The sequence below is a fragment of the Vigna radiata genome, chromosome 6, assembly GCF_000741045.1.
Source record: "Vigna radiata var. radiata cultivar VC1973A chromosome 6, Vradiata_ver6, whole genome shotgun sequence".
Lineage (NCBI taxonomy): Eukaryota > Viridiplantae > Streptophyta > Magnoliopsida > Fabales > Fabaceae > Vigna > Vigna radiata.
The window spans coordinates 36,658,699-36,784,303 of NC_028356.1; the positions used below are offsets into that span (position 1 = coordinate 36,658,699).

At 31.5% G+C, this 125,605-nt stretch overlaps 22 protein-coding genes across 35 annotated transcripts; 10 read left to right on the forward strand and 12 right to left on the reverse strand.

The window, feature by feature from the left end:
• Window positions 1–4,215: 4,215 nt before the first annotated feature.
• LOC106764654 (probable alpha-amylase 2) lies at window positions 4,216–8,384 on the reverse strand. The gene is made up of 13 exons (XM_014648970.2): window positions 8,026–8,384; window positions 7,905–7,947; window positions 7,780–7,810; window positions 7,553–7,590; window positions 7,118–7,244; window positions 6,778–7,004; window positions 6,547–6,692; window positions 6,340–6,452; window positions 5,864–5,952; window positions 5,611–5,733; window positions 5,274–5,309; window positions 4,700–4,798; window positions 4,216–4,613 (listed from the first exon to the last, which is right to left on the reverse strand). Exons 2-13 carry the CDS (start codon window positions 7,917–7,919, stop codon window positions 4,422–4,424), a joined length of 1,236 nt encoding a protein of 411 aa, XP_014504456.1. The 5' UTR covers window positions 7,920–7,947; window positions 8,026–8,384; the 3' UTR covers window positions 4,216–4,421.
• A 1,950-nt stretch (window positions 8,385–10,334) lies between these two features.
• Window positions 10,335–11,476, forward strand: LOC106764656 (glutathione S-transferase). Its single transcript, XM_014648972.2, has 2 exons — window positions 10,335–10,674; window positions 10,745–11,476. The coding sequence occupies exons 1-2, from the start codon at window positions 10,467–10,469 to the stop codon at window positions 11,194–11,196; spliced, it is 660 nt and encodes a 219-aa protein (XP_014504458.1). The 5' UTR covers window positions 10,335–10,466; the 3' UTR covers window positions 11,197–11,476.
• Window positions 11,477–13,491: 2,015 nt separating this feature from the next.
• On the reverse strand, window positions 13,492–15,058 carry LOC106764655 (24-methylenesterol C-methyltransferase 2). Its single transcript, XM_014648971.2, has one exon. It carries the CDS (start codon window positions 14,858–14,860, stop codon window positions 13,787–13,789), a length of 1,074 nt encoding a protein of 357 aa, XP_014504457.1. The 5' UTR covers window positions 14,861–15,058; the 3' UTR covers window positions 13,492–13,786.
• A 1,460-nt stretch (window positions 15,059–16,518) lies between these two features.
• On the forward strand, window positions 16,519–17,418 carry LOC106763856 (thioredoxin-like protein CDSP32, chloroplastic). The gene is given in 1 exon segment (NM_001317282.1): window positions 16,519–17,418. A coding segment is annotated over 1 exon segment (900 nt).
• A 2,893-nt stretch (window positions 17,419–20,311) lies between these two features.
• Window positions 20,312–25,935, forward strand: LOC106765355 (general transcription factor IIH subunit 4). Its single transcript, XM_014649937.2, has 15 exons — window positions 20,312–20,817; window positions 21,202–21,369; window positions 21,966–22,034; window positions 22,349–22,442; window positions 22,644–22,744; window positions 22,857–22,902; window positions 22,986–23,045; window positions 23,124–23,192; window positions 23,373–23,456; window positions 23,571–23,654; window positions 24,134–24,219; window positions 24,470–24,560; window positions 25,285–25,365; window positions 25,446–25,520; window positions 25,606–25,935. Exons 1-15 carry the CDS (start codon window positions 20,705–20,707, stop codon window positions 25,738–25,740), a joined length of 1,356 nt encoding a protein of 451 aa, XP_014505423.1. The 5' UTR covers window positions 20,312–20,704; the 3' UTR covers window positions 25,741–25,935.
• A 4,915-nt stretch (window positions 25,936–30,850) lies between these two features.
• Window positions 30,851–32,972, reverse strand: LOC106764478. 4 transcript variants are annotated; one of them, XM_022781737.1, is made up of 4 exons: window positions 32,846–32,918; window positions 32,473–32,585; window positions 32,232–32,353; window positions 30,851–31,229 (listed from the first exon to the last, which is right to left on the reverse strand). In XM_022781737.1, the coding sequence occupies exons 3-4, from the start codon at window positions 32,323–32,325 to the stop codon at window positions 31,087–31,089; spliced, it is 237 nt and encodes a 78-aa protein (XP_022637458.1). In that variant the 5' UTR covers window positions 32,326–32,353; window positions 32,473–32,585; window positions 32,846–32,918; the 3' UTR covers window positions 30,851–31,086. The 4 variants fall into 4 exon arrangements, with proteins under 4 accessions (XP_022637458.1, XP_014504247.1, XP_014504246.1 ...); XM_014648761.2 differs by having other exon boundaries at window positions 30,853–31,229; window positions 32,463–32,585; window positions 32,886–32,972; XM_014648760.2 differs by having other exon boundaries at window positions 30,853–31,229; window positions 32,463–32,585.
• Window positions 32,973–35,727: 2,755 nt separating this feature from the next.
• On the forward strand, window positions 35,728–36,771 carry LOC106764079 (uncharacterized protein At1g76070). The gene has a single exon (XM_014648295.2). It carries the CDS (start codon window positions 35,867–35,869, stop codon window positions 36,593–36,595), a length of 729 nt encoding a protein of 242 aa, XP_014503781.1. The 5' UTR covers window positions 35,728–35,866; the 3' UTR covers window positions 36,596–36,771.
• Window positions 36,772–39,476: 2,705 nt separating this feature from the next.
• LOC106765234 lies at window positions 39,477–41,161 on the forward strand. 5 transcript variants are annotated; one of them, XR_002668355.1, is made up of 3 exons: window positions 39,477–39,981; window positions 40,415–40,666; window positions 40,939–41,161. XR_002668355.1 is itself a non-coding variant. In XM_022782603.1 (2 exons), the coding sequence occupies exon 1, from the start codon at window positions 39,512–39,514 to the stop codon at window positions 39,971–39,973; it is 462 nt and encodes a 153-aa protein (XP_022638324.1). In that variant the 5' UTR covers window positions 39,477–39,511; the 3' UTR covers window positions 39,974–39,981; window positions 40,939–41,161. The 5 variants fall into 5 exon arrangements, 4 of the variants coding, with proteins under 4 accessions (XP_022638324.1, XP_014505266.1, XP_014505267.1 ...); XM_022782603.1 differs by lacking the exon at window positions 40,415–40,666; XM_014649780.2 differs by lacking the exon at window positions 40,415–40,666 and having other exon boundaries at window positions 40,944–41,161.
• LOC106765233 (calcium-dependent protein kinase 2) lies at window positions 40,994–44,252 on the reverse strand. Of its 2 annotated transcripts, none has more exons than XM_014649779.2 (8): window positions 43,458–44,252; window positions 43,218–43,361; window positions 42,638–42,790; window positions 42,310–42,425; window positions 41,975–42,142; window positions 41,738–41,865; window positions 41,442–41,541; window positions 40,994–41,360 (listed from the first exon to the last, which is right to left on the reverse strand). In XM_014649779.2, the coding sequence occupies exons 1-8, from the start codon at window positions 44,248–44,250 to the stop codon at window positions 41,307–41,309; spliced, it is 1,656 nt and encodes a 551-aa protein (XP_014505265.2). In that variant the 5' UTR covers window positions 44,251–44,252; the 3' UTR covers window positions 40,994–41,306. The 2 variants fall into 2 exon arrangements, with proteins under 2 accessions (XP_014505265.2, XP_022638323.1); XM_022782602.1 differs by having other exon boundaries at window positions 41,738–41,910; window positions 41,966–42,142.
• Window positions 44,253–44,890: 638 nt separating this feature from the next.
• Window positions 44,891–49,299, reverse strand: LOC106765097 (calcium-dependent protein kinase 29). Of its 3 annotated transcripts, XM_014649596.2 has the most exons (9): window positions 48,691–49,299; window positions 47,256–47,401; window positions 46,540–46,683; window positions 46,295–46,447; window positions 46,062–46,177; window positions 45,673–45,840; window positions 45,448–45,575; window positions 45,248–45,347; window positions 44,891–45,160 (listed from the first exon to the last, which is right to left on the reverse strand). In XM_014649596.2, the coding sequence occupies exons 1-9, from the start codon at window positions 49,221–49,223 to the stop codon at window positions 45,077–45,079; spliced, it is 1,572 nt and encodes a 523-aa protein (XP_014505082.1). In that variant the 5' UTR covers window positions 49,224–49,299; the 3' UTR covers window positions 44,891–45,076. The 3 variants fall into 3 exon arrangements, with proteins under 3 accessions (XP_014505082.1, XP_014505081.1, XP_014505080.1); XM_014649595.2 differs by lacking the exon at window positions 47,256–47,401 and having other exon boundaries at window positions 48,545–49,297; XM_014649594.2 differs by lacking the exon at window positions 48,691–49,299 and having other exon boundaries at window positions 47,256–48,328.
• A 4,210-nt stretch (window positions 49,300–53,509) lies between these two features.
• On the reverse strand, window positions 53,510–54,748 carry LOC106764240 (E3 ubiquitin-protein ligase ATL23). Its single transcript, XM_014648495.2, has one exon. The coding sequence runs from the start codon at window positions 54,563–54,565 to the stop codon at window positions 54,179–54,181; it is 387 nt and encodes a 128-aa protein (XP_014503981.1). The 5' UTR covers window positions 54,566–54,748; the 3' UTR covers window positions 53,510–54,178.
• A 6,533-nt stretch (window positions 54,749–61,281) lies between these two features.
• LOC106764717 (ribonuclease P protein subunit p25-like protein) lies at window positions 61,282–65,552 on the forward strand. Its single transcript, XM_014649066.2, has 9 exons — window positions 61,282–61,436; window positions 61,602–61,724; window positions 62,503–62,583; window positions 62,685–62,773; window positions 62,885–62,959; window positions 63,938–63,999; window positions 64,067–64,126; window positions 64,462–64,644; window positions 65,190–65,552. Exons 2-9 carry the CDS (start codon window positions 61,602–61,604, stop codon window positions 65,267–65,269), a joined length of 753 nt encoding a protein of 250 aa, XP_014504552.1. The 5' UTR covers window positions 61,282–61,436; the 3' UTR covers window positions 65,270–65,552.
• Window positions 65,553–66,470: 918 nt separating this feature from the next.
• On the forward strand, window positions 66,471–73,482 carry LOC106764437 (peroxidase 64). 4 transcript variants are annotated; one of them, XM_022782605.1, is made up of 7 exons: window positions 66,471–67,060; window positions 67,145–67,251; window positions 67,794–68,071; window positions 71,866–72,062; window positions 72,215–72,403; window positions 72,495–72,657; window positions 72,764–73,482. In XM_022782605.1, the coding sequence occupies exons 4-7, from the start codon at window positions 71,880–71,882 to the stop codon at window positions 73,162–73,164; spliced, it is 936 nt and encodes a 311-aa protein (XP_022638326.1). In that variant the 5' UTR covers window positions 66,471–67,060; window positions 67,145–67,251; window positions 67,794–68,071; window positions 71,866–71,879; the 3' UTR covers window positions 73,165–73,482. The 4 variants fall into 4 exon arrangements, with proteins under 4 accessions (XP_022638326.1, XP_022638327.1, XP_022638328.1 ...); XM_022782606.1 differs by having other exon boundaries at window positions 67,809–68,071; XM_022782607.1 differs by lacking the exons at window positions 66,471–67,060; window positions 67,145–67,251; window positions 67,794–68,071 and adding an exon at window positions 70,708–71,755.
• Window positions 68,857–70,530, forward strand: LOC106764716 (expansin-A11). Its single transcript, XM_014649065.2, has 3 exons — window positions 68,857–69,101; window positions 69,204–69,525; window positions 69,917–70,530. Exons 1-3 carry the CDS (start codon window positions 68,963–68,965, stop codon window positions 70,221–70,223), a joined length of 768 nt encoding a protein of 255 aa, XP_014504551.1. The 5' UTR covers window positions 68,857–68,962; the 3' UTR covers window positions 70,224–70,530.
• Window positions 73,483–74,273: 791 nt separating the features above from the next.
• Window positions 74,274–76,062, reverse strand: LOC106764430 (UPF0496 protein At1g20180). Its single transcript, XM_014648714.2, has 2 exons — window positions 75,728–76,062; window positions 74,274–75,575 (listed from the first exon to the last, which is right to left on the reverse strand). The coding sequence occupies exons 1-2, from the start codon at window positions 75,768–75,770 to the stop codon at window positions 74,479–74,481; spliced, it is 1,140 nt and encodes a 379-aa protein (XP_014504200.1). The 5' UTR covers window positions 75,771–76,062; the 3' UTR covers window positions 74,274–74,478.
• Window positions 76,063–81,239: 5,177 nt separating this feature from the next.
• On the reverse strand, window positions 81,240–83,074 carry LOC106762982 (probable cinnamyl alcohol dehydrogenase 6). The gene is made up of 6 exons (XM_014647126.2): window positions 82,882–83,074; window positions 82,689–82,802; window positions 82,381–82,608; window positions 81,989–82,277; window positions 81,754–81,907; window positions 81,240–81,613 (listed from the first exon to the last, which is right to left on the reverse strand). Exons 1-6 carry the CDS (start codon window positions 82,974–82,976, stop codon window positions 81,414–81,416), a joined length of 1,080 nt encoding a protein of 359 aa, XP_014502612.1. The 5' UTR covers window positions 82,977–83,074; the 3' UTR covers window positions 81,240–81,413.
• Window positions 83,075–95,603: 12,529 nt separating this feature from the next.
• Window positions 95,604–99,469, forward strand: LOC106763993 (la-related protein 1B). Its single transcript, XM_014648185.2, has 6 exons — window positions 95,604–96,394; window positions 96,731–97,295; window positions 97,375–97,519; window positions 97,592–97,682; window positions 98,734–98,805; window positions 98,916–99,469. The coding sequence occupies exons 1-6, from the start codon at window positions 95,870–95,872 to the stop codon at window positions 99,120–99,122; spliced, it is 1,605 nt and encodes a 534-aa protein (XP_014503671.1). The 5' UTR covers window positions 95,604–95,869; the 3' UTR covers window positions 99,123–99,469.
• A 1,571-nt stretch (window positions 99,470–101,040) lies between these two features.
• LOC106763792 (GDSL esterase/lipase At1g23500-like) lies at window positions 101,041–102,501 on the reverse strand. The gene is made up of 5 exons (XM_014647947.1): window positions 102,249–102,501; window positions 102,002–102,132; window positions 101,684–101,911; window positions 101,334–101,589; window positions 101,041–101,240 (listed from the first exon to the last, which is right to left on the reverse strand). Exons 1-5 carry the CDS (start codon window positions 102,499–102,501, stop codon window positions 101,041–101,043), a joined length of 1,068 nt encoding a protein of 355 aa, XP_014503433.1.
• A 4,665-nt stretch (window positions 102,502–107,166) lies between these two features.
• On the forward strand, window positions 107,167–111,072 carry LOC106762955 (la-related protein 1C). Its single transcript, XM_014647091.2, has 6 exons — window positions 107,167–107,950; window positions 108,280–108,841; window positions 108,923–109,067; window positions 109,139–109,229; window positions 110,380–110,451; window positions 110,528–111,072. Exons 1-6 carry the CDS (start codon window positions 107,453–107,455, stop codon window positions 110,687–110,689), a joined length of 1,530 nt encoding a protein of 509 aa, XP_014502577.1. The 5' UTR covers window positions 107,167–107,452; the 3' UTR covers window positions 110,690–111,072.
• A 1,808-nt stretch (window positions 111,073–112,880) lies between these two features.
• Window positions 112,881–114,882, reverse strand: LOC106764416 (GDSL esterase/lipase EXL3-like). The gene is made up of 5 exons (XM_014648703.2): window positions 114,568–114,882; window positions 113,978–114,108; window positions 113,608–113,841; window positions 113,251–113,503; window positions 112,881–113,176 (listed from the first exon to the last, which is right to left on the reverse strand). Exons 1-5 carry the CDS (start codon window positions 114,845–114,847, stop codon window positions 112,986–112,988), a joined length of 1,089 nt encoding a protein of 362 aa, XP_014504189.1. The 5' UTR covers window positions 114,848–114,882; the 3' UTR covers window positions 112,881–112,985.
• Window positions 114,883–116,393: 1,511 nt separating this feature from the next.
• Window positions 116,394–119,695, reverse strand: LOC106763793 (GDSL esterase/lipase EXL2). The gene is made up of 5 exons (XM_014647948.2): window positions 119,381–119,695; window positions 117,637–117,767; window positions 117,305–117,538; window positions 116,911–117,166; window positions 116,394–116,830 (listed from the first exon to the last, which is right to left on the reverse strand). Exons 1-5 carry the CDS (start codon window positions 119,646–119,648, stop codon window positions 116,640–116,642), a joined length of 1,080 nt encoding a protein of 359 aa, XP_014503434.1. The 5' UTR covers window positions 119,649–119,695; the 3' UTR covers window positions 116,394–116,639.
• A 2,592-nt stretch (window positions 119,696–122,287) lies between these two features.
• On the reverse strand, window positions 122,288–124,919 carry LOC106763133 (GDSL esterase/lipase EXL1). Its single transcript, XM_014647328.2, has 5 exons — window positions 124,525–124,919; window positions 123,696–123,826; window positions 123,386–123,622; window positions 123,015–123,270; window positions 122,288–122,591 (listed from the first exon to the last, which is right to left on the reverse strand). Exons 1-5 carry the CDS (start codon window positions 124,838–124,840, stop codon window positions 122,401–122,403), a joined length of 1,131 nt encoding a protein of 376 aa, XP_014502814.1. The 5' UTR covers window positions 124,841–124,919; the 3' UTR covers window positions 122,288–122,400.
• Between the last annotated feature and the right edge of the window lie 686 nt (window positions 124,920–125,605).

A 125,605-nucleotide genomic window follows, 5' to 3' on the forward strand; every position in this document is an offset into this window, starting at 1 on the left:
ACTACTATGACTGGTGAAATAATCATAGTATTTTTTTTTTTCGCTTTTGTGTTTTCCAATGTATGAATGATTATTCACACTTGTATTGCTGTAGTTAAGAATTTTTTTGCTATGACAGAAAACGACATAGATTGTAATGTCATAGTTACAATATGTTTTAGAGAGTAATTTTTTTTATAATATTTAAGCTTCTCTAATTTTGTTATTTTTGCTTCAAAAGGTTAATTTAGTGTTTGAGATCATACGAAGGGGAAACGGAGAAACGCTTAGATTTCTTAACTACTTATTAATTAATTGATGTTTAATTTTAAGTTGAATATGTACGTCAGAGATGCGTTGTAGAAACCCAAAACCTCAATATTGATGAATTTATTATTGTTTAAGTTTGTTATAACTTTTATTCAACATCAAAACATAATATTTATGTATGATATTTTATATTGCATATTATTCTTCCAGTAAATAAGCCTTCTATCATATATACAAATTGGGTCGTATATACTGATACTGCGTATGGTCAACCTTTTTTTTTTTCTCTTACCAATAGATTCAACATATAATTTACAAGATTGACCTTTTTTCTATTAGTAATTAGAAAAATTGAAAAGTCATTATTGTTCACCAAACGTCCTATTATATTTGTGATAAGATTTATATAAAGGTAAGAGAAGAAAATTGTGAATGAAAAGATTTGTCACCTTTAAATTTGGACCAGTGTGGATTAAAAGTAATATACAAAATCTACAATTTATTGTCAACCTCGTTAACACTAAATTTATATTGAAATTTAAAATAATTAACTTTATTAATTAAAATAATATAAATTTATATAAATTTTCTAGGGACAAAAATATTTTCTTTTTGTCTTTTACGCCTACTATCGTTTTCTAAACACAAAAAGAAAAAAAAAATGTAGTAAATATTATTTGGAATACAAAATTATCATAAATGTTATATTTCTGTAATTATTGATAATTTATTTGATACACAAAAAAAGCTTATAAAATAATTTTAACGTTGTTTTGCGGTTTCTATTTTTTTTATTGTGTCTTTCATTTTAATGTTCCTAAAAAATAAAATATAATTAAACGTAAACAAACTTGAATTAAAAAAGACAAAAAGAATATTTTTGTCTTTAAAAATTTTGTTATATGAATTTATATTATTTTAATTAATTGAATTAAATATTCTAAATTTCAACATAAATGTAATGAAATCAAATTTTAATTAGTGAAGTTAATTGTTTAGATTTCAGCATACATATAATGGAATCAATAATCATTAGTTATATTTTAAACACTGTTATAACTTATAAGGATATATTAACATTCTTCATAAAATATTAAAAATAAATCAAATTAATTATTTATTTTTCATTTTTTTTATATTTAGTGCTCACTTGATTTTTACTTAAATAAATAAAATATTAAAACTGTCTAAGGAAGGGTTAAATAAGTTAACACTAACCTTATATACTTTTAGTATTTTATTTTAGTTTTTTATTGTTTAATCAATGTTAATTTAAATAAATATAAATATTAAAAATAAATAAATATATTATATCCAATGCGGACATTAACCTTATTTATTTTTAATATTTATTTTAGTTAGATTTTATTAAATCAATATTAACACAAATAATTTATGATTTCTTAATTTTCTTTTCTAAATTAATCTTTTACATTATATTATAGTTGACCAAATCCACCCTTATAACATAAAATGGACAAGTATTTTTAATGACCAAAAATATAAAATCATGTCTAAAATCATATCTCTAAGTTTTTCAATCTTGAAAACCAAATTCTAAAAACATTTTCCAATATTTAGATAAAAGTGAATAAATAATCAAACCATGGAATGAAACACCAAGAAAGAATAGGACTAATGTATTAGATTATATAGCAGAAGAAATACTAAATGAAAAAAAAAAAAATCATTATATCATCCTAATAAAAAAGGATTAGTTGATCCTTAAATGAAGGAAAATGTATCTTTATAGATTTTTTATATAATTAAATGAAAGAAAATGTATCTTTAAAATTTTTTTAACAATTTTTTTTATCATAGTTTCATAGCAGTTTGTTTGTGGTTGATTTATTTTAAATATACGAATAATAACATAGTAACAATGAAAACAATTTTATTTTTTTTTAATTGTACGAAGTATTTTTGGGTGGTGGGAACACATGTGCAAGCATTATTAAGGTTGTATAAAATGGTGAAAAGGTTTACAAATATGTTTACTTAAGCTGAGAACCAAAATAGGAGTGGTCCAACCTTTTTATGAACAAAGATGAAAAAACGACAGACAAGAATTGGATAGGAGTGGTGGGATTTCTATATATGCCAAGCATTTATGAGACCAACTCATTTTCCTTCCTTCATTTATGGCTACCCATCCAACCCTTAAATCACTGTCTACATTTTTCTGCCTTTTTCTTTCAAAACTCGATCAATAATATCTTTCTGAAGAAAAATACATTCTAAGAGAAGAAGATGATATTAGTGAATGATTTTAGTATAAAGTTGCCATGCTAAGCATGTACTGGGCAGTGACCTATGTAGTAGGAGGATATATTATTCACCAATCATACAGGCACCATCCAAAGCGGAGAAAAGGTATTCAAAAAGCTGTCACAAACTAAAGACCAGATCTCATAATCCATCTTTTTTTCTCCCTCTCCCATGCATGCCAGCACTTTTCCTACATACTACCCACCAATTCAAAAATCCCATTATTATACAACTAATTTCTTGTCTTCATATAAAAATCCCACAACAATGATGTGCCAAAAGAAAAAACCTTAATTACGTATTTTTCAAGCTTTCTGTTATGTAAAAATGCAGTAAGACTTAAACAAGAAACGAAAGCCTGCATGCCCAGATGAGTTTCATTTCAAGATTTAACACAAGGAAGATATTTTATTAAGAAATCCATAAAAGAAAGTTGGAAAGCTTTTGTAAAGGCAGTGGAAAGGAATTGTATGTAATATATGGATGTACATATATGTGTAAAGTTGACACAAAGAACAGAAGGGAAAAAGGATGTTTATCTTTTACTATACTTTGTTATGGTGCACCAACAAGTTTTAACTTTTATAACACGGAAAACAAAACATAATGGAAAACACTGACTTAAACGGGTCGTTAGGGTATTTATGCAGATTTGATTGACCAACTGTTGAAAAGTAAAGTAATGTTAAGTGGGGAACCCTAGAAGGCAGAAAGAGTCCACCATCTTCATCATTATGCTCCGATTGGTATATCCAAGTGCTTCATCCATCACACGTTTCTGGTTAGTGCTGCTGATGAGATGAACACACTGATTATCACATTCCACACTTTCCACCATTTTGCATACAATGGATAATAGATCATGTTTCAGCCTGCTAAAACTTGGAGAATTATAGTTCTGAAATTTGTTAAATATAATTAATTATATATGATAGCATTATATAAAAGATGTGTAAAAGAATAGACATAGGACATAGCAATTATAATATTGTAGTCAAAGTGGGGACACATATCTATGGTAGGAAATAAATGTAGCTGTATAATATTGAAGTGGGTTTCAAAAACTAAATGATGAAATGTATGACTAATTTTGTATTTGATGGTGATGTTGATGTGTGTGAGTCCCTTTCCAGCCACAACTCCATGTGACTCTCTGTTGCTATCTCTCTCCGTATCTGGTAAGACATGTAAAGCTAGATTATTGTAAAAAAGAGAAACCAAACAAAAAACCTCAACCATTTTCTGCAGCCATGTGCTGCTTATTATTATTATCAATCTTTCAACAATTTCACTGCTATTCAAAGTTTTTCTTCAAATCCTCCTCATGTGTACAACATATCTGCCTCTCCAGTACAATCAGTATACGACTCTACCACTTCTCTATCAAATCACAACTCATTGATCTTAGCCTGTTATATATCTTTTTTTTAATGGGAGTAACTCCTTGTCTTTTACCATCTTACCTTACTCTACAAATGGAACAAGCTTAAACTTATTGAAATCTATGTGTTGACTACGTGGCTTCCTAGGTGACATCCCATCTTAATTTCGTAAATTTAATTATTTATTCTGAATATATTCAGTAGTAATTAGTTTCTCTTCAGATATATTATTTTCATAAACATTATTTAAAAGTTTGTATAGGCGAGAATGCAATATTTATATAAAAATGATAATTAACCAGATCACACACACTGATTATAGGTACCCGTATAAATTTATCATTATTCACTTGTTTTATACATATGACATAATCAGAGCTGCTTATTTTTTGTTTTTACATATATTACATAAATAAAGCAGCTATTGACATAGTTTGATAATAAAAATACTGAGAAAAGGCTATTAATCATAATTTGAAGGAGTAAAGCTTCCATTTAGGAAGACTAGAAGTACTTAATTTCCTATTTATGCCACACTGCGTAATTGTGGCCAGAAGTTGATAGTGTCCATTCCCTCCCAGAGGGACACCATGAACCATATCCAATTTTCATGCATAATTTTTCGCCGATGATTGCAGAGTAGAGGTCGTGTTTGGCCTCCACAATCCTCACGGGTGATCTACTTTGAATACCATGACGCTTTCGAATGTCAATCTACAGTTTCAATGTAAATGTGTTACTTATCTTCCTTTGTAAAACAAAAGAAATGGCTAGTTTTCTAATACTGTTATTTTATATACCAATTTCACAATCTGGTCCCGAATTGAGTTGCCCCAGTCATAAAAGTGATCGTAAAATACTGTTGGTATTCCAGGATGAGTCAATATATACGCGTATCCCTGTCATAAAACAGAAGAGTTTAAATCTAACTATTCTAGATATATGAATTTGTTTAAAACATGTTTTGTTAGTGTATAACTCCAATTCACATCAACTTGTTTCAAAACAATCTAATAATAAGAAAGAAGGCATAAAGGCATTTCCATGGATTTGTGGAGTTCAACGACTCTAGTTCAAAATCTGACTATTACTTTTTAAGAAGAGAATATTTGAGTAACAAGGTGCATTGTGCAGTTTTGAATGATAAGGAGAACTGCATCCATTTGGATATTCTTTTGCAAAAAAAGAAACAACATGCTTCAAATTTTACTAAATTTTTCCCTTTCTGTTGTCTGACGAAAAAACAGATAAATAACTTTTTGGAATGTCAAGTGTAGCAATAGAAAAACAAACAAATTCATAATGAAGAAATAAACGGTCAAACTATTTCCATAATGACAATACTATATACTAATGCAATGCCAAAAACAATACCTCCATAATATGGTCTTTTGGGAATGGCCAATGACCCTGCACATAGTGAAGAACAAGTTATAAGATGTACTAGAACAAAATTTTGTTTTTCTTTCGTTACTTTACTCACTTTTCATCATTCAATTTATAGATAAGTCTTGAGTTTAGCCTTCAGATAACATAATTCTTAATAGAAACACCAATAATTAAGAGTTAAGCATCATAAAAGAATTCAATTAAGACTGATATCTTTAGGTGAGAGTCCATGGCTTAATGTCACTTGACACGTTAAGCTGTCTCTCAATAATTTTGAAGAAGTATATCTAGTGTAAAAATGTAACTAACAAATGAGTTCTACCTGTGTTGAACCTGTGTCATGATTATCAATAAATGTGACAGATCTTGATGACCACCACCCCATCACACCGGGTGGCTTTCCTTGAGCATCACGCAATCGCCAAAACTCTCCCCTCACAGCTTCCTACAAATTAAAACCAAAACATCAATTGTTGTGTGTGATTAGTGTATTATAATTGATAAATTTGATTTTGCAGAAACTAATTTATTCAATGTATAAAAAGATACGAGATTAATTCAGTTATATGGTATACCTGAAGAATTCCTTTGGTTGTAAAATCAAATGCAGTTGAAAGTTGTCCTGTACCATCTATCCAATTAACTATACGTTGTCTATGACCATCTGTGAATCATGAAAAAGTAAGTAATAAGCTCAAGATTGATTCATAACAAAATCCAAAAAGCAAATATGGATATTAGTTAATCTGACAACAGTATACATAAAATAAAAAGGATGACTAGTAAAATGGCCAATATTTAGTTGATATTATTTATTTAATTTTCGAAGAAGCACTTGTACTGTAGAAACCAGGGAAGATACAACTACTTCTCAACTGTTTTAGTGATGTCTTGAAATGGCTCAATGCTACCAACATTCTGCTTTGTATATGCAGCATATAGAGATTTGAGAGCTTTTGTTTTGAAGAATTTGTGTATTTGAAGTACAACATATCCAAATTTTAAAAAATTCATAACTAAATCAAAATTATTTTCAGTTCAATAAATATACCTTGATTATAGTCTAAAGAAGAACCCTTATAGTTACAAGTATCCCAGTACTCTCCAACAGAAAACAAAGGTTTTGCTCCCTCGATGTATTCCCTCACGAATTTTGCTGAAAACCTATATAGACAACTCATATAAAAGATATATAACATGATAAAGAAAATAAAATCATTGAAAATCCAATACTCTAGTGTCATAGAATATGTCTTACCCCTTTGCAAAATCAAATCGAAAATCTTGAAAACCTACATCATGGCGCAACCAGCGAAGCCAGTTAATGATATCTTTTCTCACAAAGTCCTGAGTATGGTCAATGTTAGGAAATCCTTGAAAAACAGCACCAGTGCTTCGATTTCCCTGAAATAAACAAGACCAAGTAGACCTTTAGAATCAAAATCTAACCAAAAAATATATATATTAGAACAGAAATTACTTATCTTACCAGTCCTCCAGTACATGATGTTACTGCACGTTCATCCCATGCTAAAGGAATTCCATCAAAACGATTATATATTCCTCCACGTCCTTGAGTGGTGCCAGTGCGATGATTGATAACTATGTCAGCCATTGCTCTGACTCTATATTGTTTCATTTTCTGAAGCAAAGCTCTTAGCTGACGTTCAGAACCATATTTAGTATTGAGAGAGTAGAGATTCTGTGGAGTGTAACCTGATTTAGAGAAAAAGTTAGAAGAATGTGACATTATGTGGTAGGAGGTTTGAAGAAAAAGATAAAACCATCACTGTCACATTAAAAATTGTATGTGTGGTTAGTGATGTAACCTTCAGGCGAAAATGAATGATATGGTGGTGGCAACCACACTGATGTAAATCCAGATTTAGCAATGTCAGGAACTTTAGTTTCCAAGTTATTCCACCAATTGTATTTGTGAGACTCCCAGTTGAATCCCTACAAAAAAAATGTATAATGTTAATTTAGTCCGTCCATGTTCTTCACAGTAACAAATAATACGTTTTATTTTGTGCAGACAGTATTAGTTTCCTAAGATAATCAAGTTTTACGATTAAATAACAGTGTTGGATCACACAAACATGAAAGAAGAAATAAGGAACTGAGAGAGCAAGGAAGAATTTATTTTTGAAATAACATTAGTATGACATGATCTATGCTGCTCATAGTCTCGAAGGTTGTTTTCAAGTATAGACAGGGAACTAAGCAAATAATATAAAGTGTAGAGCAGAGTGATTAAAATTTACCTGAAGAAGTATTTCTTTTCCATCACGTAAAACTGCAGCTGGTCACATGCAGAAAGAAGGATGAATTAGATAAACTGAGTACTAAAACATCATCTCCATAGATGAAGACAAGTCCTCTAATCAGAAGAAGGCATTGAATATTGAAGCACAGAAAATGCCATGATCTGTCAAAAGCACATTTGTTGAAACAGTGTAGTTAATGAGGTATATGAGGAGAGAAAGCATACCTAGATCAGTTTGTTGATTGGTTTGTTCTTGCTGGTAAGAAGAAAGAAATAAAGAAATGAGATAGAGAGAAATATAATGAGAGAAGAAAGCTAGAGAGAAAAGAATGGTATAGCATAGAAGGAACCTTCAAGTAGCCCATGTTAGGATTGTTGGATCAAGGAATTGACCTGCAGGAAGAGTAAGGAAGAATCGATTATTGAGAGAGAAAATAGAAATGAGAAGAAGAAGAGAAGAAAGGAACGTACAAGAGAAGAGAAGATTGATCTGAAGGGAAGAGGGAATGAGGCATTGGTATTAGTAGGGAAGGAAAAAGGGATAAAAAAATCAGTGGAATTAGAATCAGAGATGACATTAGCAGGGAATTTGGAAAGTGAGGATAAAGGGGAATCTGCTTTTGAGGCAAAATTCATATTCAATGTGCACCCAATTGGCGGAATAGAAAGGCATGGGAAATTCAACGCTAGCATTTCATTTCAACAAGTTTCAATTATTTCTAGAGCCGTCTCTTCTCCGCTTCAATCTACACAGCTTAGATCGCAAGCTACAACCACCACCAATCAATTAATATACGCTTCTGAAAATGATTTCTCAAACCCTGCATTGCTTTCTCTTCTTCTTCTACCACCAACACCACCACACAACTTATTCTACTCAAAAATTAACTGAATCTGTTTTTTTTTTTTTTTTTTTTTTTTACATTTTCATACAATGCACAATACCCTCTAATCAGAATCCATGTTTAATGATTAAAATAAAATAAAATAAAATAAAAAACAGAGCCTCGTGTAGAAAGTCCGAAAAAGGCAGAAGCAGTAGCTCTGATTTGCAGAAAGTCCAAAAAATCTAGAAACAGAGCCTCGTGTCCTGTTTTAAGAAGTTGAAAACCCGTTAACGGAATCTGGGGGTAAGAGTTTGCCAAAACAGGACAAGGTGTTAAGTTTATTTTATTTTGTCACTATTATCAGATAAAAACAAACTTAAGAAAATGAGATTTATCTCATTCACATGATGTCCTCTTTTAAACTATCAACTTACAGGGCTACATGACGTCAAAATAAGCCTTTCAGGTTGGACAGCCTTGTGACTAGTCTCCTTCATCTTTAGCTTCCACTCTGTTATACCTGTTCATTTCATTTCATAAAGTAAAACTGTTAAACATGACACTATTCTATGTTACCTACAATTGTTCTTACAACATATTCAAATATTTCTTATCTATTTTCCTCACTTTTTAATGGTACTCCTGCTTCCTTCTTTATCTCTTACCTTCTACCAGTTTCTTTCTTATGTTGTTCTGCACATATATGATTTATTGCATGTGCATACTTGATTGAATAGAATATCATTAATGTCACATGTGTCACCGTAACCCGTATAAGATCAACACAAAAATAGGTCTTAAAATGTAATATTATGGTTCATGAAAAATATTATATCTCATGAGAGTAAACTGATATTTTTAATATTAATAATGTAATTTTGTTACTTTTTTCCAAAATCAACTTTTTTAATTTTATTTTTACTCTTTTTATTTTTAAACAATAGTGAATATATAATCTCACAATTATATGATTTTTGAAAGTTTTTCTTTTGGTGAGAAAAATAAAATATATGAAGTAATGTAAACACGGACTATATATATATATATATATTCAAATGGCATCTGAAAAGGTTAATTTATGTGATGAGCAATAATCTAAGAATAAATCCTTTTGGTAAGATGCGGTAATACTTTTCAAGAAAAAGCTTTAAAGAATCACTTTTTTCTTAACACTTGTATGAAACAGAGAAAAAGAAAAAAGAAAATCATGTTGGGTATTGCTTTTAATTTTATGCTTTGGGTTGGGAATAAAATGGAATAACAAGAATAAAAGATAAATAGGATTAATAAAATGTATAGTTTAGATGAATAAAAATGAAAACAGTAAAAGTGAAGATTTTTCATTTCAAGTATTTGGACAAATTTAAAAGCAGAAGAAACTAAGTACATTGAACGAAGAATATTTGTTACGTTATTTAAGGGATTATTTTTCTCTTATTATTAAAAAAATATTATTTATGAAAAATATGATATATAAAAAATTTTAATTTTGTTAAAAAACGATGTGATATGGAACCAATTTCCATGCCTAAAGGGAAAAGGAAGCTATTTCTCCACGTTGTACCTAAAACATTTGTCATTGCCTTCTGTTATTCAAAGATAAACTAAAAAATGGGTTAGACTAGAACAAAAAAAGTGTGAGAAAAAATAAATACAAGTCAAGTATTTTTTATTAAGAAAAATAGTGAAAAAGATAAGGAAAGGGATAGAGAAATTAATGAGAAAATAAAAAATATTATCATGAATGGATAAATTTCTAAATTATATTTTCATATAAACTAAAACTGGCAAACAAGCATCAAGACTCTACTTAAACAAGAGATTGAATAGAAATAAAAAAAAAAAAAAGTAGATAATATTGTTTAAAGAAAGAAAGAAGTTATTTAAATTAATTTATTTGATTGGATAAAGAAAATGAAACATTGACTATTAGGAGTGTGGATGAGATAGGATAAGACTGAAGAAAAAGATAAAGCAAAGCTGCACAAGTAACTGTTCCTTCCTTCCTTTCTTTCTTTCTTTGTTTCTTCCTTCACTCACATTCACACACTCCACTCTCCCTCAACCTAGCAAGCAAAGCAAGACATGGCGGCGCCGACAGTGAAGGTGTACGGTCCACCCATGTCTACTGCCGTGTCGAGAGTCTTGGCCTGTCTGTTGGAGAAAGACGTGAACTTCCAACTCCTTCCCGTTAACATGTCGAAAGGGGAACACAGAACCCCTGAATTCCTCAAGCTTCACCCTTTCGGACAAGTACCTGCATTTCAAGACGCCGACAACATTTCCCTTTTTGGTATGTTCGCTTACCTTCCCAAAGCTCTCACCTTTCATTACTTGTAAATCTAACATCAAATTCAAATCAGAGTCCAGAGCGATATGCCGCTACGTATGCGACAAATACGGGGACAAAGGGAACAAGGATCTCTACGGAAGCAACCCTCTGGCCAAGGCCTCCATAGATCAATGGCTGGAGGCAGAAGGTCAGAACTTCAACCCACCTTCCTCCACTCTGGTCTTCCAGCTTGCATTCGCGCCCCGAATGAAGATCAAGCAAGACGAGGGTGCCATCAAGCAGAGCAAAGAAAAGCTGGCGAAGGTGCTGGATGTGTACGAGAAGAGGCTCGGAGTGAGCCGGTTCTTGGCTGGGGATGAGTTCTCTCTCGCCGATCTTTCCCATCTTCCGAACGCCCACTATCTGCTCGCCGCCCCCGACGCTGCTCCTCTCTTCACTTCTCCCAACGTCGCCAGGTGGTGGGACGAGATCTCCTCTCGCGACTCCTGGAAGAAAGTCGTTGACTTGCAGCGAGGTGCCTGAGTTTGTTCGAAATTTTAAGTTGATTTCCTTAAAATGTAAGGTAGATCTGGTTTAAGGTGGTTGTTTTTAGTTGTAGCGGTGTTGTTTTCTGACATTGTCATCTCCGATGATAGTTGTGTAATTTTGAAGGATAAGCGGATAAAGTTTTGCAGGGTTTGGGTAGGTTTTGTCTTCACAAGCAAGTGAATTCAAACGTCGAAATAATAACTGAAATGTTGACATTTCCAACTTCCAAGTTCATCGTCACTTCAATTCAATTTTCTCCTGTTTTCCTGCTTTAGCCACTCCCAACTACCCATAGATAACAACATAGGACCTTCACCTTACCAAACTTGAGGAAATGGCTACCAGTTACTACTAATCATATCTTAAAAGTGTTTGGAAAATAAAACCATCACTTTTAATTTTAATAAAAGAAAATTAAGTTCATTAATGATTTTTAAAATATTTTAAGATCTCTAAACTAATGATACTACTTTTACATATCTTTGAACTATCTTAGACCTTGTTCAAATGAATTTGAGGGAAATGAATTTGAGGGAGAGTAATTGAGAGTGAATTTGAGAGGATTTGAAAATAATTTTTTTTTGTGTTTATTTGAATGAATTTGGAGATAAACGAGAGGGAATTTGGAATTAAAATTTGTAAGAATTAGTGTAAGATTTAATTTATGTAATAGATTAAAAAAAATTACTTCCAAATTCACTTTCGATTACCTTCAAATTCACTCAAATAAATAAAAAAGAAAAATTATCTTCAAATCCACTTAATTATTTTCCCTCAAATTTACTCAAATGAACAAGGCCTTAATTCTTTTAATTTTTTTAAAATGTTTGGCTAAATTATTGTAATGATTCTTATTGTTACGGTGGAAGTATGTTAATTTGGTTTTCGTTTTTTAATTTTGTATATATCAAATTGTGTTCTAAATTCGTTAATATTTATTAATTACGTCTTTTCTTTTTACAATCTTTAAATCATAATAGTTAACGATGATGGTTTAGACATGAATTTGAATTCTGTTGTCATAAAATCATAATACTTCATCTTAAAGTATGTGCAAAAGAGGCAGGCTTACTAGTAAGTAGTAAAGTTAAGGTCATTTATCATAGTGTAATTTTACATTCTTATTAATAAAATGGATAAAAAATTCAAAAATTATAAAACTTGATGTGGGTTGTAGGTTATTGGCGGGTTGACCCGTCTTGTGACCTTGTGCAGGCTGAAAAGCCCAGTGGGTTCGACTCCTTTGAGTTGATGGATCTAACATGTAACTCAACTTTCCTTTTTTCATGGCACAGGCTAACCTAGGCTGTTTCTTCCTGCACCTCTACATATTTTTTACTGTATCTCCACATCCTTTTTAAAATTTCAAAACTATTTTTTGCAATTTAAAAAACCCTACTGACTCATGTAGTGGGATTTTCAAGGTCAGACCATAGAAGTCCATTACGAGTCAAAACAAAGTAAGAGACTTTTTTTCTAAATTTGTCTTAAATTCATCTCAACAAAAATTAGTTCCCACAATGTAAAAAGTTTGTCAAATGAAAAGACTAAATAATTTACACAAAATCGCAACTCTTGAGACATTTTTTATAATGTAACTTTTAAGAGAAAAATAATTATGTTCTTATGTCATTCATTTTTTAAATGTCAATTTTTTTTCTCACATCAATTAGCATACTTCGTGTACTTTTTCAGCATAAAAATATTAAACAAAGTAATAGTAAAAAACAGTGAAATCAAATTCTCTTCCCAGAATACCTCATATTCCAAATATGTCAAAAACAAGCTAAGGCCCAAACCTGGAAGCCCATTTACAGAACATAGGATGAAATACTTAGGAAGGTTAAATGCAAATAATAATTAAAATAAAGGTGATCAAAATCATTCATACACTCAAGTGTCGGAACAGAGTTAAATTTTGAAATGAAAAAGAAGTAAAATCTTCCAAATACTCCAATTCAAAATGCGTTAAAGTTTCATAATTACCTCTTTCTTTATCCGACTAAAGAACTCATAACAGAGGGAGAATAAATTAGTTCAGCATTAGCTGTACACTTTAAGAGTATCCAACATATAAAACTTTACAAATTAGTAAACTAATGATTGAAGAAATATTAAATAAGTATGTAGTCACAGTGATTATCTGGCACTTTACAAAGCCGAAGGGAATTGCATTATCCATGGCTGTATTTTTTTTGTTTTGTGGAGTCAGAAACAATACGAGTAATGAGAAATAGAAGGATAGATCCAAGCGCAACGTGACTAAAAGCTAGCAACAGACGTAAATGATAAACACAAGAGGGCTCAAGATTCTGATTCTGATCCACCATGCATGGCACGCGCAGATTCACCTTACTTTACATCTCACCGCAGTACGTGATCTAAAATATTTTAAAATAAGAAAAAGGGATTCCTGGATCCGTGAGATTTCAGGATGAATTGGGCACTATACACAGACTGAGGGCTATCCAACAAAAAATTACCTTTGAAAACCAAATTGCATGCATGCAGCAGTCGAACATGGAATTAAAAGCAATTACAGTAGGAAAAGGAAAGGAAAAAGAAAAAAAAGGAAATCAATTCATCAGGTGGAGATGGGTTTTCGGCAGAGAATCATGTGCATGGGGGAGAATATTCCGGTATCACCACCACGAGTGAGGTGGTCGGCGGTCTGGAAGAGCATCTGATGAACGTCCAGGGTACCTTTGGGGGCAATTCCTATGGCGGAGAGAACAGAAATGAGAAGGTGGTTCCGCCAGTAGGCGATCCGACCCATCTTCAACCGGGTCCACCAAGGGTGAGATGGTGGGAGAGCGAGATCGCGCTCCTCCACCACCTCAAACCCAACCCTACGCGCGCTCTCCGCGATGTCAGCGTAGCTCCTCAGACCAGGCAGAGCGTCCCCTCTCTCGATCCCCTCAATGGTCTCCACGTGTTCCGCCTCCGACCCTCTGAATTTGTCAGTGGTCACCCACTCGTACGACACGTACAGCGCCCCTGGCTTCAGAACGCGAAACACTTGCGCGTACACTTCGTCCAGCTTCGGCGCGTGGCAGGTCGCTTCGATGGAGTAGGCGCCGTCGAAGCTGTCGTCCGGGAAGGGCATGTGGAGGAAGTTGCCGCACACCACCTCGCAGAGGGAATCCAGCCGTGCTTTCTTGTTGTGGAACCTCGCCCGCTGGACCTGGTACTCGTTGATGGTGATGCCCACCACGTTGGCGCCTGAGTGAGCTGCGATGGCCCGCATGGGCCCTCCTACGCCGCAGCCCACGTCGATTATCCGCTGGCCGGGACGGGCCTGGATGAGATCCGCGGCCATCTGTTCGTGGAGGCGCGTGGCCTCGGCGTGGGACTTGCCAGGAACGGAGGGAGAGAAGTGGAAGGATTGGCCCCAACCCCATTCGTAGATGTCGGTTACGAGATTGTAGAATGTGTCGACGAAGTCCGGCACTTTCTCGGCCGTTTCGATCTCCTTGGGCCGCAGGAAGAAGGACCAGTACTGCTTGTATTTGTCTTGAACTTTCTCCGCCGAGATGGAGCCGCCGGATATGGCGGTAGCATGTTTCCCCTTCTGCTCGGCGGAACCCAGGATGCAGATGAACCAGTAAAGACCGGCGGCGAGGAGCGGGGCGGTCCAGAGGAGGGACAGTGAGTCCATTTTGGGTTGGTTTATGTTGTATTGTGATGTGTTGTGTTTGGTTTTATAGAGAACATTCCTCCACTGAGTTGTGGTGAGTGTGTGGTTGGCTGGCTGCTGCTCACTCCATGTGTGTCGCGCGTGAATCTCGGCTCCCTACTCTCTAGCCTACTACTACTTTCTTCCTTATTTTAATTTTGATTATCGTTTCGAAGACTTAGCCAGACACAAACTCTCTTATTCTTACCCTATCATTTCTCTTCCTTTTTTTGTCATTATTCCCGACCATAGACTTTAATACCAGTATGTAAAGAGTACTTTGGAAATCAATATAGTCATCATTTCATAATTAAAAATTATTTTAATACATGATTTTCTATTTATATTTTTGTAACCTCAATTTATTAAGAAAGATTAATCATGATGTGGAGTTTACCCAAAATTTATACTGTATTATTAAAATTTATTTTATAAAAGAAATAACTATCATTTGATAATTCTCATAATCAATACAACAAAAAGTCTCCCGCCATCAATGGTAGTAATCCTCCTTCGAATTTGTGACAGACGTCACATCATATATTTAAATTTTTGTTTTCCAAAAGTATTACTTTTATCTTAACTATGAAAATTTTGTTAATTGTGGGATAATTACATCTTCATGCATAAATTTATTTATTTTCCACTCCAAATAAAATTTAATCTACTCAAAAAGTATATTGTATTATTCAAAATTATTTTATGTCACAATGTCAAACAATATAGAATAACATCATACTAAATATATTTTTGGTCATTAATTTGATTATATAAGACAAAGTCGTATTAACCAAGACATCTCAACCTGAATAACAACACACGATAACCTCGGTTAAAAACACAAATTAAAATTATACATGATTAACAAGGAAATTATGTCAAAATCTTAAAAATAACCCAACCAAATAAAAATTATAAAACTACTATAAATAATATCTTTCAAAAATAATTATTACGTATTCATTTTATCATTTATTATTATCATCTTACACGTATATCTCTATTGGTAGTTGGAATGTTTCATTTGAATTTATACTTGGGAAACATTTTTAACTAATATACATATCGAACAACTTGATATTTGGAAGAAAAACTTGATACTTGGAAGAAGATATTTCAAATTGAAAAAAGAGTGCCCAAGAATAATTCTTCTAAATTCCGTCTAAGATATATTTCGGGTTGTAAAAACCTTATTATTACATATAAATAAAATTATCATAAGTTAATACATAAATTATTAATGAATGTGAATATGGGAGTGATTTTATGCAACGAATCCAAAAAAGTGGTTGATTGGAGAAATAAGTCCATATAAATTGTTTAAATGAAAAATAATGAAAGATATAATGATGGTCTTAATATCTAGGAAGCTAACTTTGAACAGCAACATGGCACACAAACTTAATCCCATTAATATGGACCAGAATAAATTGAAAAAAAAATAAAAAGAAAAGAAAAGAAGAAGAAGAAAGTAAGAAGGAGAAGACAGGTGTCAATATTATAGACCACATGTAAAGGAAGGGGATATGAGATTTTTGTTCAGTGCCATTCTTCGTAATCTCTTTCCTTTTCCTTTTTTACATCTATCTTCCTTCTTCATTCTGCATTCTGCATTTTTCATTCTTCGTTCAACAGTAGTCATGGCTACACTCACCAACAATTTACTATTCAAATCCCCCGTCTCTCTTTTCCCACACCCAAAGCTTCTTCCTCTTCTTTCTCATGCCTCTACTCTACCTTTTCTACCTAAAATTTCCTCCTCACGGATATCATCCACCCCCAACTATAATCGGACACCGTTAATCCCCAGAGCCACGGCGGCTCCAGGCGCCAAGAAAGCAGAAAAGAAAGAGAGAGTTCAGCGGGTCCACAGCATCCAGGAGTTTGATTCGGCGCTCGAGTCCGCCAAAGAGAGGCTGGTGGTGGTGGAGTACGCGGCCAGCGACAGCGAGGAGAGCAGCCAGATATACCCTTTCATGGTGGAGCTGAGCCGCAGCTGCAGCGACGTGGAGTTTATCCTGGTAATGGGGGACGAGTCGGCTCAAACAAAGGAGCTCTTGAAGAGAGAGAAGGTGGAGAATGTGCCTCACTTCAGCTTCTACAAGAGCAGGGAGAAGATCCACGAAGAGGAAGGCATCGGTCCAGACATGCTGGTGGGTGATGTGCTGTACTACGGGGACAGCCACTCGGCGGTGGAGCAGCTGCACAGCGTGGAGGACGTTCAGAAGCTTATAGAGGATCACAAGGTGGACCACAAGCTCATCGTGCTGGATGTGGGACTAAAGCATTGTGGACCCTGCGTGAAGGTTTATCCCACGGTGGTTAAGCTGTCCAGGCAAATGGACTCGGTGGTGTTCGCGCGGATGAACGGCGACGAGAACGAAAGTTGCATGCAGTTCTTGAGGGACATGGAAGTAGTACAGGTCCCCACTTTTCTCTTCATCAGAGACGGCAACATCGAGGGCAGATACGTCGGTTCCGGCAAAGGGGAGCTAATCGGCGAAATTCTCAGGTACCAGGGTGTACGTGTCACTTATTAATTCTAATTTCTCAATCATTCAGTACACATGTAATCCATGCTCAGCTATCTATGTTATGAAGTTCATTTCAAGAGACATATTCGTCGTATATACATCAGAGAAAGAAAAGTGCTTTATATATATATATATTTGTGTTGCATTGCAGAGTGATGGAACCATTCCAGAAATTATTTTATTCAAATAATTAGACACTGATAAATTTGATATTTTAATTTGAAGTTTTAAGCAAAAGAAAAAATTGTAATGATTTAATCCCCACGACTAATTTTAATAAAGTATACTGGGCTGGATGGGCCTGATTGAGGTTTGACATGACTAGTTCTGTTCAGGGTTGGGCTATGTTGGGCCTGTATTATGAAGGGTTGATTTTGATTAGATTTATTTTTAGGGTTTTGAAAATTTGCAAGTTGTTTGGTGTGTGACATGTGACTCTCAAAAACATAAGAAGACATGAGATTCAGATCACAGATTTTTCCTTCTTCATTTGTAGCACGTAGCGACAACCCATATTCGCTGTCATTGTCGCTCATAGATCCCAAACTTTTAACAAACTAATTATTTTTCTATATTTCAGGACTCAACATAAATTAATTTCTTCTTTTTTTAATTAAATAAAACATCTATACTTGTTTTAAATTGCTCATATCCACCATTTGGGTTAATAAAGAACTTAATATATCACAAATCTAATCCAAGTGCACCCAATTATTATGAACACTATAACAATTTTCCTATTTAAATTCACTTATAATTGTTTATTTGACCTATATGGAGATTATATTATTTTATAAGTTTATTGAATTGATGTTTATTATGTTGAGTTAAATGATTTCGGATCAAATATATGGAATAATATCTTGAGAGTCAATTTATGATTTGTAAAATCATGTAAATTAGATTAAAACAGTAAATACTAAGAAATTAGTAAATATGTTTGCATGTCTACACAATTATTAATAACGGTTTCTTAATACTTTATCTTTCTTGTGTTTATTTTGTGATTTTTTTAATCATAATTATATTTAATAAATAAGCAAATAATAAAAGAAGTTAAAAGATTGCTCTAGATAAACCTTTCTTCGGAAGAAACCTAAATTATATTTTCAGTTATATGTATATATATAACCCATAAACATCTTTATTCCATATATAGGTTATATCACATACCTTTTCATTGGTAAATAAAATGAAAAACCGTATAAAACTCTCCAATAAACATTGTGTGATTGAAATTATTATCTATTAAAAACTGTTAAGAAATTGTTTTTCTATTAATTATATTTGTATTTAAGAAAAATGTTTCAAGTTTTATGACATACATGTTATGATAAATTAAAATAAAATTACTATATCCAATAAATATTTTGTATTTGATACTAAACAACATGTGGTATGATTCGGGTTGCTTAGACGATTTTTTTTCATAAACAATTACAGAAAAATAAAGAAATAAATCACATTTTTTATAAGCTCGACTTAGTTTATGTATTTCTAGAAATTCTCTTATGTAACATATCGATATTGTTATTTTTAAGTTATATATAACTTAATTTTAATTTACACAAAACTTTCGATTATTTTCTTCTTTTATTAAAACTTGCGGAAAAACTTGTTACAAACTTACCTGAATAACTTATTCTAGACATTTTGTTAAATCTACAGTTTGGAAATATCTTAATTGAAATTATTTTAATTCTAAAATATGCTTGTTGCACAATAGTGTTTGCATTTGAATTTTGATTTTCGTTTGTTATTAAAGAGTGTAAACAGCATATCCAAAGTTAAAATTAGGTTGAATATTTTTTCGTAAACTTTTTTTCAAATGTTATTAATTTTTATAATATATGTACAATTTAATTCTTTTCTACAACACTATCTACATTGTTAGTTATCGGTATATTAACAATGTATGTCACTTATCAATTGGGTGAGCTTTTTTAAATTTTTTAAAAAACTTAATATATATATATATATATATATATATATATATATTCTTAATTTAAAAAAATTGTCTATATGTAAAATCAATATTTATATATCATATATGAGTGTCATGTGGTAATGTTAGTGTCATATGTCAACACAATGTTAATATCATGTGTTAAGTCAGTATCAATGTCACGTGTTATTGATAGTGTGACATGTCAATATCATTATCATATGTCAGTGTTTTTTATTTAATTCAATTCCAATTTTCGTTATATTTATTCAACTTAGTCTCAAAATTTTTTTAATTTTGTTCAACTGTATCTCAAATTTGAAATCCTATATGCTTTTTAGATGTGATGTGGAAGTATACACTGGGTTCTAAAATCTGGCAACTACATCCCTGAAAAAAATTAACCAGATCTGTTGTTCTAGTTTACATCATATTCTTTCAAGTTTTTTAATCCAGTTAATTCTTCCAAATTATGTTATCTAGTTTGTTATTATGAAAAGGGTAAAGTGGGAAAAAAGAAAAAGTTTAGAAGTGCATTGAAAAATAACGTGGGTGCAGAAAGAAGGAAGTCCTCTATTTAAAATGAGGGTCCAAATTTAGAATAAGGTGTGGTCCAAACTACAATAGTTAGAAGAAGAAATTACAGTCATACAAGCATAATCTAATTCTAACAAAAAATGCAATTTTCTTATATTTCTAATAAAAACTTAGAGTTTTTTCTTGTTCTATATAAACATTCATATTTCTTATATTTGTAAGTGTCATTTATCCCCTTATTATATTTAAGAGTGACATATTTATTAAAATATAAATAAAATTAATGTTTTAAATTATAAAAAATAAATATTATTTAATTTATTTTTCAATATAAAGTCTCATAGAATATGCTTATTTTCCATGTTGAAATTTAAAAAACATATAAACATATACATATATACATAAGCAATATTATAACCTGACCTAAATATCATAAACCTAATCAATTTGAGCTGATCATAGTTAATTGGTTCGAGCATTTTTTTCCCCTTAACAAAGATTGACGTATACCTTAGTGGAAGAGCTCAGATGGTTAGCAAGTGACCAGAAGTGGCGACGCGGAGGATCTCCGGCAAGTCGTGGATGACGGAGAAGTCGAGCGACTGGGCGAAGAGTCTCTTTATGCTCCACCACTCTGTCAAGTTGTGGATCCTTCAATTTCACTCTGCAAAGTGTCTCTTTATGCTCCACCGGTATGGAACTAAGCAAGGCTTGTGACGGGTTTTCGTAAAGTTGCTTGAGTTCTGGATAAACACCCCTTTAATCAGAATCCGATTAAAGAGAAAGAAAGGCGGTGGTGTTCGAATCACAATGCCGGAGGTTAGGATTATTGCCAAAAATTTCATGGACATGGTGGCTTCCATGCCCGCCATGAAGCTGGATAAACTTTATGAAAATGGATTCATCTGTGAGGCTATTCTCAGGTCATTTTTTTTTCTAGCTTTCTTTTTTTATCAGTTTCAGTAGTTATTTTGGGTGAAAAGTTTCCTTTTGCTCTATTCTTTTGGTAAACCAGTTTAAGAAATGTCGCAAACTGAGGGAAAAGATTATGCATCTTTGTTTGCCTCAGTAACAGATTCTTACCCGTTCACCCTCTCTTCATATGGTGCTTAGTTTTAACTACTTTTGACCTTTATGGAATGCAAATGACCACCAACTCGATAACTTGATGGTTCCTTAACTATTGTGGAATTAGGTTGGATTCTCATTTTAGCTACAAGTGCAGAGTTAAGTGAGTTAGAAAAGTGGCATTTAGTGTCATGAATATGAGTTTGTGACTGTAAATAGTATATATCTTCAAATATCAGGTCTCTTCCGCCTCTTGCGAAGAAATACGTCATACAGATGCTACAAATTGATGTACCAGTGGCAGCTAAATTGTTGGAGGAGTGGGTGCTTCCGGATGGACTTTCAAAGCACAGAGTAGCCATTGATAGACTGGTTCAGTTGAGAGTTTTCCTTGAAGCTGTTGACAGGTACATATTTATTAACCGATGAAACGTTCTGTTTTTTTTTGTTTTTTTTTTTCATTTTTTGTGAAAATGAGAGCACACATTTGAGCTTCTGAATGGTTTGAACTCATTCAGTTAATTTCAAATAACAATTGGAGGAATGTCTGCCGTTATTGTGAAGGATGCACACCTTTTTTGCTTCTTGCAATGTGTTTAAGGGTCTTTGTGATTATATCATATTTTATTTATGGCATGATGTAGTTCAATGGAAAATAGTGCTTATCTGATTTGCATGCTCCATGACATGCATGATATTTGTTTTCTTTCTCCTTTGTTTCTTTCAGAACACAAGTGTAAAGTCACAATCGCTTTACAACAAAAGGCGTTTAATACTTAGCACTGCTCACTTAAGTCTATTGTTTTTTTTTTTTTTCTTTTTCCGACAAGCAAGAGGAATACATATCAATTACGTAGGTTGTTTCTCTGGATTGTATATATTCTTCTTCTTCTCTGTGTGTCTTAGCGTCTAGCTATGTTTCCATAGTCAGGGTTGTCACTTTTAAAACATTCGAGCCTTGCCTTATCCAATTTACTTCAGGAAGTTTTTCACCTTCTGGCAGGAAGAATGAAAAGACATACAAAGTTAATCCAACATATCAGAGAAGTCTCCAAAAGCTTTTAGTACAAGGGTGAGTGATACATATTTTCCCTTCCTTTTCTGTTCTTGAACCATGGTACAAGTTAGCTTGTCTCTCACTGCTATGATGAGGATGTGATATACAAAATTGTTTATTTGAGGCGTATGATAAAACTATTCTACTTTAGGCATATATGGGTTGGTTAACCTCTAGACAGTTGATGGTCTCTCCATGACATTAAACGGCCAGAGTCACTCTTCCTTTCTGAATTTTCAAGATGAGCGATGCAATTGTTAATATGTAGACTGCACTACATATTCTTTTTATTTTAGCTGGTAATATTTCCATGTGATTAAATATGGCAGTGGAACTTTGCCAAGGGAATCAATGCCTTCCAATATTACTGTGAGGCTTCCAACCTTAGAAAATCTCGAGGCTTATGCTCTAGAGCAATGGGAGGTACAATACTCGATCTTATCATTCCACTTTTTTTTCTTTTTTCTTTTTTCTTTTTTTGATAAAACCTCTGCATGTATGTCTTTTATGCTTAAGACTAGTTGCTACATAAGTTACTTAAGTTGTTATTCAATATGCAGTATCTTATATTTTGACTGAAAGTAATCCTAAACTCATCTGTGACTTCGTTTTGTGATGAACTAGTGTTTCTTATTGCAACTTATAAGCCCAAGTCAGGTTGATAAGCCTTTAAATATTAGCTCTTCTTTGATGAAACTTTTCCAGAGACGTCTCCTTAGTCACAGGTTTTGTTCCCTTTGTAGTAATACTTCTCATTTGTAGCCTTTTCCTGAATTTGTATGTGGGTGTTGCAAACTGTATCTCGTGTTTAATGTCATTTCCTCGTGTGCAATACAGAGACAAAGAAGCTCCAAAACTAACTGAAAGTGGTTTCCAGTTTTTGGTATGCATCAAATGATTTATAAACCAATTGAACTTCTGTAATGCTTTTCCTAAATATAAAAATTGTTTCCTTTGGTATTACAGCTGATGGATACAAATGCACAGCTTTGGTATATCATCAGAGAATATATCTCTAATTCTGAGGTAGCTCTAAATTTTTTTGTTCAATAATATTTTTGCAATCTGCTTTGTACGTGCTCTCTTCATCCACATTTGGTGCAGGAGAGAGGTGTTGATGCAGCTGACTTGATCTCATTCATGCTGGAACTTAGCTTTCATGTCATCGGGGAGGTAAGACATTATCATTCCCTGATGAGAGTTTTATTACATAAAAAAAGCTTATAATATTATGGTATTCCATATTATTTTTCTTTTTTGTTCCTTTTTCTTTGGTGATGTTTACTGAAACTGCATTTTTCATGTAACTGGAATGCAATGTGACTTTGACACTTGATATTTTCATTGCATCAGGCATATAGTATAAACACATTGACTGATTTTCAGAGGAGCATAATTAATGACCTGGCAGACCTTGGACTGGTCAAACTTCAGCAGGTTATAATATTTCTGTGCTCATTTTTAGAGCTGATGAGGTTCATGATGATTGTAATTGTATGTTTATTCATCAGAGTTTGTCTCCCTTTCCTTCTTATTGTGATAACTTTATAGGGAAGGAAAGGAAGTTGGTTTATACCTACAAAATTGGCAACCAATCTTTCAATGAGCTTGGCTGATTCATCGTCTAGAAAACAGGTTTGTTATTGGTTTCAGAATGATTTATTTGATGGAAAATTTAGCTTTTTTTAGGAAACTCGTTCACAGATGTGCTGAACAGTGGAGAATGCTCTATAGCATCAATGTATTTGTCCCAGCTGCATTTTTTCCTCTGTGCCTTGTTCACATAGGGAGGTTTACTCTTTTTTGGCATAATCTTTTTTCCTCTGTGCCTTGTTCATATATGTGGGTATACTTTTTCTGTTATTGTTGTTTAGGTGTTTTGGTTGCTTCATCTCAATCATTCCAAACATGCACATACTCATGTTCTTCAGAGTTTTCAAGTTTTACTGGATTTCACGTGGGAGATATCTTGAATTGTTCAAGAATCTTTTGTTGGCTTTAATGAATGGTTCCTTTTCTTCTATAGTGACAATATATAATGCTCTTTTAAAGATGTTCTCCGTACAGATTTATGAATATTAATGCAAAATGTCGTTCTATTTAATTTGTTTCAGGGATTTGTGGTTGTGGAAACAAATTTTAGAGTTTATGCTTACTCGACTTCTAAGTTACATTGTGAGATATTGCGGCTATTCTCAAGGTATGCCACCAAATACTTTGTAAAATGTTATATTTTGAAACTTTTGTCAAATAGACCTCTAATCTTTTCTTACTTTTCCCTTCCATTTTTGCCTTAAAACCAGAAGTTGTTCTTCCTGGACGCTATTTTTTGAATACCTTTAACGTTTCTGATACTATTTTTATATGAAACCATTATTAGCTATTAATTGTTGAGCTGCCTATTTCAACGAAATATTATTGCTTATTATCATTACGGGTGATGTATCCAGGGTAGAGTATCAACTTCCAAATCTTATTGTTGGAGCTATTACAAAAGAAAGCTTGTATAATGCTTTTGAAAATGGCATTACAGCAGATCAGGTAAGCATTATAAAATAGAAATTTTATGCTGTAATATTTGTTTTTAAAATATGATACTCGGTTTCTGCATGTAGATGGTAATGCTATAATTCTTGCTATGCTTTTTGTTTGGAATAAGAGGTCTAATACTGAAGTTTATTCTTGAAAGAATAGGAAGATAGCAAACCCAACTGATCCAGAGTCATTTAGTTGGCAGTTACACGAGTCTGTTAGGTACTTGGGAATTGATTTCTATAAATAGAAGTGTAGTAGATACTACACAGGTAGTTTTTGGGAAAGCTCATTGTGACAATTCTCACTAGTCAACAATAATAACAAATTTCTTTTTCTCTTTCTCTACTTCTGAGTAAAGTGTGAATTCTTTTATTTTGCACACTATAACAGTTTTAGTTTTGCCTGTTTGCTCCCTTAACATTGTTTTCAGTATTGTGAAAAAAGCCTTTAAATAAGTAGTTCTTCAGCAAGAACTTACCAAGGTCGTCAATTTTAACTATGATATGCGGGGACCAGTCTCAACCTTAACATTCACTTGAATGACCTACATTGATGAATATATGCATTTATTTACTATATTTTACACTTCCTCACATGCTTGTAGTTGTTGTAGTCACTATCACTGAAGATTTTGGTATCCTTTTACTATCTTTCTTGGTTAGTCTTTAAACATTGAAAGTTTACAATGAGCAATCTCTTACACAGACAACCATTTGCATTGATGTCACAGATAGTCACTTTCCTTCAGCAAAATGCTCATCCTCGTGTTGCAGAGAGAATACCATCGGTGCCTGAAAATGTCACAGATCAGGTTTTGTATCTTAGTATCATGACTTTGCAAGTGTAATGTTTGCTTTCATTTTCTGACATGTAGCATCGTGATGGCAACAGATTAGGCTGTGGGAAGCAGATCTAAACAGAGTTGAGATGACAGATGCATATTACTACGATGAGTTCCCTTCCAGAGTAAGCAACTTGGCATCATTGATTTGAGTTTTTGTCTTAAAAACATGGCCTTGTGTGTGACAATTTGTGTATGATTTGTGAGCAGGATGTATTTGAAGGTGCATGTGACTGTGCCAGAGAATGGAATGGTTTGTTGTGGGAAGATTCAAAGAAAATGCATATGGTGGTTAAGACTGAGGTACATCCATACGTACGAGATTATTTACGCCGCCAAAAGTAGCAACAAAGGCAACACCACCATCAACATGCAATGGAAAAACCTTTGCAAAATCTTCATTATTTTGTTTCATAATTTTCTCCCTTTTAGAATTAAAAAGGAAATAGATGATCTTTAATTCAAATCCATGTAATGTAAATGTTTCAGTACTGTTAATAATTTGTTTATTGGTATCAATGCTTATTTATTAAGTATTAATTCGTTATGTACAATAGTAATTATTGTTCGCATTTGTACGTTTTCACTTTCAAAGTCACTAACATCAAAAAGGTTACAATGACTTCCAACTTGCATCCATATTTAGTAAAAAACTCTACACTTTGGTGACTATTATAAATTGCATTCATAAAATTTTCAATTCAATATATATATATATATATATATATATATATATATATATATATATATATATATATATATATATTATCTTAATTAATAAAGAATTATGTTTAAGTGAGTTCGAATATTTAATACATTGTTTTCAAAGTAATTAACTAAATGCGACATCTAGAACTAAGAACACTTTGTGTTTAATATAATTGATTATCTAATCACTTAATAGAGTGCGTTATATTTAAATTGATTTTATTTAACGAATTACATCATATGAAATGTTTACGAATATCATATATTATTATGCATAATAGAATACGATATGAAATATATATTTACATACAACTACTTTTGATTTTAAGTAATTTAATTCCTAAAAATATTAATAAAATAAAATAAAATGTGTTCTATAGTTAAATGTCTATAAGATTGAAAGTTTAAATTTTATTAGAAGAGTTAATACTTAAGTATACTTAAGTGTAATTATTGTAAAAAACCAGACCTTACACAAGAAAATAAAAATGGTTTAACATTCACCCAAAACAATTATACCCACTAAACAACCATTATAATAATATATTAATATTTAAAATTAAAAGATAAAATAAATTTAACTAAAATATTAATTTCTTAAGTTGTTGTTTCACCTTTAATCACCTCTCTACACAAAACCACATAAAATAGTTAAATGTTTTCATATTGTAAAACCAGATTTTGCTTTGCTACAACATATTCTTTTATGAAAAAATTATTTTAAAACATTTTTTAAATAATAATATACATATAATTTTTTCATTAATGTATTACTTATTTATTTATTATAATGACGTAATTTAATGTAAAAAGGACCGTACTATGTTAAAATGTTATAAAAAAAATGTATTAACATATAATTTCCTATTTTACTTAACACATTACAGCTTTATAAATATTCCAGATATTTTTCTGCACACTTTAATAATTACATTAAAAAAAATTATATATGTTATATATTCATAATGAATTTTAGTTGTTATATAATTTATATCTTTAAAAATATTTGAAAATATTTAACTTATAAATAACGTTTTTTACCAATGTCTATAAAACTTATAAGTGACTTTTGATTTTAATTCCCTTTGTTTAATAGTATTGTGATACAATGTCAACATGTAGCACCTGAAAAATCCTTGCAATAATCGTTATTTATTTATTTATCTTAAAATAGTTATCAAATATTAAAATAGTGACTTCAAATTTTTAAGAATTGAAAATCGAAGAAAAACATTGTACGATTACCAAAACCAAAATTTACATATTTTACATATATTATAGATTGTCATTTCAAATTTTCTATGAATGAAAATTTTAAAAAGTATGGGAAAAAAACAAACAAAAACTTTAAAACATATTTAAGTCATTTGAAAAATTCACTACTGAATTTAATACTTCATTTTCTTTATCAAAATTAAATTTCACGGCACCTTATGTAAAACACATGTAATTGTAATTTGTATTACTCTGGGAGAAATTGGAAAGAAGATGAAAAACTTATGACCTTTTCATGTCTGCATGTACATTTCTTTAGCAACATATGCAGTGCAAACAATACAAGAAGATGATTTGGTCTTTATATATTTCTATTGACTTTTATTTAAAAAATGTCATGTTTCAAAATTTTAAAACTTTTAAAATAAAATAAAATTTAAACTTTTACACATGACAAACTTATATAGTATTTTTAATCATATTAAATCCAGTTTGAGAAAAAAAATATTAAATATTTTAAACATAAAATATTAGATATGTTTTTCATTCTTAATTTCTACTGAAAATTAAAATTAGTTTTTTTTTTCAAAATTTTGAACTAATTTAGTGTTTCATATTTAGAAGTATATAAATTTAATTATTTTAACCAATTTTTTCTGAATTTAAGATTTTAAATGTAATTCTCAATTAACATTAAAAAAATGTTTTAAACAATTTTAATCACTTAAATAATATTATAAAATACGTTTGAAATTTTAAATAAACTTAATAAAATTTATTAAAAAAATTAAATACATATATTTTTTTAGAATTAAAAAATTAAATTAAATCAAAATTTTGAAAAAAAAAACTAATTTCAATTTTCATTCAAAAGTTAAAGGATAAAAAACACATTTAACACTTAAATAAAAAAAATATAAAAAAAACTAAATAGTAACCAAAATAATAATTAAATCTAAAATTAATAATGTTTGATAGAGGATTTGACAAGCTAAACATTTGTCCAACAATCAAACCTAGCAACAAACGATATAATAGGAGAAAAGCCTCTCTTTAAAAGGTTGAAAAGTCCTTCGTATGGAATTTTAAATTCAGGGTTTTGAACTTCTTCATCTTCTTCAATCACTGCTTTCCAGTAAACTCTGACTCCATTTCGATAGATGGGTTCCTTCAGCTTCACGTAACGTATTCCAAGTTCCTTCAATGGTAACGATGGTGTATTCCATGGACGCAATTGTATCAAATCCTTCAACTCAATCAGTTTTGGTTCATCCATGGCAACTGAAGCCATATCAATAACTATGGAAAATGTATCTAATATGACTTTTAATTTTCAAAAAGAATAATTGGTTTATACTATTTATAATCAATTCAAAAGATAAAAAGAAGCAGAGATATAATATGATAAGATAGAAAGATAAAAGAAAAACAGATATAAGTCACGCTATAATAAATTATATGCTATGATAGATAAAAAAGAAGATAAGTTTAGTTATAATAAATGGTATGGTATGATAAAATAATAATAATAATAATAATAATAATAGCGTTAATGAGGATTTTAACCAAGGTAAAATTGATGAATAGTTATTGTTTAAATTTCCTTATTTGACAAGTATTTAGAGTATATAGTTTGACAATTAAATAATAATACTTATCATTATAGTTATTATATATTATGATATGGAGAAGACAAATTTGGCATTTCTTAGGCTAGTTTATTTTATAATCTAAAAATTATAATGACTAAGTTTTTTAAGTTTATTATATTTTTAAAATAATTAATTTGATTGTGGCATAAAATTATTATTAAATATTGGTAATTTACTTTAAAAATATAAGCATTCGTTTAAAAGAGATAAACAATTCCATTTTAAAAAAAGTATGTCTATTAAAAAAGATATATATATATATATATATATATATATATATATATATATATATATATATATATATACTCCTAAAATATATTATAAAATATCTTGAATATATTTAAAAATAGTAATATCAGATTTTATTGTTTTTAAAATATTAAAATATAATGATAATTGATTATCTGTTATCTTTAAAATATTATAATACAATAATTAAATATATAATAACTTAACAATATAATACTCGATTATTTTCAAATAATATTATTTAAGATACTTATTTACTCATAACTTCAAGAATATATAAATAATTATTCGACTTAAACATATATTTTTCTTTAAATTTTGGAATTTTTTCATGAACAGGTATCATTTAGTCAGAAATAACAATATGGATCAATCCGTACTATTTTGATTTTCATATTCAATCTGCAAAAAGCATTTAGTTAGTGGACATTTATAGACGCATTCTTTTGTGATTTAGAAACTTATATACGAGTTTAATCAAATATCTATTATCCTTATATATAACTAATTATGTGAAATAAAAATTTATCTTAATATATAAAGAATTGTTTTAAGTGAGTTTAATCTCGAATGCATATTTAGTATATTGTTTTTTAAGTAATAAACTAAATATCTAGGATTTTGTTTAATAGATTACATCTAGTATATTATGTCTTAAACGTTTGCAAATATTATATATTGCTATGCATAATAGAATAAGGTATGAGATATATATTTACATACAAATAAGTAATTTAACTTTCAGAAATATTAATAAAATAAGAACGAATGTATTCAATACTTAAATGCCTAAATAAAATCGAAAGTTTAAATTTTATTAGAAGATTTAGTACTTCAAGCATCCTTAAGTATAATGTAATTATAGGAAGGATTGTTTGCATAATGTAATTATTGTAAAAGACCAGACCTTACACAAGAAAAAAAAACATGGTTTAATACTCACCCCAAACAATCATATCCACTAAACAACCATTATAATAATATATATTAGTATTTAAAATTACAATCTATACTATTCATAAAGAATTTTAGTTGTTAAATAATTTATATATTTAAAAATATTTTGAAATAGTTAACATATAAATATTATTTTTACCAATGTCTATAAACTTTATAAAGGTTTAGATATATTATTAATCTCAGTAAAAGAGTGGATTTTGATTTTAATTCCGTTTCTTTATTGGTATTGTGATATAGTGTCAACATGTAGCACCTATAAATCTATCACGATCCATGAAATAATCGTTATTTATTTATCTTAAAAAAGGGATCAAATATTAAAATAACGACTTAAAATTTTTAACAACTGAAAACAAAGAAAAATATTGTACGATTACTAAAACCAAAATTTACATATATTACATAGACTATAAATCGTCATTTCAAATTTTCTATGAATGTAAATTAAATAAAAATGGGAAAAAAAACAAACAAAAGCTTAAAAACATATTAAAATCATTTGATAAATTCACTACTGAATTTAATTCTTCATCTTCTTTATCAAAATTAATTTTTACGACACCTCAATAAAAACATATCTGATTGTAGCCGGGAGGAGAAGTTGAAAAGCTTATGACTATGTTTTGTATGCATGTACAATCTTTAGCAACATATACAGTGGAAAGAATAGTCAGGAACAAGATTGGTATAATGCCAATATAAATAGGATTATATCAAGTATTAAATTAAAAAGATTGTTTACTCTTAATGAATCTCTCTGTAGAATGTAGAAAGGGACAATCATCATGCAAAGTTATTAATCAACGGAGAATTTAAACCATAATTTTACAGATACCATGTCATTCATGAACTAATTTAATTTTTTACTCTCCTAATAAGGCGAGGTATTTGATCACATACCAATCCATCAACGGTGACCTTGCATGTCAAGCATTTCATCAAGTCGGTTCAGTCTATCCAATCCCTCACTAATCAAGAAACGGATCCTTTGCTTGTCATTGCAGTTTCTATTATTTTCCATCTCTTGTCTGATTGTCTGTCTCAGTTCAACTGCACAGTCCATTACATCAACCAATGTCATAAAACTTACATGTATCAATGAACTGGAAATTTTTTAACAGTCAATCTTAACACCAACAAGTAATTATTGGTGTAAAAGAAAATCAAAATAAAGTGAGCACATACATTCCTTTGGACCAACCAGAAACTAAGATCGATAAACTCATTATATACATGATCCACATTTATATATTATTCGTACCCACAAGTAAAAATGTATCTTACTTAAGAAGAGGTTTCTTTACAATTCCCTGGAACATGCATTTAAAAATACTTCTTTTCTTTAACATGGGAAGACTTCTACTCTATTGTCCGTATCTTACCGTCTCAAACCAGAGAACATCAGGACTCGTGCCTTGATTTCCTGACCAGATACCGAGTCTGTTTAGACACAGGTTTTGAGAGTTTTTCAACTGAAAAAAGTTCTGTATTTCTACTAGAGAGGCTCTCAGAAACTCTTTTAAGCTTTGTATCCACCAAACAGACACTAAATAAGCGATAGCACATTTTTGTTAAGAAAATAAATAACATTATTTATGCAGTTCACTTGTTATCCTAGTTTTGAGGAGATTTTTTCTTAAAGTAGCTTAGTTGTTTATAAACGCTATAAAAGGAAGTTAGCTTCAGCTTATGTAGTACTGGGTTTGTTCCTATTGTTATGGTCTGTTCTTTTGTACTAGCTTATCTAATAAGCATGCAGTCATTAAATCTGAATAACAGAGATACGCATTTCTCATAATTCTTTTATTCTCAGTTATAAACAATTTTGCCTGTGTAGACCACAAAACGGCACAACACTCAGAAAGTGTCACCGGAATTATAAGTGTGGACCAAAATTATGCTTTCAATTTTACCAACTTCACTTCACAGTTCAGAAACACATCTTCCTGAATATTTGTAAAGTTTCATTATAAAACTATAAATAATCGTGTATAACATCACAAGAATGTTGATCTGTATAAAGGAATAAGCCATATAATTGAGAATATTCACCTCTGGCAGAAGAAGGAGCTCGACCAGAAATTCTCAATGCTTGTCTGTAAAGCCTCAAGACTCGAGCACGGAGAAGGAAGTCCTGCAGGTCCATCGAGAGAGAGAAACTATCCAGCCTCTTCCTAAACGGGTTGCCATTTCAGAAAACAACAAAACAGTTATGAGAATAGCACATTCAGATGCAGAGTATGCATATTTCTTCATATATCAATTACCAAGTATATCAATTACCAAGTATAACCTGCAATGGCTACAGGTAAGATAAGAAACTAGCTAGGGGATGAAGAGTTAATGACAGAAACTGCAACTTAGTGCAACGAGTAAGAGAGGAGTTAAAATCACCCAGCTGGCGACCTGAATACAGAGAAAACAACGTTAATTTCATTTTTCAAATCACAGACTACAAGAATTGGAAAAGCATCATTAGCACACTTTCACAAACACTTGGTGTGCGTTTCAACTATCGTATGTGGCAAAACGACTAAATGCTTGAAGGGGAAATAGAAAAAGTGGTGAAAGATTTTCGTGGCACCGCGAAAAATGGTCGCATGAAATTGGCGGCAAGAGATAAGCCACGAAATTAGAAAATGGGACAGAAAGGTAACGTAACATACAAGTTGTTTTAATGTAAGTTTTACAGAAAATGCATGCAACCTTCTCCTCGCATGCGATACCTCTGTCGTTCATGGAAGAGATTATTTTCCTGGCCTTGTTAATGCGCATTTCAAATGTGGCCTTTCGCTTTCTGCACCCCATAATTACCATCTACACCTTCAAATTTTTTGAAATTACGTATTATATTTCATGGTTTATTTCATCTAATAAAAAAACATTGTTTTGAAATACTTATTATCGGAATACCTATCCTAAAAATTTTGTAGAAAAAACTTTCCAATAAATATGTATATGTTAATAACACTGTAACAAAATATAAAATATGCTTTGAATGGAGCAATACTATAATTACCTGCAGGGATGGTAGGTAACAAAAAAAAAAAAAGGTTGTAACAAAAGAAGAGAAATACAATAGAATAAATATGAGAAAGAAGGTAATTTCATCTTCCACTTCCAAGACTTTCATCCCGTGTCTTCAATTTTTCTTAAATTATGTAGAAAAAACATCAAATGAATTTTGAAATCTGATTGAGTCTTTATCATATTTTGAAATTTGTTAGACATTTTTCACTCGAATTTTGAAATTTTTTGGTCTTTCATCGGATTTCAAATTTTGGTTGGAGATTAAATTATAATTTAAGAGTATTTTAGCTATTGTCAATGTGTATTATTAACAAAATCGTTGATATGTGGGAAATTTTGTGAATTTCTTCCTGCACCTCATAATTTCTTATTGAACCCATAAGAAAGGTGAAAAGTCAAAGTTGTCCTCGTCTTCTTTCCTCTCCTTTCCCATTGCACATCCATACTTTCTTCTATCTCTACCTGGTCTTCTTCTTCCACCTTCACCTCCACCTATCTTCTTCTTTCACTCCCACCTAAAAAGCATTCACAGGTATCTATTAAAACAAATTAAAAGATAACAATAATATATAGAAAATTACATTTCGGATTGTACACTTTAAAATGTAATTTAACATTATAGATTGAATAATTCAAATTGTAATTTTACATTATACAATCTCAATGCAAATTACATTATAAATTGTTTTTCAAATTTATATTACGGAATGTAAAATTCAGAATATAATTTCGTATTATAGATTATGCCATTCAAAATGTAACTTACATTCTATATTGACTTATATTATATGACTCAAAATATAAATTTGTATTATAAATTATATAATAAAAATGTAATTTTACATTATATATTATAATCTAAAATATCTATGGATTGCACACAGTATGTGAAACTATAATTACAATAACGAAATATAAATGTGGTTTCCATAACTCAGATAAAGTCAATAAAATTCACTATTTAATGATTTAAAAATGAATTTTTCCCAAGTGGCCATTTTTTCTTAAAATTTGACAAATACACTCTCGATAAGACACGTGTAATACCATCCTTCAACATTGACTCTAATAGTTGTATTCACTGAATGTGGTTATTAAGAAATAGAGAAAAGAAAACGATGATGAGAGAAAAGAAGTCATATACCCTTTAAGAAAAATCAATGCAAAAGGGAAAAGAAAAATATGAAATTATACACCCATATACCATTATTTCCTTGCTACTACTTTTTTTTATTATTAAGGGTAAAAATGTGATTTAGTTAATAGGGATACTATACCGTAATTGTTCATACATTATAAACAAGCTCATGATTCCACCAAATAGAGGAAAAACAGAAACAAAAATTGTGGTTCAAAAATTAAAAGGTACAGAGGAAATTACAATTTTGCCTAATTTTCAGCTAAAATGACACTTGATCTATTTTAATCGTTTGTTCTTTAGAGAAGTTATTTTTTTAGTTGGAATACACGGGTTGTACCAGTATAGATTAAAAAAATATAAAAAAAAAAATATACTTGTAGTGCTTACTAAAAGTTACAAATAATATTTCGAAGAAACAAAACTGAAGAAAACGTGTTTTCAATTTTTTTTATTATTATTAAAGATTCACTTCTCTCTTTCGTCATTTTACCACGGAAAAAATAGTTAGTATCTACCATTACTATTGTTTATATAACATAAACTGTCGTATTTGGCATGCACAATTGTTTCAACTCTCGACGTCCCTCTCATCCTCGTCAACTACACAGCATTGAGTTGGTAACCTTTTTCTGCTTGTATTCATTTTTTTAATCTTTATAATATATACACAATCACAAGTTGACAATAGAAAAATTACAAGCCGTCTGAATTAATGAGCTAAACATAAAATAAACTATCCAATAAATATTTCTGTAACTTTAATTTAATTTTCCTAATGTGTATTTTTTTTTCAACCCCTTAAACTATAATTCGATGACCAAATTAGGAAAATAGTTTAATATATCACGTTCACTTTTCCTGCCACGTTTATGCAGCGAGAGAAAATACAAAGTTTGTCTTATTTCACCAAAACCATGTGTTCATCTATCTAAACATGTTTGACCCACTTGTCGTGTGTAGTGATTGGATAAAAACTTCACAAGCCAAATCAGCTCGGATTAACATGAAGTTATTTTGTATTTATCTTTTGGTTTGACTGATACGAGTAACTTACAGAAGGGGATACCTTTTTCTGAAAGTATTTGAAGGCTATAACTTGTAAGTTAAAAATGAACAAAAGCAAAATCCAACATAGTTGTTATAATTACAAGGATTAAAGCGCTGAAATTCAAATGACACAAAAGTGGAACGTTTGTTTGATATGAGAAAAAAGCAGTCTGTACTGTTTGCATATGTTACAGGAAGGAGACAGTAAAAGTGGTATATTGTGAGTTAAATGCGTGTTTATTATGTTGTCGTCACCCGAAAACGGTGTTTCGTTTGTCTTTCCTATGTTGTCAGTCACAGCGATTTTATTTGACCAACCATTTCAGTAGCTTACTCTCCCACCTTTATTGACAATGTCAAAAACAAGCTAACCTTCACACGTCTGTGATAACTTAAGGTTTGATATAAATACAACTAAATCCCTCCTGATTCCAACAATTTTTTCTTCACATCTAGCAGATTTGAATCCATGGAGAAAGAGAATAAACAGTCAAAGCTGAAGAGCAGGATCTTGAAGATACTGCCAAAAGCTGCAGCGGTGACATTCCAAAACCCTCCCTTCAGCCCTGGCCGGGATCACAAGTTCAAGAGCCATGCCGGCAAAGGCTTCTTCTCTGGCCCCATGATTCCCGATGAGGCTAGAAGAAAACCCAGGGATGGCGGCGTCGAAACTCAAGAGCCCACATCGCCCAAAATCTCCTGCATGGGACAGATCAAGCACAAGAAAAAGCACATTAAAAAGGGCGGGCCGAAGACCATGTCGATGCCCACACGCGCCACGGATTCCACCACTCCCAGAGAGCCCACGGAGGAAAAGAAACGGGCTTCGAAGTTTCAGAGGATGTTGTTCCACACGGGGAAACCGAAACCTCCGGCGAAGAAAAAATCTGATGCGGGCGACGAGAGAACGCCGCCGCTGGGTCACATGAGGCGATTTGCAAGTGGGCGTGAGACTTTTTCGAATTTCGATTGGAAGGCCCAGATTGCGCCTGATGAAAGGGATTGCTATTCGGACAACGATGATAGAGTGGAGAGCGATGCAGAGGATGAGGTGATAATCCCTTTCTCTGCTCCTCTGACGGTCGGTGGTGCTCCTATGCTGAGTGTGCAGCCTCGGAAAGAGATTAATCTGTGGAAGAGAAGAACCATGGAAGCACCCAGGCCTCTTCAGTTGAATCCTGTGCTTACGGCCAAATGATTCTTTTCTTATTCAGATTTTTAGGTTTCTTTTTATTCATTTCTTTCATTCTCTAAACAAACACTGTTCTTGGTGTTCATGAACACGTATTTTGTTTCCTTCTTCTTCCCATCCTCGTGTATAGAAAAGATGGTTAATCATAAAACATGGTATAGCGATCAGATTCATTTGATTTATCCTACCTATTTATTTACTTTTTGTACGATGAAAATATACATAGGATTTAAAGCCTTGCTGGGAAAATTTCAAAACGAGAAAAATTAATGGAAAAAAAAAAAGGTGTTTAAGCTTAGATAGTTGATGGAAGGAAGAAAGGGGTTGATGGTTACATTTTCTTAAATATGTCCACCGACACTTTCGATCAATACGACCATTCTTTTAATAATGTTCATTTAAGTTTTCGCCTCAAAACTTGTGCTCTCTTATTAATATTAATATTAATTTTATCGGTTCTTTCAATGTTGTTTTAATATTTTTATACTAATAACTCCTTTATTTTTTGTTTTCACCTGATTGTTTTCAGAAAATTAATATATAATTTGTAAACATTTATCTCTTCGTTGGAGGCACGTGAATTTATAATTAATGAATGGAAATTATTGTGATTTTAAATTAAGATGATAAAAATTAAGTACAATTAGGTTTTCTTTTTAATTTGAGGAGCCAGTTTGACCAATTACTATATTTTAAAAGATGAAAGTGATTGTTAATGCACAATCTAGAGACTATTTTATTAATTTAATAGACTAACTAAATTGATTCTTATAATTTCAAGATGTAAATCGCCAAATCTGAAATATTGTTTGATTAGTTTCTGCTGTCAAATCATTTATGTTTTTTCTACTTCCGTTGGGTTGAACGTGTGTCTGCTAAGGTTTTCAAACCTGAGATTCTTTTTCTTCAATACCAAAAAAATCAAAGTGCAATTTATTAATTGTTAAAATAAAAGAGGAAAATAATATAAAAAAAACAATTATCCTTTCTATTTTTTTTAAACATTAAAATAATATAAAAGAAAAGAAAGATATTTTAAGTTCTTTTTATGATGTAAAAAATAAGAATTAAATATGTTTTTAGTTCTTTGGACGATTTTGATTTTAGTTCTTCGTTCAAAATAAGGGTTCTTCAATTTTAGAAAATTATGGTTTCAGTTCTTTTTATCAAATTTTTTTAATTTTATTTATTGTTTCAAATGCGTTTTTCAGTTAATATCGAAACAAAAATGTGTCAAAATCCAAAAACGTGCTTGAAACAACAAATAAAGTTAAAAAAATTTGGTAAAAATGACTAAAACCAAAGTTTTCTAAAGTTGAAAGACTAAATTGTACTTTAATTTAAAAGAGGGATTAAAACCAAAATTACCTTAAAATATAAGAACTAAAAACATATTTAACCAAAAAAATAAATATCACAGTATATTTCTTATACCTTTAAATTAAAAAATTATTATGTCTAATAGTTTCACACAGAACAAACTTCCTTAAACATTTGGTTAAAACCACTTAGGCGTTCCTGTTTTCGTAAGGTCTTCCCATTTTAGTCCCGTTCTTATAAAACTTCCCAATTGGATCCTCAAAAGTACTAATTTGAAACAATCCAACCCCTACCGTTAAAAATCGTTAACGACCGTTTAAATATCAATGACGTAGCATTATAAATTAATTTTATATTAATAATTATTAATAAATATTTGTGTGATCAAGATTTTAGAAGGGTAAATTTGGAATAGAAAATAATTTCTTCTGCAGAACCCAAACATAGCTCCCACTTCATCTTCTTCCTCAAACCAACCCTAAAACAGAAATTTGCATATCTCGGAATTTCAATCTTTTTCCTCAGACCGAACAAAAATAATCAAATCCTTTATAAAACCCTAATTTTGATCTTTTTCCCCAATTCAATTTGTCGAGCCCGCCACCGTCACAGTAGAGCCCGTCGCCAACGCTGCCAAGAGCCGATGGAGCTTCATAGGGTCAGTGGCGCTTCTCCCTTTGCTTCTTTTGTTCTGATAATTGTAGCCATCTCCCTGTATTGGGTTTCGTCTTCTATATGTATCTACTGTGTGATGAACCGGAAGAGAGGATTTGATGCTTCGAATCCAAGAATTTGGATGGATTGGTGTGTGATGATGGGAAAGCGTAGTAGAGATTAGGGGGCTGATTTGGTCTTCTCCGTTTTGATTTGAATCTATTCAGAGTTTTGGGATTTTTCTGAGGTCACAGAAGAAATGCTTGGTTGATCTTTTTGAGGACCCAATTGGGAAGTTTTATAAGAACGAGACGAAAATGAAAAAACCTTACGAAAACAAGGACGCCTAAGTGGTTTTAACCTAAACATTTCACTAAAAAGAAATCATTGTTTTCCTTACGCTTCAATATAGGAACATCACAAAAAAAAGTAAAAGATAAAAAAAAAAAAAAAAAAAAAAGACTATACATGTATGTCTTTGTAAACTTTACATTTTCAATTGCCTTCTAACTTTATAGTACATTTTTTTAACTAATTCTACTAATTATATGAAAATAAATTTTTTAATCAAATTTGTTATCTTTAATTTTACGAAGACATTAAAGACTTTTCAAAGTTCTATATTAGCTTGATACTGAAAATAAAGTTGATTAGAAGAAAGTAGTTAAAAACAAAAACTTTATTCGTACATTCATTTATTTATTTGAGAAGTAATCATCCACAAAACTCATTAATTGTAAGTTTTCTAAAGAACTTATACTATTAAAAATACATTATTATTATTTAAATAAAACATTTATTTTGATTTTCTTGATCTTACGTATAATTAATAATTTTAAACAATATAATTCGATATTAATATTAAAATATAGTTCTATTGTATTTTTTTCATTAATTTAATGAGAAATAAATAAACAGTGTGTTGGAAGGGAGAAAGAGCGAAGAGAAATGGTAGGAAAGGTGCAAGAATGGCGATGCGTTTGGAATTGGATTCATCGCCGGAATTTGAGATGCAGTCAGCAGCGTTTCTTGCACGACGGCCCAGACACCGTAGAGGAGCTTCTCGACAGGCACCTTGTCAAAAACAAAAACAAAAACGATAACGACGAGTTCGAGAATCGGAGGCAACTCACCAGCACTCGCCGCGAAGCGCTGAGTCTGTACCGTGACATTCTTCGGGCCACCCGATTCTTCATGTGGCCCGATTCCAGAGGCGTCATCTGGCGCGACGTACTCAGACAAAATGCCCGAACAGAATTCGAACAGGCCCGCTTCGAAACCGACCCGGAAATCGTAACCCGACTGCTTATCGGGGGACGCGAAGCCCTACACTCCGCTATCGACAAGCTCGCCGAGAAGCATAGACATAACATTCAGAAAGATAATCCCTCTGATTCCCATCCACGCTGATTCATAAGGTAGTCAAGTTACGCAATTTTTCACTTGCGAATTCCTTTGAATTTCTGTCAATTTATTGTACCTTAATTACGCAATTTCTGTCAATTTATGTTAGTTTTTTTAGCACATAATATTGTATTGTTCCTTTGGTATTGAATTTTGTCTTGGATAAAAAAGGATCCCCTTTCTTAGCATCTAATAAGCACGGGTGAAAATTTGCTTCCTTGGCCCAATACTTGATGTGATTGTTTATGTACCAAAATTTCCTTGTTTACAAATGTTTATGAAAGGTGAAACTGTATTCATGTTTGCTCCCAATACAGTTTTAATTGGATTCATGACGATTCTTGACTTTGAACTGTTTCTGGAGCTTGACAACTATTCATTTAGTTGTGGTGCTGACTGTTCATGTAGACCACTGCTAATTCAAAGTGGTGCAAATTGAAATTCCAGGTCTTGAAAGTGAAGGACTGGATTCGATCAATCGTTTTGTGATATGTTTTCAGGGGAAGAACAAAATTAAACAAGCCTCTCCCTACTATTTTCACACTTGACATTTGTTTTGCCAGAGCCCGTTGTTCATTGCGAATTCTGTGGTTAAATCATTAAAATTCATTGCCAGACACCAATCGCTGTATCCTTGCTGTTTGACATTGTTCTTTCTGACAGGGTTCTTACTTGTATGGCATGAGCATTCGGGATTATGTAAGAGTTTGAATGAGTAGTACATTTTGATATGTTTTGTAGTCAGTATGGGGTATGTGTGTTTCTTTTTAAAAAAAGTTAAGTATTGACAGATATAACTTTGCATTTTACTTTTGAAATGCCTAAGTAACTGGGATTGAATTAAGGAACGTGTTAGGATTAGGAATATTTATTCTAGTATTATTAGCTCTTGCGATTAGTTGAGTAAGTACAGTAAAAATTGTCTGAGGTAGGTTTTATTGGATTAAATTTATTTACTGATGCTTGTTAAGTGTAGGGATTGGATTAGAGAAGGACCTGTTGTTCAGGCATTGAAACAAAAATCTATTGATGTGGAATATCAGTTCAACCACGCAGCTGCTGAACTCGCATATTAGAAAATTTGTTGACAAGTTCTGATAACAAGTTTATCGTGTATATAAAAAACATGTATATAAAATTATCTGTGTAATAACATTACTAATGTGTTTGGAATGACAGTGGGAGTTTTGCTTTTGTCGTATAGAGAATATGGTAATTTGGAATTAGACTGTAGTAGTGCGTTTCTCAAGTGATTCTATCTGGTGCAGCACGGAAACTAGTACAAGACGTAGCAGAATATTGTTGGCGATTAGCTGATCTTATCGTTTGTCATAGTTATTCAGCATTCGTTTCTCATCATGCTCATAAATTCCTCATAGGTAATTTTCCCATCCTGCAAAATCAAAACCAACTCTACTGTTAGTCACAATTCACTTGAAGAGCAGATATAAGAGAGAATAAACCTACAACACACTTTGTCAGAGTCTACATCCTCGAAGACTCCATCTATCGCAGCTTCATCTCCCATTTGGTGTACAGTGATAGCTTCCCTAAGTTCATCTCTCGTTATATAACTATTCAAATGGAAAAATTACTTCAATCAAACAAGAATTAGTAAGATTCAAAACTAAAAAATAGACGAAAATCTTGTATCTGTATTTGTGTACCAGAAAAACTTTCGCTTCCTTTGAAAACCTTACTAAACTCATTACATGATTTAATTGTATATATTAGGATCAAGATTATAAAATCAATGAACTGAAGACTAACCCCTTGTCATCCTTGTCAAAGTAATGAAAAGCCTTGAACAAACTCCCCCCCTTCTCCAGTCTGTGTCGATCCATGGTGGCAGCAATGAATTCATAATAGTTAATTGTTCCATTCTTGTCATTACCAATCTGACAGTGCACGTGATGAAGAAAGAGCATATACCACAGTTTAGTCTTGCTTAATAAATAGAGAAAAAACTTGAAAATTTATTTTCTTATTACCATGGACTGAACTTACAGCATTCAATAGCTGCCTTATTTCAGATTCACTAGGCAGGGAACCCAATCTGGATAATCCAGATTTGAGTTCTTCAAATGTGATAGTGCCACTGCCATCAGTATCCATATTGTTGAACATTTGTCTGGGGCCCTTTGTTTCTTCCTCTGAAAGATTTTCTGCTATTACCTTCCATGTTCAGAAATAACAAATTCTATTAGTTAAAGTGTATTTTACCTCATTTTTGTCGTACCAAGAAATTGTAACACGATTTTTTATAATAAAACTTTCACTTTGCGTGGTATTTGATAATTTATTTGATTAAATTTGATGCACGACTGAAAAATTTGACGGACCTTCATTGCAAGCTTCTTCATCTGGTTCATTGCTTTAAACTCTTCCATCCTACTTAAAACAGCACTGTCTGGATGCTTTTCTGATCCTTCACCAGCTTCTTTCAACCATGGATGTTCTGGTTCAAACATATAACGTGATTTACTTGAATATTAAAGTTGGTAATCCTGTTTGTTAATTAACATGTGTAACTGAGAGATAATAGTTAAAACTCTGCGTTGCCTATTACAAAAGACTTCTGGTGTATGTAAAGGGGTGATGAAAGCATCAATCACTGTTATCTGAAACTAGTAAAACTACCAAAACTTGGCAACAATAACACAAATTTACCAAGGGCCTCAGCAGCTGTAATCCGTTCCTTAGGGTCATAAGTAAGCATTTTTCTGATCAAATCTTTTGCAGCGTCTGATGTAGAAGGCCATGGCTCGCTATCCATATCTAACTTAGCACCCAAAACATTATCAAACACGCCTTTCTCGGTTTCTGAAACCCGCAAACAAGTCACAAAATCAAGAAAAAAACAGCTAAAACTACATATGCTATGTACTAATCAACGTTTCAGAAAGCTGCTAACGTATTAATGATTTGAAATTTAGTTCAGAATCATAAAATCATGAACCAGAGTTAACAAATAGGAAACAAAGACTTGCATAATTTTATAATCTTTAATAAATTTCTGTCAATGACAGAAATTATATGAAAAAACCGTGTTAAGAATTGTACAAGCTATTAAGTGTTAGACAATAAACATGCAACAATGCAATGAGGTCTACATAAACAAATGGCTGACAATCCTTTAGTTTTTGAATCATAAACAAGGCTAACTACTGCAACAATTGTTCTAAATGATGATTTAAATTTCTTCGTGCTACTGTGAACCAAAACTGAGTGATGCATGCATTTTACTTACCAGCCCAAAATGGAGGCACCCCACTTAAGAGAATGTATAAAATGACTCCTGCATTCCAAACATCTATCTCCTTTCCGTAATTCCGTTTCAAAACCTCAGGAGCCACGTAATATGCATTTCCAACAATATCTTTATACACCTCACCTGTGCAATTATTTAGCATTATCAAATAATTAGACTAAGAAAAAGTTCTGATAATAAAGAACGAAGAAGATGAATGAACATGAAAGGTGTAATAACCAGTGTGAAAGAAGACAGAGGAACCAAAATCCGTGAGTTTCAAAGGGGCATCCTCGTCCTTGGTGGCGAACAAGAAATTCTCTGGCTTGAGGTCTCGATGCATCACACCCATGAAATGGCACACGTCGACCACCTTCACAATCTGTCTCATCACAGTGGCCGCTTCACGCTCCGAGTGTCTACCTTTTGCAACAATACGGTCAAAGAGTTCACCTCCACTGCACAACTCCATTACTAGATGCACGTTCTCCCTGTCCTCGTAAGCTCCCTTGAATTCCACTATGTTATGTTGCCCTGAAAGATGCTGCAGAATCATAACTTCTCTTCTAACATTCTCAACTTCTTGCGGACCCTTCTTTGCTATGGATTTGCATGCATAGGAAATTGCTGTGGCCTTCTCTACACACAGATAAGTCACGCCAAACTTGCCTCTTCCCAGCTCTTTCTTCATCTCGTACGTGTGCTTTATTTTAACGTAAGGCTTCCCAAGAACAGGTCCTGTTTGTGAAGAACATTGGGTTGGCATGGGAGGAGGAACAAGAGAACGTGGAAAAGGGAGGTTTTTCCGAGGTTGTTTGTAGGTGAGTTGAGGAGCAGAATCTGTCGAAGAAATTGGAATTTCATCGTCTGTTGTGTGTGTTAACACCTTTGAGAATCCCACTCCCATGACTCTATCTTTCAGGCAAACTGAAGCTGTTTCTGCCTTACATGTTCTTTTTTGTAATGTGATTATTTGGCATTTCCACTTTCTGCTTTTCTTCTTTACTTCCATCAGTGGCAAGAATATCAGCATCCCTTCCCGTCTGGATAATCAATCAGTTATATGAATGAGACTTTTTTACATGTTAAAATTAAATTATACACTTTTTTATAATTTATGAAAATTTCAATTTTTATATTTTTTATGAATAGTATTGAAATTTTTATTTAAATGTGATATAAGTATCTGAGTCTCTTTTAAAATTTTAAACCTTTCTATATTTGTTGCCTAGTTTTATAAGAAATGTGTTTAATAATTCAAATAGAAATAGCTAAAAATAATAAGTGTCATGTTAAATTTGTCATAATTAAAAAAAAAAATAGTATTCCGTTTTCTCTGGCCATGTATAAATTATCAACACGAATTTAATAGGTATAAAGTTAACATATTTAATGTTTTAAAATTTTCTCCATTATTTTAACTATTCCTTTCTACTCAGTTTACTGTATTATTTTCACCGACAAAATAACATTAATACTCTACTATAAGTATATCTTTTAATTACATATAAAAAGCTGCATACATACATGTTGAAATTCTAAACATTAGAAAAAATAAACTGAATCAAGAAAAGTTTTGAAAGTTTTAAAACATTTTTTTTTCTAAATATTTCTCGTATCAAATAACAATCATAAAGTTATCAATAGCAGAATTTAGATTATAGTTTTATTTATTTTGCACATATTGCAGTTTATTCAATAGAAGCTTTACAAAGTTTGGCATAGAGTGGGAATGCCATGAAGAAAATACACACATTCACACATTCAAAGGTGATTCAATCATCAGCAGCAAGCAGCAAACAGCAAGAAAAATCCAGAAACCGATTTGTTTTGATGCCACACAGCACAACACAATACAGCTATCGTGGTTTCTCCTTCTCATCATTATCCAGAATCCCTTTTCTCATCATTGCCACAAACTCCTGGTAATTTATTTTCCCATCCTGCAAATTGAAAGCTCAACCATTAGTCCATACCATTACATCATAATAACACAACCTTTGAACATAACCTAAGTAACAATATCATACGTTATCAGTATCAACATCATCGATCACTTCATCTATAGTTGCCTCATCTCCCATCTGATATTCAGTCAATGCTTGTCTAAGCTCTTCTCTTGTTATATATCTGACCAAAGTCAGCAAAAACCATAGAAAATACACAATTCAAATACACTAATAATGTACTAAAGTTAAACAGATATCAAACTATTGAACTTCGTACTGACCCACTGTTGTCCTTGTCAAAGTATTGAAAAGCCTTATACAGATTCTCTTCCTTCTCCAGTTTATGTCGGTTTATAGTGGCAGTGATGAATTCTTGATAGTCAATAGTTCCACTCTTGTCAACATCAGCCTGAGATGGAAAAATTATATGTATCATTGTTTATTATATCTTGGTGTATAAGAATAAAGTATTTTGTAAAGATTAATTCGGACGAGACTAATCTTACAGCTTCCATTAGCTGCTTTATTTCATATTCACTAAGCTTGGATCCCAATTTGGTCAATCCAGATTTGAGTTCCTCGTATGTGATTGTGCCACTGCGATCAGTGTCCATATTGTTGAACATTTGTTTCAAGCCCTTGATTTCCTCCTCTGAAAGGTTTTCTGCTATAACCTTTCATATAAAAAAACAAGCAAATTCAATTACTAGAACAATATTCACTTCTATTTTCTGTCAAGCAAGTGATACAGATTTTTACTCTGAAGTTTTTAATTAACTCTCCACTTCCACTCACTCGACTGACCACGTTCAACAGTAGTAGTTAAATTTTTGCAAGGCATTTGAATATATATGTTTGATTCAAATTTAATGCACTACTGAAAAATTTGAGGTACCTTTAGAGCAAGTTTCTTCATCTTGTTCATTGCTCTGAACTGTTTCATCCTAGTCAAGACAGCATTGTCTATAGGTTTGTCAGATGCTTCACCACCCTCCTTCATCCACGGGTGTTCTGGTTCAGATGAGAAATATGTAAATGCTTTTCTATTGAGTTTGGATGGAATAAATACTTGAAAAAACATCAGAATGCGTGTGGCTAAAACATAAAATGCAGCAGTGACATACTTACCAAGGGCTTCAGCAGCTGTAATGCGTTTCTTAGGGTCATGATTCAACATTTTTCTGATCAGATCCTTTGCAGCAGCTGAAATAGAAGGCCATGGTGCGCTCTCCAGATCAAGCTTGCCTTCCGAAATTGCATCAAATATGCCCTTCTCGGTTTCTAAAATTGTCCCACATATAATGTTACTAGAGCAATGAACAATACTAAAACAATGTACCTTTCAGACAGAGTCACAGATTATATATACTTACCAGCCCAAAATGGAGGCACTCCACTTAGAAGGATGTATAAAATTATTCCTGCACTCCACACATCTATTTCTTTTCCATAACTCTTCCTTAACACCTCTGGAGCCACATAGTATGCACTTCCAACAACCTCCTTATACACTCTACCTGTACAATTGCATATTATTTAGTACAGTTCAATTAATACATAGTCGCACGTAAATTTTAAAATGTAACTGTTGTCAATATCAGCCAAATTTTTGGCACCACATTGGTGAAAGCAGTTTTTAATACCCAGAGTTTATTTTTCTTTTTGAAATCAACTACCCATCATACTTTTACATACAGAATATCATTTTTACTGGTTTAATGACGACCTCTTGTCTCTGCTATTTTTTTTATTTTATTTTTCTGTTGCTTCTTTTTATAATGGGAAACCGTTTACTCGGTTGACTTGTCATTATCGCATTGGAGATCGTTTACTTGGTTGACTCCATGTGTCCACAATAGCAATTGACTCAGTCTTCTTCCTCTACCTACTGTATTACGGCAATTATTGCTTTTTCATATATACTGACAAACTCACACGGCAAAGTTTGGAATCTCTTTAGTAAAGAAAAAAGGAAAAAGGAGAAGGAGCAATCAGAGGTTGAATGGTGCAGAGAAGGATGTGATGTGGTAAATGTAAATAAAGAAAGTAAAGGAATTAATGAATGGAAGAGAAATGGGTGACGCATGACCTTCTTCAATGAAGACGGACAATCCAAAATCGGTGGCTTTCAACGGTGCCTTGGGATCCTTATTAGCAAGCAAGAAATTTTCTGGCTTAAGGTCTCTATGCATGACTCCCATAAAGTGACATGCATGAACCACATTCACGATTTGTCTGAATATGGAAGCAGCTTCACTCTCGGAGTAACTACCCTTTGCAGTGATGCGATCGAAAAGCTCACCACCCAAACACAACTCCATCACCAAATGCACATTCTGCCAATCCTCGTAAGCACCCTTGAACTCAACGATGTTGGGTTGACCAGAGAGGTGCTGCAGGATCAGAATTTCCCTCTTGACATCTTCAATTTGCTTCTTTTTGGTTAGCCTCCGCTTTGGAATGGACTTGCAGGCATACTTCCTTCCGGTGGTCTTCTCGGTGCAAAGACGAGTGATCCCGAATTGACCCCTCCCCAGCTCCCTCTCCAGCGCGTAAAGGGCGCTGATGTCGAAGTACGGTTTATCCAGAATTCGTGACTGATCACCGAATGATGATGAAGGGGCGATGGAAAGAGAAGGGTCGGAGTTTGGAGCAGAGTAGGGATAACGAGGTCGAAGATGAGGTTGGTTATGGCGTTGTTGTTGGGTTCTTCGTGGTGGTGGGTGTGGACGAGGCTGATAACGATGATGGGGTGGTGAATCATAGTTGATTGTAATTTCGTTGCTGCGGGGTTTGCTGAAGCAGTGCCCCATGTGGATAAATAACGTTTTTTTGTGGAGAGATTCTGATTGATGTGTGAGATTTTCAGCTTCTGAGTTGAAAACACAAGCAGCTAGCTAGCTTGTGTAGAGAACAAACTCGGTGCTAGTACTCTTGATTTATCCTTTGCTTTTGCTTTGGGGTTGGGATATGGATATCGGGTATGGGATGAGATGGTCCTCTCTTCTCACTCACACAACATAAAGCACCATTCCTCACTTTTTTGCATCAGTACGCAGTACGCTTTGTTAGAGAGAGACAAGAGACAGAGAGAGAGAGAGAGGTTTTATTTATTATATGTTGTTTCATGTTAGTGTTTGTGTTTTTATCATAGCTAATGTATGTTGTTTGATCTTTTATGCCCTTATGCTATTCTCTCACTCCAGGCCCACACTCACACCCAATACCAAACCAAAAAAATATGTGTTAGGACGACTTTGTCCTTTAAAAAATCAGGTGACTTTCAATTTGTCAGAAAAGAGGTTCCATGATGTTTGTCTGATACTCTACTACATGCATTTAATAAGGTAAAAATATGGAAATGAAGGAAACAGTGACCTTCCTCGATGAAAATAGAGAGTCCAAAATCAGTGGCTTTGACGGCAGCATCGTCTGTGTTGGTGGCCAACAAGAAGTTTTCTGGCTTGAGGTCTCGATGCATGACGCCCATGAAGTGACAGACATGAACGACGTTCACGATCTGCCTCATCACCGTCGCCGCCTCACGCTCTGAGTAGTTCCCTTTGGCAATGATGCGGTCGAAGAGTTCGCCTCCACTGCACAGCTCCATCACCAGGTGCACGCTGTGTCTGTCTTCGAAAGCCCCTCTGAACTCTACAATGTTGGGTTGCCCCGACAGATGCTGCAGAATCATAACCTCTCTTCTCACGTCCTCGATCTCCTGCGCACTCACCAGCTTCGTCTTCGCAATCGACTTGCATGCGTACTCTCTCTGCGTCGTCTTCTCCACGCACAGATAAGTCACACCCCACTGCCCGCTTCCTAGCTCTTTCTTCATCTCGTACATTTGCTCTATCTTTACGTACGGTTTTCCCAGAATAGCTCCCGTTTGTGGCGTACTCCTCTTCTTCTCAGCACCATCTTCACCAACTACTACTTTCCTTTTTCTACTATCTTCTTTCGACCTATGCTCCGGAGAGGACTCCCATGACTCCTCGATTTCAATTTGACGGGCCTTTCTGCAGCAAAACAATGCCTTAAACAACCCCAACCCCATTTTTTTTTCTTGATCTTTCTGGGTACGTACGTGGTGATAGTTTTGCTTTGCTTTTCTATCAGAGTTCCTGGAACTGATAATAACCCTATTTATATAACCCAATTAATTATTCGCTTCAATGGGGTTGATTACAATTGCCAATGCTTTTGGTGCTTTTCTTCTCACCTTGGCTTAGTGGGAAGAACAAGAATATAACCATCTGTACGCTTGTAGGTTTTAAATTAGAACCTATTCCATTACTCTTCTCTTGGTATTGGTACGATCGGAGGAGAAAGACCACGAACGCTTCGCATCTATATATATGTATGGGTTCTTGTTCACGACTCTTTCCATGTTCATGCTCAGGACAAAGCTTCTGTCTGACCATATCCATAATGCTTCATCTGGTATAAAGGATATACAAAAAAGAAACTACTAATTAACCCTCTAAAACTCTAAAATGAGCTGCATTAAAACCTAAATTGTTTAAAAAATATAGATTGTTAACTGTTTTTAAAAACTGCACTTTCCTATATCGATTCACTGTTCATACTGATTGTTGCATTTGAAAGTTGAATGTGTTGTAATCTATAGGGTACTTGTGGGCTAGAGAAGGCTCAGCTGTTAATCTGTATTTTGCAGTGGTTGCTAAAATCATCATCATCTGTATCTTGGACTGATGTTGAAGATCAAGTAACCTGTACAGTGAGGAATTCGACATTAATGTTTCTTAGAACAAACTTATGGTGCCTGGAGGTTTTATATTCGACATTAATTTGTTAATAGATTTTCTTTGATTTTAACTTTATTTATATTTTAATAAGATTAAACTCACATTATTTAAAAAAGTATAAGATAAAAACTAAATAATAGACCTAAATATAAAAAAAAATTATTAATTATATACTCTTTCCATTCAGTTTCGAGTGAAACTAAATCACTAAAGTCACCAAAAGAGGTTCAAATAGCCATATTGTACAAATTAAATGACAATGATTTTAAAATGATTGAATCTTGAAAAGTGTAGGTGTGCAGGAAAAAATGTAGGGTGGTGCAGGAAGAAACATTCTAAATTAATAGACCAATATAATCACTGTGAAGCCCAATAGGAAGGAGAAGCAGTCCATGGATGGAAGATTTCGTGGTCATTCATCATACAAGTGATATGTTTTCACATAGAATAAAACATCACATTTCATATACCTAACGTCTATTTTTTCCTTCAGTGAAACTTTAACATCAGTCTTTCGCATCACCTCACATCAATAAATGCCATATAAGTACATACAAAATTTCATTAAACTATTTACAAGTACAAAAACTCATATAAATATATATATACATTCAAAAAATTTTAATAATCCCTTTATTTAATTTATCAAAATTAGAAGCACAACGCTGACATTAACTATAATTACAAATGTGTTTGTTGTTTTTCATGTAATAAACCTTCATAATAAATTCAATAACCAATACATTAAATATTACTTTATTAATAATAGCAATTAAGTAAGACAGAGAACACTATGACTATCATATAGAAATTGCAAGTATTTACTTTCATGTCTATCGTGTCATATAAATATAGCTTTATATAGCTTCTTCTAATTTTAAAAAGTAATACAAAGCAAAACAGTGTGACATAAGGTGAATAAATTAAAACTAACTTTTCATATGATTGTTATCTGCAATGTAAATTTTCTTACATTTAATTTCACTTTGTTAATGTTTTATCAGAGTAGAGATGTGGACTTATTATATGATTTGGTAATAGATTTTTCTCCATTTCTTATGGATATGTTTGAGGAAGTGATGAAGATTTCATGTTGATTAAAAAAAAATAAAAATTATAATTTAATTATATCTCTCCCATGAATGTTAAGAGAGTAATGAGAATATAAAAAATAAAATTAATCAATACATTGAAACAAATTGGTGTTAAATGCAAAAGTAATTTTTTTATGGGAAACAAGAAGCATCGCATTTTGATAAAGTGACATGTGTTGTGAAGTTGTCGGGAATACTTAGAATTAGTTGCATACCTCTCTATACGCTAAAAATGCAACTCCTTCGCTTTCTCTTTTTATCGTCAAACCTTACTTCATATAATATATATATATATATATATATATATATATATATATATATATATATATATATATATATATATATATATATATTATTGTATACTAAAATGAAAATATTGAAAATAACTTGTGTAATTTTATCATTATAGTAATGGAGTTTTGTTATTATTTCAATTATATCATTGAAAAATTACTATATTCGATCTCAAGAAATTATTATTTTTTTAGTTAAAATAAGCTTTGATAGACTTTGTACTGTATAAAAACATTATAGGTAATTGAGCTCATGTTATATCATATAGAATTATATTGAAATATTAGTTAACGAATATTTAAGCAGATAATTCAGAAGTCTCGCATTAAAGAATTAAGTATAATTTAAAATCAACTTTGAATTGAATACTTTTTTAAACATTTCTTTTTCATTTGATAAAAAAGATTACTAATTAACTTAATTTTAAAATAAATTATTTCCCTTCAAAATCAATTTTATTAAATACTACCCTAATATATGAACAGTGATTACGTGATGACCTATCCATGAAGAACTAAAAAAACATTGGCAAAAGAAACAGTATTTTTGCTTGATAATTTATTTATTTTTTAATATTTTTTATCTTTAATTAATATATTTTTATATATAACTTCAACTTTACATTTTTAAAACTTTGTAAAAGCTAATGAGTATGAAAGGGTTTAATGTTTCCATAACTTTTTTTTCAAGTTTTAAATAAAATAAATTATGTTTACAACATTGTAAAGGAATTGAACAATAGTATTGCAAAACATCTTGAGCCTAGTTAGATATCCAACTAAAAACCATCTTTTTGTCTTTACTTTTTTTGTATACAAAGGATGCGAGTAGATTAACTAGTAATTATTTTGAAAGCAAAAATCTAGCATATTGAGTTCAAATTTTTGTCTTTTTCTCACTTTCTATTTGCTTTTTGTGTGCTCATAGCTGGATCTCATCAACTTCTCAGCTTTATCCCTATAATTTAATCACTCATTTTTTAAGTTTAAGGAAAGATATTTAGCTACTTAAGATGATTAGATAAAACAATTAAACTAAATATCATTTATTTACCCAATATAAAATTTTCGTTTCCATGCATATCACTCCAAATTTGAAAGAGAAACAAAAACAAACGAGGAAGAATTTTAATACATTTCTCTTTCACACTAAACAAAATTTTTTAAGAAAAAATCTCTTTCTTTTTTCCTCCCTTCCCCACTTGTAATCAACCAAATGCTATTTGTGAGGACCACACATAGAAGAAAATTAATTATCTCATTCTAATGTAGGGTAGGGCTCACTCATTAGTGGATTTGTTGCCAAACCTTCTCATTCATCATCATACCATCACAATTATTGTTTAATATGATTCATCTTAGTGTTTGTTAATATGAGTTTATTTGTAAATAAGATAAAAAAATAAGATGAGAGATTTAAAGAAAAAACATTAATTTAAATCTAAATCAATCTTGTACCATTAACTTAGACGAAGTTTGTATTTATACATCCATTTATATTAAATAAATACAAAACTTCACACTCTTACTTATTTTATGTGAGATGCATATATAGTCACACGTAGCTTCCTCATTTTATACGTCAGATTTAAAAATGAATGTTTAATTTTAATTAAAGAGTTAGGATACTGATTAGGGAATCTACCAGAAAAAAATATATATAAAATTAACCAAATAGAGAAAAAGTATGCATTGGATTGACTCCACTTGACTTGGATGATAAAATAGAAAAAAAAAAGTATTTATTTGTTTTAAATTAATTCTGAAATGGGTTGAGATAATAATGTCCATTTATCTGTTTATATTATTTTGATGTGTCCTGTCATTCAAGGTATGGCTTCATTCTAATAATAAGTAGGACAATAAAATAATGTTGTTCTGTTCATTCATCACCACCACCTGTCTGACTATGCTATGTTGTTCGAGACAAAACAAAATCTTTCGAGAAAGCGGCATTCATCCTCAATCATGTCAGATATTTACAGTCTGCTTCTGTTCATTAATTGTTGCGTTAATTGTACTCTGTTTAAAAATGATATAATTATTTATTTAATTTCTCTATTTTGTTTTTTGTGTAATTAAAATTTTCAATTCTACACTATGGTGTTGTGTTCTGTATCTATTATCTTCCCTAATACTCGTCATTCATTCATCAATTCCTTATCCATCCTAACCAATACAAACATATAATGAAAATCCAACTTTGGATTAAAACGAGAAACATAAATAAAATAAAATCACTTTCAGCTGGCATCTTCTTCTTGTCGGAAATTTTAAAAAACAAAAACAAAAACTTTCCCTTTGTGCTCTTTCTCTATCTCTGCATAACTCAATTTTCTATGTCGCTGTGTGTCTAGAAAACACTGAAAAGATGATTCAACCCAACAAGAAAACGCATCATCCCTTGCATGATTCAATCAACACCAACTTGCTTCTAGCAAGAGCCCATGCTTTGCGTGAATTGCCTGCTCTTCTCTCACTCAATAAAAAATTCAAAATTCAATTTTTTTTTTCACAAAAAAAAAGCTCCATAATGCTTCTGAGAAGAAACAAACAAACACATTTCACCCATATCCCCAAATCAACCACTGACAAATTACTGGTAATAATTAAAGAGAGAAGAAGAAGATAAAGAGAAAGGCTTAGCGTGGTTTTCCACTCCGATGCGTGTTAAAAATCAAAGCCAATGGATCTACCATCCAACAATGCCAGAATCTTTTGCGCTGCACGGGAGAGATGAGAAACTGTACAGTGACGAAGAGTTTCAATCTAATCAAGAAAAAAAAAACAGCAGGATTTAGGCTTAGGCTCTGGCTCTGTTCTTGGTAATTCTGCGAAAGTACGCGTTGCTCTGTTTCAGCAAGGATTTTCTGAGGAAGAGAAAAGCGCGGGGTCGAGTTTGGCTCTGCAGAGAGGGCAGAGAGGGTGCTTGGAGAGCCAGGTGTCAGCGCATTCCACATGGAAGGCGTGGTTGCAACCGGGAACCAATCGAGCGGGTTGGTCGGTGGCGATGTCGTCGAGGCAGACGGCGCATTCGGAGCCCATGAGAAGGTCTTTTCCGGTGATGGAGGGGAGCTTTTGGAGCTGGGAAGGGGAGAGGCCGGAGTCAGAGACTGGCTTGGCCGGTAGGTGGGGATCGGGGTGGTGAGTGGTGGCGTACCATAGAAGACACATGTAAACGACGAAAACGGCGGTCATGCCAAGGCAAGGCAAGAACAGCGCCAGAAGGACAGAGTCCAGCATGTCCAGCTTGTTGAGGTTTGGATGAAGAAGAAAGTTTTAATGGTGATGGGAAGAGAGAAGAAGAAAAAGGGTTTTTGCTGTTTACATTTGCCTCTGTTTTTGATCGATGAGGTTCTTTCGTATGTGACAAGGAAAGCTCTAATAAACCCTCACCACCTTCTCTCTTACTTTACCCATCAGTATTATTATGTTAAATCTTAAAATAATTATTTTTTTAATTTCCAGTAATTAAATTTAGCTAAATTAACATATCAAACTTAACTAAGTCATTTAATTAAAAGTATATCATCTTAACATTCAAAACTAACAAAATCCAAGATTCATTTCAAACAACTCAAACCAGGTGTGGTAATCACATCACTCTTACAACCACATAATCTAACGTATACTACTAGTAGAAAATGGGTAATGATATTTAGACAATAATTTTTTGACAACATTTGAACATTGATTACGTGTCAATATGTGATTGGTCAAAAATTATGTTTATGATTATTATTATTGATTATGGAGTAATTTTTGACCAATCACAGATTGACACGTAATCAATGTTCAAATGTTGTCAAAAAAATGTTTTCTAAATATTATTACCCAGTAGAAAATATGTTATTTTCCTTTACATTAATTAAGCTTCTTAACTTGAAAAAAAAAAAAAATCACGATACACCTATACATATTAAACCATACTGAGTCACATACAATATTATATTTCCATGCATGCATTAACTTCCAAAATAATTTAAGAAGAGAGTAAGAATATGATCCTATAATCTCTAAAATAAACTATAATTTTCAAAAAAGATAAATTTGTCACAATCTTAAAGAAAAAGAAAAATAGTAATCTTTATAAAAATAAGACTTAAATAATAGATTTTTCTATTCATAAACTCAAAATTTTAATAATAAAATATTCAACCTTTATCTAAGAGACCACTCTTACTTCTAATGTTTGTTAAGTATTTACATGTATGACATTAAACAAAGTTATCAACATTTTTTAAAAATATAATAAAATATGAAAATATTTGATTGATATTTTAAAAATTAAAAATAGTAACACAATATTTAAAATTATACAAATTTCAATGAATTATTTTTGTTTATCGATTTTTATTTTTTGTAACTTGTGTAACTTTTAATTTGTATATATAAAACAGTTTCATCTAAATATATTAGTAAAATAAAATAATACTGTTCTTCTCTCATCAAATTTCTATTATGTTTTCAAGTAATTATTTTTTATCGTGTTTTTTTATACTATTACTTTCTACAATTAATTTTTAGGTCATTGTCATTGTTAAATAATAAAAACAGATTTTTCTAAGTGAGAGTTAGCATGACTAAGTGCCCAATGGTTTACAAAGATGAAATATATAGTTTAACTCACCACTGCATATATGATATTGTTATATGATACTATATTTTTAAACATTTTCGTTTATCATAAATTTAGATAACAACTATTTAAAATACGTAAAAATAATAATAAATAAGAATAAAACAATAGAAGAGAAACACTAAAAAAAGAATTTTTAAAAAAGTTCGAGTATTAAAAAATTCTCATTAGATGTTTATGTGAAAAACAGATATACATATATACAATAGATGAGTTAACGAAAAAAATATTACCTTTAATTGCATAAGACAATTTCAATTTTTGTATTTTTTTTACATTTATTCTTTATCACTTTTTTATTTTATAGATATTTTAAAATCCAAATTACAAAACTGTAATCATAACAGTCTTTTAAAAGTCTTAATTAAATATAACTCGAATTAAAGATTAAAAATGTGTATATTATATCAATGATTAAAACAAGTTCATTTAATTCTAAAGCAAAAGTGGTCACAAAAGGTAATGAATTATAGTACTGTAATCATAGACCAACAAACATAAATATGTTTAGTGTTATTCTCTATATATTCAATGGCCCACACAGAGCAAAGAATGTAGCATTCAAAGGATAAGATTACAATAGAAAAAGAATAATTATAATCCTTCACTTACTTTCTATTTTATATATTATCTTATTATTATTTTTTTTAACTTTATATGGCATCACTTATTAAATTTATTATTAGTTTACCTCGACCATTTCCATTCCAATTCACCAAAAGACGTCTTTTCACAAGTCATATTATTAGAATTTACAAAAATAAGTTAGATTTGATCGCAAATTCTATTAGTTTCTAAAATAGATTTCAACAGATTGAAAAGTGGTAAATTAAATTAAATTTAGCATAATACACATTATTGATATAAAACTTGAATATTGTCAGTTACTGAGAAATTATGGTAGATATTATTTTTAAGATAATTCTTTTAAATTTAATAAATTTATCACATATGTCCATCTGTAGTGGAAAAACCACCATTAATTTCTTACATTGTTATTTTAGTCGATTATTTAATAATAATAGTAATAATAATAATAATACATGTATTAAAAAATTCAGCAATTGTATCACTGAAGTTATCTTCTTTCTGGATGGCCCCTCAACTTCACCAAATCACATCAGACTTGTCTAATTTTCATTGTACTTTTTTTTTTCTTGTAGAAGTTTGTCATTGAATTGATTCAAAGGGTTTATAACAGAGTATGTGATATAATAAATTTTTCTATGCATAAAGATAGATTTGACATAAAAATATTATATAAAATGTTGTATTTTTTACGTATATAAATATTATGAGTTGTTCTAAGAATCGTATAGCTCAAAATAAAATTTTAAAAAGTCAAAGGCCAACATGCATAAGGATAGCACTTTTAAAAAAAGTTCTTATGTTGCATCTATTTTGAAAAAGAAGTCCAACAATGTTATTAAATTAGCAAAGTACAAGGATGATAAATACAATTAGTAAGATCGATCTTGATTTCATTATGAACACTGTAAACAATGTTATGTATCTTACATTTGTTGTAAGGTTGATACCCCTAACCAAGATTTCAAACTTGGTGTTTTGAACATGATTTGAATTATATGTTTTTATGAGTATCTTATAAAAATACTAATAAAGAACATGAAAAACAAATTAGTTAATTATATTTTAAAAATTAATTATTGTATATGTTATGTTATGCCATAAAAACATAAATAGTTTAATATTATTAGGAATAAACTATCTTAAATATCAAATCTCATAAATTACTTTTAAAAATTGTTTGAAAATAACTTTTTTTTTTTAATCTAATAGCGTGAAAAATAATTTGTTTTTCAATCAAACACTAGAAAGAGCGAAAAATAGTTAATTTGTTTTTAATACATGTTTTATACTTCGAATTCACAAGTGTGTGTTTTAATGAATTATAAATATTAATATGTATTAAAAAAATTAAACTTGTCCAATATATTAGAGTTTAATTAATGTGATCCTTGTTAATACAAGAACCATTTTATAGTTAATTACGAGAGTGGATGTGAACCGAATAGGTTTCCAAATATAGCAAACATATTTACGAATAACAAACTATTGTGGTGTTAAAAATTAAGAAAGGCGAAAATTTTAAAAATAAGTTTAATAAAGTAATTTATTATTTATCTAATTAGAAATAATTATATGCAATACTTTTAACCTCTAGACTAATCATGTTAAAACTGTTATTATTGGGATAATTTGTATTGATTGATTAGTAGTGTAAAGCATATATACGAGACTGTTTGAATAATATTTGTGAACTTTGATGTTATGCGGTGTGAGTCAGCGTCGTGTCAAGCTTTTGAATTCGAGGTCCCAAATATTGGTATTACTATGTGATCTCTCGGCAGTCAACGAGAGATTCCTTCGAAGTTTCTCTTTCACAATGCTATGATTATTGCTTATTAGGCAGTTCCATTTCCTTTTCATTCATCTTCCTTTCTTCTACCTCATCATTGCCAGATGAATCTTGGGTAACATAACAGATTTTTGGTCTAACATTGGTTTTTATATTAGTTAATTTTTTTTAAAGTGGTTTTTTGAATATTTTTGCTTATGATTTTTTTTTTAAATTGTTTAATTTAATATTTTTTATGACAATGTCTAAGGAAAAAAAATAATTGTTACAAAGTAAAACTTTCAGTAGTAAGCTCATATCATCGTCTCGTCTCATCGCACGTTATCACCATTTTTTCCAAATCAAAAAACATAGGTTTCCTTTCACCACTCTGTCATCGTGCATCATACTTTGGCTACCATCTCTCCACATCACCGGACTATCGCGATCTTCGCTATTACCAACCACACAAGCCACCATAAATCAACTAAAAACCCAATTTGTAAAAAGAAAAAACATACACTACAAGGAATCAGACCCAAACCATGAACCCAAATCGCTATGGACTATCGCACCTGCATCTCTCTCCTCGTGCAACCATAGTGAGAACCACCATCAACATCTCACTATCTTGATCTTCTCATCACAAACCAGATAACTCTACCTTCGCGAGAACCTGTAAAGTGAAACCCAAAAATTCCAAAACTATTACAAGAAACCCATAATTCCCAAATCTCCTTCGAACATCAACCCTAATTCGCGCAACAATCACAAACATTTTCGAACCAAAACCCTAACTTGTGCATATCACTTACAACCCCCAAATTGAAATAGTATCCTCCACCACAGTAGGTTGCGTAACCTTCATCATCTTCCTCATCCATCATTAACACAAATCGCAAAAACCCAATTCACGAAATCGCTTCTCCTCCATTGAAACCTTCAAAATCCCAAATCACACCACCACTAAATTTTTTCAACCTCCATTTATGACGCAAAACCATCTCCAAAGAGTGAAACTCCTAAATCGCTTTCCATCAAATCACAAAAACTTATAGACATCATAATCAACCACAAACCCATCACCAAACTTTCGTGCCTCCACCATTGACTTCGCGACAATTAAACCATGAACTTTCAGAAAACCCAAAACGCAGTTCAGATTCTCGTGTCAACCATCATCTCCTCTTTTGTAGCGCCATCATGAATCGAACCTCCAAAACGTGAAAACCAATTTGCACCCAATTCAGACCACTAGCCAGCCACCTTCCCATTGAATGGCAAGTCAGTCACTATGAACTTTATTGTGTGACAATTCGTTATGTTTTTCTTACATAGACTCTATAACGTTAGATATCATCAACAAAAAAATTAAACTGAACAATTTTTTTTAAAAATAATCATTTTAAACTTTGAACAAACTCGAAAATCACTTTAAACAAAGATTTATTTTAAATGTGTTGATCACCGAGTGATATAATTACATCTTATTGTCTATTTTGAAATTTTGTCAGTAACAATTTTATTTTAAAATATTTTGGAAGTAAAAAAAAAAAGTTTCACTTTAACTATTGCATAAAGAAGAAGCATAATATACCAATTGTGTTATATACAATTTACGTGGACACAAAAATTGCAGCTATTTCTTTGACTTACTATTGTGTATCAACTTCCAATGGCATCAAAATGATGCTTCAAAGCTTCCCACTACAAGCGATTCACTTCTTGCAAAACAAGTTACATTTTTATTCACAATCTCTTATCCTTCACTTAGTTTTTTCTTCACCAATTGAATTAGAATCCATCAAAGTAAAGTAACATATATCTACAGGGAGATATCTTCCGTCTTCTATGCATTATATTTACTTTTATCAAACATCAATTGGATAGCTTGCAACTTGCAACAATGCATGCATCAGTTCCTTTTTTTTTTCTCATATTCTCACCGTAAATTTTCTTTTATGTTATTTTAAAACCAATCGAATAAGATATAATATAATATATATATCTCACGTGTATTTAAGTAAGTAACTTTACCCTCCAAAAAGGCACCTTTCTGTTCAAGTAGATGATCCCTTTTCTCCACTTGCCATTGAATATGGGATGAGAGCAATTTTGATCCATAGATGGTTGCTAGCTATGACTGCCCAGGAATACCATTTGCAAGCATAAAATCTGTGGGTTTATTGACAGTCAACTTGGATAGAAAAAAAATAAATTAGTACAAAATTCAGTATGTTTAATAAAAAAATGGATAAATGAACAATATATAAATAGAAAATTCTTACTTGAAACTTTAAAGTTATGAGTATGTTCTTTTATATAGATTTGTTTATGATTTATGTTAAATTTCAAATAATTATAAAAATAGATAAAACTTATTTATTATTTTGTTAAATAATTGATTACTAAAATGTCTTAAATATAAGTAAAAAGTCATAATGAAATTGAATAAATTATTTAAGTATAATAAATAGAATATCAATTTATATCATGTTTAAAATATATTACCAATTTAATCAATTTTCAAATATTATTTTTTAAACAAATGGATACTATAAGTTCCAGTTAAACAATAAAATTCATAGAATAATAATAATCATGCTTATTTGAACCAGATTGGAACCAACTACGATCAGATAAAATATAATGTATATTAAATCTTCATCATAACTTCAAATAATTTGTTTTTGGAATTGTTTTTTCTTAGTTTTTTTTAAGGAATAAAATATTTATCAAAAGATAGTTGCATGGATTTCTAAATTTAAAACAGAAGTTCTATTATTCAACAAAACACATTAATTAAAAGACATACCTTTGTACAAGGTTGTGCAGTCTTGAAAGATTACGCGGAATGAGAGAAAGATCTGTTATTATGATCCATTGGGAATGGGCCGGGAGGCCCATTAAATAGAGGTTTGGGCAGGGGTTTTGGAGAAGAGTCGGAAAAAGAGTGAGTTGGTTAGGGTAGTTTGGAGAGAGAATGTGTCGGGTGTTAGGAGGTATATAAAGTGGAACACATCGCAGCAACAAGGTTAGGGCGCAATAGAAAATACAAGCCGTAGAAGAGGGCTTCGTGTTCGTTCGCAAAGGAAACTCTATCCTTAGATATAGTGGTAACTCGCGGATCAATTCTTCCTCGATTCTTCCTTTTCATTGATTATTATTTTTCTTACTTCAGTGGTTTTGCGCTGTTTTTTTTCTTTTTGATTGTTTTTATGCATGTACGATATTGTTGGTGATTATCTGGCGTGTTTGGTGTTATTTGTTCGGTGGTGTAGATGGATCGGTACCAGAAGGTGGAGAAGCCGAGAGCTGAAACTCCAATCGATGAAAACGAGATCCGAATTACTAGTCAGGGAAGAATGAGGAACTACATTACTTACGCCATGAGCTTGCTTCAGGTAACATTTTTAAAGCCTAGATTAAAATTAGGATGAGATTTTACACGGACTGATGAAACTTGGAAACTCTGATGGACTGTCTATAAGAATGTTGTGGTAATTATCATGCTTCTGCACTGAAGTCTTGAATATGTTCATAACAATGAACCTGACCTCTTTTTATTTGGTTGTTTGTTTATACCTCTGTTTGCATTTGTTTCTGTTGCAATTTTATGATTCTAAATTTGGAGGGAATGGAAATGGATTAGCAGTGTGTGGTGGGTGGTCTATATTACCCTACTAGCTTGTAATTTTTTTATATTTTGAGTACTTTTTTTATTTATTTTAAACTAAAGAATACAAAGTGTGTAATAAATTTACTATGATGAGTATATCTATGATTAATGTAAGGTTTTGATTATCAGAATTTAATTTAAAGTTTGTGGTGTGAGGTGACAATTCCTCTCTAATTTCTCCCTTCTCTTCCATTTTTTAAATGTTTGTATTGGAAGTGTGTGAGTGGTGGGGTTCAGTGCCACTGTTCTTTTAATAGCGAATCTCCCAATCAAGGGGTAGTCTGTGTTCCCTTTTATTGTGTCTGGTAGCATTCTCTGGTGGCTGAAAAAGTGGATATTATGAATCATAAACTGAGTAAAGTAAAAGTTCAGTGAAGTTAAGTCATGAAGATTTCCCTCATAATTGTCAAAGAACTTAGGTTGAGCTCTTCAGTTCGTGTGTTAAATCTTTCTTCTGTTCAAATTCTGTAAGCTCATCTTAACTTGCCTACGTGTTTTCACAGGAGAAAGGTTCTAATGAAATTGTTTTCAAAGCAATGGGGAGAGCTATCAACAAAACAGTTACTATCGTGGAGTTGATCAAGGTCTGTTGGCTACCATTGGCAGCTGAGCTGACCACTTTTTTGGTATTTTGTTTTATTTAATGAGGATTTCATTCTATGTATATTGCTTGGTGTTAATGCAGAGGAGAATTGTGGGCCTCCACCAGAATACAGCAATTGGATCCACTGATATCACTGATACTTGGGAGCCTCTAGAAGAAGGCCTCCTCCCGTAAGAGTCTCTGACTAATAATATTTTAATTCTAAATGGATCAAGTGTTAAACATTCAAATCAGGTGGATGCTGGTTCTTACCATAATTTTTAACATTGTTGGTCTTGAAGTTTGGAGACAACGAGGCATGTCTCAATGATAACAATAACCCTCTCAAAGAATGAACTTGATACATCTTCTGTGGGGTAAGTTGACTTTCTGTCCTTTATACTGATGTCATCACCAATATTATACTCTGACTCAGAGTTAGGGTTCCTAGTTTTATTTCAGTTATGTAGTATGAAGAGAGTTTCAGCTTTGAAAATAAGTTCAAACCCCTACCTCTGTACACGGAAATAAGTCCTCTTATATGTATTTAGATTACCTATACCTATTAACTATTATAGTGAATTAGTACTGTGAATCCTGTGAAGTCTGATATGTTGGAGAAAGTTTAGTTTGGATTGGAAGGAATATTGAAGCGAAGTGCACAAATTAGAATTTCAGTGAAAGTGTGAGGTTCGATTACTTTACCCAAATGATTTTCATTATTAAATTTATGTTGCGAAATTCTAGACATGTAGAGATATTGGTATTAAAATGTTAGAAGGAAGAACAATTATAGGCTTTGTTTGAGAATATCAATCATGTGATCTTAATGATTTTTAGTTCCCTCAGTAAGTGCTTCCTTTGCTTAGTGATTCTGTGATACATCTTTTATTGAAATTTTTTTCATAAGTATTGAGGATAAAAAAAAGCTCCAAAACTATTTTTGTTTCCTTTTCAGTTTTTATTTACTTTTTATTGAAACATCTGTTAATTAAAAAACCGCTTATTCTTCAAAATAAGTTCAAACAACAGGCCTTATAATTTCATCTCTCATAACAGGTATGCATTTGATATTGTTTCACATTTGATAATGACACGAAGATCATTAATGATATGATGATTATACCAAATGTTAATTGTAAAAGGTAAACTCAAGTAGGGAAAATAAAAGAAACTTTTGTTTGGGGATAAGAAATTAGAGTATACTGACACATGTACTTCTTTAGCAGGATTCAAGATTTTAGATATCAAAATAGAGAAGCAAGTCATATTATTACTACTACTATTATTATTGTTATTAGTATTTTTGAATTTTGTGAATTTAAGGAAATCTATAATTTGTTGTGTTCTCCTAGGTATCAGCCTCCATTACCAGCTGATCAGGTGAAGGCTGCTACAGATTTTGATTATGAAGGAGGTGGGTACATGTAAGTTGCTTCCCCTAGTTAATAGTTTACAACTGTTTTAACTTGTCTAATCTACAGATGGTTCACCTAATGGCCGTGTTCGAGGTCGTGGTGGTCGAGGAAGGGGAAGAGGCAGAGGTATGTGTGTGATTGCTTATTCCTATGGACTGTGTTTGTTGTGATTAGGATAAATTTTCTATTTTGATTGATATGGATGATCGCGTCTGAGAAAGTTTTTCCTTGTGCTATTCAGACATGTGAATACATTTAGCTTTTTAATTTGACAGCTGCTTGATTTCTTTTAATAGGAAACCACTTAAATGTGTCCGTAGTCCCTTTTAACATGATTAGAATTAGCAAAACATCTTTTCGACAATTAAAAAAATATTTTTGTTTGTAGGCCATCTGAACAGTAAGGAAAAAGTTGAGGTGGTTATTCTGTTTTCTTATATGGATGCTGAATTTTATTTCAGGGAATGGTTTTATTTCAGCTGATTACGAGGACGGTGGATGGGATCGTAATAGGGGAAGTGTCAGGGGCAGGGGTAGAGGAAGAGGACGTGGTTTTCGTGGTCGTGGAAGGGGAGGGTACAATGGGCCTCAATTTGATGTGCAGCAAGATGGAGGATACAACCAAGATGTACCTCAAGGCCGTGGTAATTAATTCCTATTTTACGTTTATTTATTTGTGTTACTTTTGGGTCATTGACTAGTTGTTTGGCAATCAAATTTTGCTGTTGATATTCTGGAAGTGTCTGAATTGGTTGTATAAGTGTTGATGGATGTATGGGCTGTCTGACAGTATTAGGATAAATTTTCTATTTTACTTGATATTTTGGAAGTGATTGAACTTGTGTCTTCTGGCTCTTCATTTACTGTCTGGACATTCGTGCAGTTTCATATATATTGCTTTAACCATCATGTTTTACTTCATTTCCATCATTATACTCCTTCATTCAAGGGGACACTTAAAGACTGGGAGATATGTTCTGTTTTGATATAGGCTTTGCAGAGCTGATTGGGAAGGGGAAATATTCTATCATCTTGTATTGAGATGCTCTCTATGTGGCAATAATTTTTGTTATGATTAATCAAAGGTGTATTTGTGACTGATATTCTGACAATTAATCTAAAGGGTATTAAGTTAACTAATAAGGTGCATTTAATTTTATTTAACAATTATAATTAAATTTTGTTGTAGGTCGAGGCCGCGGCAGGGGTGGATATCGTGGAAGGGGTCGTGGCTTTAGATCAAATGGACCAATCCAAGCAGCTGCCTGAGGCAACTAGTTGGCTGGCATTAGTGCAGTGCAGTTGACTTGATTAGGGAAGCAAAGCCAAAGCCATGTCTAATTTTATGTTTTCTTTTATTTGTTCAATTTTCTTCATTTCTCCCCTTCTTTTTCTCTGGGGCCCGAAGAACTGTAGGGCATTTTCTTCTTACAGTTTTATGTAGACGTTTAGTTTTGAGACTGCTGCCACATAAGGCACCCTTTGTTTTAGACCTTGGTCAGTTGTACTTCTGTTTTGGCCCTGAATCTCATTCTTTAATTTTTATTTTCTAGAGAAGTGTTTAAATTCATGCCTTTTCCTTCTCTGATATATTTTTGCATTTGTCATTTAAAAAATATAATGCTCCAGGGTTGTGTTTTGATTTACCTGGACGATTTTCTTAGTTTGGTATTTTTATTTCATGAGCAGGGATGATGAAAGACTTGGTTAATATTCTATTAATATCAATTCTGTAATTCCTAATAAAATTCATATTATACTTGGTCCAAACTTTAATTTTTGTCCACTGCAGTATTTGTGGTAACCAAATTTTGAAATGTGTTCTAGATGTAGCTCTAATTATCTACTACTTTTGTTTTGAATTCAGGAGCAGATTTATTGCACCGTACCTGAGCATTTAATATCCTAAGTTGTATATCTGATCAGACAAGGTCAACGTTAATCAAAAGAGATTACTGGTTACCTATCAATGATCCTCATAAATTTACTGCATCCTTACAGTAATAGATGATCCATTACCATGATTATATGATCACGCTGAATTATTCAACTTGCAAATATAATTTAAATCTAAGTTTAATTAAAAATGTTCAATGTTGTGTGATATAAAGGTTAATAGATAATTAAATGTTTCTTATAATAACAAAAGAATTATATTGTTATATTTATTAAACATGTTACCATCATTATTAAATATATTATGATAATTACAAAGAATATTCACTAAAATTAAATAAACCACTTACCATCTTATATAACAAAGATTCATAAGGTTATTCCGCACCAATTTAATAAATTGAATTCCAAATGTTCTCAAAAGACTTTCAGAATGATATGCATAAATTGAATTGTTTGAAAAAATTAATTATATTTAATTTACCTATAAAATTATTTATTTGATCAAAATAAGTTCTTTGTAATAACTCTAATTGCCATATGAATTAGTAAGATTGATAACATATGGACTGAAAAGAGAAAAATAATATGCTGTTTGGTAGTTTCTTTTTGTCCAAGCTCAACTTCGAATGGATTCAAATATTCCCAAAATTATCTTCATCATTAAATAATTGTATTTTTTATTTTATTTTGCAATGTTATGGTGTTTTTCTACATTTTACCAACACAAAAAAACCATCTGGACATTGTGTTATGGAGATTAAACTTGTATTAATTTTCTTTTCTAAAATAGAAGTGTAAAGAGAAAAGTTTGGTGCTTTCAACTTTAGATGAAGAGGTAATAATTTGTGATGGAAGCTGCTTCCTTCATGGAATCTATTTATGGTGCTCTTCAGTTCTTCTTCTTCTTCTTCTTCCCTCTGTTAGGGTTTACAGATTGAGAGACACTGATGGATTGTGGGTGAGGAAGATGAGTGAAGACGTGGAAATTAAAGATCTGGGAAAATGTGATGTTATGTTGTGCTGTGTTATTTTCAGCTGCTGGCTCTCTCATCTCACACTGAAAGGCAAAAGCCCTTCCCTTCAACTAGCATTGTTCGGCTGAAGAGCTTGAATAGAAGAACTGTCAACGTTATTGCGTCTAGACTGTACTTTTATTAGAGGGTGAGTTTGGTTCTTATTGGAGGTTTGTTTTCTACTATGTTTTATAGGTATGTCATGTCTACTTACCCAGTTCTACTTATCCAGTGAGAATGGTTTTTTAATCCCGTCACAACAATGCTGCTATAGCACATGAAAAGCTGCAATTTTGGTCATGACAGCTGCTGGTGGAAAAGACTACACTACTTTAAACAGTATGGGTTCCCTTTGCTCTGCCACTCTGCTATGGAGAAATGTTTGACTATTATAAACAAGAAAAATTATATACTTATGCTTTGTTTAACTGAAATTGACACAGAAAAATTGCAAACCATTGTTATATACTACTTTTAATTTGATTTTATTGAAAAGAAAGAATAGTTTATGTATGCGAAAAGTATCATGGACAATAAAGAAAATTTACAGCTGACATGGGGAAACTTTTTGGCAGCTTGGCTGGGTCATCTTTGTTGATGGGAGGGGCCCAATTAAACAAAAATTAAGTCTTAGATTTCAACTTTGGTTTCTACATCAAAATGACCTAGAACCACAGAAACTTTTGAATAAACTGTAATCAACAATTCAACTGCCTATCATGAAAAAATGCAATGAACTTTTGAATGAAGACGGATGTCCGTGATAATATCCCAATGCTGAATTTATATTTGTTTTACCTTAATACAGTCATTGTAACATTTCATATGCTTAAGCATATACCATTTCGGCTTCTTGCAATATGCATTTCACTTTTCATCAGTTACTGAAATTTCAGGCTGTTTAAGAATGTTACGGAGAAGTTCGGTACAACTTTCAATGGAGATCGAACTCATAATTTGATTGTTCGGCTGCGCCATAATGTCATCAGGACTTGTTTACACAACATCAGCATATCATATTCACACATATCGCTAGCTCATGTAGCTAAAAAGTTGAGGTTGAACTCTGCTAATCCTGTTGCTGATGCTGAGAGCTGCTAATCTTGTTGCTGATGCTGAGAGCATTGTATTGTAGCAAAGACCATCCGTGATAACTGAGGTGATTCTCAGATAAATTACACCCTGCCTTCTTTTGTTATTTGAGTTGGATGTAGAATTGAAGAAGCCCATATCACTTGATTTATTTTGTTTTTCTAGGAGCCTATCAAAAGATAATTGTATTGGTGACAAGGGAAGAAATATAATAATGCAAAAAACTTTGCCTTTGGCTGGATTCCTAGGCATTCGGCAATCTGCTTGACGGTGCTATTATGGCGTAGCATGGACCGTGTGATCAAACTTATAATTTATGAACACTCCACTTAAAAAATGAGAAAAATTCAGTGTCTAATGTACAACTGGATAACAGGGGACTGACAATCTGTATAGGCAAAATGGGACATGTGGATGTAGCTCACAAAAGACGACACCGTCATCATTTCCATGTGAGGCTGTAAGTTATGATCTGCACCGTTTGTTCCATTTGATAAAACCATTCTGTCTTTTTATCCACAACTGGAGTTACAAACCATGAGATCCATGTGAGACGAAAGAACTAGACATTGGGATCTGTGAGGAGCTAAAGTTAAATAATTATGGTTCTGTGGGTTTTGAAACATTCACGGCTCTTATGTGGACATGTGCGTGTGAGTGGGTTAGAAGGGATGTATAAGAGGAATACTGAAAGAGAACGTGGGAATGATTGAATGGTATTCAGACTTGCACAGATAGATTTAATCTGATAAACAATAAAAATTGTTTCTTGAGTTCTCTTATCTTGCAGAACCTCACATGTGGCATCGTTGCCTAAGCTATTCTAGACCCTTATTTAAACACAGTTTTTGTACTTGGAAATGGCAATAATTGCAAATACAATTTCTACTCTCATATCATATCCTTCAACCTCATCATCTCACTTGGGATCTTGGGCATTCAGCAAGCTAAAAAAAAAATGGGCCAAGTTATGTTTCTTTTGGGTAGCCTCATTGGATTATGCAGCTTCACAATCACTACCTTTGCCTTCTCACCTTCTGGATGGACCAATGCCCATGCTACTTTTTATGGGGGTAGTGATGCTTCAGGCACTATGGGTAAGCAACTGTAACCAAACATTTTAATACTAGATTCTGTTTTGTACCTTACTCTTCAAACTAACATTCAAAATTTCACACATAAATTGTGTATGACTGCAGGGGGAGCTTGTGGGTATGGGAATCTGTATGCAACTGGTTATGGAACTAGAACTGCAGCTTTAAGCACTGCCTTATTCAATGACGGAGCTTCCTGTGGCCAGTGCTACAAAATCATATGTGATTACAAAGCAGACTCAAGATGGTGCATCAAAGGAAGATCTGTCACCATAACCGCCACAAATTTTTGCCCTCCCAATTTTGCTCTTCCTAACAATAATGGAGGCTGGTGCAACCCACCCCTCAAGCATTTTGACATGGCCCAACCTGCATGGGAAAAGATTGGTATTTACAGAGGAGGAATCGTGCCTGTCTTATTCCAAAGGTTAGAATTTGTTCCATTAATATAGATTATTATGGACACCCAAGTTGTGAAAAGTAATCCTTATCCTCAAAATCAGATTTTTAAGGTTGTATTAATCAAACATAATAAATTTTTAAGATAACATCATAGTTTATCTAGCTTATTAGGCCATTTGTTATTGTTTGATTATTCATAAATATTTAATCTCTCAATCTTGACAGTGGAGACGTCTGATACGCTCTCATCGATTAAAAAAATATGATCATATTAAAGTGTATAACTTCTCGACTTTTATGGACTCGAAGAATTTGGTCTAATTTCATTGTGGTCACTGCAAAACAAAAATAACTACATTAATATTTGTCAAAAACGTCTTTTGAATTACTTTGTGACATTGATATGATTGGTGCAGGGTTCCATGCAAAAAGCACGGAGGGGTTAGGTTCAGTGTGAATGGAAGGGACTACTTTGAGCTTGTGTTGATCAGCAATGTGGGTGGGGCTGGATCCATCCAATCTGTGTCCATTAAAGGATCGAAAACTGAGTGGATGGCAATGTCAAGAAACTGGGGTTCTAATTGGCAATCCAATGCATATTTGAATGGTCAATCTTTGTCCTTCAGGGTCACAACCACTGATGGAGAAACCAGAGTTTTCCAAAATATAGTTCCATCAAGTTGGAGTTTTGGCCAAACTTTCTCCAGCCCAGTTCAGTTCTAAGCTCAGGAAAAACTCAACGGCTGAGGCGTGCTTTTTATTTTAATGGAGCAGCCCGCCACTCCTCTCATCTGGTTTTCATTATTTGGGGGACTCAACCCATCAACTCCAATCCCATAATGAAGGCACAATATATACATGCCTTAATAAATTGTTAGCAATAGGAAGCTAAAGCTTGTAGAAATCAAATAAGCATCTTTCAGGTTTAAATTTATACCATAAATAAATTGTTCTAATATGAATACTACACTTCAAGTGGAAGCTTGTGTTGCGGGAGTTTGGGAAAATATCAGTTCCCTCAATTTTTCCATGTAATGTTGTCACTGTTGTGTGTTTATTTCATCAAGCTTTTTCAAACCACTAAAAATATTGCAAGTAGGGCTTCTGATTTTTATTTTTTTTTCAATAGATTAATTTTAGTTGATTAGGATTGAAGTATTCTTAGATTAAGTTTTTAATTTCAACGCAACCTGATTATAAAACGTGAACAGGGTAGATATGAATTTAAATGTTAATCTTGAATTGGTAAAATATGAAGCCTAAAACGATGATTGAATTTTAAAGGTTTGAATAAATTATCCGAACATGACTGAAGTTTCTTGTTTGAATTGGTTTGATTTAATCATGCCATTTTGGTTCAATGACCACTTCTAATAACAAGAGTGTAAGAAAAACCTCCTAAGTTTTGTTTCTACAGAGATGAAAATGTTATTAAAACCCTCAACTGCGTAAATCTCAGCCAATAGGACTCAGCAGAAGTCTTCAACAGCTAGCAGAGAATCTAGGTGCTTTTTGTTTGATTAAAGCACATGCAAATGCACATGACATGAGTAAATAAAAGTGAGACACAAGACATTAGCTGGAACCATAGCAACTGATGTCTCACACAAACTCAATCTCGACAGTGACACATGTTTACTTTATTCTTTTAGACCTTATCATCACTTTCACAACCAATATTTCACTCCAAAATATCAACCAACCCTTCTCTTTCTGCACTATTACTGTACCTTCATTCAAATTTCTATAAGTTTTCAAACTCAATTTACAGATTGAAATTACTTCCAAGAATATATGTACATATGGTACGTCTCTGCCATAACAATTGAAAATGATTCGTTATAATAACCTCAGCTCGAAATGGTAAGTTTACCCCTTATGTAATGTAGGGACAATTTATGCAGTAGAACTATACACTCTTTTACCATGGAATGTTCACTGTTGACTTGTATCAAAATAGCCATTAAATCAAATTCTTGATAAATTATTAGACATACTAATGGAAAATTACGTTACTACGATGAACGTGTGAAACTAAGAAGAAAAAACTCAAAGGGGAAGAGGTAGCTAGCAAAAATTTGAGTCAAAATATATTGGGACTGCTTTTGTAATAACGTTGGCTTTTTAAAGCAGCAACAGTACTACCAAATGCAACTTTGATTATTCAAGAGAAGGTGGTTGAAAACACTGCTCCACTAACAGGGTCTTAGATCACCAAATATGCTTAACAACCACATATCATTAACAACTCCAAGGTTCCCGTGTCAGCACCACTCCCTATAAATACCACAGTTATTCTCGTTATGTTCCTCACAAGTCATTTACAAAGTTTTTGAATTATAGTTTATGGTTTGAAATATGGCAGGTATTGCTACAGTGATGATGCTCATAACTACCATGCACTTGGCTTCTCTTGTGAGAGCACTAAATGTAAATTACTATGAAAATACGTGCCCTCATGTGGACTCCATTGTAGCTGCTTCTGTTCACAAAGCAACCATGAATGACAAAACTGTTCCAGCAGCTCTCCTTCGGATGCATTTTCACGATTGCTTCATAAGGGTATGCAACCTTTTGCTTGTCCTAAAATTCAAATAGTATTCATATGGAGCAAGCAACCTTCCTTTGCGTGTTGGTTCAATATCTTGCATGCACTGACATTATATATATACACACACACGTCTAAAAGTGATGATGTTTACTCTTTTTCTAAGGGTTGTGATGCCTCTGTTCTTCTGGAATCAAAGGGGAAGACCATAGCAGAAAAGGATGGACCTCCTAACATTTCATTGCATGCATTTTATGTCATTGACAATGCTAAGAAAGCACTTGAAGAAGTATGCCCCGGAGTGGTATCTTGTGCTGATATTTTGGCTCTTGCTGCTAGGGATGCTGTTACTCTGGTTAGTGTCTCAATCAAACAATGATATACACTAATCATATATTTATTTATGTATTAATTCATGATTGGATGATTATGTAAAACTTTGTAAGTCCGGTGGCCCTAATTGGGATGTTCCAAAAGGAAGAAAGGATGGAAGGATATCAATGGCCACTGAAACCAGACAATTGCCAGCTCCTACATTCAACATCTCCCAATTACAGCAAAGCTTCTCTCAAAGAGGCCTTTCCTTGGAGGATCTTGTAGCCCTCTCAGGTACTTTGAAACGAAAAAGTTGATAAAGATATAAGATATATGAGAACTGCATGATCATTAAATTCTGATACATGTATAAGATAACGTTCTGTTATGTGATGTGCAGGAGGTCACACACTAGGATTTGCTCACTGTTCATCCTTTCAGAACAGAATCCATAGATTCAGCCCAAAGCAAGACATTGACCCTTCCATGAAGGCTTCATTTGGAAGCAGGCTGAGAAGCATATGCCCCTCTCATAACAAGGTGAAAAATGCAGGAAGCTCGTTGGATTCTAGTTCAACCTTGTTTGACAATGCTTATTACAAGCTGCTCCTTCAAGGAGAGAGCATATTCTCTTCTGATGAAGCTCTGCTAACTCACCCCACCACTAAAGCTTTGGTTTCCAAGTTTGCTTATTCTCAAGAGGAATTTGAAAGGGCCTTCGTCAAGTCCATGATCAAGATGAGCAGCATCACCAACGCTGAACAACAACAAATCAGGCTCGATTGTAAATTCGTTAGATGATTCATAGTTCGTATTGAATCAAATGAGTTTGTGCTGTTACAATGGTCTTTTTACTTGTGTACTGACACCATTTTTCTAGCAGAAGAAATAAATGTCAAACTGAGGAAATATGTTTATGGTAATCCATGACTAGTGGCCGAAGCAAGTATTCAAAATTTCTTTGAATTTTCAGTCTTTATTTTGATGTTGTGGGCTTTCTAACTGATCCCATGAATTTTGTTTGTCATCTGCTAATACTACAAGGATAATAGTTCAAATTCTGACTTTTTTCAGGAGTTTATTTTTTATTTTCTAAAATAATATTGAAGTTGTTTTTTAAAACGAAATTTTTAAAAAATTAAAATAAAAAGGTAAACTTTTGTTTTAAGGTATAATATATATATATTTTTATTAAAAGTTATCTTTTAAATATTTTATAATAGTTTTCTTAAACTCGTACGTCTATTTTTGTATTTTAAAAAGTAAAAATTGGCTTATTTCTGCACCCAAATTGGAAGTGAAGCAATTAAGTCGCTTATTTTCTAATTATTTATTTAAATTCAATAATTCTCTCTCAATATATAATTATAATTCTGCTACTTATAGCAATTAGATTTAGAATATAAAAAAAATTGTCAATCATTATTGATGAAGAGTATGATAAAACAAGTTTATCCGTTATGAATATTTGAGAAGGAAAACAAGCATTAACGTTCAACCTTAAAACCATGTACAAGATTTTACATATTATTTTTCCAAAATAAAATTATTCAAGTTCATTTTAATTTATGAAAATAAATACTTTTTTTCATGTATTTTTCCCCTGAAGTATTTTTTTAAGAAAACTTCATCCAAAAATGTTACAAAACATACATACATACATATATATATATATATATATATATATATATATATATATATATATATATATATATATATATATATATATATATTTCTAAGAATAATCTGCGCAATATATATGCACTTAACTAACCGATCAATATGTACAATAGTACTAATGAATGAACTGACAACTTAACCAAAACAAAGAATACGAAAAACACACATGTTATGGTCTGGAAAATTGAACAAACCAAAACCAAACCAGTACAATCATATCAGTATGCTCTCATCAAAAGCACCTTGCCATAAATAGATCAAGGAAGAGCCAAATATATATATATATATACATATCCTGCTTGAGAAACCTTAATTCCTCCATTGCTCTGTGACAGCCACAGAAGCTTCATATACATGAACATAACTAAGTTACTAACTCTATATATATAACATTTTTTCTATATACAAGGTGGAACTGAAAGAAGAGACAATGTTTTACTTTTTGTCTGTGATTGTTTGCAGCACAAGCCTCCTGGATCTGTTTGTGGTGAGAAAACACAAGTAGATATGTCCCTCAAGCTCTTCCAACTGCTCCAGAAAGCTAGACTCACGCTCACGAAAATCTCTCATAACCTGCTTCAGAATCTCCCATTTCCCATTCCTCGCACATACCTCAGCAACCACTTTCCTATGCTCCACCTCGTCCTGTAACCTCTTCACCATCCTACTCATTGTGTCCAAATCATTTATCAGAATATAAATCCCTCTTGCAGCCACATCAAGTTCCTCACATAGCCGCTCAGAAGAACTGCACCCTACCCTTTCACCACCCTTCTTCACCAACAAACCCACCAAACCACCCAAAATACTAGGTGCTACCACCACCCCAACCACACTATGAAAAGCAAACACTAACAAACCAGCAAGAACCACACAATGTGAAGCAACAAGAGCTATTCCAGCAGCCTTCTTGCACACCCTCTTCACTGTCAACCTCCTTCTAATCTTCCTTCGCGTCTCTTTCAGTCCATCCAGAACTTCCACGCACTTGTCGTGAATGTCACGGAACTGCACGGCGCTAACAACAGAGAAAGGGTTGTTTTGCGAAGCAAATGAAGAAAGCTCTCCGTAGATGGTATCTTTGTGGATTTGGTCGTCGTTATCGGCATCGAGGACAATTTTTCTAAGCTTAACCATTCTTGTGATTCGTCGATAAGCAAGTCTTGCTGAATGGATTGCTTCAAGGATCGTGTCACAACAACGACACGCTTCCAAGGTGGCTTCGAAGTAGTCCACAAGAAGACGATGCGGATTCAACCTCTGCGTCATGTTTGCTATCATCTCTTGCCGTGGCTCAAGCAAGTACTCCGTAAGCTGCATGCATAAGGGAACCGAAGAAGAAGAAGAAGAAGAAGAAGACAAAGGCGAAGATGAAGAGGAAGTTAGCATTTTGGTGGTTGTTTTTCCAAGACCCCCTTGTGCTTTGTTGCATATTTCAATGTAAGACTTTGTTCTGAATGCTTCCAAATACTCTTCATTTACGCTTCGCTTCTTACACAATCTATCTTCCTCACATCCTTTCCGTGATCTACCTGTTCAATGAATTTGCACACAAAACACAGCAACTTGGTCATAAAATGATTGGAGCAAATCAAAAGCAAACATCTAATTGATAAAATAAAGTGATTATATATATATATACATAAATATCTGAATCAGAAATTACATATAAACTCATATATACCTGTTGTTTTTGGTAGAGAACAAAGCCACCTGGTACATGCCATGTCGCAGGTATACAATATGAGGCAGAGAAAGAGAGAGAAGGAGAGATCGAAGTGTTATACTGTGTGCATTAGAAATGTAATAAGGTGAATTGAAAAGAAGTATATATAGAGAGAGGAAGAGAGAGAAAAGGTGGTATGTATTGGTGGCTTGAGGAAGACAAGAAATCTAGTTGGCAGTTAGCAGTACCACAAATGGTTAATGACTTTGGTCACACGTAAGTGTACCTCACACGGTGTGTTCTCCCACATACACTTCCTCCCATAATCACCCTTTATACAAGAGTATATAACTACCTCACAATCACATTTAAGCATTACTTTATAATTAATATCATTATATTATTATATGCTTTATTTTATTTTTACATTTTTCTCTATGTAATATATAATTCTTATTCAATCATTACCATATCTCCACAATCATTAAATGATCGAAATTAGTGTTTTTTTTTTTTAAAAAAAAAAAAAACTCACTACTTTTGCTACATTTTATGCGGCGATATTTGTGTATTTACTTGCAACAACAGCTTTCTATGTCGTCTCTTGGTCAAATATTGCCAACATTAATTGATTTGTGGAGGATGATGTGGTTGAAAAACAAATAATTATTGCTTAGGGTTATAGATTGAAGTAGGCTTTATGTGGTTTGGAGAGACATTGTGGATAAATTTGCAAAATTATGGTTGTTAAGTTTTCGCACCACATTAATAATTGCATAAAGATATTAGACAATATTTTTTAACAACATTTGAATATTATCATACGTGTCATTGTGTGATTGGTTCATAATAGTATCATTGTGTCATTTGAACCAATCACACAATGACACGTATGATTGATGTTCAAATGTTGTCAAAAAATATTGTCTATGTATCATTACCCTTAATAATTACTCATAAAACACGTTTTAAGAGAAATTATTCGTCCTTTTTCGTAAAAAAAGGATAATGAATGGTAAAAAAAAGAATTTCTCAAAATTATGAATAATGTGTAAAAAAAATTAACTTTTAATGTGTGATTATATTAGAAAAATACAATTAATGTGAAAGTGTGGGAAAATAATAAATTAATAATGATAAAATGAGAGGAACGCGTTTGTGTGTAAGATATGAAACACAGATGGCGCTAAAGCAAGATATTAACGTGGGGTCTTATGATTAGATTTTCATGTATATCTGTTCGCCACGTGGACACAGTAATGATGGCACATGTTACGTAGCAGTTTTGATGGAGGGTAGTAAAAGATTCTTCTATGATGAAGCCCAGCCATGAATAATTCAAGATTCATCTCAATAACCTCAGCCTCAGATAATACCAATTACATAAGATTAGGTTAGGCTTAATTTTATTATTTTAATACATCACCAATAATACAAAAATCTATTTATTTTTTGAAAAATTGAAATAACTTTATTAGCTTACAAATAACATATAAAAAACACTAAAAAAAAAAACTTGATCTATAATGTATATTTTTTTTCTTGTAATCTAATTGGATTTTTGCAGACCGAGCTTTGGAAACTCAAAAATTCATATTTAAAATAAAAAATGGAAGAAAATGTTATAGGTTTGTTAAAGGTTGTTATCTAAATTAAATTTATTAATTGAATTCTCCCTAAAATAATGACATTCTTCATTTTCTTTGTGTCCCACGTCTTGTTAGCAACTGGCAAATTTTTGCAAGGAAGATTTGATACAAGAAGCTCTTAATTCTGGAAAAAGAAACATTTGAATTTGTTTAATCGAGTATAAATATTTTATCTTTTATAAATAGTAAAAGAACAAAGTTCTTCTTAATTACAAACAAATAAATTATAGTATAATCCTAAAATTTAAAAAATAAAATAAAATCTTTATTTAAATTGAAATCGGCATTTTTTTGGTTCCAAAATTTTGATAAATTTTCTTTTATGAATATTTGGTAATAGATATTCCTTAAAATATTAAATTTTCATCTCGTAACATGACCGTCATTTTATTTTAAAATTAAAACTATTAAATGCTTAAATATCAAAGTATATTCATTTCAGTTTTTTTTTTTTTAAATAAAGTTTACTTTTTTATTAGTTTAACCTATATGGTTTCATTTATTTTTTAAATAAACTATTTGTATATGTATATATCTCAGTAATTTAAAAAAAATATATTTAAATAATAGATATGAGTGTATGATGCATAGAACCTTTCTAATATAAGTTTCTTGGCAGTTCACGGCAAGGAAACCTTAATTTAGAATTAGGATTTATGAAAGAAGAAGATATTTTTGATTTTGTGATGAAATAAAAATATCTAAGAATAAGAAGACACGTAAATGCAAATAATTGAAGAAACAACGACGTTGATCTAAAAGTTTTGTTTTTATTTGTTTTAGGTGATTCAAAGATGGATGTATAGAGCGGATATTTGAAGCCTTGCTGTCTATATGGGCCATTCAATGAAAACTAAATCAGATATTTTAGTGAGGTCGAATATGCCAAACTTTTTATTTTTTAATTAAAAAAACAAAATCAAATATGTTAAAGTATAGATTATGTATTTTTTACATTTATGTTATGTAAATTTTTTTTTAAAGTATTCAATAAGCTTTTTTCATTGGGTATAATATTTATCTAAATAGTACTATTTATGGTTCGTAATCAAAATTTGATGATCAAATTTGTTTTAAAAAGATATGGTTATAGATTTATTGATAACTATTGTAATGGTTTTAATAAATTTATTGAATTAATTGTGTAACACATTAAATTATGTATTGAATAGGGTTTGATGTGTTGTTGATATAGTATCATGTAACAATTATATTTTTTTTTATCGTAATCTAGTATTTTTGAAAAATATTTTTTATGTAACGAATTTTTTTATTTGAATTAATGATATTTTTAATTGTTTAATGATGATAAAAATTGAGAATTTAAATTAATTATTTAATTTAATTATGTAAGTTTGTATTTATTTAAATGTATTAGATTTTTTTAAATAATTGAAATGAAATTTAAATTAGAAAATAAAATGAATAATAAAATACATATTAATTATTTAACATTTTATATAGAATTTATCAAAATAATATTTAAAAGAAATTCCATAATTCTAATTTTTAGAAAATTTGAAAAAGTAAGTTAGAATTGAGTTCGTTTTATAATGATGTATCAAAACAAATATTAAAATTTCATTCCCAGCCAAACTCTAATGCTATAAATAATATAACATTAAAAAAAATTTAGTTGAAACCATGCTATTTAAAAAAAAAATAATCTCAACCTTACACATAAATTTGAAAATATTACACATCACAATATTGGAACTAATAATTATAATGAAAACAGAGTTATTTAATTAGTATATGATATTTCGAATACAAACATATTCACAACACTTTTTTGAATATTATAAAGGGAAGAAAGTGGAGTGGACCAAAGTTAGTAGTAGAAGTGGGAGATTACACCTTAATTTCCACAAGCATATGGAGATTTAGATTTGTGTAAACTGTTTCAAAAATAGTGAAAAGTAAAAGAAGTTTTCAAAGCTAAGGTGGATAAAAGAGAAAAATGGTTTCTATTAGTCAATAAGTGATCCTGTACCTCAAATCAATTCTTTAAATTGATTGGCAAGATCAATTAATATATTTTTGGATCAATTGATAAGATTGATAGACTTCAAAATAAAATTCAAAGTAATACTTAACCAATAATAAAAAAAAAATCAATAATTAATATATGATTGCATCATGATTCGACTACAAAAATAAATTTATAATTTTAGTTTTGATATGACTCATTGAATTGTATGTTTATCGTTAAATAAAAGTTGTAGTCTATAATTAGGATATGATTTTTTTATTTAAAACATAGCAATTTAAGTGTCATATATTTTGATTATGATTTGATCCATTTAATTTTTATTCTTCATTTTAATATAAGATGACTTGGCCACACTTGAATAGGAGAATAGAATTTGTCAAGGCAGCCTTCTTTTTTTTAGACACCTTTATAGTGTTCTAATGTTTTTTTCCTTCATGCAATATATATTTTCACTGTTATTTAACTTTGAGTACGAATTTCTTTTATTTATTTGTTATGAACAATGATATAATGACATATTATTACATTTATCTGACAGAAAATATAAAGGTTAAATAGTTATAAAATTATAAAATTTTGTATTTTTTCAATAAATAAGAAAATAAAATAAAAAAGATAATGTCAATGAATGTAAAAAAGTTAAGTATATTAAAAAATCATTTTTTCTTTATTATTACTTAAACCTTTTGTTACAAGACCATCTCTAATATATATCAAATTTGCCAAATTCAAATTTCTTATTGAATTCCTTCTAGGTCAAAGTAACCCAAACCTCTTCAAGTAAGAATAAAGAAAAACAATAAAAAAAAAACACACAAAGAAACGTGCTAGTGAACTTCAATATGCGTCCATGAAAGAATTTACTAGAATCTAAGAGATTACAATGTTGTAATTTCTCTTTCAACAAACTTACTTAATAATTCAAACATCAATTTCTACTAAGAGTACAAGGTTCTATTTATAATACTCATTCCATTATAATTGACACATACAAAATGTAGTTTTGGAAACGAGAAAAACGCGTGAACAATACTTCATGAAAGAATAAAATAACGACTATTCCATCAAACGGTTCGTTAATTAGTAAAAGGTATATTGAAACTTAATATTGAATATTAACCCTGTACAGTCTATTACTAATTACATAGTTTAAGAACATTAATCTGAAACCGAGCTTCGTCAAACTCAGTTTTCATCAATTGGACTTTGAAAACATTACTCATTCCTTAATCTGCATCAAACTTATTATAAGAATTTTTGACTCTATATAAGAATGTAATCTTATTTAACATGTTATATGTGCATACACATATATTAAATTTTATTATTTTTTATGTTATCGTTTATTATTGAATTATATTTTGAAAAACATATGTATATATATACATGATAATATCATAAGAACATACTTAATTCTCTTTATTCCAAATTGCATAAAGGAAATAAATAGTTTAGATTAAGCCTACAATTCTCTTTTTTCTCTCTCTTCTTACTCTTTTATTTATTTTACACTGTCTTATTTATTTATTTATTTATTTCTTAATACTCTCTGCAAATTTAAAAATTAATTATGTATCAACTATGGTAAATTAAAAATAATAATGATATTATTCTTATAGTAACACGATTATAATTATTAATAATATTTATTTTATAATGACAATTATCATAGTTGATATTATCACAATAAAATTAAAATTATGAAAAGAAATATCTCTTCAATGATATTACATTTAATTTCTTAAGTAATATATTATAATATTATTAAAATAGAAATTCATTATATTATTTGGATCTTATTATTATTATAATGTGATAGAATTACTAAATAACAAAGAGACGAAAAGATAAAGTAAATAAAAAAAGAAAGAAATGAACACATGTTAAATATAGGTGTACCTAAAACTCAAAATCTTATTCATAAATGAAATGAAAATACAGCATGAAGGCTACCGAATGGCATCAACATAAATGAATGATTTAGTGATGGAATCCATCAAAACAGGGACGACCTGGGTTTCTGCCATTTATTCTGGAAAAAACAGCAGATACATATTCAAGTCTACACGCTGGAGGCAGCACCAATGTCAATCACGAAACGGTACCGAACATCATTCTTCGCAAGACGATCGATAGCCTCGTTGATTTTGTCTGGTGTGATTACCTCAATGTCACTCGTTATGTTGTACTTCGCACACAGATCCAACATTTCCTGTGTCTCTTTTATTCCTCCTATGATGCCACCTTTTACGGCTCTCTTTCCTGTCACAACAAAAATACTTTTGTAAATAAATGTAAGGAACAAATCGGCATTTGCAGCTTTCTACGTACATATACAGCGAGATATATATAAAAAATTTATCTTTAATCAGTGGGATTTTCGACCATAATCTTAAACTTACCAAAAATCAACGGGAAAGCCGGCAGTTGGAGGGGCTTGTCCGGAGCTCCCACCAGAAATAAGGTGCCGCTTACTTTCAGCAATTCCAAGATGGGTAACAGAGGGTGGTCTCCAGAAACAGTGTCCAGTATGAAATCGAGGCTTCTCTTTGCATCCTGTCACCACAAAAACTAAGTCATTTCCTTACTTCCCATGGCCGAAAAATGAAGCAGATGAGAAAAAACAAAAACAAAAACCTGTAATTGTTTAGGGTTGGAGCTGATTATGAAATCATCAGCACCCAAACGTTGCTTCGCTTCAGCTTCTTTGGAAGGAGAAGTACTTATAACGGTAACATGGTGCCCGAATGCCTTCCCAAATTTAACGGCCAAGTGTCCCAGCCCTCCCAAACCCACCACCCCAATCTTTTTCCCCGGCGTTGCCACCAAATCGTGATCTTTCAAAGGAGTGAACACTGTTATTCCTGCGCACAGTAGAGGAGCCGCCGCATCCATCGGTAGGCTCTCCGGAATGTGTACCACATACCTTCACATCAGAACTTCATATATTTAGAGAAAACAAGGTTTTATGTATAGACATACTGATACTAATTCATTAAAAAATGAGTTTCCTTATAAACAACAAGAACCTGTAATCTGCAACAATGAGCTGGGAGTAACCACCATAGGTGATGCTTCCATCCCAGAAGATTCCGTTGTATATAAGCACCATCTTATCACAGTAGTTTTCCTGATCTGTCTTGCAGTGTTCACAATCCAAGCACGAAGCCGCCATACACCCCACACCTACTCTGTCTCCTTCCTTGAACCCCTGCACATCGCTTCCTGTCTTAGTTATCACCCCGATGATTTCGTGCCTGCAAACAATCAGCATCCTTCGTTCAGCCACTGAATTAAGTGATCAATTAACAGTGAAAGTTCAATTTTTTTTACTTACCCAGGTACCACAGGGTACTTGGTGATGCCCCATTCATCTTTAGCATAGTGGAGGTCCGTGTGGCAGATTCCACAGTACAATATCTTTATGGTAACATCGTTAACACCGTTCTCCCTGCGTCAAATCAACTTCCTTCATCAACGATGATGTAAGAGAATGAAGAAAAACACTGATAATTAAACGTTAGCATTACCTTCTTTTGAAGGTGTAGGGGGTAATCTTGCCCGAAGTATCATGTGCTGCCCACCCAGATACGGTTACTGTGTGATTGGCTGTTGTTGTAGTCATCGTGATGGGAAAAAGATAACAGGCTTTCTCTGTTTGTGACTTTGGAAGCAGTGAACTCCACAGTAGTGGTAGCCGAGAGAGAGTGATGAACACAATGCCACCTAACCTTACACATTTTATAGACACAACAAGGTAAAATTAAAAAGTTACAGTCTTTTTACATTAAATCTCACCACATGTCGTGTCCCTTTCAATTTCTTCGGCCCCTTTATTTTATCATCTGTTGCATCATGCTGCCCATTCTCTTAATTAATACTGGATATTATTTTTTAATTACTATCAAACTACCTTCAATTTTATTTATTATCACATATTCTATGCAGTAAAATGTTTATAATGATAAGTTTAAGAAAGTAGTCTTCTGTGATAAGATAAGACCTTTTTATTAAATGCTTATATAATACAAATTTTAACAACCTAAATTTTATTTTAAAATAATTTTAAAATACCTTTTATCTTAAAAATATAGCACACGAAAACAATCTCATTAAATTTTAGAAAATGGATTTATTATTTTTTATGATAAAAATTTACTTAATTATTTTTAATAATAATAAAAAAAGCTCGCGTATGAATCGCTCTTTTATCATGTAGAAAAATTACATATATATTTTTATTTAAGAGATGAAGTTTAAAGTATGTTAATCTTAAAAAAAACAAAATTTATATTTACAAGGGTTGTTGTGTTTTTCAAAAAAAAAAATTATTTATTCTAAAAGTATGTTATCCTCTAGAAAAGCATGGTGGGTAGCTAAAATAAGTATTTTTATTTTGAAGAAAAAAGTAAAAGATGCACTTTCATGGAAAAACTAGGAAGCTTTCTTACTAATTTAAGATCATGGTTGTTGGCTGCAATATATCACAAAAGACTTTGACTCAGTTCTTAGTAAACTGGTAGTTGACAGAAAGTACCCAGAAATTTGGTAGATGGTGGGGGAGGAAGAAAAGACTCATGTCTATGAACCCAATAGAATAATTTTAATATATATTTTCGTAAAAAAAAAAAAATCAACCTTTTCTTTTATGAAACATTTTCGTTAAATATATATAACAGTTAAGAAACTCCTGCCATGTAATTTAAATTAAAATAATAAAAACGAAATATAGATTTTAATTTTGCTTTATGAAAAAGACAAATTTGTCAGTGGGCCTTTCACCACTAATTTGCAAGGCGACAATTCTACGGTAGCTGGTTGTGATCGTTACGTCGAACACAATGACAAAAGCTAGAGCAACAAAATAGAAGATTAGAGTATTCATAAACACTGTCAAAATAAATAAATAAAAAAACAAAAGCATGTTTGTTAGTATTGATTAATAATAATAATAATAATAATAAGTATGTTATTAACAAGTTTTGATACCATTTACTAAAAGTCAAACGAGAAAGATTAATATATAATTCTTTGTCTAACTTTGATACTTGGAAACAACCTAGTCTCATTAATTCCTCTGCGTTTAACTAATCTTTAATTTTAATTTTTTAAGCTTACGAGACATTGCATTGTACCTGCATGAATTTGTAGTGTATATTTAACTTATATATGGTTAATATCATTAATAATTCTTTTCCATTTTTTATCAGTATGCTTTTTTTAAAATAGATTATTAGAATATTAAAAAAAAAAACACACTGGGTTGTTTATTTAATAATATCTTAAAATTTAACTCGTATCTACTTTTATCATATAGCATTATTACTCTTTCTTAATTAAAAATCTAGTTAAAGATTCCAAATCTTGGCGATGTAACTTTATATAATAAAATAAACTAAAAGAAATATATATTTATTTTATATATGCATTAATCATTATTTTTAACGATAAACAATGTGTATGAATAATATTATTAAAAAATTATGTACTCGATGAGATAAATGTCTGAATTATTATCAAACATAATTTTTTAATATTGTGAATACACTCATATGTGATATAATTTTGAAAAAGGATAATTAAATAGACTGAGTGATAAACAAGATATGAAAATGATGGGCTTCACCCTGACACCCTCATCTCTTGAAACAACTCATACAATGTTCCTATGTCAGCACTCATAAAAAAATTGGAAAATGATATTTTAACATTTTTTTTGACACTATTTTGGCATTGCAGACGTGTTAAAACGTGATTGGACAATTTCAAATTAAAAAAGTTAAGACAGGGGTATATTTGAAAGAGAAAAACCAAAGTTTGTTTTTTTAATTTGAAATTGACGAACCACATTTTGACACATGTACAGTGTCAAAATAGTGTCAAAAAAATGTGTTAAAATATTATTTTCCAAAAAAATTTGAACCCCTTTCCACAACCACAGACTTGTATATCTTGAAAATTTTGTAACACATTTCTACAACCACACACTTAGATATCTTAAAGATTGTGTAACCCCTATTCCAGAACCACACACTTAGAGAACAACCAGACAAATGGAAACAAGATGATGAATTAAGTGATGCCAGGGGACAACGTTTTTACCAGACATTTCATCAAGCATCTTGTGTGTTAGGTTTTTCTTTCGTCACGTTTAGCATAAATGAGGGAGGATTTGAAAAAGATGTGAGAGAAGTTGGTAGTTTTTGACAGTGATGAGAGGGAGACACAAGATTTGGTTACTCCTGGGGTGACATATATGTCTTCTCTTCATATTAAAGGTTGAAAGTTTCAACTATATTAAATATAAAACAATTTTATAATATTTAAGTCAATGTAAATATTATTTTACAAATTAATTTTGTGTAAATTAAAGGTTGAAAGATTTGATTTTATATTCACTTCTTAATAAGCATAAGAGTTTTAAAAGTCAGTTTTATAGAATTAAATCAAATATAAAATTTATTTCTTAAATTTAAGTTTTTAGAGAAGTTTCTTAACCACAATCTAACATTATAATAAGAAAAATCTTTCAAAATATTCAAAGAATTTGGTTAACAAACATAAAAAAATAATTTATAGATTAAGTATGCATATCAATTTAATTCATGAGTGTATATAACATAAGTTTTGTATATTGATAATATTTTTTTTGTCAACAACAATAAAAAATTATTTCATAAACCAAGATATTTTAGAACTTAACATTTTAAGATAAAAGATTTTCTTATTGCAGTTTTCGTATTAAACATATACATATACATCACTCAAGGTATCTTGAATTGTTTAAAAAATGTTATAAAAAAAATATGGCCAGCAAGATTGTAAACTAGGTAAGACCCTTATGGCTAATTAAAGGAGACAAAATTAGTTTTGATTGGTGTCCTCAAAATTCGTTTAAAGAAAATGAAAATTAACATTGAGTAATTTTGGATTTTATCATTAAAATTTAATTAAATGTAAAATGTGGTACTTGTGAAGAATAAAACACCAAATGTTCACACAATGAAGATTAAATCGGTTTAAAATGATTGGGTATATTAGACTAACATTTTTTTTAGATTCCATATTTCTAGAGATGTTATCTCTGGAAAAGTGTTAAATAGTTTCTTATAACCTTTTCTGTCATGGAAATTTAGTTCATAGTATTTTGTTATGAGATTTCTCATTACAGCATTTATTATTGGATCACATATATTGGATGGTATAGAAAGATCACTTGAGTTATTTTGTTATAACAAATTAACAATTCTAATTTTCAATAAGGGTTAATTATGTTTTTTATCCATAAATTATAATGCAATTTTGCTTTTAGTTTCCATTTCAAAGTGCAATCCTATTAGGTCTTAAGAAATGCATGGATTAGTCATCAATAATGACATTAATTTTTTTTTTCGCATGGAAAATAATATGTCACGTCACCCTCCATTATGGGCATTTGTCCATTTTTTTAGTCACATGTGTGAAATGAAGAATACAATTCCTTACCCAGCACTACATTGTGTTTATGAGGGGAGTTTCATGGAAAACAAATAAGAAAATGATATTTTAACACCAATTTTTTGACATCATTTTGACACTGCACACGTGTCAAAATATGGTTGGACGATTTCAAATTAAAAAAAAACTTTAGTTTTTCTCTTCCAAATATGCCCTTGTCTCAGTTTTTTTTTAATTTGAAATTGTCCAACTATATTTTGACACGTGTGTAGTGTCAAAATGGTGTCAAAAATTGATGTTAAAATATCATTTTCCAAAAGAAATATAACAAAGAATATTTCGAAAACATGAATGGAAGGACTTTCTCAATTCAAAATCAAAAGCTATCGAGGAGTGTTATGACAATGAGGAGTTAATATTGGTGAAGAAGGGTAAGTAAATTCATTAGTGCTTACTTCGAGTTAATAAATTAGGGGCGAATTATGATCTTGGTTTTGTATTTTATAAGTCATTGTTGAGAGCAAAACATCGAGTTCTATACCAAGGAGCACTACATCAGAATTTTCACGAACATTTGGGTCCTATTCAAAATTGGGATCAAGATTTTGTGGTTGTGAGGAAAACTTGTTTTTTAAAACAACTATGTCGAAAAACAAAGGAAGATTATTTTAATGATGTAGTAAATCACAAATTATGATAGTTATATTTAAGTATGATGATATATTTTACTCTGTTAATAATTCATTATTTTCATTACGGATCAATTCATATTGTTACTATTTGAATGGATTGATGAATGAGAATCTAAAATTGAAGTTAAGGTAAAAAAAACAAAAGAAAAAGAAATTGGTTTTGGAAAGGAAAAATTATACTTGATTTGCTGAAAAAAAATGATAAGTTAAAGATGAAATTATAGAAAGAGAAAAAACCTAGTAAAATTAAACTATTTTTGTTTGTTGTATCTTCGACACATTAACAATAATGTTTTGTATAATTTTTTTTGTGCCAAAGATTAATTTAAGTAGGTAATGTTTGTATAAATGATGTATCGAGTTGTATATAAAGCGTGTTACTTGTGTGTTGAATGTTTATGATGAAAAAATCTTTAATATTTGTGACTTTTTATTCTTCCTCCCTTACACAAACAAAAATACATTTTATTTCAAACTATTTCTATTTCCAATTAAGTTTACATGAGTAGTATGTAACAATTGATAAAACAGAGCATACTATAAAGAAGGTAGATGAGTCAATTAGAGAATTTATTAGAAATGGACATGTGGCAATTGGTACAGAAATGGAGAAAAGGGGTAAGGGGAGATGTAACAGAAAAGCTAGCACACGTTTAAAGGATTTTGTGGTCTGAGATGAGCATAAATTGGTAAAAGTAAGAAAGAGAAAGGGGGAATGCATTGAATCAGAACCGTTTTCTCTCTACGGGTTCACTTTTCTTTTTTATTCCTTTTTATTGAGATCTTTTTGGATGATAACCCTGTTTTGTATACGGAAAACCTTGCAATTTTAATAATATATCTATTTCCACTGTTTCATTCATCTACTGCATAATTGTTAACATTACAAATTTGGTGCTTTCATTGAGTCATGGCCGAGAATACACGCATGAAGGAACTCGCCGCGAAGTGAATCGTCTCAAAGATCTACCGGAAACTATGAACAAAATGGTGGAGGCTTTGAATGTTCAAGATAAGGAGATGAAGAAGCTTATGGAGTTATTATCTACTCGTGAGAAAGACCACGCTACTCGTTTTGAGACACTGGAGTCAAATCTGGACTCGTTACTTCGATTAGGAGGCACACAAAATACTACTTCGTCGCATCCACCATTTCAGGTGCGAAACGTCAAAATAGATTTTCCCAGATTTGATGGAGCTGATGTGTTACAATGGATTTTTAAGGCTGAGCAATGTTTTGGTTATTATCACACTCCTGATGACCAGAGACTCACTATTGCTGCCATACACCTAGATAAAGAGGTAGTTCCTTGCTTTCAAATGCAAATGCGTGATAATGCTTTTCCAACTTGGATTGCTTTTACTAGAGCTCTGGAACTGGAATATGGACCTTCTCCTTATGAATGTATCAGATCTAGTTTATTCAAATTGACTCAGGAAAATTCTGTTCAGAATTACTATGTGAAGTTCACAAACTTGGCTAATAGAGTACAGGGTGTTACTGCTGAAGCTTTGTTAGATTGCTTTGTGGGGGGACTCAAACCTGATATTAGATGTGATGTTTTTGCTGAAAATCCAACCACGTTACTAAGATATGTCTCACTAGCCAAACTCTATGAGAAAAAATACATATCCAAGTCGAAACCCTACCACAACACCTTTAGCCGTAATTCACCAGCCACAACCCAAATCTCTCTCAATCCCTCAAAACGACCAGTTTACCCCCACTTCTACCTAGTCCCACCAATACCACACCCATCAAAAAGATGACCTCTGCAGAAATGCAACTTCGAAGAGAAAAAAGACTATGTTTTACATGTGATGACAAGTTCACTCCTTCGCATAGATGTCCAAATAGGCAATACCTGTTACTGCAACTTGAAGAAGAGGAAGTTCTTCCTGCACAAGAATTTGCTCCAAGTGAGCTACCCTTGGAATCTCCAGTTTTATTGGAATCTCACATGTCTTATAATGCTTTGAAAGGTGCCTCTGGGATAGGGACTATGCGATTTAACGGTTTGACCAATGGAGTACAAGTCCAGGTGCTCCTTGACAGTGGTAGCTCCAATAATTTTTTGCAACCTATAATTACTCATTGCTTAAAGCTGCCTGTTGAGCCAATTCTAGAAATTAAAGTTTTGGTAGGGAATGTTCATGCTCTTCATGCTGAAGGCCTTGTCAATAATCTAGAGGTGAAGATTCAAGGGAATTCTATCATTTTACCAGTTTATTTGCTTCCAGTTTCGGGTGCTGATTTGGTTCTTGGAGCTTCTTGGCTCTCAACTCTAGGCCCTCACATAGCAGATTACAGCAAGTTGACCATCAAGTTTTTATTAAACAACCAATTCATTACATTATACGGGGACTATACTCAATTACCATCACAAGCTCACTGCCACCACCTTAAAAGATTCCACCAAACTCAAGCCATTGCTGAATTATATTCCCTTCATTTTCCTTTCAACACAGTTTCCATTGACCAACCTCTGGACTTGCCCACAAATATTGCCCCTGATCTAGCCATCGTGTTGCACACGTACAAACAAGTCTTTTCCATTCCCTCTGGTTTACCTCCATCCCGACTTCACAGCCACTCCCTTCCCTTAATCAAGGGTGCCCAACCTGTGAAAGTTAAGCCATATAGATACCCCCATAGTCAAAAGGAATAGATTGAAAAAATGGTGAAAGATATGTTGGATGATGGTATAATTTCTCTTAGCAATAGCCCTTTCTCTTCTCCCATCATATTGGTTAAGAAGAAAGATGACACTTGGAGGTTTTGCACTGATTATAGGACTCTAAATGCCATTACCATCAAGGATAGTTTCCCTATTCCTACGGTGGATGAGTTAATTGATGAATTATATGGTGCTAAATTCTTCTCCAAAATAGATCTCAGATCTGGTTACCACCAAATTTTGGTGAAGGAAGAAGATAGATGTAAAACGACTTTTAGAACACACCAGGGACATTATGAATGGTTGGTAATGCCTTTTGGGCTCACTAATGCCCCGACAACCTTTCAAAGTTTGATGAATGATGTGTTCAAAGGACTTTTAAGGAAGAGTGTCCTTGTATTCTTTGATGATATACTTGTCTACAACTCTAGTTGGACAATGCATCTACAACACTTAGAAGCAGTTTTGAAATTGTTACAACAGCATAAACTGTTTGTTAAGCTATCCAAATGCTCATTTGGGTTAAATCAAATTGACTATTTGGGACATACATTATGTGGAGAAGGAGTTGCTATGGACAAACTGAAGATTCAAGTTGTGATTGATTGGCCAATTCCAACGACCCTCAAACAACTTAGAGGATTTTTGGGGCTCACCGGCTATTACAGGAGATTCATTAAAGGGTATGCTTCTATTGCAGCCTCTTTGACAAATCTTCTCAAGAAAGACAGTTTTGGGTGGGATGATACTGCTAATCTGGCTTTTCAAGAACTGAAGAAGAGAATCACTACAGCTCCAGTGCTAGCTGTTCCAAATTTTTCTGAGCCCTTCATTTTAGAAATTGATGCCTCTGGCCACGGTATTGGAGTTGTTTTAAGTCAAGATTGCCATCCCATTGCCTATTTTTCTAAGAAGTTATCCCCAAGGATGCAGAAGCATTCGATTTATACTAGGGAATTTTATGCTATTTCGGAGGCTATTGCAAAATTCAGACACTATTTGTTGGGCCACAAGTTTATCATACGAACAGACCAGAAGAGTCTTAGATATTTGAATGATCAATCGTTGCAAACACCAGAACAACAAACGTGGTTGCCAAAACTATTGGGTTATGACTTCACTATTGAGTATAAGTCAGGCAAAGGGATCATTCCGACATATTCTCTTTCTAGATCGTTCATGGCTCTGTGTCTAATTCACAGTACATTCATTGACAATTTACGAAAGGCCCAACTGGAAGATCTTGACATTGCAGCTATCGTGCAAAAATGCAGCAGTAACTCACCTCCAGGTCCACATTATACACTGCAGGATAAACTACTACTTTGGAAAGATAAAATTGTAGTCCCTCCAAAATTGGACTTGATATCTCAAATTTTGCAGGAGTATCATAGCTCGATAACGGGTGGTCACGTTGGTTACACTCACACTTTAGCAAGAATTGCTTCCCAATTTCATTGGTCTGGTATGCATGATGATATTAAGAAGTTTGTTAAACAATGCTTAGTGTGCCAACAAGCTAAGATGGCTAATACCGTTTTGGTGGGATTACTTCAACCATTACCTATTCCTAATTTAATTTGGGAAGATGTGGCAATGGATTTCATCACAAGACTTCCTCCCTTTCATGGTTATACGGTGATTTTTGTAGTCACTGACAGACTCTCAAAATATGCTCATTTTGCTACATTAAAGAGTGATTTTAACAGCAAACAAGTAGCTGAGATCTTCATACACACGGTGGTTAAACTCCATGGAATTCCCAAATCAATAGTTTCTGATCGGGACAGGGTTTTCATAAGTTAGTTTTGGCAGCACTTATTCAAGTTGAGTGGCACAACTTTGAAAATGTCAACAACTTACCACCCCCAAACGGATGGCCAATCTAAAGCTCTTAACAAGTGCCTTGAGATCTATTTGAGATGTTTTTGTTTTGACAAACCAAAAGACTGGTCTAAGCTCATTCCATGGGCTGAATACTGGTACAATACAACCTCTCATACCAGCAGTGGCATGACACCTTTCAAGGTTGTTTACGGTACAGACCCACCCAAGTTGCTCAAATATGTTCCCAACAACCAGGATTCACCCACAGTTCAGGAACAATTGCTTATTCGTGATGAAGAGCTAAGTAAATTGAAAACAAATTTACTTATAGCTCAACAAATTCAAAAGAAGTATGCTAATCAAAAGAGGAAAGCACTTGAATTCCAAGTAGGAGACAAGGTTTTGGTGAAGCTACAACCGTATCGGCAACATTCCTTGGCCTTGAGAAAAAAATCAGAAACTATACTTTGGCCCTTTTACAATTCTGCAGAGGATTGGGAACGTGGCTTACAAGCTTCAATTGCCAGAAAACACGAAGATCCATCCAGTTTTTCATATATCACAATTGAAACTGTGTTACGGCAACCATGATACAACGTATGTTCCTTTACCCATACCGGCGACTGATTCGGAAATAGTTCTGCACCCTGCTTCCATACTAGAGACACGTATCATTATTAGAGGCAACCATCAAGTTCGGCAACACTTAGTCCTATGGAAAGGTATGGGTAGCTCCCAAGCCACATGGGAAGATCATCACACTTTGGCAACAACTTTTCCTAATTTTAACCTTGAGGACAAGGTTAATTTCAATGGGGAAGGAATTGTAACAATTGATAAAGGAGAGGATACTGTAAAGAGGGTAGATGAGTCAATTACAAAATTTATTAGAAATGAACATGTGGCAATTGGTACAGAAATGGAGAAAAGGGGCAAGGAGACATGTAACAGAAAAGCCATCACACATTTGAAGGATTTTGTGGTTTGAGAAGAACATAAATTGGGAAAAGTAAGAAAGAGAAAGGGAGGAATACATTGAATCATAATAGTTTTCTATCTGCTGGTTCACTTTTCTTTTTAATTCCTTTTTATTGAGATCTTTTTGAATGATAGCCCTTTTTTGTGTACGAAAAACCTTACCATTTTAATAATATATCAATTTCCACTGTTTCATTAATTTACTGCATAATTGTTAATATTACATAGTAAAAGCTATGTATTAAATTGATATAGAAATATTTCTTTATCCCAATCATAAAGAAATTTATATATTTACTCTTTTATATCTGTAAATTGTGCACTCTTATATGATTAAGTTTTAGGTATTTGTGCAATCTAATGGCATATGTTGTATTTACCGCTTTAACAAAAAAAAAATTCTTTCGATAAAAGAAAGACCATTGTTAATGTATTGACTAATATAAATTATAATAGAATTGTAAATGTACGGAGTCACTTTCGTATTATTGCCTATTTTAATAAGTATTCTCAATTAGGATATATATATAAATCATATAGGAAAAATTAACATAGAAAAAGGTGGATAAGGAGTTTAGCTTATTAGGGTATGTTGAGTCCAGCTGGATTATTTAACGTTGTCGTTTAACTCTTTTATAACTTAAATAAAATATATTTTGCTTTTAATGTTATATTTAAGTGACAACTTTTTTCTCCTGTAATATGTAGTTTATTTTGTTCAAAGCTTTCTATTGTAATAGTTGGTCTGGTCAAAAGTTGTTGATGGAATTACTTTTCTTTTTCTTCGTTTATAAGATGTTGCAAAGCTGATAATCCAAACATGTCAAATTTCATAACTAAAAAACCATAACATTTTAGTTATATCATACAAACTACGACTTGTCTCAACTTACCATAAAGCTTCATGGAAGTTTTGGAATGATCCAACATATAAAAATAGTTTAATTAAATTCTAATTATTCATTTGATGAAATAAAATAAAACAAGATGTATGTAGTATAACTTCAATAAAATATTTAATAGTAATCTATTATTACACAATTGAGACCAATAAGATAGTAAATATAATTTCATTGGGATTGAAGTTGATGAATCCTATAAATTTTGACTTAATTAAAGTTGGGAAGGTTTAATTTTTTTAATTTATCAACCAAACTCTTCAAATATTTATACCATTTTTCTTCTTAAAATCAACACTTTGAATGTAATGAGCACCCTTATATTATTTTGAGCTTTCGAGTATAAGTTCAACATTAATTGGTTTTATATTATGATTCAATCATTCTATTACTTCTTTAATGTCTTGTCTACTTTTTTAATATATATTTTTCTTGAGAGAAGCTTGATACCCTTACAAAATAACATTCTCAATAAATAATCACAAAATATTTTTTATTATTCAATTTTTTCTACAAACTACAATTATCCACTCTTCATTCTGTAAATATGACTTAAGTAAAACTCTCCATTCTTTTCTTTTATCTATTTCATTCATTACAGGTTTCTTATAACAATAAACAGTAAAACATGTCATTTAAATATAATATTAAAGATAAAATATATTTTATTAAATTATAAAACACGTATTACGCAACTAGAGAAACTGAATTCGTTGCTAAAAGATCATTTATAAATTAATTTTGAAAAATAATCTTGAACACATAAATTTAATTCTATTTATAAGAAGATAAAAATAAAAATGCGAAAAACCCATGTCTTTTATTCTAACAACAAAATCTTGTTTTAAAATAGTAAGTAAAATAATGTTTTAAACCATTCCTATTATTTAAAAATAGAATCTTCCTTGAATGGAAAAAGCGCTGCTTTTAAGTTTTTTCTGTGTGTGACTTGCTTATGTCATACACGTGGAATAACAATATTTATAACAATATTTTAACACCAGATTTTATATATAACTTTTTCAATTTGAAATATTTTTTTCTAAATTTTGACTTTTAATTTATTATTTTCCATGTTTCAAAAGTTAATCCTAATACAATTATATGTTTACAAACATTTATTATTATTCTTCACCAGCATAAATAGATAAATAACTTACTTTACAGCTTAAAATACCAATTAAAAAAATAAAAAAGGTATTGATTCATGCACGAATAAACTATAATATGCACTGTGTATATACTTAAAATTTTAATCCTAATAGAGTTAATATATTTATAAACATCTATTTTTTAATTACATAAATAAATAAATAAATTATAATACACATTTTAAAACACTAATAAACAAATAAAAAAGAAACATCCACAAATATTTGTACACACATATTGCTAAAAGACTCACTTGTATATAATTTTAGAATGAGTGATTATAAAGGGAAGAGTAAATAATAACAACAATATAATTTTATTATCTTTTAACAATTAATATTTATTTATCTTTAACAACAATAATTATAATAATAACCACAATAACAATATTGATCAGTATCCTAATATTTACTTATCTTCAACTTTATCTAAAGGTTATTTTTATAAAACTAAATAATATATATGTATATGTTTAAAGAAAGATAAAGATAAATTAAATTTGTAATATTGTTTTAGCAATATAAAAGATGAAAAATGATGAAAGAAAGAAATAGGGTTAGTTGAATATTGAGGGATAAAAAAAGGAAAGAGAACAGTAAGAAACGCAGAGAGGAGAAAGATTAGAGTTGTTTATGCTAGAGGTTCATCCCAACCTAAGATCAGTTTCCCATCTCATTCTTTCCAGATAAACCCTAATTCTTATTTATTTTCAATTTCAAACTTTTTATCTATTGTAATTATCCAATTGCTTTATTTTTTCACCCTTTCCTTCTTCACTTGTCAATCTCTTCTTCACTTTCAAAATACAAAAAAAAAAAAGGAGCAAAACAAAAAACTTAGAAACCCTAATCATCAATGGTTACTACAGCGAAATCTCCCAATCATCACTCCTCGTCTACTGCTTCCCGACCTGCCGATGCCAACAGTCCCAAGTTCCCGCGAAAAAATCTTCCCTCGCCCTGGGCTCAAGTGGTTCGCGGCGGAGAATTGGAATCCGTGCCTGGCATTAACCAATCGCCTCCATCAGTGCCTGGCATTAACCAATCGCCTCCATCAACGTCATCCTCTACCTCATCACTGATTACGGACCAGGCCCCCTCGTCTGATTGTTCTCCCAAGGTCATTCCATCCTCGTCGCCGGCAATGGACAATTCTAACACGGTTGGTGTTGCCGATAGCTCGGATGACGCCGAGGACAATGCCGATCGTTCTAAAAAACCCGTTTGGAATAAACCCTCAAATGGTGTGGTCGTCGAAACTGGGCCGGTAATGGGTGCTGAATCGTGGCCCTCGTTGTCTGCCTCCACCAAAGGTTCTGTCAAATTGCCAGCTGAATCGTCCTCCAAGACCGTTGCTGATGGATCACTCTCAACTTCTCAGGTTTGGTTCAAATACATTCTCTAATTCTCTGCTTACTTCTGTTTTTCTTTATTTTTAATTCTGTTTTGTTTGTTCAAATGTCTTGCTTTGTAATTCTGTTTCCTTTTTCTTTTATATGAAAATATAGCAAGAATAATACCCAACTATAGAATACTTCTATGTATAATGCTTCCAATCTACATGAATCTATGACGACAAAACCCTATATATTGTTTTTCATGTATCAAAAAGAGTATGTGTGTCTTGGTGAATAAGGATTTAAAATTCATATTAATTATGGTAAATGGTGGGTACTGGTTATTTTCTCTTGGAGTGATCCTTCCTGTTATATTGTAGGTGCCAATGACTTCACAGGCTCCTCAGAAACAATCTAATACTAATGTAAATGCTAATCCTGGAACAAATTATAATGTGCCTGGTAGACAAAGATCGATGAAGCGGGTAGGTGGCAGTGGCATTGTGTCTGGTCCTTCCCAGAGCAACTTCTCTAATCCTCCTCCACCACCCCCACCGCCACCTTTTCCTGTATACCATCTCCCACCACCAGTTAGCTATGGTATGGTAACAGTGGTACCTGAGCCTGCTCCAAGAGATCATTACAGGAACGGTAATTGGGACCCACGATCAATGATGAGGGGTTTTGTGCCTGGGATGAATGAATATCGTGGTTCATCTCACAGGAATTATTTTGGGCATAATTCCCGAGGAGATGGTTCCTATCATAATAGCTATGGTAGCAGGCATGATCAAGATCGCCGAAATTATGGGAATACTAGAGACACTTTTGTACCTCAACCAAGGATGCCTCCAAGAGGATTGCTGAGGCATCCACCTCCTAGCCCTGCTGCTTTTGTGGGCCATCAGCCCATTGGACCATTTGCTAACCCCATGGGTTTTTCTGGTTTGTCTTTCTTCTTTCCATCAATTGTCCTGTATAAATAAAAAAACACACTGATGTTTTTCTTCTTTTTTCATTTTAGAGTTTTATTACTATCAGCCAGTAACAATGGACCAGTTTTCTGGTATGCCTTATTTCACGCCCGGCCCTCCTCTTGCAACATTCATTTCTGCTACTGAATCTGCTCTCTCCAATATGATACTCCGCCAAATTGAATATTACTTTAGGTAAATATAATCTCTTGTTTATTATTTAGACAGTTAATAAATCTTCATTCATTTTCAATTTGTTTTCTGCAGTGATGCTAATTTGGTGAGAGACGAGTTTTTGAGGTCTAAAATGGATGAACAGGGTTGGGTTCCTGTTACTTTGATAGCAGACTTCCCTCGAGTAAGTTATTTTTTCTCGGTTAAAAACTACATCCTACATCTTTTTGTGCAGAGCCTTTTAATGTTTTGCTTCTTCGTTTTAGTAAATCAATAAATCTTTGCCTATCGATAACAATTCTGTAGCAATTTTGTTTTTTCTTGTTTTCTTAAGATTATTGTGGTTGAAGATTTTCCTTACACATTCTATTCGGCATCGGTGTTTTGGTACAATTTAGCTTATATATGACTACTTTGACTATGTCCTTACTAAGAAAGATGAATTTTTCTCTTTGAAGTTATTTATTACTTTACATGTACTGTCTGTGTGGAACTAAGTCTGTTCCAGGTGACCAACACTATGGTACTGGTGCATGTGATGCACAGAACTGTTTAGGATGATTATGTGCTTTTGTGAGCTTTGGACGTCAAGTTTGCTCTTCATCCAATTCAGCTTTTGGGATTAGTGTATTTTGTTTTTTTTCTAGAATAATAAAGGAAACACTCACATCATTAGTACTGTCAGTTATCATTTGTTAGTTTATGATGTCTTATAGAAATTAAAGGACATATACACCAGTTTTTGAGTTATGATGTTAGAAATAAGAAATATGATTCCGTTCAGAGTGTGACAAATACAATTAGGAGATAATAAGATCTCAAAGATTATGAACCTTTCTTAGCGATCATCAGTTTGTAAAATCACACAAACCTGAAACCGAGCTTTGATTGTATATGGTATGATCTAAGTGAAATCTTAACTATCATTCGTACTGATAACTACAAAGAATATAAACTTTTCTTTGTAGCTATCGGTATGATTGTTTAATCACACAAATCGAAGTTGTGCTATAATTGTATGTGGTGTGATCTATGTGAAATCTCTGGTTCGTAGGATTGTGGAATCAGCGAGTTTTTTTCTGCTTTGGCACATAGAACCCTCCAAAATGTCTATAAGATCATTGGTTGTAGGATCTTTCTTCTTTTAGATCACTAATTCTTTTTTTGAATTTGATCATTTTCCAAATAAATTGTTAATTAGGTTTGTTTTTGCTCTATGTACCGTATTTTTGCAGGTTAAAAGTCTTACCACTAATGTTCAGTTGATACTGGATTCTATGAGAACTTCCACAATAGTGGAGGTGCTGGTAAGTTGTCATATAATAGTACTTTTTACGTGTCAATACTTCATTTAAGTAATTTGCATTGTTATGAGTTCGGCATTAACGTATTTTAATTTGTTTTCTTCTAACTGCAGGGTGACAAATTGAGAAGACATAACGACTGGATGAAATGGCTGTCTTCTAAAACACGATCTGAGTCTACTTCCACTTCATCGTCTCCTCGTGGATCAAGATCCAATAACTTGACAGCTAATTTTCAAGCTATAACACTGGAAGAAACTGCAGAGTCATGTAGTCTGCCTCAACTCTCCAATGGTGGTGCTACAGGAAGTAGCACTTAAACTGTATTTAAATAATCTACTCAGACCAGATTTCTTGACCTTTTGGGCTCCAATATTCAAGCCTGTGGTCTTAGGTTGTTTTTTTTGAGGTGATGGGAATAGAGACTGTGATAGTTGATTCTTTCAACAGTCTCGATTTTGATAGTAATTTTGAGTGAAGTAGTGGAAGGAAATAAGAATTATTTCACAACTGTTATGGTAAAGAAAAAAAAAAGAGAAAAACTAATTAGAAAAAGAAACCTAAATTTTTTTATTGAGGCTGATCAAGTAACGGGATTATTGATTTGTATAGCTTATATTTGTTTTGTTGAACATTTCCAATTTTTTTAATGATTTATGGTAGAAGGTGTAAATAATCTCTGTTCTTTATAGTGTTTTGAGTTTTAAATTTATTTTGAGTTATGTGCTATCTTTTTTAAGGTTACATATTGTCTCTATCAGCTTATGTTTTTATTTAGTCTAATTTTTGTTCTAACAGTGGTTGACAATATGTTCTTTCTTTTTACTTATAGATTTTCATGTAGTTGTGTTGTTGTGCATTTAGATTTTAAATTCACGGGGTTTTAACAAATATACATGTTTTTGTTTTTATATATGATAATGGTATTTGAAGTGAAGGTATTAATTAACTAGCAGTCTAGTTTTAAGTTTAAGATTAAAATATAAATGGATAGAATTTTGTAAATTATACATTTTATTAATATATATAGTTGTTTAATAGGTTGAATTGGTCCATCAATTCAACGCTTAACATTAGTGGAATGTACATTGTCCAAGTAAATGGTCCATTTTTTCAATCTACATAAAAATTCCTATGATAATTATCTGTTTAGAATTATAATTATTGATTGTTTGACTATTTATATCAATTTGTGTGAAAATATTAATGTAATTAAGATATAATTAATATTATTTCACCATTCAAACCAAATTACTATCATGGTTTGCAATGCTATTATTGTTACAATTAGTTATTGCCATACTCATTTTGAATTAAAGATGATAATTTTCATATTCATTCCTATCTTTTAATTTTAAAATACATTAATAATATATGCACAAAAAAGTTATGTACCAAGTTTAAAAAGTAATTAATTTTATTTGATTATGTGATTTATATTTCAAATGTTAAATTTAGTAAATACAATAACTAATATACATTCATTTTTTTTATAAATACCAATTAATAATATTAAGTGTTAATGTTTATGAAATAATAATTGATTAATATAAAAAATGTTTAATTATTTGTTAAATATAATCAATTTCATTAAATTTTATTTGATGAAATGATTATAGTAAAAATTTCTTTATATGTTTATAATTTTTAGCTTTTGATAAACTGTTATTAATATATTCAAGTCTTATATAAAAATATATATAAATATAAATAGATGATCAAACCTTACCTTAAATATTAAAAAAAAAATTCCTTTAGAAAGGTTATCTTACAAACCAGATTTGGGTTTATGAGTCAGACAAACATCCAAAAGGATTGTTACATTGAATATTAAGCAAACAATTAATAATTTTTAGGATATTTTCTCATTTATAAAGCAATTAAAAACTAACTATAACGAGATTTTATATTTAGTTAATATATGTATTCTAGTTTATTTTGATAAAGACTAAATTTTATTAATACCTAAACACAATGAAAGTTTATTACTAACATATTTTAAGGGAAACTAAATCATATAAAGACATTCAATTTCATATTGTTTCAGATTTAGGATTTTGGTCCTAAATGGTGCATCCTCACAAATACACATAAGAAAATACAAAAATAAAAAACTTTTATCGAATGAAAATAATTTCCACAACAACTATCGAGACATGATAAAGTTTACTGCTAATTATTGAGACTTGATCATAAACAGTTGAAGTTTGTTGGAGACAAAGGCTTAATCACAATTCCTTAATTTGTGATAGAAGTGTTCATGTTCATTTTCTGAAGAATAGAATTTACCACAAGCTGATAAGCTCTCTCGGTTGGATGAGCAAAATCCCAGAAAATGTAAGTAGAAGGATTTGGACATATTTCCAGAAGGTTACACAGCCCTGAAACTCCTCCAAATGCAGCAGTCCCACAACACGCTTCACCGGCGTCTGTAAACCCTGAAATAATAATCATAACGTAAACCACTGTTAATATGAACTAATCTTGAATTACTAATAATAATTCTTGAATCAAGTTGTGTAGAAAATAACCTGATGCCTGTGGATTATTAATAATACTAAGAAAAGGAGTATAAACATCCACGAATCTAATGTCATAATTTGGAAGACTGGCTCTGAGAGAATCAACTGCTGCTGATAACTGCCCATTGAATGTCTGTGCTTCCATGTTCGCAAGTTCTGCACAAAATCTCAATGGCCCCCCACCTGTTGTTCTACCTCCAGGTAAGCATCCCAGTGGCAATGTGCTTAATACCCACACTTTTCGTACTCCAAGATCATATAGATTCTTCAAGTTCATACACACACTCTCATGTTAATTCTAATCAAACATGACAATATGTTAGAAAATTATGAGTAGAAGGGAGAGATGGCAATGGAACCTTGTAGAAGTTTTTAGCGAGGGAAATTAAATAGGAGACATATACAGGGAAAGGACGTGTTGTGGCAAGAAGGAAAGAATAGGTGAAGGCAACGTCGTTGTTGCCAGCAGAAACAAGGAAGATGCTGTTGGCTAGGATCTCACTCGCACGTTGTTGTCCCACCACTGCTGTCAGCTTTCCTATGTATTCTTTGAACATCGCCAGTTGGGCTGGCGTCGTTATAACTCCCTGATCTCACGCATAATAAAACATCATGGAAAAACATAACTTTTGTCCGAAGCAAACAACCTAAAATGCAGTGAAATTGTAATATATTACCTGTACTTGAGAAGTGAGATCATCTAGCCCAGAACCACCAGAAGCAAAGGAAACCCCAGTGATGAGATCTTGAGGAGTCAAGGTGGTGCTAAGATATGCTGGCACTGTTTCTTTTACTCCCAATGCAGATGCTGCATATACAATATTCGATTCATATCCGGAACCATTTTGGATTTGTTATCGATCTCAACAGTAAAAGCAAAAATCAGACATGCATGCATGCATGCACGTTCATAAATCTCATTACCTATCAAATCTGTGGGATTTTTTCCATTGCAGAATCTTCCTGTAGGTACTCCTCCAGGGAAATCCCTTCCATAGGGTGGAAAATTACACTTGCTCATCGTTTGAAGATTGTTATTGTTTCCCGTATCAAGAATTGAGTCTCCAAATGAAAACAATGCTGGAACTGCTGGTTTAGTAGCTACTGCCCTGGGAAATCTGATAGCAAAGAAAACGAACACAATTGATACTGCTCTCTCCCAAAATAACTGTTCCATTTTGCTTTCTTAATGGTTTTCTTGCAAGGTTGTGTGGTATTTATAGATAGATAGTCACTGATGCAATGATGTTGATGGATATTGAGTATTCCACGTACGTCTCATTTAATAGAAATTCAACCAGTACATCCTGTCAATGTATATTAATAAACAAATAAATAAATATAGATATAGTTTAAAAGTTTTTTCAAATAGTGCAGCATGTAAATTTAATATTTAATAAAGAGAAATAAATTTTCAGGATTGCATTTTAATTATAGAATATGTTCTATTTTTTTTTTCTAAATAGGGAAAATACTTCTACAAACATAAAAACAAGAAAATGAATTGTGTTGTGTTTTCTTTAATTATAATTTTAAATTCTTTTTTACGATAAAAGAAAGATTGAAAACAAATAGAGGAAATAGAAAAGACACTGTCGATTTTATCTTTTGAGAGTACGTGTTGTTCTCATGACAAACTATATACAATGACATTGAGTTTTAAGAGTTTTTTTTTTTATATTATTATTATTAAAGTTATTTTTCTTGTTCTAGTATTAGGGTTGAAGTCAACTCTCTTGTCTATTAAGCTTTAATAACAAACTTTAAAGTGTCCTGTAATCTAAGCCTTCTCTCATTTGATTCTTTATTTCTTTAGACCTTTTAGTGGGTTATCTATAAAAGGTATTTTGATGCTTAGATTAGTAGATGACTCTTTCATAAACAAAGTTAATTCTTAGCAATGTTATAAATACAATCACATATTTTTTTACCTTAAATCTATATTTATAGGTTTCAGAATGCACTTTTAATTAGTATCGGCCTAATTACGGTCCAATCAGTTGATAAACATATTTTACATGTAAATATACTTTAACTGAGTTTGATCATCATTAGGGATATTATCGTTCGGTCAGTTCCTTCAACTAATGGACATCTAGTGTTCGGGTGAACTACTTTAGGGTATTGGGACTGACTGCTTAATCAACTGCTATCCGATCATACAATATACATAGGTCTCCCAAGCCTGAGCCTAAGGTAGCTGGTGAAAGGGTTTATGATTGAATGTGCAATAGTGGTCGCTCAGTTTTGTGGGTATCAGTGGCATCTGAGGTCATTCGTTCTCCACTGTTTGGCAATATTTGAACAGTTGGCCAAAAATGACTTTTAGAAAAAGGGCATGTAGCTTTGTGGTTCGTGATAGAATCCGTAGAATTGCGTATCCTGGATCGTTGGGTCTTAACTCGATCCAACGGTCAATATTGCTCAAGGGGAGAGAGGTACGTTCACTATAAATAGGGGTGGGACTTCCCCGTCATTTTCACTATTTTCCTCAACCTTCTTTGCCAATCGAGTGTTCATCTTCTCAGGTAATAATGTTGACCGTCAACTTGTCTTTGTTTGAGGAGTTTTCGAGAAGGGGCAGCCAGGGATACAATGATGATACCTTATCCTTGTCGGTGTTGGGATCTGTCTCCTCTTCCATCCTTGAGTCACTTGAGCGAGATAAAGGTTCAGTTGACAATATGGCCAATGTAGATAAGAATAAGGCCGCTCGTATTAGGGTTGCAATTTTATTTTTCGGGAGCGTGGAGATTTATGCGACCAATGAGGGAGTGGAGCCCGTTCAAACTCTCCCCGTTTTCACTAGTTATGACTAGGTGTCTTACGATGTGGGTGAGTTCGTGACTTGCTTCCAAATGAAGAGGGACTTGGAGTGGTGGACCGAGCGAAGCTGCCTTTTAAAGATTCTGGCAGATGGCTCTCTCATTACATTGATGATGTGTAAGGGGAACAAACGGGTGTACCATAGGAAGGGAGGCAACCATGATGACTTTTTCTTCATGTATGTCCTCCCGTTCAATGAGATGTACATGTGCCTTCCCTTCGATGACTTTATCATAGGTGTGCTGAAGGAGATGAATATAGCGCTTTCACAACTTCACCTGAACAATTGGACTTTCATACAAGCGTTTATGGTAGTCTGCGTTACCATCAACCTCACCCCTACTCGAGCCACCTTTCTCTATCAAATTTTCTTTTATAAGATAATTTTAATTTTTGAAAATTAGTTAATTATCCCTCCTACACCATATTATATACAGGGACGGTTCAAGAACATAGGAAGCCTAAAACAAAGTTAAGATTAAGGTCTTTTATTTAAACTTTATTTTTTGAGCTCTTTTTGAAGCAAAATCATCTATTAAATTGTAGTAATTAATGTCATGTAACATTTTTTTTTCAATAAATAACAAGGTTAATTTCTTTAATCTTTGTTGAAACGTTCTTTTCCTAAATAAGTTTTTATTATATTTAATATTGAGAAAAGTTTGAACTCATTAAATATTATGTTTCAAACATACATCACCACTTGTTTTTTGCAATGGGAAGGAGATATATTGTATCCCTTATATACTTGGGTAAGTGAAGTTTGTTAACTTTAAAGTTTCATTTATTAGTTTTGGTATATGACAATTAAGTTATTACCAATTTCAGACGTCATTGGCAGCTACTTGTGATCTCCATACCTAAGAACACTACTGTCTGGTTTTGTTCATTGCAAGTTTTCTCCCAGCCCTCTTAAACATGTAGTAGACTGGTAAGAAATTCAATGTTTCAACTTTCTTTATTATATAAATGTATACTAAAGCAATTTTTTTATAGTTCCCTTGCAACACATATGATGTTATCTGGGAGATCTACTGCTACAACTAAAAAGCTTGCATGTAGTCCATACTTTGTTACATTTTGTACTATTTCAATGATGTTACTAAACATTTTATAATTATGATGATATATTGTAGTGTAATAGACAAACGGGATCATATGAATGTGATTATTATGTCATGTTTTGGATGATGATCATTATTCGTGCACATTACACCAGTGGATGACACACGGTAATATTTAGGTTTGAATTTTATTTTCTCTATAGTTTAGATTTCATATACACTAATTGAAATCATTGTGTTTTATGTAGAGATTCAATGTGATTGTTCAAATTCCAGAGAAGACATTTAAACTCATGAGGAAAGCACTGGCTAAATATGTAATTAAATTATATAATAGTATGAAGTAGATATTAGGATATAGTAAATTCTAAAGTTTATGTTTCTATGTTGTTTTATGTTTTTGTACATTATTATTAGTTTAACTTTTTAAATTAGATTGATTTATGTTTCTAAGAAGTTGATTTATGATTACATTGAATGTATTTATGCTTTAATAAAATTTTCATTCAAAATATACGCTTTTAGATTATTCTGAACTGTTCTAAATGTAAAGTTATATGCAGGTCTGTTTTTGCAGTTAAGAATGTTACAAAAACAAACAAGTTCTTAAAAAAAACAGGGAAATATGCCTTAGTTGTGACCATAACTGAGGCGGAAAAATCCCCTACAACATCGGTTCAAGTCCCAACCGATGCATAAAGTCTGGCGAAAGAAGAAAATAAAAAAGACCCTACTGCCTCGGTTCAGGTCCCAACCGAGGCATAAAATATGGCGAAAGAAGAAGAAAGAAAAAAGACCCTACTGCCTCGGTTTAGGTCCCAACCGAGACAGTAGAGGTGGACATACTACCTCGGTTCAGAAGGAACCGAGATATAAAGTCCTACGAAAAAAAATTAAAAATAAAAAGACTTTTTATCTTGTCTGTATATGCCTCGATTCAGGAACCACTTTCAAAGGACAAAAATAACCAATGTGGTTTCCCCTAACTGCGCACTAGTATATAAATAAAAGTTAAAATAATTTAATTAATTATTTTTTCTAAATAAAATTATAATTTATTGATTTTGTTTAACTCATTTAAATATCATTCTCTATCCATTTTTCTTATATATATATATATATATATATATATATATATTTTTTTTTTTTTTTTATTTTTTTTTTTTCAACTCGTTTTAAAATAATTTTTTTCTTAAATTTTGTTGTTAGTATATTATTTTCGATGTTTTAATTATTTTAATATTTCAAAAAATAATATCGCATCATAATATAGTTTATTTACAAATCTGAAACATTCTAAAACAATATGCTTACTTCAAAATCCTAATGCAATTATATATTTATAAACATTTTTTCACCAGTATAAATAAATAGATAATATATTTTACAACTTAGAATACCAATTAACAAATAAAAAAAATATTTTTCATGAATCGCATAAAATATCTAATTGTCTTAATATTCACCGTGTGTCAAAACAAATATCTAAAATATATTTTCTTATAGTCAAAACCTATTAACTTAAAATTTTAATCCCAATAGAGTTAATATATTTATAAACATTTATTATACTTTTTAATCACATAAACTAACTATTACACATTTTAAAATACCAATAAACAAATAAAAAAAATATTAAATAATAAACTCATGGATAGAATATCCTAATATTCACTCTAAGAATACATCTCTAATCTTATCTAATTGTTATCTTCACACAAAAACTCATATATATATATATATATATATATATATATATATATATATATAATTTTCTAAATTTTCTATCACTAATATACACTTATCTCCAACTTTATCTAAAATTATTTATGTAAAACTAAATGATATATATGTATATGTTTAAAGAAAGATAAAGATAAATTAAAATTGTAATATTGTTTTAGCAATATAAAGATGAAGAAGGATGAAAGAAAGAAACAGAGTTAGTTGAATATTGAGGGATTAAAAAGGAGAGAGAACAGTGAGAAACGCAGAGGGGAGCGATCACAGTTGTTTATGCTAGGAGGGTTCTTCCCAATCTAAGATCCGTCTCCCATTTTATTCTTTTCAGAAAAACCCTAACTCTTATTTATTTTCAATTTCAAATTTTTCAGTTTCTTTATTGTAATTATTGAATTGCTTTGTTTTTTACCCTTCTCCATCTTCACTCGTCAATCGCTTTTTCACTCTCAAAATACAAAAAAAAGAGCAAAACAAAACTACAAACCCTAATCATCAATGGTTACCACAGCCAAATCTCCCCATCATCACACCTCGTCTACTGCTCCCGAGCAGCTGCAGTCTGTCGATGCCAGCAGTCCCAAGTTCCCGCGAAAAAACTTTCCCTCGCCTTGGGCTCAAGTGGTTCGCGGCGGAGAACCGGAATCTGCGTCTGTCATTCATCAATCGCCGCCATCAACGTCATCCTCCTCTTCATCACTGATTACGGACCAGGCCCTCTCGTCTGACTGTTCTCCCAAGGTTATTTTTCTGTCGTCGCAGATGGACAATTCCAACACGGTTGGTGTTGCTGATACCTCTGATGTGGCCGAAGACAATGCTGATCGTTCTAAGAAACCCGTTTGGAATAAGCCCTCAAACGGCGTCGTCGAGACTGGACCTGTAATGGGCGCTGAATCGTGGCCTTCGTTGTCTGCATCCACCAAAGGTTCTGCCAAATTGCCAGCTGAATCGTCCTCCAAGACCGTTGCTGATGGATCACTCTCAACTTCTCAGGTTTGGTTTAAATTCATTCTCTAATTCTCTGCTTACTTCTGTTTTTCTTTATTTTTAATTCTGTTCTGTTTGTTCAAATGCCTTGCGTTGTAATTCTTTTTCCTTTTTCTTTTATATGAAAATGTAGCAACCCAACTATAGAATTCTGTCTATGTATAATGCTTCCAATCTACATGAATCTATGACGACAAAACCCTATGTATTATTTTTCATGTATCAAAGAGAGTATGTGTGTCTTGGTGAAAAAGGATTTAAAATCCATATTAATTATGGTAAATGGTAGGTACTTGTTATTTTCTCTTAGAGTGATCCTTTCTGATATATTGTAGGTGCCAATGACTTCACAGACTCCTCAGAAACCATCTAATACTAATGCAAAAGCTAATCCTGCAACAAATTATAATATGCCTGTTAGACAAAGATCGATGAAGCGGGTAGGTGGCAGTGGCATTGTGTCTGGTCCTTCCCAGAGCAACTTCTCTGATCCTCCTCCACCACCGCCACCACCACCTTTTCCTGTATACCATCTCCCGCCAGTTAGCTATGGTATGGTACCGGTGGTACCTGAGCCTGCTCCAAGAGATCATTACCGGAACAGTAATTGGGACCCAAGATCAATGATGGGGGGTTTTGTGCCCGGGATGAATGAATATCGTGGTTCATCTCACAGGAGTTATTTTGGGCATAATCCCCGAGGAGATGGTTCCTACCATAATAGCTACGGTAGCAGGCATGATCAAGATCGCCGAAATTATGGGAATACTAGAGACACTTTTGTGCCTCAACCAAGGATGCCTCCAAGAGGATTACTGAGGCACCCACCTCCTAGCCCTGCTGCTTTTGTGGGTCATCAGCCCATTGGACCATTTGCTAACCCCATGGGTTTTTCTGGTTTGTCTTTCTTCTTTCTATCATTTGTCTTGGTATAAAATAAAATACAATAGTAATGTTTTTCTTCTGTTCTCGTTTTAGAGTTTTATTACTATCAGCCAGTAACAATGGACCAGTTTACTGGTATGCCTTATTTCACGCCCAGCCCTCCTCCTACAACATTCTTTCCAGCTGCTGACTCTGCTCTCTCCAATATGATACAACGCCAAATTGAATATTACTTTAGGTAATTTTGATCTTTGTTAATTATTTAGACGGTTAGTAAATCTTCATTCATTCTCAATTTGTTTTTTGCAGTGACGCTAATTTAGTGAGGGATGGGTTTTTAAGGTCTAAAATGGATGAACAGGGTTGGGTTCCTGTTACTTTGATAGCTGACTTTCCTCGAGTAAGTTTATTAAATCACTGTATCTTTTGTGTAGAGCTTTCTAATGTTATACTTCTTTGTTGTATAATTGAGTAAATCACAATCTTTGACTAGAGGTAACAATTCTGTAGCAGTTTATTTTTTCTTATTATTATTTTGGTTGAGGATTTTCCTTACGCAATCTATTTGGCATCGATGTTTTGGTACACTTTTGCTTATAAATGAATACTTTAACTATGTCTCTTACCTGGAAAGATGATTTTTTCAGTTCGTTTGTAAAACCACACAAACCTTAAACACATTTTTGATTGTGTATTGTGTGATCCAAGTGAAATCACCTATCATTCGTACTGATTATTAATATCTCAAAGAAAATAAACTTTTCTTAGGGATCATCAGTATGGTTAAGAAATCACTAAAACCAGAAACAGAACTTTGATTGTATATACTGTGATCTAAGTTAAATCTTTTGTAATTCATCATACTGATTTTCAAAGAATGTAAACTTTTCTTAGTGATCATCGGCATGGTTGTAAAATCACACAAACCGAAACTGGTATCTAGTGTGATCTATACGTAAAATCTCCTATCATTCATAGGATTGTGGGATCAGTGATTTTTGTTCTGATTTGGTGCGTAGAACCCTCCAAAACGCCCAAGATCATTGATTGTAGGATCTTTCTTACTAATTCCCTTTTTTTTTTTTTTAATTTGAGTATTTTCCAAATGAAAATGTTTAATATTTATTATCAACTGATCAGTTGTATGACATGCTATCACGGGTGACAAGTGATGAAATTAGATTTTCTGAAAAGTCTCCTGTCTACTGTTGTATTCGTTCTCGTATTCTGTTATATTAATTATTGTTGATATTTTTTCCTTGAACTTGTTTGTTTTTGTGAGTTCATATATTTTAAGTAGGATATGAGAGAGCAAAGGTTGTGGAATGTGATTAGAGAGACATATTGTTCTGCACATTACCCATGTTTGAGTGGAGTTGAGAGGAAAATGGAATGAAATCTTTATTATTTATTGACTAACAATTTTCTTATTTGAGAAATTCTTATAAGAAAATGAAAGATTATTGTGTATCATTTTAACTTCATTTATTGATATCATGACTACTTAGCACTTTAGGTTTGTTTTTACTCTATGTACTGTCCTTTCGCAGGTTAAAAGTCTTACAACCAATGTTCAGTTGATCTTGGATTCTATGAGAACTTCCACGATTGTGGAAGTGCTGGTAAGTTCTCATATGATAGTACTTTTTTGTGTCAATGCTTTGAATTTAATGTATATTTATTTTCTTGTAACTGCAGGGTGACAAGTTGAGAAGACATAATGAATGGATGAGATGGGTGTCCTCTGCTATTACACGGTCTGGATCTACTTCTACTGCATCGTCTCCCCGAGGGTCAAGATACAATAACTTGACAACTAATTTTCAAGCTATCACCCTGGAAGAAACAACAGTCCTGTAGTCTGGCTCAACTCTCCAATGCAAGTACCAGTTCAACTGTATTTAAATAATCTACTCAAACCAGATTTCTTAACCTTTTTGGCACGTGGTCTTAGGTTATTTTTATTTTTTGGAGGTGTGATGGGAATGGAGACTGTGGTAGTTGATGATTCTTTCAACAATCTCGATTTTGATAGTAATTTTGAGTGAAGTAGAGGAAGGAAATAAGAGTCATTCACATTTGTTATGGTAAAGGAGGAAAAAAAGAAGAGAAGAACTAATTAGAAAATAAGAGAGAAAAAATAATTAGAAAAAAGAACTTTAAAATTTTGATTGAGGCTGATTTATGGAGGTTATTGGTTTGTATAGCTTATATTTGATTTGATGAATATTTCCATTTTTTTTAATGATTTATGGTAGATGGTGTAAATAATGTCTCTTTTTTGTAGCGTCTTTATTGGTTCTAAGTGCATCTTCATTGCAGGTTTTATGAATAATGTGAATAAAAAATTAGTATTGATGACAAGCCAATAAAAATTGTAAAATAAAAAAGCTTATAAATGATGTGACAAGGTCAGTAAATTAAAGTTAAAACCTGCAATAGATATAGATATTCTAATACTGTTTCATAATTTCCATTTGGTTACATTGTAATACATTCTTTTTCTTTAAGTAGATAATAGCAGTAACTGGTATCTCAAGTAAAAATAATAATTTTTTATTGGGCTTATTTTTAGTTTATAATGATTTCAATTTCAATCTTTTAACAATTAATTAAAACATGAAAGTTATTTATGACAACACTGATGGTGCATGTAAGTCTATGCTCAATTTCTATTATGCAAGAAATATGTTAAGATGAAAGCTTCTATATAGCTTTTCTGGTCTATTATGTTATGAGGGATAATAATACTTTTGTGATTTTTCTCTCTTAAAGATATACAATTTTTTGACCATATAAAAAGGACATCAATTTCCTAATTATCAACTTAACCTTCTTCCGTGCACACTAAAACATCTATGTTGACACTTAAACAAATAATAGTTAATAGAAACTTAAATATATTTTACATTTCTACGAATAAAATAATTTTAATCTATATATTTTCAGACAAGCTATCTCTATAATTAATTGTCCTTTATTTTGTTCTCCTTCCTAAAAATAGTAAAAAGAAGAAGCAAAAGATGCTACACATTGTAGAACAATAAATTATACATTATAAAATAATTTTATACTTTTATTTAATTAGTAAGAGTTTTTCATCACGTGTGGGCCCCTTTTGAATGTTTGGAAAAAGATAATTAAAATGTGAAAAAAAAGGGTGTATTACAAAAGAAAACAATATTTTAATATCCTCAATCATTTAATTTACGAGATGACAATTTGATTTAGTAATGTAATAATATACATATGAAATATATATGTAAAACTCAGGTCTTACTACACACTATACCTACAGTGTACATTAATTAATACATGAAAGAAAAGAGTTCATAAGAAAAAAGCATCATATTTGTGCAACCTTTCGTGATTTATTACACATATTTCAACTTAATACAATATTTTAGCAAGAAAAGATAATAAAGAATTTTTTTTCTGTCAACAATAGCACCACTTTTATCGTACAAAATACAAAATTGGATGAAAAATAACAGAAGGAAACATTAAACAAAGAGTAAGCAGATTGCAGAATACTCTTAAATTTATTATCCATAATAATAAAAGAAAAAACATAGAAAATATGGAAGGTATGGGAGATGGAAAATGACTATAATTAAAAATCTTTCAAAAAAGTAGTGAACAATCACACTAACAACCCGCAAATTCTAAATAATAATTTCCTTTGCTATCATAATTAATATATAATTATTTAGACAAACTTCTGATAAGTATTTTTAATAAAAAGAAATAAGAAAAAATTAAAATAAAATTAGACATAAGTTAAAATTACTTCATAGAAATTATTTCTTATTTATTTGAATTATTTTTTTAACTTATGTATCCTTTTATTTTAACTGATATAAAAAATTATTTATTTTTCTTAAAAATACTTAACATGAAATTTGTCTAAATATATATATATATATGCTTATTTATATTATGGAAGATGATATTTTAACACCACTATTTTGACACTATACACTTGTCAAAATGTGATTGGACAATTTCAAATTAAAAAAAGTTGAGGCAGGGGTATATTTGGAAGAGAAAAATCAAAGTTTGTTTTTTTAATTTGAAATTGTCCAACCACATTTTGACACGTGTACATTGTCAAAATGGTGTTAAAATATCATTTTTCTTGTATTATATGGGGAGTTCAAAACAACCGAGTGGTGTACTTTTCAAGAACATGATTGACTAGTCTTCTGTAAACGCCTTCTGTTGGATGGTAACTGTCCCAAAAGACATATTCAGAAGCATTAGAACAAGTGGAATCCAAAGGATTGCATAGAACTGCAACCTCTAGTTTCCCTGTGCCACAGCAACCTCTGTCCATAACTTCATAGCCTGCAAAAGATTTGATTTTTATGAAATAAATTCTCATCAGAATCAATGAAGCCAAAGCTATAACATCTGATTACCATATTTTTTGTAGTTTTGAATGATATCGAATAAAGGGTTGTAAACATCAATGTAAACAATTCTGCCATTGGGGTAGCTGCGAAGGGAATCAAGTTCCTTTGAGAGTTTCGAATTGAACAACTTGGCTGCATTATTGTACTTTTCTGAGCACCCTCTTTCTAATCCTCCAGCTAGAGTTCTCTGTGATGGCACACACCCAATAGGTGGTGCACTCAGCACTGCAATTCTACGAGCTCCCAGATTATACAAATCCTAATCAACAACATCATGAAAGATGGCATATATATAGTTAATTTTTATCGAATACTTTAGACTATTTTGAGAGTGATTGATTAAGAAGAATCTAAAGTACATACCTTTACAAAATTAGAGGCTGAGTTGACCATAAGGTCAGTGTAAGAAGGAATGTCATACTGCAATATTCTGGCGTGAGCAACAAAATAGGTGTTGGCGATGTCGTCACTGCCTGCCACCACAAGGTAAAGACTGTTGGCTAGGATGAAGTTTGTTCTGCTCTCTCCGACAATGCCTTTCAGCTTTCCTATATATTCCTTGAACATGTCTAGTTGAGAAGATAATGATATAACTGACTGTGTTTACACACCACAAAAAGAAATAGCAATGATTAAGAATTTTTGCTTACATCTATGTAATTTCATGACAGGATTTGTTTTATCAGAAGACACTTTGTTCTATATATCATTAGTGAAATTGGTTTATGTTTACCGCTATTTGGGGTGTCAAAGGATCATATCCTGAAGCACCGGAGGCAAAGCAGACGCCAGTAACAAGATCACTGGATTTCAGATTTGGATCCAAATATGCAGGCAAATACTCCTTAAGACCCAGTTCTTCAACTGAAACTCAACGAATTTGCAGTGAGATTGATAACAAAATCTTATAATACACTGACTCATTAATATTATATTACGTTCAGAAGTGAATTTTAAGTTTACTGTAATAATACAAAAATCGATTTGTAAGATGAACAGTTATAAAAATTATTCTAATTGATGTGTATATATCGATTGACGTGCATATTAGATTTACAAACACTGTTTTCATGCATTTTCCTTGGTGTTTTTAATGATACTCTCTCTTCAAGTTAAAGATTTATCTTGTCAGCTTATACTGACTTTTATCACAGGTTATTCCTATTTCAGCTTGACAATAATATATCAAAATTTTATTCTGTTTACTACAAGAGCAAGGGACAGGAATGAGAATATATAGTATTAAACTTTTGCTGTAATAAAAGAAACGAAAATCTGAGAGATGTAAAGAAGACAAGACAACATAGAACAGATAGAAGAGACCTATCATGTCTGAAGGGATTTTTCCATTGCAGAATCGACCAGATGGTTTTCCTCCCTGAAAATCTTTCCCATAAGGTGGGAAGTTACACTTGACCAATGTTTTAATGTTGTTGTTGTTGCCGGAGTCCACGATCGAATCTCCAAATGCTAACACTGCTGGAACTGACACGTTTGATGGCAGCTTCAGCATACCCTTTGCTCTGCACCATAAACCAAATATTACTATGAAACGGAGCAATGAGGTAAGGGAAAAAGTAGTAATAAGCTGCATGAAACCCATTCTTCTTCTTTCTAAATATGCTATACACAACAGGCTTCTTCTTCACTGTGCTGTCTTCAGGAAGGTTATATTATATAAAGGAACGTAACTACATGCAATAACTGCATGAGATCTCTCATATTCAATGCATCTTTGCTGTTATTTTGTCATATTATTAATCATTCTAGTTATATATTTACATGAATATTGGTATGTGATATTGTTAAAATTGGCATAGTAATTTAAATATAACACAATAATAAGTTAGGAAATAGTTATTAAGTAGAGAAGAAGGGTAGGTTTGTGAAGATATATAAGAATGGTATTTGGGTGTGTTGAATAGTAAAATAGTTGGTTGAGAGTGTATGAATGGATATGAATATGGTGAGTGCCTTTAACTTCTTACCTAAACCTTTATATATTATTTTCAGCATTTTCTTTTTCATGCACATAATATTATTTAAAAGAAAAATAATATATATACTATTTGCATCAACTACCCACTCATTTATGTAAATAAAATTAGTATCTGTATTTTTAATTTGTTGTGGTTTAAATGAGTTTGAATTGAATTTGAACAATACTGATAATAGAGCTAGCTAACTTTGTGCTCAACCAGCCAAAATTCATGAAAGCAGACGTACAAAGAGAATAGAGAAGAACTTTTAAAGTTGACGGATGAGTTAGTTAAATCTAGTAATTTTAAGAAAAAGTTTCTGTCTCATCAAAAAGGCTCCCAATTAATATTCACTTTTTCTATGTTTATATATATATATATATATATATATATATATATGAGTTGTTTTAAATATAACTTGTTATACTCTCTTCACCAATATAAACTGTTAATTCTAATAATCTTAAAAAAAAAACAATAGTGGATAACTAGACTTAAGTTCAAAAATCTTAACTTCAAATTTTAATAATAATTATTAATTAAATTGTTTTACAAGCTATCTACGAAATTTAATATATATATATATACACACACACGCACGTGTGTATATATGTACCCCCATTACAAATTATATAACTTATTATTATTGAAGGAGGTAGTTGCTCATCAAAAGAAGTGGTTATACAATTTAATAATATTAAGTTAGAACTGATTAAATGGTGTATAAATATATTTACTAATACAACCTTTATCAAACTGTTGTGGATAAAAATGATTTTTTTTATCTTATAATTTAAATTGTAACAAGAAAATATCTAAAAGATGTACTAAAAACTAAACTTAATCTTTTTATTTCAAAGTTTAAAATAGGATAGTTAAATTTGTAAAGTCTAATAATATTTCTTTAGAGAAATAAAATGGTAAATATAGAGATTTACAATTAATATATTCTAAAAAACTATGCTTATGGGTTAAAATTACACAATCTTAATCAAAAGAAAATAAAATAAAATAAAGTCATACTCAACGACACATTCGTAACAACACATTTTGTTTCGGTCAGAAAAATAAAATCAACATAGCCGTTAGGAGTTAGTTGGGTAGTGATGCACACCTAAGCAAATTATATATCCAAATGTGTAAGCAAAATCATAAAAACAAGTTATGTAAAATTATTGAAGATATAATTTGCAGTATTACCAAAAACCTATTAAGAAATACGAATACGTAGGGTAGGAAATACTCCTTACAAGTAACTTAGGATATAGATCATTATTATTTTTTCTTAACAATTTTTATTACAATAGAATAGAAAAAAGAACACAATCGATAAAGTCTTGTTTGGGCCTTCATAGAAAATGGTTTTGAAAGACGCACTTTTCTGCTTTTACGTCAAACAGATCGACTGATCAGTGATCACTGAAACTGGTGCATATGTTTCTGCACAATAATGGGCACAAGCTTTTTGTAAACGCTTTCAGTAGGGTGAAAACCGTCCCAAAACACATACTCCAAAACATTAGGACACGTGGCATCCAAACGGTTGCATGTCAATGCAACCTCTAGAGTACCTGTGCCACAACATCCTCTGTCTCCGACTTTGTACCCTGCATAATTTTCTACAAACGTTAAAATCCTCCAAGATTTGTAGTTTCTGTCATCAACAGATTACGAAGTGAAAAGTTACCATATTTTTGGGGATTCACAAAGATATCAAGTAAAGGGTGGTAGACATCCATGTAAACGATCCTACTGTTTGGAAGTTTCTGATTGAGGGAACGTATCTCCTTCGATAATTTATCGTTAAATAACATCATTGCATCGTTGTACCTTTGTATGCACTTTCTTTCTATTCCACCAGACAATGTTCTGTGATATGGCACACACCCAACTGGTGGCCCACTTAATACTCCAATCTTTCGTACTCCTAGTTCATATATTTCCTTCAAAGACAAGAAAAAAATCAGTACATCACACAAAAGTTAACTTTTTTTTTTTTCATGTTTTTCGATATCATATGATTAAAGTTAAAGGGTGAATTTAGTTCTAAGAAAGTTTGAGCAATTGTAAACTCTGGATACCTTGAAGAAATCAGAAGCTGAGTTAACAAGGAAGTCAGAGTAAGCAGGAACATCGTATTGCAGTTGTCTGAGATGGGACAAAAAGTAGGTGTTGGAAATGTCGTTGGTGCCTAAGACGACAAAGAAAAGAGCGTTGCTTAGGATGAAGTTTGTTCTGTTCTCTCCAACGTGTTGATTTAGCTTGACTATGTATTCTTTGAACATTTGTAGTTGACTAGATAGTGTTATAGCTCCCTGGTTATAAATGAGTAAGCGACGTTGATCAGAATTCTAGAGGAATATACAGAGAATTATTTCTCAGAAATTAAGTTTGGAAGAGAAAATGTATGTACTGCAGTTTGTGATGTTAAAGGATCGTATCCTGCACCACCAGATGCAAAGCAAACACCAGTGGCTAATTCATCAGGTTGGAGATTAGGATCCAAGTATGCTGGAAGAAACTCTTTTACGCCCAATTCTTCAGCTGATCCATGCAATACAAGAACAGAAGAAAATAATCATCATCAAATTTTTATTTTAATAGTTGGTTGAAAATTTCACACTAACTAAAGATAAAATAAAGTATATATTTGTGGTACAAATTTTAATTAAAACTGAGTTTGTGAAATTAAATTAAACTTAAAATTTATTTTTTAATATAATATTATAAACTTATTTTAATAAAATTTATTGTTTATTAAGTATATTATTCTATTGATCATCAAATTATTTATTAATATTTAATTTTATATTTAAAAAATATATAAAAAATGTATTAAAATTTTCACACCAACTTTAAATTAGGAAAATGATATTTTAACACCATTTTTTGACACCATTTTGACATTACACATGTGTCAAGATGTAGTTGGACGATTTCAAATTAAAAAAACAAACTTTGGTTTTTCTTTTCCAAATATACCCCTGCCTCAATTTTTTTAATTTGAAATCGTCCAATCACATTTTGACACATGTACAGTGTTAAAATGGTGTTAACAAATGGTGTTAAAATATCATTTTCCATAAAGTAGATTAAAATATACTTTAGCATAGTTCAAAATTACCTGGATGGAAGGAAAACATTGACCAAACATACCTAAATTTAGATAAGAGTTTTTTTTTTAATATATAAAAAAAGAAAGTTCTCTTATGAAACCGTGAAAAAGAACTTAGTTTTCTAGAATAATGTAAACTGAATATCAACTCATTTATTATAAAAAAAAATAAAAATCTAAAAATCTATTGGAAAGTATTTGAATTATCACTTTTATGCATTAACGTAGTTGATTTCAGATAGAATATTTTCTAGAATAGTGATAAAGTGTTTTAATTTAAATTTCTGACATATTTAAAGGCTACAGATAGGATCGAGAGATAAGTAAAGTATTAAAAAAATATTATATGCAAAAAAAATAAAAAACAAACAAATTCATATGTGGACATGTAATAATTTTAGTTTTTTAAATTAGCTATTACCCAAATAAATATTTCTTATCAGATTTGACTATGAATACTAAACTTTTCCATAAAGAAATTAAGAAATTAACCAAACTACAAACCTAATCACACAAGTTTTCATAATTTTTAACGGAAATCCTATGCATAGCTCAATAGTTTCACTTTTACGAAAGGGATTTGATTATAAAGAGAAACACATGATCTAAATATAAACAATGATAAATATCACAGACAAATAATTATTAACATATACTATTTGTCTATGCTTTATTTTAATTATTGATCCATCTAATTTTAAAGGAAATGCTTTATTTTAATTAGAATGGAATAAATAAATATTAAAAAGGTAATGTCTTATTAAAGTAAAATATTTTCTATTATTAACCAATATATTATAAAAATTATTCTTAAACTCAATAAATCATTAAATATATAGCCATTTATGATTGCATGACATTATATAACAAGTTTTCTAGTAGATATTTATGGGATTGAAAAGAATTAAAAATCCTATGATTGTTTGAAATATTTGTAACTTTAAATGGAATTAAAAATAATTTATATATTGAATGTTATGGAGAAAAAGTAAAAGAATAATATAATATAATTATGGAGAAAAAGAAGAAATTGAGAAGAAACCTATGAAGTCTGATGGAACCTTTCCATTGGAAAATCTACCAGTAGGAATCCCTCCCTCAAAATCTTTACCATATGGTGGGAAATTGCACCTTGCTGATGTTGCCAAAATCTTGTTGTTGTTGCCAGTGTCCACGATCGAATCTCCAAACACCAACACTGCAGGAACTGAAAGTTTTGCAGACTCACATGTTTTGCAGATATCAACTAAGAAAATCACTGACAGAATCAAAACTGAGTTAAAGGTTGAAGAAGAAAGAGGGATCTTCATTGGAAGAATTATACACTGTAGATTTGCTTTTGCTTCTTCTTCAGAATGACAACAAGAGCATATATGTACACAATAAACTCTGATTGTACTTTGAACCAGACAGTTGCATCTCATTTATGACAATCATGTGTTTCAGTTTGGAGACAATACAATCAAATTTTTATATAATTATTAATATAAATATTAATTTATAGGTTATTAATATTAGTTACCAAAACTTTAACTATTAAAAAATTGATTTGTAATCATATTTTTAATCACAATAATTAATTTTAAAAAATTGGATAAAGGTCTGTTGGAGAGAGACAGATGAATATGTTAGCAATCTAAAAGTGTCGTAATTAAAAATATGTGACTTTTAACTGATATTGGTACGTACAGATGATAATGGCTATCAGCTTCAGAATCAAAATGTGCAGTTTGGTCGGGTTGACAGCAATCTCACTGTAAAACAATTTACCGACCACTTGTTTCCTTTTCTGCTTTCAATTTAAACACAGACATTAACATCTCTTATTTTAAAAAATAAGAGAAGTATGAATAAAAAATTTTCTAATTAATAACTATTATTTTAATGAAAAATGATATTTTGACATTAATTTTTTGACACTATTTTGACATTGCACATGTGTCAAAATGTGGTTGGATGATTTCAAATTAAAAAAAAAAAATTGGTTTTTTCTTCCAAATATATTCTTGTCTCAATTTTTTTATTTGAAATCATCCAATCACGTTTTGACACGTGTGCAGTGTCAGAATAGTGTCAAAAATTGGTGTCAAAATATCATTTTCCTTTTTGCATTTGTGATTGAATAATTTTCTTTTGTTATATTTCTGTAACTCGATTTAATGAGTTTTTTTTTTAACGGTTTATTAGGAAAATGTTATCTAATATAATTTAAGTAATCCAAAACTTTAAAATAATAAATTTATTTATTGGATTTTTTATATGGAACACATGATATTAGATAAGTCTCGTTAAATTTAATCTAATTGATAAAATTAATTAAATTTAAATTGAGTTTGATCTAGATTTAAGTCCATTTAAATTAGATTGGAAAAGAATTAAATTTAATTAATCTAGTTAATATAAATAGATTATACATCCAATTTATTTTATTAAATCTAGATTGGAAAATACTGAATTTTGAAAATTTTAATTTATTTATATTTTTCAACTTGATAAAAAAAACATCCAAATTAAATATATTTCCAAATTTTTCAATCTATATATTTCCAAACGCACAATCTAAATATATTTTCGATTAATCTGAAATGTTAAATAACATTGAAAAAAATAATAATATAAAAAAATTTAACCCCTAGATTCTACAATCCAAAATCTTTCTAAACTATTCAATCCAAAATCTTTCCTAATAAAACCAAGTGGAAGGATATCTTTTACATTTTACACGCTGTCAGAGAGTTATTAATTTACGAGTCAAACTAGGTTTTAGATACATTTTACTTTATTAAAATACTATTTTGCCATCTGTCATACATGTGAATATAATTAATTCGTATTTTGTTGTTAAGAAATATGTCAATATTTCACATTAATTGATGAATCAACACAGAACATGTTTTTGTTTAAAATATAACGTTATAGTCTCAAATCTTCCTAATTTCATCGTAGTACAAAATCAATATTTCTGATGACCAAATTTGAGTAGCATACAAATTAAATCCTCCATATATCTAGAAGAACATACAAATTGGTTAAAAACCCAAAAGCTAATAGATCTATAAAAAAAAACACAAATTCTATTGAAATGAATGAAAAACAAATCTACAAGTAAAAAAAGAAATTAAGAATGAGCTATAATTGAAGTATAGGAACCATTTATATGAAAAGTTAGAAATTAACCTTATAATTGATTAATTGAAAGTGGAGGTAGTAGGAATTGACTAGTCGCGAATAGTGTTTATTCTGTACCTAATTCATAATAAAAAAAAGTAATTTGTTATTTATTTGATTACCTAATAAATATTTGTTTAAAAAATATTTACGAATTTTAAAAAATTTATAAATATATATGAATACTATTATATATTTTAAAAAATAATTATAGTTTTTTAAAATAAAATTAATATATATACCTGTATAATTTTCCTTTTTCGAGTTTGTTTGTGTGAGCATATATATATATATATATATATATATATATATATATATATATATTATTTGAATTTAATTAGTTTTTAAACTAAAATAATTTTTCACTATTTTATTTTTTAAATCACTATTTTTTAAACATACGCATAATTCGTATGTTTCCATTAATATATAATATTAAGATAAATCATACTGTTATATGATCGTTTGCTTTTTCATATAATTTATTTCCTTGAACAAAAATAATCATCATTCATCTTCTTCATTTGGTTTTAAATCATTCTACCTTTTTAGTGACAAACTATAAAGAATAAAATTCAAAAAAGAAAAATAAAACACCCATATTAAGATTGTGATTTTTCTATAACAAAGAAATAAAAAACCCTATTAAAATTTTAACCATCCTATTATACTTTTTCTTTGTATCATAGCTTGGATAAAAATTATTTGACTTAATAGGTGAGATTTAGCCGAACACGAATAATGACTTATGCACTTGACACGTTAAACCATAAGACTAATATGACTAAATGTTTGTAATTCTAAAGAATGTGATACAACATGGTATTCTTGTAAACCTATATATGTTTACAACTTTTGGTTTCAAGCAATGAATTTGATAAGTGTAAGTGTTGCTCACAAGAACTTGTTCAAATATTTTCCAATAATAGGGCTTATAAGCTTTTTATAAACACTTTCAGTTGGATGAAAACTGTCCCAAAACACGTACTCCAAATCGTTAGAGCATAATGGAGTGAAACGATTGCATAGAAATACCACTTCTATTTTCCCTGTGCCACAACACCCCCTGTCTCCCACTTTATACCCTGAAAAATCATAACAAATATTAATAATAATCGATGAATAATTTGATGTTCTTATCAGATATATTAATTACTTACTAGTATATAATAAAAAAAAAATGTAATAATGTCTATGTTTCAATGTTTTCTGTTGTTTCAGTCAATAGTATATTAAATGAACAGACCCACCTTTTAATTATCCTGATCTACTCATACATGTGCAAAGCTAAATAAAGGAAATAAATGCATCCAACTACCTTTCTAAAGAAGCTAAAAGAATAGTACCAAATATCACTTATAAATGGCAAAATATCTTAAGAGATTTGCTCAAGCTTTGGAACATATTAGAAATGGTAATTCTGCATGTAAATGTACATTAAAATGTTTTTTTGTCATAAAAACCTCTATAAATTAATATGCAAAAGGAAAAGTGAAAATTAAAATTACCATATTTTTGGTAGTTGACTATGATGTCCATGAGAGGATTGTAAACATCAATGTACACCATTCTGCTATCTGGAAGGTTGTGATTAAGAGACTCGAGTTGCTTTGACAATTTGGTGTTAAAGATCTGTACGGCGTCGTTTATCTTCACTACAACGTCTCTTCGTATTCCTCCTCCGACGGTTCTCTGAGATGGCAAGTACCCAAGTGGCGGCACACTGAACACTGCAATCCTCCGTGCTCCTTCTCCATAAATTTCCTTTCAGACAAAACATCAAACATCAGACTATCAAAGACAACATAGTCCCATGTTTGTGAGAGAGATTGCTATATATAATTAGATATAAGACAAAAAAACAGATATTACTTGATACCTTGAGGAAAGTAGAAGCTGAGGAGAGCATAAAATCAGCATATGCAGAAAAATTAGGGTACTGCAGTTGTCTAACACGGGTCAAAAAGTATGTGTTGGAAATGTCGTTGCTTCCTAATACCACAATATAAAGAGTGTTTTTTAAGATGAACTTGGTCCTCTCTTCTCCGACCACCGCTTTCAACTTCCCTATGTATTCTCTGAACAACCCTAGTTGACCCGATAATGATATGGTAATCTATCACAGCAATGGCACCAAGTTAGAAAAACCATCAAAACCAGTTCTTCACTTTCAAGAGAGGTGAAATTACCGATGTTTGTGCTGTTAAAGGGTCGTATCCTGCGCCACCAGATGCAAAGCACACACCAGTCGCCAATTCACCAGGTTCAAGCTTTGAATCGACGTACGGTGGCAGAAGCTCTTTTATTCCCAGTTCTTCAACTGGGTATGCAGAAACACATGAGTTTTTCAGAATTTTTTGTTTCTAAATGGTTAAAAGTGCTTAATAAGATTATTAGTGTTATTAAGTGCTTTTAATCATTATTCTTTTGACTGCTCCTTGGTTGCATCCAAACTTTCAATAAAAGCTGTTAGAATCATATCAGAGTTACCTTGAAAATGACTTTTACATCTCATGTCACCATAAAAGTTTTAACTTTTATGGCAAAAGAAAAAAAAAATATTAGTCCAATTTCCTTACATGTTAATGTAAATATTCTATGGACTAGCTTTTTCATTAACATATAGTTTGATCTCAGTTAAAAAAATAAAATAAAAACTCTAAAAAATGCTTATTGTTGAAATTATAAGATATAAGAATCATCAAAGTAAATCAAATTTTTAAACTAAAATTATTTTAAAAATTACACCATGAAAAAAGCAAGATTAATTTAATTTATTCATAATTAAATCCCAAAGTAATACATTAATTCAGCTTGTATTTTCACATAGCGATGATACATTTGGTAGAATTTATTTGAAGAGTCAAACATATATAACTTTGATTGTCTTATAAGAGTAACTATTTATGATTGCATTGTATGATAAAAATATAAAACTATATATACATTAAATTTTTGCAAAGATGGGAAGGACAGTGTCATAAAAAAGAAGGGATGAGAAATAGGACACACACACACCTATAAGGTCAGATGGAACCTTTCCATTACTGAATCTTCCAGTAGGGATCCCTCCCTTAAAATCTTTACCATATGGTGGGTAATTACTCCTTGCTGTTGTTGCTAAATTGTTGTTGTTGTTGCCAGTGTCCATGATCGAATCTCCAAACACCAACACTGCAGGAACTGAAACATTTGGTGGCAGTTTCACGACTGCCCTTGTTTTTTCACACACAATCAAAACTGTTATTATAAATAATACTATGAAACGGAAGAGTGAAGAAGGAGAAGAAGAAGAAAAAGAAAAAGAAAGAGGAAAGTTCATAAAAGGAAACATAAATTATTGCTTGTGTTTCTTTTTCTGGAATGATAATAGATATGGATGAACATATCTTATATAATTTGGATCTTAGCTTGTGTGCACCATAAATTGCATGAATGAATCATCGTCTGTTTTTTTAACTCATTTATGGCATCATTATGTCAAGCTACCGGGAGCTTTTTCATTGCAGTTTCACGATTCTGTCAAGGCATTAATGATTACTTTCTTTTTAAAAAGTTTCAAATTACATATAAATGCATGCAAGTGCTTTGTTATTTTAATGAAAAAATTAATTCCCAGACACTTTTTCGAAGAGAGTAAAATGATTTAATAAATTGAACTTTTATATTAGTAAAAGAAATATAATAATTAAGAATAATGTAAAAAAATAATTAATTATTACAGTATCCTAGTCTAATTTTAATTTTCTTTTCCTTTCATGACCAATTTTATATAAAAAATAAGTAATAATTATATCTAGCATTGTTCACTAAAAAAATGATAACAGGAAATTTTGCTTTAGAAAAATTAACGGATACGTAACCTTAGCTAGTGAGCTCCGGCATCTATTCTTATGCATAAGAATAAAAAGGTATGATCAAAAAATCAATTTTTTGTATTAAATTTTACTGATTTTAATATTTTTTTTTTTCATAAAATGAAAAATGTATAATAATGATAATTTATAGACGGGACATTAATTAAGCTCCAATACTCCAAAGGATACAGTGACGTGTATATATATATATATATATATATATATATATATATATATATATA

Excerpts from the sequence above, each read along its gene's own strand:
- LOC106764416 (XM_014648703.2), bottom strand. The coding sequence starts at position 114,847 with ATGGGTTTCATGCAGCTTATTACTACTTTTTCCCTTACCTCATTGCTC. Across the intron at positions 114,109-114,567 it reads AATCCCTTCAGACATGATAG|TTGAAGAACTGGGTCTTAAG; the intron begins GTCTCTTCTATC and ends GTTGAGTTTCAG. Across the intron at positions 113,504-113,607 it reads CAGCCTCTAATTTTGTAAAG|GATTTGTATAATCTGGGAGC; the intron begins GTATGTACTTTA and ends GTTGTTGATTAG.
- LOC106764717 (XM_014649066.2), top strand. The coding sequence starts at position 61,602 with ATGGATCGGTACCAGAAGGTGGAGAAGCCGAGAGCTGAAACTCCAATC. Across the intron at positions 61,725-62,502 it reads ACGCCATGAGCTTGCTTCAG|GAGAAAGGTTCTAATGAAAT; the intron begins GTAACATTTTTA and ends GTGTTTTCACAG. Across the intron at positions 64,000-64,066 it reads AGATTTTGATTATGAAGGAG|ATGGTTCACCTAATGGCCGT; the intron begins GTGGGTACATGT and ends TCTAATCTACAG.
- LOC106763133 (XM_014647328.2), bottom strand. The coding sequence starts at position 124,840 with ATGTTTCCTTTTATGAACTTTCCTCTTTCTTTTTCTTTTTCTTCTTCT. Across the intron at positions 123,271-123,385 it reads CAGCTTCTACTTTCCTCAAG|GAAATTTATGGAGAAGGAGC; the intron begins GTATCAAGTAAT and ends TTTGTCTGAAAG. Across the intron at positions 122,592-123,014 it reads AGTCAACTACCAAAAATATG|GGTATAAAGTGGGAGACAGG; the intron begins GTAATTTTAATT and ends ATGATTTTTCAG.
- LOC106765233 (XM_022782602.1), bottom strand. The coding sequence starts at position 44,250 with ATGCTGATATTCTTGCCACTGATGGAAGTAAAGAAGAAAAGCAGAAAG. Across the intron at positions 41,911-41,965 it reads TATTGAATGCTGTAAGTTCA|ACTAAACTGTGGTATATGCT; the intron begins GTCCATGGTAAT and ends TTATTAAGCAAG. Across the intron at positions 41,361-41,441 it reads AGGATGTAGACTCTGACAAA|GATGGGAAAATTACCTATGA; the intron begins GTGTGTTGTAGG and ends TTGATTTTGCAG.
- LOC106764240 (XM_014648495.2), bottom strand. The coding sequence starts at position 54,565 with ATGCTGGACTCTGTCCTTCTGGCGCTGTTCTTGCCTTGCCTTGGCATG.
- LOC106762955 (XM_014647091.2), top strand. The coding sequence starts at position 107,453 with ATGGTTACCACAGCCAAATCTCCCCATCATCACACCTCGTCTACTGCT. Across the intron at positions 109,230-110,379 it reads TGATAGCTGACTTTCCTCGA|GTTAAAAGTCTTACAACCAA; the intron begins GTAAGTTTATTA and ends GTCCTTTCGCAG. Across the intron at positions 110,452-110,527 it reads CCACGATTGTGGAAGTGCTG|GGTGACAAGTTGAGAAGACA; the intron begins GTAAGTTCTCAT and ends TTGTAACTGCAG.
- LOC106764079 (XM_014648295.2), top strand. The coding sequence starts at position 35,867 with ATGGAGAAAGAGAATAAACAGTCAAAGCTGAAGAGCAGGATCTTGAAG.
- LOC106763792 (XM_014647947.1), bottom strand. The coding sequence starts at position 102,501 with ATGGAACAGTTATTTTGGGAGAGAGCAGTATCAATTGTGTTCGTTTTC. Across the intron at positions 102,133-102,248 it reads AAATCCCACAGATTTGATAG|CATCTGCATTGGGAGTAAAA; the intron begins GTAATGAGATTT and ends TTGTATATGCAG. Across the intron at positions 101,590-101,683 it reads TCGCTAAAAACTTCTACAAG|AATCTATATGATCTTGGAGT; the intron begins GTTCCATTGCCA and ends ATGAACTTGAAG.
- LOC106763793 (XM_014647948.2), bottom strand. The coding sequence starts at position 119,648 with ATGAAGATCCCTCTTTCTTCTTCAACCTTTAACTCAGTTTTGATTCTG. Across the intron at positions 117,768-119,380 it reads GGTTCCATCAGACTTCATAG|CTGAAGAATTGGGCGTAAAA; the intron begins GTTTCTTCTCAA and ends TGCATGGATCAG. Across the intron at positions 117,167-117,304 it reads CAGCTTCTGATTTCTTCAAG|GAAATATATGAACTAGGAGT; the intron begins GTATCCAGAGTT and ends TTGTCTTTGAAG.
- LOC106764478 (XM_022781737.1), bottom strand. The coding sequence starts at position 32,325 with ATGGACCTGCAGGACTTCCTTCTCCGTGCTCGAGTCTTGAGGCTTTAC. Across the intron at positions 31,230-32,231 it reads AGCTCCTTCTTCTGCCAGAG|TTGAACTGAGACAGACAATC; the intron begins GTGAATATTCTC and ends TGGACTGTGCAG.
- LOC106764430 (XM_014648714.2), bottom strand. The coding sequence starts at position 75,770 with ATGGCATGTACCAGGTGGCTTTGTTCTCTACCAAAAACAACAG. Across the intron at positions 75,576-75,727 it reads TTCTCTACCAAAAACAACAG|GTAGATCACGGAAAGGATGT; the intron begins GTATATATGAGT and ends TTCATTGAACAG.
- LOC106764437 (XM_014648722.2), top strand. The coding sequence starts at position 71,859 with ATGGCAGGTATTGCTACAGTGATGATGCTCATAACTACCATGCACTTG. Across the intron at positions 72,063-72,214 it reads TTCACGATTGCTTCATAAGG|GGTTGTGATGCCTCTGTTCT; the intron begins GTATGCAACCTT and ends TCTTTTTCTAAG. Across the intron at positions 72,404-72,494 it reads CTAGGGATGCTGTTACTCTG|TCCGGTGGCCCTAATTGGGA; the intron begins GTTAGTGTCTCA and ends AAACTTTGTAAG.
- LOC106762982 (XM_014647126.2), bottom strand. The coding sequence starts at position 82,976 with ATGACTACAACAACAGCCAATCACACAGTAACCGTATCTGGGTGGGCA. Across the intron at positions 82,803-82,881 it reads CCCTACACCTTCAAAAGAAG|GGAGAACGGTGTTAACGATG; the intron begins GTAATGCTAACG and ends GATTTGACGCAG. Across the intron at positions 82,609-82,688 it reads AAGTACCCTGTGGTACCTGG|GCACGAAATCATCGGGGTGA; the intron begins GTAAGTAAAAAA and ends GATTGTTTGCAG.
- LOC106764656 (XM_014648972.2), top strand. The coding sequence starts at position 10,467 with ATGGCGGCGCCGACAGTGAAGGTGTACGGTCCACCCATGTCTACTGCC. Across the intron at positions 10,675-10,744 it reads CGACAACATTTCCCTTTTTG|AGTCCAGAGCGATATGCCGC; the intron begins GTATGTTCGCTT and ends AATTCAAATCAG.
- LOC106765355 (XM_014649937.2), top strand. The coding sequence starts at position 20,705 with ATGCCGGAGGTTAGGATTATTGCCAAAAATTTCATGGACATGGTGGCT. Across the intron at positions 21,370-21,965 it reads TTCCTTGAAGCTGTTGACAG|GAAGAATGAAAAGACATACA; the intron begins GTACATATTTAT and ends ACCTTCTGGCAG. Across the intron at positions 24,561-25,284 it reads ATGGCATTACAGCAGATCAG|ATAGTCACTTTCCTTCAGCA; the intron begins GTAAGCATTATA and ends TTGATGTCACAG.
- LOC106763993 (XM_014648185.2), top strand. The coding sequence starts at position 95,870 with ATGGTTACTACAGCGAAATCTCCCAATCATCACTCCTCGTCTACTGCT. Across the intron at positions 97,520-97,591 it reads CAAATTGAATATTACTTTAG|TGATGCTAATTTGGTGAGAG; the intron begins GTAAATATAATC and ends TGTTTTCTGCAG. Across the intron at positions 98,806-98,915 it reads CCACAATAGTGGAGGTGCTG|GGTGACAAATTGAGAAGACA; the intron begins GTAAGTTGTCAT and ends TTCTAACTGCAG.
- LOC106765097 (XM_014649594.2), bottom strand. The coding sequence starts at position 47,979 with ATGGGGCACTGCTTCAGCAAACCCCGCAGCAACGAAATTACAATCAAC. Across the intron at positions 46,448-46,539 it reads AGTGCCTCCATTTTGGGCTG|AAACCGAGAAGGGCATATTT; the intron begins GTAAGTATATAT and ends GGACAATTTTAG. Across the intron at positions 46,178-46,294 it reads TACAGCTGCTGAAGCCCTTG|AACACCCGTGGATGAAGGAG; the intron begins GTAAGTATGTCA and ends CATCTGAACCAG.
- LOC106764654 (XM_014648970.2), bottom strand. Across the intron at positions 7,245-7,552 it reads GAAAAGAAATACTTCTTCAG|GGATTCAACTGGGAGTCTCA; the intron begins GTAAATTTTAAT and ends TTTTTTTTGTAG. Across the intron at positions 4,614-4,699 it reads GGGACCAGATTGTGAAATTG|ATTGACATTCGAAAGCGTCA; the intron begins GTATATAAAATA and ends TTGAAACTGTAG.
- LOC106764716 (XM_014649065.2), top strand. The coding sequence starts at position 68,963 with ATGGGCCAAGTTATGTTTCTTTTGGGTAGCCTCATTGGATTATGCAGC. Across the intron at positions 69,102-69,203 it reads TGATGCTTCAGGCACTATGG|GGGGAGCTTGTGGGTATGGG; the intron begins GTAAGCAACTGT and ends GTATGACTGCAG. Across the intron at positions 69,526-69,916 it reads GTGCCTGTCTTATTCCAAAG|GGTTCCATGCAAAAAGCACG; the intron begins GTTAGAATTTGT and ends TGATTGGTGCAG.
- LOC106765234 (XM_022782603.1), top strand. The coding sequence starts at position 39,512 with ATGGTAGGAAAGGTGCAAGAATGGCGATGCGTTTGGAATTGGATTCAT.
- LOC106764655 (XM_014648971.2), bottom strand. The coding sequence starts at position 14,860 with ATGGACTCACTGTCCCTCCTCTGGACCGCCCCGCTCCTCGCCGCCGGT.